The 127,817-nt window shown below is 37.7% G+C and overlaps 2 protein-coding genes and 1 pseudogene across 4 annotated transcripts; 2 read left to right on the forward strand and 1 right to left on the reverse strand.

The window, feature by feature from the left end:
- Positions 1-20,301: 20,301 nt before the first annotated feature.
- On the reverse strand, positions 20,302-53,064 carry LOC149846775 (protein NODULATION SIGNALING PATHWAY 2-like; annotated as a pseudogene).
- A 14,058-nt stretch (positions 53,065-67,122) lies between these two features.
- LOC149846776 (F-box/kelch-repeat protein At5g15710-like) lies at positions 67,123-93,751 on the forward strand. The gene is made up of 2 exons (XM_089998144.1): positions 67,123-68,630; positions 93,475-93,751. The coding sequence occupies exon 1, from the start codon at positions 67,509-67,511 to the stop codon at positions 68,613-68,615; it is 1,107 nt and encodes a 368-aa protein (XP_089854270.1). The 5' UTR covers positions 67,123-67,508; the 3' UTR covers positions 68,616-68,630; positions 93,475-93,751.
- Positions 93,752-110,119: 16,368 nt separating this feature from the next.
- Positions 110,120-124,892, forward strand: LOC149846777 (mitogen-activated protein kinase kinase kinase 1-like). 3 transcript variants are annotated; one of them, XM_089996567.1, is made up of 9 exons: positions 110,120-111,331; positions 115,410-115,488; positions 115,664-115,726; positions 118,478-118,635; positions 121,249-121,324; positions 121,421-121,480; positions 121,616-121,723; positions 124,288-124,530; positions 124,611-124,892. In XM_089996567.1, exons 1-8 carry the CDS (start codon positions 110,346-110,348, stop codon positions 124,492-124,494), a joined length of 1,737 nt encoding a protein of 578 aa, XP_089852693.1. In that variant the 5' UTR covers positions 110,120-110,345; the 3' UTR covers positions 124,495-124,530; positions 124,611-124,892. The 3 variants fall into 3 exon arrangements, with proteins under 3 accessions (XP_089852693.1, XP_089852692.1, XP_089852694.1); XM_089996566.1 differs by having other exon boundaries at positions 124,288-124,892; XM_089996568.1 differs by lacking the exon at positions 115,664-115,726 and having other exon boundaries at positions 124,288-124,892.
- Positions 124,893-127,817: the final 2,925 nt, after the last annotated feature.

Raw genomic sequence — 127,817 nt, forward strand, 5'->3', positions numbered from 1 at the left:
TCTCTGATTAAAAAATCAATGGGTGTGTACATGTAAAAGTCTATTATTTTCACACACATTGTAAAAGTCTTCATATGTGATCTATATCACTACAAGAAATCGGATCTTTACTGGTGCTAAATTAACATCAGTAAAAGTTTGCTGGTGCTAGGCAGAACACGAGTAGTTTTTGTTACGACAATGAAGCCATACATGATACTTCAAGTACAAGGTTTTGATGATGAGCAAGTGGAATCAACTACATTTCAGCTAAGGCTATGAAGAAATTGAAGAATTCAGTGAAGAATCTTTGAAGACTAGTGTGCAAATGTTTAATTCATTAAAAGTCTTAGATTCTTGTAAGAGCCTTACTTAGAGTGCAGATTTAGGTTGCATTTCACCTTAAAAGTCTTTAGAAAAACTTTTCTAAAAAAAACCCTCATGAAAATCTTTTTAGAAAACCTTTTTCTTAAATTTTCATGTTTATTAGTCGACCAATAGACTTACCAGTCGACTAATCCTTTCGCGTCATATTTTCTAAAAAGTCATTTTTGTCAAATTAGTCGATCGAAGGTTTTATCAGTCGACTGGACAGAATGTTTGTTTTCTGGAAAATTAGCAGCAGTCGACTAATGATTTTATCAGTCGACTAAACAGAACATGTGTTTTCTGAAAATTTAGCAGCAGTCGACTAATGCTGTTTATCAGTCGACCGAACAGAATGTTTGTTTTTCAGAAGATTTTAGCAGCAGTCGACTAAAAGGTTTTTCAGTCTACTGATGATATTATCAGTCGACTAACTTTTCTCAAGTCGACTAAGTTTCAAAAGTTCAGATTTTCAAACGGCTCGATTAACAGATCAGTCGACCGACGATAACTGTGAGTCTACTAATAACTAACTATTAGTTGACTAACTGATGTTTCAGTCGACTAATTTTGTTGTTTTCCTGAAACTTCAAAAAAGATGTATCTTTTCATTTTTCAAACGTTTTGATCGTTCGAAATGGACAGTTTTGATACCCTTTCATACCCTCAACGTATGAAAACTTTAACTATAAATATGAGTGAATTTTACACTAAAAAACAACAAGAATTTAATCGATTTGAATAATTTACTTAATGCTTTTCATTCCTATTCGTTCAAGTATTTGTTTTCTCACTCACGTGATATTTTCACTTCAGTTTTTCACTCAAATCACTTTGAGAGATAGTGAATTCGTGAGTAGAGTATTTCAACAACCTCAAAAGCTAATTGCATCTCATTTGCATTCAAAAGGAAGGCTCATAGATTGTTTTGTAAGTTGTTACTTATTTTCTATAAAAAGAAGGACTGCTTGGTGTAAAGGAGTTGTTTGCTTTCAGTAGGGTTGTTACTGAAAGTGGGACCAGTTTTGGTCTGTGTGATCTTGTAGTTTACAAGGTTGATAGTGAAAATCTCAAGCGGGTTTTGCTTGGGGACTGGATGTAGGTCGGGTTAGACCAAATCAGGATAAAATCTTGTGTTCTTTGTGTGTTTGCTTTGAGATTTGCAAAATCATTAAATATTCCACAAACATTTTTTAAAAGCACTATTCACCCCCCCTCTAGTGCTCGTTGCCTAGATCCTAGTGCACTTTCATTTGGTATCAGAGCACAGGTTTGCTATTACTTTGATTTGACCATCATCTAGCATGGCAACTACAACATCTCAGCACAAAGAAGGAAGCTCCTCTGTTCGTCCTCCTCTCTTCGACGGAACAAACTATGGATACTGAAAAGTAAGAATGACAATATTCTTGCAATCCATGGATATCGATATCTGGAGAGTTATTTCAGAAAAGTACCAAACTCCATCAACTGATTTCAGCCGATGGATCGATGATGAAAACAAAGACTGCTTCACTGAATGCCAAAGCCATGAATGCATTATATTGTAGCGTTGACAAGGTAGAATTCAATCGCATCTCTCAATGCTCTACAGCAAATGAAATTTGGCATACTCTTCTAATAACTCACGAAGGTACGTCAAATGTAAAGAAATCTAAAATTGCTTCTTTAGTTCATAAATTTGAATTGTTCAAAATGAAGCAAAATGAATCTATATCGGACATGGTAACTAGAATGACCGATATAACTAACACTTTGAAATCCCTTAGAAAAGAATATTCACAAGTGGATTTAGTCAGAAAGATTCTAAGGTGTTTAACTCCTGAATGGGAGAGAAAAACCACTGCTATTGAAGAAGCAAATGATCTCAATACTCTCACTCTTGAAGACTTAGTTGGTAACCTAATGGCATATGAGGTCCAACTTCAAGACAGACAAGAAGAAGAGCCTAAGAAGAAATCTCTTGCTTTTAAGGCTACTTCTGACTCAGAAAATTCAGAAGAAGATGAAGATGAAGATATTGCTCTCATCACAAGGCAATTCAGAAGATTCATAAAAAAGGGAAGATTTCAAAGAAAGGCAAAGAAAGCAGATTCTTCCATTCCCAATGATGTAAAGTGCTTTAACTGCAAAAAGGCATGACATATCAAGAAAGATTGTTCTCTTCTCAAAATCAAGCCCAAGGACCAATTCAAGAAGAAAAAGGCATTTCAAGCATGTTGGGATGATAGTGACTCCTCTTTCGATGAAGAATCAAATAAAGAAGTCGCCAACATGTGTTTTGTAGCACAAGAAGATTCAGTAAGTCAATTTGACTATGATAAGTTATTTGAAGCATTTAATGATTTATATGCTAAATTTAAGAGTCTTAGTTCTAAAAATAAAGAGTTAAAAACTGAAAATTTAACTCTTGACTCTCAAAATAAAATGTTACTTCAAGAAATAGAAGATCTCAAGAAGGAAAATTCTTGCCAAGCACTTGAGATAAAAGAAATTGGAATTAGAACCAATCTCTTACAAAAAGAAATATCTAGTCTTAAAGAAAAGTCAAATGATCTTCTTTCTATAGTGACCAAATTCACAAATGGTCAAGAGAATCTAGAAAAACTTCTTGGTTCTCAAAGATGCTCGGTTAATAAAACCGGATTGGGATATAGCTTCTTTGATACTCAAAATAGACCAAACTATGTGGTGAAAAATCAAAGACATTATTCTCAACCTTTTGTTCATAGAACTAAACTTTCTAGTTCTAATAGAATTGCATTTAGATATGATTATTCTAGACATGTTTATTCTAAATCCTTTTATATAAAGAATATTTATTATCAAAGGAAATCAAAATCCAAATGGATATGGGTTCCTAAGACTAACTCTCATGGACCCGAAAATAGAAAGGGGTCAAATGCTCTGTTTTCTGATTTTGTTGTAGGTACACAACATAAGGAGCAAATGGATATTGGACATCGGTTGTTCCAAACATATGACTGGAAGGCCGGAGTTATTTTCCACCCTCCAAAATAAGGATGGAGGAACCATCACCTTTGGTGACAATAACAAGGGAAAAGTGATAGGTATTGGTAATATTGGTAATCCAAAATTTCCCTTGATAGAAAATATTCTTTTAGTAGATGGTTTAATGCATAATTTAATATCTATCAGTCAATTATGTGATAAAGGTTTTCATGTTTCTTTTGAAAATGATTTATGCTTAATTTCTGATTTTCAATCTAAAAAGATCATTTTTAAAGGTAAAAGAAGAAACAATGTGTATGAACTATATCTAGATGAATTACCATCTTTTAATGAAAAATGTCTTATTGTTTCAAATGAAATTCAATGGTTATGGCACAAGAGACTTGGACATTTTAACTTTAAAATTATTTCAAAGTTATCCAAGAATGATCTTGTAAGAGGCCTACCTAGAATACCATATAAAAAGGATCACTTATGTGATGCTTGTCAAAGGGGTAAACAAATCAAGAGTTCTTTTAAAGCAAAAGATATAGTTTCAACAAAACGTCCTCTTGAACTTTTACATTTAGATCTATTTGGACCATCTAGAATTCAAAGTTTGAATGGTAGCAAGTATGCTTTTGTTATAGTAGATGATTATTCTCGGTTTACATGGGTAATTTTTCTAAAAAGCAAAAATGATGCTTTTTCAGAATTTTCTAAACTTTGTAGAAGAATTACAAATGAAAAATCTACATCTATTATTAAAATTCGTAGTGATCATGGTGGTGAATTTGAAAATGAATCTTTTCTAAAGTTTTGTGATTTACATGGTATATCTCACAACTTTGCTTTTCCTAGAGCGGCTCCACAAAATGGAGTTGTTGAAAGAAAGAATAGAACTTTGCAAGAATGTGCTAGAACCATGCTTCAAGATAAAAATTTACCAAAATACTTTTGGGCTGAAGCAATTAATACAGCATGTTATGTCTTAAATCGTGTTCTTATTCGACCAATTTTACATAAAACATGTTTTGAATTGTATTATGATTGTATACCAAAGATCTCATATTTCAAAATTTTTGGTAGTAAATGTTTCTTGTTAAATACCAAAGATAATCTTGATAAGTTTGATTCAAAATCAGATGAATCAATATTTCTTGGATATTCTTCTAGAAGTAAAGCATATCGTATTTTCAATAAAAGAACATCTTGTATTGAAGAATCTTTACATGTTGCATTTGATGAGAATTGTGAGCAGGTTATACCTCTAAGCGAAGGAGAAGAAGTAATACTTCAAGAAGAACCCTTGATAGATAGTACTTCTCAAGAAAATATTCCTCTTCAACCGGTTTGGAAAGAAGTTCCTAATCATCCACATGAACAAGTTATTGGTGAAATAAAGAGTGGTGTCCAAACTAGAAGGCAGTTAGAAAAATATATTGCAAATGTTGCTTTCATATCTAAATTAGAACCAAAGAATATCAATGATGCTTGTGTTGATGAATTTTGGCTTTTGGCTATGTCTGAAGAACTTAACTAATTTACTAGAAATGATGTTTGGGATCTAGTTGATAGACCTAAGGATCGTCCAGTAATTGGAACAAGATGGGTCTTCCGAAATAAGCTGGATGAAAATGGTAAAGTCATTCGTAACAAAGCAAGGCTAGTGGCACAAGGCTATAATCAAGAAGAAGGCATAGATTTTGATGAAACCTATGCACCAGTGGCTCGATTAGAGTCAATTCGAATGATGCTTGCTTTTGCTAGTTACATGAACTTCAAGTTATATCAAATTGATGTTAAGAGTGCATTCTTAAATGGACACATCAATGAAGAAGTTTATGTAGAGCAACCTCCAGGCTTTGAAAATGAGAAATATCCAGAAAAAGTCTACAAATTGAAAAGAGCTTTGTATGGACTCAAACAAGCACCAAGAGCGTGGTATGAAAGACTACGAAATTTTCTAGAACAATCTGGTTTTTCCATTGGTCGGGTAGACTCCACTTTATTTATTAAAAATCTTAATTCAGATATTCTTATTGTGCAAATTTATGTTGATGACATAATATTTGGTTCTACTAATGATTCTCTTTGTAAAGAATTTGCTAAAGCTATGCAGGAAGAGTTTGAAATGAGCTTGATGGGCGAATTAAACTACTTCCTTGGACTTCAAATAAAGCAAACTGAAGAAGGAATCTTCATCAATCAGGCTAAGTATACAAAAGAACTTCTCAAGAGATTTGGGATGGACTCATCGAAATCAAGAAGGAATCCTATGAGTACAACTACTTCTTTTGATAAAGATGAAAATGGTAAAAGTGTAGATACTAAGCTCTACAGAGGTATGATCGGATCTCTATTATACTTAACTGCTAGTCGACCTGATATTATGTTTAGTGTTTGTATGTGTGTAAGATTTCAAGCTAATCCAAAGGAATCTCATTTAACTGCAGTAAAACAAATTCTTCGTTATTTGAAAGATACTTTAGATTTTGGTTTGTTTTACCCAAAATCATCTTCCTTTGATTTAGTTTCATATAGTGATGCAGATTTTGCAGGAAGTAAATCTGGTCACAAGAGTACTAGTGGAGCTTGTCATTTCTTAGGAAATTCCTTAGTCTCTTGGTTTAGTAAAAAGCAAAATTCAGTATCACTCTCAACAACTGAAGCAGAATATATAGCGGCTAGTTTAGCATGTTCACAAGTACTATGGATGAAACAAACCTTAAAAGATTTCGGTTTGAATTACTCCACAACAACTATTTATTGTGATAACACTAGTGCTATAAATCTTTCAAAAAATCCTATTCAGCACTCAAGAACTAAGCATATTGAAGTTAGACATCATTTTTTAAGAGATCATGTGTTAAAAGGAGATATCTCGTTAAATTTTATTTCCACTAAAGAACAACATGCCGATATCTTCACTAAACCTCTTAAAAATGAAGATTTTATGAGAATTAGGAGAGAACTAGGTATTTGCTCGTTTTTGAATTTATAAAAATGCTGATTTTTGAACAAAATCTCAAAATTGCACCATATTAGTCGACCGATAAAATTCTAGTCGACTGGTGTTTTAAATTTTGGAATGTATAGCACCATATTAGTCGACCGATATATTTCTAGTCGACTGTTGATATTTTTAGAATGAGTCGCACATTCTTAGTCGACCGATAAAGATTTAGTCGACTAAAATTTAAAAAAAAAAAATTAAATGAAGGGACCTGATACCCCTTGGATTTTTAAAACACCCGTGCTTTTTAAAATAAAGCATCGTTTCACTTCGTTTTCGTATCTTTTCATTTTTCTTAAAAACGAAACCCTTAAAAACGAAAACCCCTTTTGGTCTCTTTCCTCTCTTTCTTCCGAAAAACCCTCAGAGTGTCGTTCGATCCTATTTTTGCCGGGATTTTCTTGCCGTGACAGGGAAACGCTGGAATCTTCTAGCCGTGATCTTGAAACGCCGGAATCCTCCTGCAGTAACTGGCGCATCTTCAAAACACGCCGGAACCCTCTTGTGTGACAGTGCATTGCCTGAATCCCCTTGTGGACGACTTCTCACTCACCGTCAGCCATTGTATCCTCCTCTGGTTCTGTTTCACATCGCCGGACAACGTTCTACTTCTGCCGGAAATCATTTGGAAGTCGTCATTGTTTTTGGTAACTCTATTTTTTTTAACCATGCCTCGTACGAAGTCTGCATCTGTAAAAGGGTTGTAATATTTTAAACTTGTATCTCTATTTTGCTTATGCTATTTCTGCCCTTACTCTTTTTTATTCTGACAAAGGGGGAGAAAAAGATGATAGCAATTACATTGCAGGAGATCTTGCATGAGAAATGCAAAATTAAGAGAAACAGAAAGCTTTGAATGAATGTATTTCTAAATGCATGAAGAAATGATGAATGAAAATGCAAACCAATCAATATGTGATATATGTGCTTTAAATGTGCTAACTTTTAAAGCACATATATCACACATTGATTGGTTTGCATTTCCATTCATCATTTCTTCATGCATTTAGAAATACATTCATTCAAAGTTTTCTGTTTCTCTTAATTTTGCATTTCTCATGGTGCTAACACAATGCCAGTGAATATGTTTTTACTGGTGCTAAAATAGTGCCAGTAAAAGTGTATAATAAAAACAAAATTATGTCAGTAAAAAATTGCTAGTAAAATTCAGCTTTTAATGGTGTGCTAGTAGAAATGTTATTTCTTGTAGTGTATATTAAGTTTAGAAACTACATTTGGATCATTTTTTTTCCAACATATATGTCAGATTTTATGAAGGTTGAAAAATCAATGGCATACAATGAATCAAAATTTCAAACCTCAAAAAACATGTTTTATGTGCAAAAACTATGATTCATGAGTTGATTCCTACTATGTGACCAAGCACATCCATGATGTCAGATTTGGTTTCATGACTTAAATAAATATAAATTTTTGTTTAAAAAATGAACAAACAAAACGACCATGCTGAAAACATCTACTTGTGCGGATTGAGTTAAAAGAACTTGCAATCATGAGATTTTGGCAACTTTCAACCATCCCATGCTATCTGGTTGACAATGCTTGTTTTTTTCATATCAAGCCCTCAAGCGCTATGGATATGATTCTGTATCTATGTCACACGGACTCGGCTAAAGGGTTGTCGCACCCGCGTCGACACGCACGGACTCGGGTGCGGACTCGGGTGCGGCTTTGGACTCGGCCCAGACTCGGTCAACTCCGAGTCAGACTCGGTCAACGAGTCCGGGCCGAGTCCGACCACATTTTGGACTCGGTCAACTTTGACCGAGTCCAAAATTGTCCAGTTCGAGTTTTAAATTTTGTTTTGGATCCGGGTCGGGTCGGGTCGGGTCGGGTCCAAACCCGACCCAGATCCAAATTTTTTTTGGCAGCCGAACCCTAAAAGGGGTTTATCGACAGGGAGAGGGGCTTACCCTCTCCATTTTGCCTCTCCCCCTCACCCCCTGCAGCTTTCTCCTGCAACCACGCCGGCGATCCGAACTCCGGCGACAGGCAGCCACCGTCTCCCCCTCCGTCAGGTATGTCGACCCTGCTCGTAGCCTCCCTCCCTGCACCCTCTGCTCGCAGAGGAGGGGCTCGGCCCCCCTCCCTGCACCCTCTGCTCGCAGGGGAGGGGCTCGGCCCCCCTCCCTGCACCCTCTGCTCGCAGGGGAGGGGCTCGGCCCCTCCCTGCACCCTCTGCTGGCAGAGGAGGGGCTCGGCCCCCCTCCCTGCACCCTTTGCACGCAGAAGAGGGGCTCGTCCCCCCTTCCTGCACCCTCTGCTCGCAGGGGAGGGGCTCGGCCCCTCCCTGCACCCTCTGCTGGCAGAGGAGGGGCTCGGCCCCCCTCCCTGCACCCTTTGCACGCAGAAGAGGGGCTCGGCTCCCCTCCCTGCACCCTTTGCACGCAGAAGAGGGGCTCGGCCCCCCTTCCTGCACCCTCTGCTCGCAGGGGAGGGGCTCGGCCCCTCCCTGCACCCTCTGCTGGCAGAGGAGGGGCTCGGCCCCCCTCCCTGCACCCTTTGCACGCAGAAGAGGGGCTCATCCCCCTTCCTGCACCCTCTGCTCGCAGGGGAGGGGCTCGGCCCCTCCCTGCACCCTCTGCTGGCAGAGGAGGGGCTCGGCCCCCCTCTCTGCACCCTTTGCACACAGAAGAGGGGCTCGGCCCCCCTTCCTGCACCCTCTGCTCGCAGAGGAGGGGCTCGGCCCCCCTCCCTGCACCCTCTGCTCGCAGGGGAGGGGCTCGGCCCCTCCCTGCACCCTCTGCTCGCAGGGGAGGGGCTCGGCCCCTCCCTGCACCCTCTGCTCGCAGAGGACCTCCCTGCACCCTTTGCACGCAAAAGAGGGGCTCGGCCCCCCTCCCTGCACCCTCTGCTCGCAGGGGAGGGGCTCGGCCCCTCCCTTCACCCTCTGCTCACAGAGGAGGGGCTCGGCCCCCCTCCCTGCACCCTCTGCTCGCAGAAGAGGGGCTCGACCCCTCCAATATTCCCTGTTTTATTAACTTTATTTTATTTACTTATTTAATTATTTTCTTTTCAGTTTTCACTTTTCAGATATAATGGCGAGTTCTAGCGGTAGTGTCAATACATTTGGTTCAAGTTCTAACCCTGAATTAGATGTTTCTCAACCACTTTGGAGGCTTATGACAAAAGGGATAAAAGCTAGTAGTGGTGGTGGTGGGAATGTGCAGTTTCATTGTAATCTATGTAAGACTGTTTTCACAGGTTCTTATACGCGTGTGAAAGCACATCTTTTGCATATTCGTGGTCAAGGAATTAGGGCATGTTCTGGGGTTGACAAAGACATGTTAAAGCAATTAAAAAAAGAACAAGAGGAAGCTGAAAAGAAGAAAATTGCAGAGATGAAAAGCGATTCGATTAATTTGTCTTTTCCTACTGCTAGTGATACACAAGAAGAGCTTTTAAAGAAAAGAAAGATGGAAAGCAATAAAACAATACAAGCGTCATTCAAAAACATGGCAAGAGCAGAAATTGATAAAAAGATTGGTCGATTCTTTTACTCAAGCTCAATTCCTTTTAATGTAGCTAGAAGTCCATACTGGAAAGATATGATTACATCTTTGGCTAATTGCAATTTGAGTGGTTATGTGCCTCCTAGTTCAGAAAAACTAAGAACAGTCATTCTTGCAGAGGAAAAAAATAGAATTGAAGACTTGCTAGAGACCCAAAAATTTGCATGGAAATGACATGGAGTGTCGATTGTTTCTGATGGGTGGACTGATATACAAAGGCGACCACTGATAAACTTCATTGCTTACTCACTAAATGGGCCAATCTTTTTGAAGACTGTTGATGCATCTGGAGAGTATAAAGATGCTGAATATTTAAAGAGATTATTTGTTGAAGTGATAAAAGAAGTGGGTGAAGAAAGTGTGGTGTAAATCATTACTGACAATGCTCCAGTTTGCAGTCGTGCAGGAATGAATTTGGCAAGTGAAGATACATATTCACATATTTTTTGGACTCCTTGTGCAGCACACAGTTTAAATTTGGCACTTAAGAGTATATGCAATCCATCAAAAGATGATGCACATGCACATGAAATGTGCTTATGGATTGAGGAAATAGAGCATGATGTTCGAAATATTAGAAATTTTGTTGTAAACCATCATCATGCCCTTTCTATATTTAATAGGCATTCTGATCTCAAGTTACTAAAAGTTGCTGAAACTCGTTTTGCTTCTCTAATTGTTATGATAAAAAGAATTAAGCAACTCAAGAATGCATTGATGATGATGGTGGCTGATCAAGATTGGGATTTTTACCGTACTGAAGATGATGTCAAGGCTCAAGCTATCAAAAAATGCATCTGTGATGATTTTTGGTGGGATAAAATTACATATTTTGTTGAATTTACAGAGCCTATTTGGGAAATGCTGAGAGAAGTTGACAGAGATGTACCCATGCTTCATAGAATTTATGAAATGTGGGACAATATGATTGAAAAAGTTCAAAGTATCATTTTTAAACATGAGAAGAAAGATATTGCACTTGATGATTCAGAATTTTACAATCATGTACATTCAGTTTTAGTGAGAAGATGGGATAAAAGCAATACACCTTTGCATTGCATGGCACACTCTCTCAATCCAAAATACTATGCAAAAAAATGGTTGACAGCAGGTGTTGGTCGTGTTTCTCCAAATGAAGATCCTGAGATATCAAGAAATAGAATGATATATTTGGGAAGAGTTTTTAATGATCCTCACATGTTTAAGGTTGTAAATAGTGAGTTTGGGAAGTTTTCTACTGGAAGATTTGATTCTTTAGCAACACTTGTGGCAAGGGACGAGGAAGATCCCCTTAATTGGTGGGCAACATATGGATCAGAGACACCAAATCTGCAACGTCTTGCAATGAAGTTGTTATCTCAACCTGCTACATCATCTTGTTGTGAAAGAAATTGGAGTACATATGCTCAAATTCACAATATTAAAAGAAACAAACTCACTAGTAAAAGAGCAGAGGATTTGGTATATGTTCACTCAAATCTACGATTAATTTCTCGCCGCACCAAAGAAGAGTATAGGTACTTTTTTTTCTTTGTATTCAAAGTTTGTATTTAAATATTTCATATTTGTATTCAAAGTTTTAAGTTAGATACTAATATAGTGATTTTTTGATGCAGTTGTGGACCATCCAAGAATTGGGATGTAAATCCAGAAGATTTTGACTTGGAGGGAGAACATAATTTACATACTCTCAACATGGACTACATCGATCCTGTTCTTCCTTCTAATTCAGACGATGAGGCAGATTTATGATAAGTTTTGTTGTTTATCACACTCACAAGCTTCTTTATGTGTTATATTTTGGTAAGTTTGTGTTGTTAAGAATTGCTTTTTTTTTGCTTTAAAATTTACAATCTTTATGTGTTAATTTATTGTTATATATATATATATAATTATAATATTTAAAATATATATATTTATAATATATATTTTTTAATATATATATATATATAGCCGAGTCCCCGTGTCCAAATTTTTTGGAATTGCGCCGCACCCGTGTCGCACCCGCACCCGCACCCGCACCCATGTGACATAGTTCTGTATGGTTTGTTTAGTCCAATGCATGTTTTAGATCTGTTGTAAAATATTTTGATCGATGCGTCTAGTAAAATTTGGAGCCATTGGGTTTGATTGTTGCTGGAAGGACATGTTAAGCTTGAGAGATCTTTAGTGAACTCGAGAGCCTTCTAAAGACTTTCAAAGTTCTCTATTCCAGTTGTAATAACAGAATCAGTTATTATTGTGTTAAGCCTGAGAGACTTGTAATAACAGAATTGGTTATTATTGTATGGTTCCCATTTAATTGTTTGTCAAGAGTGTAACCTCTGTAAAAACTATAAAAGAGAAAGAGTTGTAATGAAATAAATAATTTTACTTTGCTCTTGAACTCACGCGTTATGCTATGTTTTTGTGTTGTTTCTTTTGCTCTACATTTCTTCAAAATTCTTTCATGGTATCAGAGTTAGGTTAGCTCTATGGCTTCAACTGGGTATGAATCTTCAGATATTGCTTCTACTTCAACAAGATCAGATTCTCCTGTAAGTCTAAATGCAGAATTTATAAATCCATACTTCTTATATCATTCAGATAATCCTGGAGCAATTCTTATTTCTCAACAACTTACAGGTGACATTTATGTCACTTGGAGTTGATCTATGCTCATGGCGTTAGCTGCAAAGAATAAATTATCGTTTATTGATGGATCTCTTCCTCAACCTAAAGCAACTTCTGTAGAGTACGTCTTATGGCACTGCTGCAATAACATGGTACTCTCCTGGATCATAAACTCTGTCCTGTGATCTAGCTGATAGTGTAATCTATGCATCTACTGCTCGTGAAGTCTGGATTGACTTGAGTGACCGATTCACTCAAAGCACAACACCTAAGAAATTTCAAATCAAAAATACAATTTCTAGACATGTTCAAGAATCTTCATCAGTTGCTGCATATTTCACCAAACTGAAATCCTATTGGGATGAATTGGCATCATATGATCCATTACCCACTTGTACCTGTGAAGCAATGAAAAAAATGGCTGAAAAACAACAAGAAGAGCATGTTATCCAATTTCTTATGTGTCTAAATGAATCCTACAACATTATTAGAAGACAAATTCTTCTAATTGATCCTTTGCCTGCAATCGCAAAGGTGTATTCTCTGGTTCTTCAAGAGGAGAAACATAGGGAGGCTCGTCTCTTACCCACTGCTCCTTATTCAAGCCTTGCTGCAATCAATACAAAAATCAGATCTTATAAGTCAAATAATCAAAATAAAAATTAAAAAAGATAGCTAGTATGTACTTACTGTCAAGGCAATGGTCACACTCGTGACAGGTGCTACAAACTGCATGGTTATCCACAGAATTACAAGGGACAAAGATACAAACAGGAAAGAACACATACAAGTGTTTCTTCAAATTCTGAAGAAAGCCATCAGAATGATTCTGCTAAAGTGAATTCTGCTGCATATTCAAATGAAACTAATAAGGAAATGGCTCCTGCATTGACAATGGAGGAATACCATCAGCTCATACTTCTTCTTAAAGATAAATCACCTTCTTCTCAGGTTCATTTTGCAGGTATGTCTCTGTTTAACAATAATGCATAACAAGAGTATGTTGGTTGAACAAGTCTTTATATGGTCTCAAGCAGGCTCCACGAAATTGGTTTTCTAAATTTTCACAGGCCTTGATCTTCTATGGATTTACACAATCAATATCATATTATTCTTTCTTTATCATACACAAGAATCAAGTTGTCATCACAGTTCTAGTATATGTGGATGATCTGATCATTGCAGGAAACAGTAAGCAACATATTGATAAGTTTAAAACCTATCTTAATAACACGTTTCATATGAAGGACCTAAGAACTCTGAAATATTTTCTCGGTATAGAACTAGCCAGGTCGAGGCATGGGATTTTTCTATCTCAAAGAAAATATTCTTTGGATATTCTTGAGGAGGTTGGATACTTGAATGCTAAACCAGCTGACATTCCAATGGAACAAGGATTATTTTTATCAAGTACAGGTGGCACACCACTTAAAGATCCAACTGTCTATAGACGTCTTGTTGGGCGGCTAATCTACCTGACCATAACTAGGCCTGATATACTGGTTGTCGTTAATGTTATGCAGGATCCGCACACATGTCATCTTGAAGCTGCAATGAAAGTGTGTAGATATTTGAAACAAAATCCAGGGCAGGGCATCATGCTATATGCAGAAAATATACTACACATTAAAGTATTCTGTGATGCTGATTGGGCTGCATGTCGAGAAACTAGAAGATCAGTGACAAGTTATTGTGTGTTCATTGGTCAAAATCTAGTATCCTGGAAAACAAAGAAACAACAAACAGTTTCAAGATATACAACTGAAGTTGAGTATCATGCAATGATGAATACAACTTGTGAAATAGTCTGGTTGAAATGTCTGCTGAAGGAGTTACAAATTCATCACCTCTCTCCAACAAAGTTGTATTGTGATAATCAAGCTACCTTATACATCTCTATAAATTCGGTTTTCCATGAGCGCACGAAGCACACAGAAATTGATTGCCATCTTGTTCGTGATCTCATTAAATCAGGAGTGATTCAAACATTTCACGTCTCAACAAAGAATCAGATAGCAGACATATTTACTAAAGCTATAGGCAGAAAACAATTTTTGTTTCTAAAATCCAAACTGGGCATACAAGACTTGCATGCACCAGTTTGAGGGGGAGTGTTAAGCTTGAGAGATTTTCTAGTGAACTCGAGAGCCTTCTGAAGACTTTCAAAGTTCTCTATTCCAATTGTAATAACAAAATCAGTTATTATTGTGTTAAGCCTTAGAGACTTGTAATAACATAATTGGTTATTATTGTATGATTCTCATTTAATTGTTTGCTAAGAGTGTAACCTCTGTAAAAACTATAAAAGAGAAAGAGCTGTAATGAAATAAATAATTTTACTTTGCTCTTGAACTCACGCGCTATGCTATGTTTTTGTGTTGTTTCTTTTGCTCTGCATTTGTTCAAAATTCTTTCAGGACAAACCACCAATCTGGTTTGCTTTGTCATTGTAATGTAACTCTAAATTCTATACTCTGGTTGGGTTTTGCCGAACCGTAGCTTGCCAATTGAAAAAAAAAACTTATAAAAGAATAATTGAGGTCTTTTTTTAAAATAAAAATAAAATTATGAATTAACTCTCAAGATGTACGAATATTCTAAGTGATGAGATATCACTCAGGATAAGATGCTGATTACATTAGATGATATTCACTCATCCCATTGGTAAAGAGCGGACAAGATAGAAATTACAATTGTAAATCAAGTACATCTTGAGGTTGTTCTCTTTGAACACCTCAGGCATATTACTTGGAGTTCACATTTAGCATCTCAATTCCAGTCCTTAAAGCGCATGATTTTTAATTTTGCAGCATGTGGGGCCAAGTGCCATGACTACCGCTGTTGCAATTGCATAGTCCATGGAGACGATCTGCAGAGAATGCTGCAACTAATAGCAGAAGCTCACCATCATCTGCCCAGAGCTGCACAATTAATTTCTACATGTATGGCTTCTGTCAAACCGAATGTTGATCACTTAGCTTAATAAAAATCTCTTCAACTTTGGCTATGTCAATGTCATGGGTAAGGTCTGCAGATAACTAAACCAAAATCAGTTAACTTGTATCTGGAATTCTCCTTTCCACATTCAATTAGATAAGTGGAAGGTTTCAGCTGAAGATAAAACTAAAGTCTATGACAGTAAACCGAAAATAGTATGGGTGCATTTGGATGACGAAGCTCAATACTAGTGTACGTTAAGAGGAGCAACCTTTTTGAGCCAAGACTGCCTGGATGATGCATCAACCTGGTTACCTGTTTTTTTCTTCAGTGGATGTGCTAGGGTTTGCCACCCTTAACATATAATTAGGATAAAAAACCAATCCAGTGGTTTATCTTTTCAAGAGCAGTACAACCAGAAGGGACATTCAGTGGCACTTTTTCAATGACTCTAATCGCTACATGCCAGTGCTTGGAGGTGCCACTAGAAAGGTCTTTAGCAGCATTTACAAAGCGCCATAAGGCCTTCCCCGGTGTCTCAATAGTGCTTCTAAATTTCGGTTTAATTAGAAAGTTCTGGGATAGTTTGGAAAATAAATGGTCTGGAAGCTACACATGCTAAATGGGCACAATGCTGAATGAAACATTACCTCTATGTATAAAGTGAGAAAGAGAGGGAGAGAGACTGAGAGACACACGGGAACATGCTAAATGGACATGATGCTAAATAAATCTTGATGTTGAGTTTTTTGTGTTTTTTTTTTCAAAATTTTAACCCTATAAATGTGTTCAAAATGATTGATTTACTAGAAAACGACAATTGGATCATGCATTTTAGAGCCTTAAAAATTTATGATAATTGTAAGCTATTGATTTTTGAAACCTTATCAAAACATATCCATTCATTGGAATCAAATACACCAAGAGGTGATTTTTATAAAAACAAGCATATAGATCACATCTATACAATTAGAATTAAAAAAAAAACATAAAAAATCCAATAGCTTGTTTTATTTATCATCGTGCCCATTTAGTAGGTTTCTATCTCTCTCTTTTTGTGTATATATATATATATATATATTAATTATTTGCTACCCTCGTGAGTAAGGAACTCCCTAGTAAAAAGATGTAAGATTCTCATTTTCAGCTTGTTTTGCACAACTAACCCTTCATATGTGATTTATATCACTACAAGAAATCGGATCTTTATTGGTGCTAAATTAACATCAATAAAAGTTTGCCTAGCACCGGTATTTAACACCAGTAGTTTTGCCAATAAAAGTATTTCCAGTAAAACATTTATTGGTGCTAACACAACCCCAGTGAATAACTTTTTACTGGTGCTAAAATAGTGCCAGTAAAAGTATATAATAATAAAAACAAAATTATGTCAGTAAAAATTTGCTAGTAAAATTCAGCATTTAATGGTGTGCCAGTAAAAATGTTATTTCTTATAGTGTATATTAAGTTTAGTAGAAACTACATTTGGATCATTTTTTTTTCCAATATATATGTCAGATTTTATGAAGGTTGAAAAATCGATGAAATACAACAACAAACAACAACAACAACAACAACTACGCCTTCATCCCAAAACAATTGGGGTCAGCGATATGAACCAAAAAGAAATTCATTTTGGGTCTTCCACATGAATCCTTTTCCTCCAATCATTTCTATCCAACGCCATGTCCTCGGTGAGGTTCAAAGCATTCATATCCTTTCCTATCATCTCCATCCAAGTCTTCCTAGGCCTACCCCGACCTCTTTTAACTAATATATTTTCCCATTTCTCCAACCTTCTAACTGGAGCATCATTAGGCCTTCGCCGAATATGTCCAAACCACCGTAAACGATTCTCTCGCATCTTATTTTCAATGGGTGCAACACCTACCTTCTTACGTATCTCTTCGTTCCGAATCTTATCATTTATTGTATTTCCACACATCCATCTAAGCATCCGCATCTCAGCTACACTCATTTTTTGAATATGATGTCTCTTGGCAGCCCAACATTCCGTACCATATAGTAAAGCGGGTCTAATAGTTGTCCTATAAAACTTTCCCTTCAACCGCAATGGCATTCTACGATCGCACAGCACTCCAGTAGCACTTTTCCATTTCATCCACCCAACCTTTATCCTATGATTTACATCTCCATCAATTTCTCCATACTTTTGAATGATGGATCCCAAATATTTGAAATAATCATTCACCGGTATATCTTGCTCACCAAGCTTCACTACACTCCCATCACTACTTCGTTGCTTACTAAACCGACATTCCATATATTCAGTCTTACTCTTACTCAACTTAAAACCTCTAGCTTCCAATGTCTGTCTCCATAATTCTAACTTAGCATTAACCTCAGCTCTAGACTCATCAATCAAAACAATATCATCAGCAAACAACATACACCACGGTACATTTTCTTGAATTGATCTCGTAAGTTCATCCATCACTATCGCAAATAGGAAAGGGCTTAAAGCAGATCCTTGATGTAACCCAACCGTTATCGGAAAATTGGTTGTCATCGATGAAATACAATGAATCAAAATTTCAAACCTTAAAAAACATGTTTTTATGTCCAAAAACTATGATTCATGAGTTGATTCCTATTATTGTTACTATACTAAGCACATCCACGATTTCAGATTTGGTCAAATCAATCTCTCTCCCTACGAGTTTTAGATAGGGTTCATGTATATATATATATATATCCGACCAGTAGCTGACAAAAAAATAGCCTGGATGGTACCATCCAGAACAAGTACCCACACCAACCATTTTCTTGTCAGTCTCAGCCAGAAATGGGCAACACGTTGAACCCACATGAAGTCCACAAGATGTAGTGACCCCTCTGCTCCTGGATAAACCCAATTTTTTGTTGTGAAAAGTCTGCCTCTAGCAGATTTTTCACTAACCAAGTTTTCATCAAAACTGGGTTTTTGGCATCCAAACAAAGCCAAAACCCGTCTCATTGTTTTAAGTGGATTTTCACCAGCTTAGAAGACTGGTTTTTGGGTGTCACTTAAACGGAGCCTAAGTAAGCTATAGAAAATACATCCATGGGTTAGGATTAAACAAACACTGAAACCTTGTCCCTTTGATGCTGTTTTAAACAATTTATAAGATAAAACTGATTAGAAGCTACTCATTATTCTCTCTCCCCTTATATATATACACATATACTAAATATTTATACGTACAAACTCCTCTGGATCACCATGGGGTATTTTTTTATCCAAGCAGACATAATAGATATCCAAAATATTAGGGATCAACCTTTAAATCTTGTTTGTTTCAATGATTTTATGACCCACGAAAGTATAGAACGCTGTAGGCTGTTGAATTTTTGAGGGCCATAAATTGGATCAACGATATCGTGAGTTGGATCTTCTACATAAAAATCAAAGCATGACACAAAAAGGTGTAATCTTTTCACTATATATATATATATATACAGGGGCGTAGCTAGGATTCATGCGAGGGGGGGGGGGGGGTGGCAAATAGGGGTGTAGAAAAAAGAATGTGTGTGATAGGTGGTGGTTCGGGGGCAGCGCCCCCGAATTTTTTTTTTTTTGAGATAAACTAAAAATTGGCTACAATTATTAATAAAAATTTATTTCATATGAACAAATCAAACTATTTGCTGCAGTCAGGGCTGGGCTAAAAAATGGATAAAAAACTATTTCATATGGAATCAGGGATGGGCTAGGACTGGGCTTTAAAAAAAAAAATTAACTGTTTCCTGCCCCCCCTAGCTACGCCTTTGTATATATATATATATATATGTGTGTGTGTGTGTGTTCTCAACGTCTCTCTTCCTCTTCCCCTTCCTCGTCTTTGCACTCATAGAATCACAATAACGTAGGCTCATTCTTATTTGGCTGTATGCTAATTACAATTTTACAAGAATATTTTAACGTATTTACAAGGAGACATACCAACACTGCAAATTTTACAAGTATATATATATATATATATATATATAGAGAGAGAGAGAGAGAGAGAGAGAGAGAGAGAGAGAGCATATTAAGCCCCATTTTTTGTTCGGACCCATTCTGCCCCATATATAGTTTTGAAGTGTTTTATGGTAGATCTAAATCGTTAGATGTGTTTAGCATACTAGATTTAGTGAAAATCGACTCTTGGATCATGTTTTTTTGACGAAAAAATATAATTTTATGAGTAAAAAAAACTGGTACCCTTTATAGACATTGATTTTGGATCACCAAAAAAAACTGTATACGGGTCAGATCCGGTAATCCAAAAGTCGGTTTCCACTAAACAAAACCTATAGATCACATCTATGGTGTTAGATGCAAAAAAAAAATAAAAAAACAACCTTTTTTGAGAGGGCATAGCAGGACAGAATGAGGTGGGTATAATATGTTCATATATATATATATATATATATATATATATATATATATATATATATATATATATATATATATATATATGAACATATTAGGCCCCATTTCTCGTTCTGCTCCATAGGTTTTAGGTGTTTTATGATAGATCTGAGCCGTTAGATATGTTTAGCATGCTCAATTTATTGGGAATTGGCTCTTGAATCATGTTTTTTCGATGAAAAATATATTTTTATGAGCAGGGAAAAATTGGTACCTTCGTAGCCATTGATTTTGGATCACCGAAAAAACCTACATACAAGTCAGATTCCGGTGATCCAAAAGTTGGTTCTCACTAAACAAAAACCTATAGATAAATAAAAACTTAAAACTACAAATTTTGAATGGGCCTAACGAGACCTAACGAAAAATGAGCCTAAAGAATGCATTATATATATATATATATATATATATATATATATATATATATATATATATATATATATATATATATAGAGAGAGAGAGAGAGAGAGAGAGAGAGAGAGAGGGGGGGTCAGGTGGGAGGTGACCAAATAGAAGCCCCTAACAGACGCCTGTCTTTGCATCCCATCACGAGCTTGTTCCCCGACTCCTCCATGTCGTAACCATCGTTAAATAGTCCCAGGAGCATCTTGGCCTGGCAACGATTGAAGTTGCTGACTGGCTGAGGTTTGAACCCAGTCGACTCCATCCACTCAAACCAACTGTTCCTTTGCACCTGACCCTTCTCGAAGAGACAGGCCAACAAACCCTCTATCCTCGGACCAAGCAAGACCCTTTCGACCAACCCCCGGACCATCCCTTGGCTCGGGCAGCTTGCCTCCAACGAGTCGTAGACGGCCGAGTAGTGGTGCAGCAGGTCCATAAACCTTCCCACGGACCCTTCACCATACGAACCCAGCTGCTCCTCCACTAGGGTCACCACCTTTGGCCTAGGGTTCAGCATGTGGGCCCCATGTAGGAACGACTCCACTGAGCCTGGCAAGCAGCTGGGTGAGTGCGGCAGGTGCAGTATGCAGTTGACCACGACCGCTTCTCCTTTGACGAGCTTGACTGCACCAGGCCTGAAGTGATCGTTCGAGTCTAGCCTACACTGATTGAATGATAACGGCAGGCCAATCGATGTCGCAAACGAGACCAATCGGCGCCTAGTCTCACTGACAGATGCAAGAGAATTACGGCTATCATGGGCCCGAGTGAGTGCGGTGATGCACAGGCATGTGGGTGGGCCGATCTCACTGGAAACCAAGGCTTGCATGAGTGGGGCCCATTGTGCACCCTCCATGACATCGTAGTCGATAATGTGAACCTCGTGCTCGAATCGAACGGCTTCGATGATCGCCTGATTGGCCGTGAAGTGCCCGAATTTGATGTAGGGGGACATCTCTTGTAAGAGTCGGTACGCACCCAGCAGATCAACTTGTGGTGCATGTGGGTTCGGACCAGTTGAGCCTTCTAGGACATGCTATAGGCCTTGTGTGAAGTAGGCTGCTAGTCTCTCCATGTTGGTCCCTTGAGAAGGAGACACTAACTCCCGAAGCCTATCCAATATCACCCATGTGAGGTCCTTCCCTTCCTCATCTTCTCCACCAATAGCCTCAGCAGCTGCCATTAACAGATGCACCAACCTCAATCCTTTGCAGTCTCCTTGATCCACTGCCTAGTTTGCAGTGTCGATCAAACTATCCAATTTCGCTGCGACAATTGAGACACTGCTCACAAGTGTGCGCTCCTGTATAGGCGAGCTGCTGCGGCAGATCATCGGCTCGAACATGCCATCGCAGTCGTTGCATGTAAATCGATCCGAGTCAACCAGTGGAGACAAATTGTCACTGACCGAAAAGGGTGATTCGGACCAATCAAGCGGGTCTGAAACTGAAGAGATTACGATACATACCTTTTTATCGTTATTGCGGAAGTGGAAATAAGAATCTTTGATGTTTGTTTTTGCTCAACGAGTTCGTGCTCTCACTTGGAGAGAACGATGATCCACAGACCAAATGCCCACCAATTCACTAATATCACTGTTTTCTTCTTCTTTCTTCCACTGTGCATATTCAATCACTGTGTACATTCACAGCCAATGTGCATAGCCATTCTCTTTCTTCCTATTTCCCTCTTTTTCTTCCTGTGTATTCAAAATGAGAGAGACACAAAAAAAGGGAGGATTCGGTTTCCAAAACCGTCCCCTCCTTAAATGGTGGGCCGGGTTCGGATCTCGCCCATCATGGGCAGACCCGGTACCCAACCCAACATTCTCCCACTCGTACATGATGGGAAGAGATATAAGAAGAAAGAACACCAAAGGTGTTCATATGGTGAATAACATCAGGTATTCATACTGGCAAATGGACCGTGCGACCCGTGAGCTTAGGGAGTGGAGACATATTATGTACCGGTTAGTGTAACATAATAGTCTAAATCTGCAAACAATAAGATAACACAAGGTATACCTGCACAAGCCAAGTAAGAAGCTCACTGTGTCCTAGATCAAATACATTTTTCATATTCTAGCATACTGAATCCCTCTGCACATATTATAGTGCTAAGCTATGCTAGACAAGGCCTTTCATTATGCCACATGTTTCATCATAAACTCAAAACATCCCCAGGATGCGGAAAAATAAGCTAGCTTTTAACATGTGCATAATCTGAAAATGTCAAATGATCTTCCTTTCCAACTCTTATTCTTTGAATCAAGATAAGTTGCTTTCCCAGACATGTTCTTTTAGACCGAATCATACATGGCCTTAAGCAACATGCTAAAGTAGCAACACTCATCTTTCTCCTTAAAATAAGGTTAAAAGTCAATAAGGACATCAATATATATATATATCTATATCTATATATATATATTAAGGACTCACACAATGAAGAAGCAGGGACCATTCTTCATTTCCTTTTGTGGTCGACTTATAGTCATGGTGTGACATACGTGGTATGACTCACATATTATGGCAAGACTTTCTCACTCCAGTGAGTGTATGCATACACCATAAATTCTTTGCCGTACAGATTTTTATTAGTTCAGTTCCTCCCCGAGAAACTAACTTGAGTCCTTCAGGATGCACATTCTCATGCAATGTCTATCCAAGTCCTCAGATCTGGTCAACCAGGTTACCCTTGATATTTAGATATCAAGGTCGGTCTCTCCATATAGTTAAATATACACAAGACCTCATCCTAACCCAGTTAGGGCGATGCATCCCATATACGTATATATGGCGGATATCATAACTCATTGTACTCCCACTCTTTTGAGTTATAATCACATGATATCCCCAAAATCCGACATGCTTCTTAATTCAGCAATCCTGGATTTTGTTACATCTCATCTCAGCCCGCCCACAAGCAGCGTCTGAGGCGATAAATCCGTGTGAGAAGATTTATCTCAAACCTGGTAGCATACTCATATAGATGTGCAACATGCTATACAATGATCATAGAAAGAAAATATGAATAACATTAGCATATTAAATCTTATAAATACCCATAGATTTTACATGTTTAACATAAGAATCCCTATTGATTGGCTTAGTAAAGGGATCTGCCACCATATCTTGGGTATTAACATATGCCAAGGCAACCTTGCCTTTAGATACAATATCGCGCATATACTTGCATCTCATATCAATATGTTTGGTTCTATTGTGAAACTTGGGATCCTTAGCAAACACAATTGCCGCTTGATTATCACAAAATAAAGTCACTGGCAGTTTTGCTTCAGAAGAGAGTCCCAAATGTTTGATGAATCTTCTTAACCAAACACATTCCTGCACTGCGAACGATCCTGCAACAAATTCAGCTTTCATTGTGGACAAGGCTACACACGTCTGCTTCTTGCTACACCAAGATATAGCACCATTGTTCATCAAGAACACATAGCCAGACGTAGACTTACGCTCATCAGGGTCCCCACCCCAATCTGCGTCAGTATAGCCTACCACACGCATGTTACCACCATGGTAACAAAGAACTGAATCTGATGTGCCTTTAAGATATCTCATAATCCTCTTGACAGCCTTCCAATGGTCTTGTCCTGGATTAACTTGATATCTACTCATCAACCCTACTGCATAACATATGTCAGGTCGGGTGCACATCATAAGGTACATAAGGCTGCCTACTGCACTGGAGTAAGGGATTTTGGACATAGCTTCTATTTCTTTAGATTCCTTTGGACACATCTTAAGACTTAAATCATTTCCTTTTGCAACAGGAGTATCTATGGGTTTACAATCTTGCATATGAAATCGTTCTAAGACCTTCTTTATATATGATTCTTGTGAAAGAGAAAGAAGTCTTTTTGAACGATCTCTTTTTATCTCTATGCCCAGCATAAAGCATGCTTCACCCATGTCTTTCATTTCAAAATGAATAGACAACCATTCTTTAATGGTTTTTAGAAACTCCAAATGATTACTAGCCAATAAAATATCATCCATATATAGAGTTAGAATCACAAATTTTGGATCTTGACGCTTAAGATAAACACAGTGGTCCTCATCAATCATAGCAAAGTCATTGCTTATGATGGTCTCATGAAACCTTAAATACCACTGTCTGGATGACTGCTTTAATCCATAAATGGATCGTTTGAGCTTGCACACTTTGCGCTCAAAACCAGCAGTAACAAACCCCTCGGGTTGTACCATATATATTTCTTCATCCAGTTTTCCATTAAGGAATGCAGTTTTAACGTCCATCTGATGTAATTCTAAATCCATATGTGACACTATGGCTAACAAAAGGCGAATAGAGGTCAATTTTACCATAGGTGAGAATGTTTCATCATAGTCTATCCCTGCCATATGTGTGTATCCTTTAGCAACCAAACGAGCTTTATATCGCTCGATAGATCCATCAGCATTTCTTTTAATATTGAGAACCCATTTGCTCCCAATAGGTTTTCTTCCTTTTGGAAGATTAACAAGATCCCAGACCTCGTTGGATGCCATGGATTTCATTTCCTCTTCCATTGCCTTGTGCCATTCATTCCTTTTAGGACAAGATAGAGCATCTCTAACACTCTTAGGTATATTATCATCTTGGGGCAAAACCACAAAGGCTTCCCTTTCGATTTGGAATCTCCGACGAGGAATTCTCTTCCTAAGACTCTTTCGAGTTGTCAGATCTTCATCAAAATCAATATCCACTTGAGTGTTACTCCCACTATCCAATAGTGGTATAGACACATCCTCTTGTGTCTCTAAAACATGATGATCAATCTCTTTAGATTGATCTTCATCATCCAATTCATAGAACTGGAAGTGACGCTCTATCTCTCCCCTTTTAGGAAATTCACTTTCAATAAATGTGGCATCGCTAGAATCTATTTCAGAAATACTCCCATCAGTATTCTCTCCTAAGAATACATATCCTTTTGAATGTTCACAGTATCTTATAAAGATACACTTCTTTCCCCTAGGACCCAATTTTCCATATTGATGGGAAAGATTATGGACATATGCAGCAGACCCCCAGGGTCTGAGATAAGCCAATTCTGGCTTTCTGCCTTTCCACAATTCATAGGGAGTTGAAGAAATAGATTTAGATGGTACACGATTTAATACATGAGCGGCAGTTAATAAGCAATCACCCCAAAAGGAAATAGGTAAATTTGTCTGCGCCATCATGGACCTGACCATCTCTAAGAGGGTCCTATTCCTCCTTTCTGCAACACCATTTTGTTGCGGAGTTCGAGGAGTAGTTAATTGTCTATCTATCCCTTTATCATCACACAATCCCTTGAATTGTTCGGATAGATATTCACGTCCATGATTTGTTCTCAAAGCCTTGATCCTACGATCAAGTTGATTCTCCACCATGTTCATAAAAGATCTAAAGCAATCTAATGCTTCAGATTTATGTGTAATTAAATACACATGGCTAAATCGTGTATAATCATCAATAAAAGTGATGAAATATGAAGCTCCATGCCTCGTTGCCACATTCATTGGCCCACATATATCTGAATGAATTAATTGAAGAGGATAGGTTGCTCTAATTGCCTTTTCAAAAGGTAATCGAGTTGCTTTTCCAGCAAGACAATGCTCACATATAGGCATTTCAATCTTCGCATGGGATCCCAAAAGACCCTCTCGTGCGAGCCTATCCATTCTCTTTTGCCCTATATGTCCAAGCCGAGCATGCCATACAGATACATCCACATCCATATTATTAGCAGTTGAAATAAGTGAGAAACATTCATCATTAACATTCAAATTAATAAGTTCTATGTCCAACATATAGAAACCATTCATCAAGAAACCAGAAGCAACTGAAGTTTGTCCACAAATGATGTCAACATTGACATCCCCAAACACAAGTTTATAGTTTAACATAGACAAAGCAGAAACTGAAATTAAATTTCGTCGAATCTCTGGAACATGCAGAACATCATATAATAATAGAGATCGTCTTCCTCGCAAATCCAATTCGCAAGTCCCGATTCCTTTGACTTCTGCTCTAGTGTTATTCCCCAGGAACAACCACTTCGAACCAGATGGCATCTTCCTATATTCGACGAAGTTTGTGCGGTCTTTGGTCACATGGTCAGTGGCTCCTGAGTCTACAATCCACATAGGATTAGATTCAATAATTAGTGCACAACTACAAACATTTGTACAAAAAACAGGAGTCATAAGAGAATGTACCTTCTCCTGCTCATGACATTCACGAGCATAGTGACCCAAATTTCCACACTTAAAACATTTTGCATTTGTCTTATTTTTCTTGCTTCCACGCTTCCCAGAGCGCTGATAAGGCTTCTTTTCTTGCTCTTTGTCTTGTCCCTTCTTATTACCTTTCTTGAACCTTCTTGGTCCATAGAATTTCTTCTTAAAAGATTTTTGCTTTTTCGAACTTTCTGCCACATATGCCCTCATGCCAGATTGTTGAGTCGCTTCAAGGCGATCATTTTCCAGCTCTACATGACGGGCGATATCATCGAAAGTCTTAATACTTTCGTTATGAGTCATATTAATTTCCATATGTTCCCAACTGTGTGGCAGAGAACGAATCACAGCCTGGACCTGTTGTTCATCTGTAAGGGTATGCCCTGCACTATTGAGCTCTCTAATCATGTTTGTCATCTCCCTGAGATGCTGGCTCATGTTGTGCTGAGGGGACTTTCTTTATGAATCGAACCTGATGGTCAGCCTCCTTAGTTTTGTGGCTGATGTTCCCCCAAACTTATCTTTAAGGGCCATCCACATCTGTTGAGCAGTCTTATAATGCTCAAATTGGCACATGATGTCATCCTGCATAGAACATAGCATGGTGACACGCACAACAGTATTCATGCGCTTCCATTTCTCATAGGTTTCCATATCCTTACGAGATTGTGCCCCAGTACCAATTTCAGGTCGTTCCACAGTATGGTTGAGAGCCTCCAAGGCCTCAGCCTCCTCCAGTGTAAACTGAATCTTTCTATGCCATATATCATAATTATCACCATTCAGTTTTTCAATTCGTGCCAAGTCCATTATTGATTTACTTGGTACAGTCATGTCCTTTTAGATAAGAATAAAGAAATGCGCAAAAAATAATGTTATTCAAGCATGTTATGATCTCATCATTAGCACATCTATATGCAGTTATAATCACACGATTAGATAACATATAATTTTTTCATAGGGTGTGGAATCGAAAGATCACTACGTTCACAATCATCTCCCACTTTCCCTAAGATAATTATATTCATCTAAACTGTATTATGACTGTTTGAATAAGATATTAATTTATGGAATAAGTACTTCCAAAGTACTTAAAAAAATATCGTATAATCAATATGATTATATCATATTCATACACATTCATGAATAAAATATATATAATATATAATAAAATAGATTCATGAATGCCCGACTCATTCGTGGCTCCAACCATTAGCTAAAATGCTAAAATGCCTCGACCCACAAGGACCCTGGCCCTTCTAGGGTTCAAAAATTTTTTTTTTTCAGCCCGCATTGCAGTTCCAAGAACTCGGCCTGTGCCGCAAGGCCGGTCAGGCCGGGCTAAGCCGGCGGCCTATGCCGCAGGGCCAGGAGCAAACAAGCCTGCGGCTCGAGCCGCAAAACCAGGTCAAGCCGGACTGAGCCTGCGGCATATGCCGCAGGCTGGGAGTAAAAAAAATATCGGCCATTGCTGCCACAGGTCCTGGGCAGGCCTGCGGCCTGTGCTGCAGGGCCAAGGCATGACCTGCGGCCTGTGCTGCAGCATATGGTCCAAAACTGGGCCTGAGTTTTAGCAGCCCTTCTGGCTGCAGGTCAGACCCATCATGTTGGGCTGGCTCATGCCCAGCCCACGCCCTGGCCTAAAAACGTTAGCCCTAACCTGTCCCATGGCAAGTCGAGTAGGTTTGGCCCATCGGGTTGCCCTCGGCACTAGGGATGTAGACAATCCCCCATAGCATGCGTCCACCATGAACCTCTTTTGTTCCGACCATGAATCAACAAAAAATATATATTCGCAAGCAAAAACGAGCATCTAAAACCCATTGCTCTGATACCAATGAAGAGATTACGATACATACCTTTTTATCGTTATTGCGGAAGTGGAAATAAGAATCTTTGATGTTTGTTTTTGCTCAACGAGTTCGTGCTCACTTGGAGAGAACGATGATCCACAAACCAAATGCCCACCGATTCACTAATATCACTGTTTTCTTCTTCTTTCTTCCACTGTGCATATTCAATCACTGTGTACATTCACAGCCAATGTGCACAGCCATTCTCTTTCTTCCTATTTCCCTCTTTTTCGTCCTGTGTATTCAAAATGAGAGAGACACAAAAAAAGGGAGGATTCGGTTTCCAAAACCGTCCCCTCCTTAAATGGTGGGCCGGGTTCGGATCTCGCCCATCATGAGCGGACCCGGTACCCAACCCAACAGAAACTCTAGCTGATCCTTAGTCTCCATGGTAGTTATGGTGTTTGTGGTGGCCTGCAGATCAAGTAAGAGTCGTGTAGGAGGGAAGAGAATGAATAGAGTTATAGAACTATAAAGGGAAGGAAGATTTAGCGGTGGTGAATCTGGTCATGAATAAGGTCATGGCTTGCTCCTTTTGAAGTTTGAATAAGGCTTTCTCCTTTTTGCTTCTTTGTCAAGACTGAATTATTATGAGTTTGGACCACTGGGATTATCAAAATGAAAAATCTAAGCTGGCCAACCTTGTCCTGTATGATAATTGATTACCAAATGGGGCATGTGCATCCTGTCCTTGTTCTTCGTCTCTCTCTCTCTCCGTTCAAATATGAAAAAGATTTGTTATTCGTTCCCATGTAAGAACCACTTAGCAAATCTTTTGTTTCAGTTTCACAGTTTTTTTTCTTTCAGAAGTATTTTAGTCATCATCTAAAGTTAAACACAACTAGTTTAATATATATATACCATCCAATCGAAAGAAAGTACAAACCGTCAAAACTACTTTTAAAAATCGATTTTAAAAGTGTTTTGGGCACATATGATCAAAAGAATGCAATCTTCATGGTGAAAGTCCTAAGAACCGGCTCTTGTTGCAAATATTTTCGATGTGTAGACTTAGCCATGGTTTATTTACTGTGTTAGCAAGCTTCTTAATTTTCAATATATCACAATATTTAGTTTTTAAGATCATAACAAAAAATTTAATATCTCATAATTCACCAAGATAAGGATGGCTTAGAAATGGCTCAAAGCATCATATTGAAGTCAATTTTAATACAAGAAAATAGCAAATAGAATATGCAAAACATGAACTAGCGGATAACTTTTGCTTTTGAAAATAAGATCCATGTTAATTGAAAGCATAAAATCAAAAGTTATGGTGATTCTCTACAGAAAATAGACGCTCCAAGTTGGTTATATAAAGTAACTGATTTGACCACCGAGGTGGTATCCCATGTGGTAAGCAGGGTCCTGTGTCAAGCTGAAGGCCCATGATCGAATCCCTCCGCTACATGGAGCCGCTGTTGTTCTGGTAGGGGTCCCCCTAACCCCAGCTTGCCTTTAAAAAAAGAAAATAAGGTTTTACTTAGCCATCTGTGAATAAAATTATCAATTGATGGATGACAGTGTTGCTTGACTGAGAGACAAAGGCAATAGTACTTGCAGCACAAAGAGAAGCAAAGGTAACTACTACAATTCCCATAAGTGTCAAACCCTTTGTGTTAACGAGAGCGCGGGATAAGTTCTTGTTCAGCCGAAGTTGGGAGGACAAGGGGTGTGCCATGAGTTTATACTGTCAGGAAAGAGATGTAAGTACGACAGACTTAGTAAACAAGACTAGGTCTCTTATCTCCAGGTTGGTTTCCCCATCCTTCATGGGAGAAAAATCCTTGTAGAAATCATAGTAACAGATATAGGCGATATTTTGAAATTATAGTAATAATATAGCTGAAAATTCATAAAATGATATTAAAGGCAAAATGTCACACGTTGTTTTGAAATATAAAAAATTATATATGATACAATATTATCATGATATTATGAGTTTCCTTTTATTTTTTTTCTTTTTTCTATATCTTAATTGTGTTTTCCTTTTTTTATATTTTTACTTATTTCGTTTATCATATCTACGTTTTATTATCTAAACATGTTATTTTGTACTTATTTCTACTATTTTTATATTTTTATATTTTTATATTTTTATATATTTTTTAGGCAGTGAGTTTTTCTCAAAATTTATCAACTATACATATATTATCGCGATAAATTACCTGGACAAGATTTGCGTCTATATAGTAGGGGAGGGGTTTGAAGATGTTATTCTTTACTTGTTGCAGGTTTGGAGAGGATGTATGAGAGGGGGTTGGAGATGATATATGTTTTTTAAAATGTGTTTGTTGGGTTTGAAAAGGATGTAAGGAAGGGGGTTTGGAGAGGATGCATGTTTGTTTTTTTAAGTATATTTGTTGCATGTTTTGAGAGGATGTAGGGGAGGGGTTGAAGAAGATGTATATTTATTTTTTGAAGTGTGTTTCTTGTAGGTTTGGAGAGGATGTAAGGGAGGGGGGTGGAGAGGATGTATGTTTATTTTTTGAAGTGTGTTTGTGTATGTTTATATTTGGATGTATATTTAAAGTAAAATGTTTGAGGGTGTTGAAGAGGATGAATGCTTGAGGAGGTTGGATTTATATTTGAATGTATGTTATGTTTGAGGATGTTTCAAGTGTATATTTGAATTGTATGATCCATTTGTTTAATGTAATGTAAAAAAAAACTAAACTAATATAAAAATTTTATTTTTGCAGGAGTGTCACCATTATAGGCCTTAACCCTATATTGTCATTAGAACTTATAAAGGTGACTTAATTGTCACCTTAATATACTATACCGGCGACTTACTTTTCGTCGTTATAGACTATAACAACAAGTTAGTTATCCCTGTTACAGGCTATAACGATGACACATAAATGTTGTTGTTATATTATTATAGGGTGGGTTGCCATTATAGGGTGGGTCACCACTATTGGTTTACCCAATTTCGGTGAGATTCTTCGTCGGTGTTGGATCACGCATTAACAACAACTTATAAATGTTACTATTATTACTCAACTAAGGCTAAAAATTGGTGGCAGCTTTTTATCGTCGTTATACACCTATAACATCGACAAATAGGGCAATAGTGATGAGAAAAGTCATCGCTATCGACCCTCATCCTTGTAGTGTATGGTGGAAGTTAATCAGTGTTGATTATCTAATTGTCCCCCAAAAATCAAATTGATATGTTGACATTAGGCCTAGGAAATGGTTTGTGTTCGGGTCACAAAAATTTAGCTTAAACTCGTAAAATAGGTTTGGCAAGCCAAACACGAACAACAAGTGCTTGATTCAGCTCGTCCCAATGTTTAAGTATTCATAGATATATTTTAGATATGGTTTATATCACATAGTGTAGTGTAGAATTAATGGTTGACATATTTGATTTGTAAGCACAATAATTTAGAGTTTAAATTCAATCACTTCCATCTTGTAAAAAAGTTTTTTTTTTCATACGTAAGCTCATTTCAACGGGTTCAGGGTTCAAAATTCTATGCAGTTTTGAAATAATACATTTTTGCATGAATGAGCTAGCTTGAACTCGGTTTGTTTAGGTGGGGTGCCTTATGAGCTCAAGTCCAGCCGGGCTCACCACAATTATAAGCCAAGCTTGAACTCGTTAAGCTCGGCTTGTTCAACTTGTTTACCAACCCGACCGACTTATGAGCTTAGTTTAGGTCGTTATAAAGGACTCAGAAGTTGTCTTTTCCAAACCATAGTCACAAATCTGGTCCTCTAGAAAAATTCTGTAATTGAAAATTTTTATTAGATTTTCAAAAATTATGTTTAGATAAAATTTTAGAAATGTACCAATATATATATATATATATCATAGTTTTAAAATCTAATGACTCGCCACTCGGTTCCTCCATGATTGACTTGTGACTCATCCGCGTCATGTGAACTTTATATTTTATATAAAATATGTAAATATATGTATATACTATGTATATTTTATAGCATATTACTAATATATTGTATATAATATGCATCTGTTTAATGTATAATTTTATTAATATATGTATAACCATCTTTTTATTATATACATAATATTTATATTATATTTCATATAATATATATAATTATATATATAGATATATGACTCGGTCGAGTCATGCTAATTAAACTTGGATGACTCAGCCGAGTTAGCCCATGACTTGCCAAGTTTTGTTCATTTCTGGGTCATTCACTGGTTTGACCCAGTAAATGACTGATTTAAATCAAGTTGACCCTGGGTTGACTCAATGAGTTTTTAAAGCATGATATATATATATATATATATATATATATATATATACATATAATGTCTTGTATCGATGAATAATTGGCTAAAATAACTACTTACATTTTTTTTTTGAGAGGATACAAAGTTCATTTTTTTAGATATCACATCGTTTTCAGTAAGACATCAGCCATTACTATCAACGATATTTGTGACAAAGCAATGGCAATTCTTGAAATAATGGCTAATAATAGAAGAATGATAAATAGTTTTGGCAATGAATAAAATGACACAATATACCCTCAACTAGGGCTGGAAAACAAGATGAGTTGCTTAAGCCCAAGACAAACAACCAATGTTTGGCTCGGCTCATTAATTAATAATAAACATATACTACATTTTATATTTTACAACATAGAGTCTAGATGGTTGAAGCATTTTTCTTGCAAGCAATAAGTTTAGAGTTCAAATCTCATTGTTTACAAGTTTGAAACAGCTATTTATTTCATAAATGGGCCATCTTGGGCTTGGCTCAGTGGTTTAGGGTCCAAATTATATGATGTTTATCTTTGGAAAATATATCTGCTTGTAAATTAATGAGCTAAAGCTCCTACTCAGCTTGTTTAGCTCGCACTCTCAAGCTTAGCTTATCTCAATACAATAAAATGAGCCAAGCTTGAACAACCTTTGTTTGGAGAGGGTGGTGTATGTTCACCCCTGATGATTCACTGAATCCCACGTCTGTGTTCGAGGGTCCCAAAAAGCACCACGTATATAAGCACATGGGGCTCGTATTCCCGTGTATGTTGACATCACTTAGCATTGGAGTCTAGTTCGGTTGCAAAGACTTAAGTACCCTTTCTTGCTATTCTTGACATAAAACGATGGTTTGAGAAAATGACAAAAATGTCCTTTATTCAAAAAAGGAAAACAAACGGTTCAAAAAAAGGACAAACATGTCCTTCATCCAGAAAGTCGAGGATGATGTTGACTCTTCAAAGTCTACACAACGAAACGAACCTTAGCCGACGATCCGATGGTGAGCCGGCGATCCGATGGTCATCCAGCGAAACGAACCTGAGCCATCAAAAATGTCTGTTTGAACTTTTCATCGTCATCTTCTTCTTCTTCCTTCTCTGTAAAACACTGTAAAACCCTCTCTCTCTCTATAGAGAGAAGAAATCAAGGGAGGCAAAGAGTTCCCCCTAGAGAAGGCCATGAACATCAACCCTCTCACTCTCTCTCCCTTCTCTTTCTACTTCTGTGCACATCCAGCAAACGATCCTACATTGCTCCATCAAACACCGACTGACCTGCACACTGACTGTAGCATCGTTCAACTTGATTCATTGTGGAGTCTGATTCAGAGTTTTTGCCCTTACAGGAAGAGGGTTTGGGGGCTCCTCCCAGCGTGGGTAGCATCGTTCAACTTGATTCGTTATGGAGCCTGATTTAGAGTTTTTGCCCTTACAAGAGGGGGGTCCGGGGGCTTCTCCCCGGTGCGGGTCATGCTTTATTGCTCTTTTTCAATAGTTAAAAGAGGAAAAGAAAATAAAAAATTTATACAAGGACCTGCGCCGGGGAGGACCCCCCGGACCCCCCTCCTGTAAGGGCAAAAACTCTAAATCAGGCTCCACAAAGAATCAAGTTAAACGATGCTATTCACGCTGGGAGAAGCTCCCAAACCCCCCTCTTGTAAGGGCAAAAACTCTGAATCAAGCTCCACAACGAATCAAGTTGAACGATGCTATACACGCTGGGAGGAGCCCCCAAACCCTCCTCCTATAAGGGCAAAAACTCTGAATCAAGCTCCACAACTCATCAAGTTGAATGATGCTACCCACACTGGGAGGAGCCTTCAGACCCTCCTTCTGTAAGGGTAAAAACTATTCAAGTTGAATGATGCTACCCACGCTCGGAGGAGCCCCCAGACCCCTCTCGTGTAAGGGTAAAAACTCTGAATCAGGATCCACAACAGTCAATATACAGGTCAGTTGGTGCTTGATGGAGAAATGTAGGATCTTCTGTTGGATGTGCACAGAAGCAGAAAGAGAAAGGAGAGAGAGAGAGTGAGAGGGTTGATGTTCATGGCCTCCTCCAGAAGCGATTTCTTTCTCGGATAATCCTGCAGTGTAGAGACTGGGTCTTAAATAATCATCTTCGGAGCACTTAAGTCTTTACAATCACTCCTTTTCTAGAATCGTTATTTTTTTGGCACCAATGGAGGAGAGGGTACTTAAGTCTTTGCAATCGCATCAAACTCTAATGCTAATTAATGCTAACAAACATGGGGATACGAGACACACAGGCTTAAATATGTGGTGTTTTTTGGGACCCCCGAGCATGAGATGCCCTGTTCGGGGGGGGGGGGGGGGGGGGACATATAACTTGCTTCGCTTTGTTTGACTCATTTACCTGCCCTACCCTCGATCTAGGATTAGGAAGGGGGGTCCACCGTTCACTACTCTTAGCGACCAGAATAATGGAGGGTAGATGAAAGTGATAAAATGACGTTAATGATGATGACATTGCCTTATGATACTGGAATGTGAGTCGAAAATTAAGCGAGGAAGGACAGGGAGTTGTTAGGATATTCCTGCCAGGATAGCATTTTGGCACACCATCCACCTGAAATGTGTGGCACTCGAATGATATATTTAGTCGGGCATATTTTCTGGCGCACCAATAAAAGATCATTTTCACAAGAGTTAATATAATTAGCACCAGTGGAAAAGTAAGTTATACTGGAGCCAAACATAGTATAATAAATTTTTCCTAGTGTGCAGAGGAAGTGCCCTAGAAAAAAGTTTTTACTGGCGTGTCTGCTTGTGCCAGTAAAGATTAGTTTTTTCTGATGCAAATAAAAAAGTGCGCTAGTAAAGAAACAAGAATTTTTAAAAGGTCTTTATTGGTACTAGGTTGGTGCTAATTTAGCACAGAGTAAAGGTCAGATTTCTTGCTAAGAGGCATAGCTGAACAAGATGGTTCCTGCTGCCTAGGTCCTTCCCCTTGCCGGCCTTTTGATCGACAATGTTATTGTGGCAGAAATCGTAATTCCCCAATACCCTTGTTGTAGAGGGCTTGAGCTACATGTTTTTAGGCTACACTGGAGTCTATCTTTAGAGATAAATTGGGTTGTTCTTGAACAACCTTTGAGATCGTCTCTTAAAGTAGCAGTTCCAGAGGCCCTCCAAGGTACGTATTTGGTGTTTCAAAATTCACCAAATCATCAATGCCCCCCATGCAAATGAAGTGTGTGGCACACCCTTTGATTTTGTGTGACGCATTACTTTCGTATGGCCCACTAATGATGCCCTTTTGTCTCAATGTGTTGCATGGCTTGTCGGTGACTCTTCGTTTGCCATCTCCCGGCCCCTTTAACCCTAGCTCATACCCTCCCTGCTGAACCTATGCCCTACCTTCTTGTGATGACCCTCCCCTAGATGGCTCAACTGGTTGCCCTCCTACTATATTCAATCATCCCCATCCACCCCATTTGGACCCCGACTTTACCTCTACCACTTCCTTCTTGCTCTCCACCAGCCTCGCTAGTTGTTAGTACCTCATATGGTTGTGGCAGTGTGTCTATCAACCCGCTGGTGCTTGCCCTTGGGGATGAGCGACCTTCGATCCTTTCTTAGTTGGTTGTGTTTGTTAAGGAAGATGATACAAACATATAGGAGAAAAGCAAATAAAGTTGGCGAATGATTTGGCAATTGGTCCTAGTGATTTGGTGAATCAAGCAAGTGGTCTAGAAAAGCAACAGTTTAAACAGATAGGAGAAGAAGAAATTGTGACAAAGAAAATCAAAGGAGCAAGTGTTGTCACCAACCATTACCTTCAAAATAAAACAACAATATAGAGCAATAGGTCAACAGAAAAGTAAAGACAATAGGTGATTCAAGATGGCCTTTCCACAATATGGAAGAACACCAGGATGGCACGCCCCACCCTATATGGAAATTGTAATCCTAAAAAAATATAGCAACAGGGATTCAATGCAGAGTAGAAAGTTTGTCGTGTGAGAAGACTTTCTTTATTGAGTCATGTAGTCTTCTTGTATATTAATGGAGTCTCTCCAAAAATTGTGTAATAGAGGTAGAGAAAAAGAAAAGACAAAAAGAGAGAAAATAAAAAGAGTGTTTTTCCTTTCCATGGATATAGTCATACATTGTTGAACCACCTAAACTCTGTGTACGTTATTTAAGAGTGTTGAGTGTCTTTCATATCTCTCGCAACCTTTACATGCACTACAAGAAAAATGCGTATTAGCGACGGATGTTATCCGTCGCCAATCCATCACAAACTCTGTCGCTAGCATGTTTAGCGATAGATTAGCGGTGAATTATCGACGGATAGCGGCTGCCGCATAATCCTAGTCGCTAAATTGCGACAGACTTTATTTGTCACTATGTCGTCACTACATAGCGATGGATTAACGACAGCTTATGTTCGTCGCTAATTAGCGACGGCGTAGCAACAGATTATATTCGGATATAAATCATCGTTAACTTTTGGTCGACAAGTTAGCAACGGATTAGCGATGAATTAAAGGCCATCGCAAAATATTACCTGATTGAAATTGGCGACGGCTTAGCGATGGATATAATATGTCGCTAATCCGTCGTAAAATTTAAAAAATAAAATAAAAAAAAGAGCCCTGAGGCATGCACCTCATACGCCTTGAGGCGCACATAATCCTTTTTACAACAAGACTTTCAAAGAAGCTCGATGAGGTCGACTACCTCTGTACGTGTTGCTGCATTGCATTATAGCACACTTACTCGATGCCCAGTAATCCTAATTCCATCTAGAAACAACAAAAGAAATCCAATTAACAAAGCAAGCATCGTAGTTACGCGACAATGTGATCAGAAGAAACTTTGAACACATAAATCAATGAAGACGTAGATGACAACCAAACCAAGAACCCCTAGACGCGGAAATAAAATAAAAGAGCATCCAAGAAACATGATTCGATCAAATCTCATCATGGATTTGAGTTCGCCGACCTGCGACCGTTCAATAGCCGGTTGAAAAGTATGAGCGGAGGAGGCTAGACCGGTTCTCGATCAATTTCTCATCATGCCTAGTGGATGATGAGGGTGACGGAGAGGAAAGCGTGGCTAAGACTCTGAGGCTTCAGTTGAAGAGGAAGAGATTAGGGCACAGATCAATGCAGGGAGACGAGGAAGGGGACGACGAGCTCCCCAATCCAACCAGCATCGACAACTCTGACTCCTTTTCTTCCTCGTGTTCCTCCGCCACGAAGTCACATTTCGGCTGTCACCTACGAGGCTTCTCGGGGAAGCTAGACGATCTGAAAGAGAAGCACGTCGTCCGACGCTTTAATCGAACGACTGGGTTGGTTTAAATTTTGCACAGGGAGAGAGGGAAAATTTCAACCCTAGATGGGTCAGTTTAAATTGAAAAGTAGCGACTGATTAGCGTGGGAATTTTTTGTCGCTAATTAGGGACAGATTAGAGACAGAAAAATTCTGTCGCTAATTCCCTCGCTAATTAGTGACAGATTAGCGACAAAAAAAATCCTTCGCTAATTAGCATTTTTTCTTGTAATGTTTGGTGACGAAAAAATATCGTCGCTAATCTATCGCGACTTAGCGACGAAAAAATTTTCGTCGCTAAGTTGCGATGGAGTTTGAGACATATTTTTTTCGTCGCCGCTAATTAGCGACGAATTTGCGATGGAACTTTTTTCGTCGCTAATTTCGCAAATATTTCAAATGCTAGCGATAGAGAGTTTTCTCTTGCTACTCCATCGCAAATTTGCGATGGGAAAAATCCACCACTAATTAGCATTTTTTCTTGTAGTGATGGTATCAAAGCAGGTACGATCAGTCAAGTAAAATCATCCCCTTCAATGCACTCTACGTTTTATCATGGCCAGCTTCAGCTTGTCAACTAGTTTAAATTCTTCTTCCAGCCTTGTATTGTCCACCGACCCTGCTCAGTGAAATGCCTTTTTCAATTTTGTCTCTATCAAGCTTGATCGTTCAAACTATTTGCTATGGCGATCACATATAGAATCAGTCATGTATAGTTAATACCTAATCAAGTATATGGATGAGTCTTATCTGCCTCCAAATCAGTATATTGTTCAAAGTAAGCAGTCATCTTCTAATGCAGATTTTTATTCTTGGAAAATGACATATCAATTGGCCCTTAGTTGGATAAAAGCTACAATCTCTTATCTTGTTCTGGGTCAAATCATAAGAATCTCCAATGTTCGGGAAGCCTGGATTGCACTGAAACATTCATATTCATCCTAGTCTAAGTTAAGAATTCTTCAATTAAAAGAAGAACTCTAAAATATTAAGAAAAAAGAAAAATCTATAGTTGAATATTTCAACCATGTCAAATTTATCGTGGATTCTTTGAGTGCTATAGGTGGAGAAGTCAAAGATGAAGATCTTATTCTTCAGGCTTTAATGGTTTTCCTTTTAAATACAAAAGCTCTTTGTTGACATTTTTTATATGCTCCATACTCAAGAAAAGAGACTTGAGTTATTTATGCCTAAGCGATCACACCAAGTGGAATCCACCTCTACTGCTTTCTTTTCGTAAAAAGGTAGAGGTCGTGGAAATAACTTTTGAGGTTGTGGAGGAAGAGGTCGTAGACTTGGTAGGAATGCTTAAAACAATTTTGAAGCCCATTTTTTTTTAATCAAGCTCCCATTTCTAACCAAGATGGTTGTGCTGTTTGTTAATTTTGTGGACACAAAAACTATACGGTTCGCCAGTGTTATGACATACCCAAGGCTTTTTCTGCCATGGCTATGAGCTTCATCTCCTAAGATGATATTTGGTACCCTAATATTGGTGCCACAAATCATATGTCCTCTGAGGATCATGATATGATAGATAAGAAAGAGTACAAAAAAAATGACTCCATCATGGTTGAAAACAATGTCAATCTGCTAATCTCCAATTCTGGTGATATTACCCTAAACTCAGACTCAAAGTCTTTTATTCTAAAAGATGTTCCTTAGGTTCCCAATATTAAAAAGAAACTTTTATCTATGGCCAAGTTTACATGACAATAATTGTATGTTTGAGTTTACCTCTAATGGATTTACAAGGAATTGCAAAAAGGTATCATCCTCAAAAGAGAATTAAGTAGGACCGTCCTATACACGTGGCCTCTATGGTCTTATGATGAGAACTTTAGCTTACTATAGTTTGTTGATGATTTTGTGTTGTTTGAGGAGGCCACCATCGATCAAATGTGCCATTTTGCATGCATACTCGAGGCTTTTGAGTTGGTGTCAAGTTTGAATATCAATGAATGAAACTACAAGGTTTTTCCTATTTAACCCATGCTCTCACAACCGCAACTGTAAGTGTCATTTTTAGTTGCAGGATTGGGTCCATGCCAACCAAGTACTTGGTCTTCAGTTGCACAATAATCTAATATGGACCCCTCGTTTTTACTACCTCATGACCCAGATTCAAACCTGACAGCTCCAACTCATGCAGAACCGGGCCCTGCAACCACCACTATATTTATTTCTGATCTATGGGTAGATGTCTGAGCGATTTGCTTAGCCCAGGACCAGCTGGTTTATGCATTGAATCCTGCATTTTGTAATGAATCAGTTTGTGGCCAGTCTACAGAACCGGATTCATCTATTACACATTGCACTGAACTAGTTCAGTGCATGCACAACACCACATGTTGCTGACCCTTACTTGGTCATGGTGTTCCTGAGTATGGGTTCAATGTCAACTCTGGCCCTTGAGCGAACCTCACAGAAACCAGTCTTGTTGGCAGCATCTCCATCGAGTCTCCCCTCACCTAGCCACAGTCTTCAACCACCATCAGTTAACACCTCACCGAGCCTGCCCCGGCACGCTGCATCATCCAGTTAGCAGATGGGCTATGACCATCCTATCAACGATGTCGATGATGAACATACCCTAAGCGGAATCCTCAATGCTATCAAAATCAGATTTTAGATTGGCAAAGAAGTGAGTTAGTACTAGACTCAGCATCGGTTTCTTCCTCATGTTGATGCCGCTACAATGTAAGGTTGGAAGGGGCACCTCTAATTCTGTTGTCAATGAAGATAATGATGTGGAATGCCTGAGGATTGTTGAAAATAAGAAAGCCTTTTATGGAGGATTTATGGCGGAGGTGTTCTTATGCGGTGCGGCCAGCATGAGATACCTCAGGGGCATCCCCTTGTTGCTTGGAGGGACAACTTAGAAGGCAAGGTTGTGCATGTTGGGTTGTATTCAATTTCTGTTTTCTTTTCAAGAGGGGAATCCCAGTTTGCCTTACTTTTATCGTCAGTTTACGGGCCCAACACTGGCACTTCTAAAAAAGAGTTTTGGGCTAAAGTAAAGAATATAAAGGCGGCGCTCGATCCAGATATCACAAGTAATTGGTGCATTGTGGTGACTTCAATTCTATTCTTCGATTGGGTGACTTGAATCGTGTACAACTCTTCACTAGAAATATGCGTCAGTTTGTAAATTTTATGGATGAAGCTCATTTGTCAGATCTACATATGGAAGGTTCTAAATTCACATGGTCCAATAAGAGAAAGCCACAGTGATATGGAAGCTGGACCATGTTTTGGTATCCTCTAACATGATTCTTCATCTTCATGACTTGCAATCATCGGTGGATCCAATGGAGATTTCAGACCATTCCATGATTTGGATCTCTTGGGGGGGGGGGAAGGGTATCTTCTGCAAAAACTTTGGCTTTAAGCTTGGAATGTGGTGGTTTCGGGAACCCGAATTTAAGGATTGCTTATGAGAATGGTGGAATTCAGCCCCCTTATCCAGATAAAGATATTGGAGCCCCCAAAGAATTCTTGCAAAACTAGGGTTCATGAGAAAGAATCTCACTGAATGAAATAAAACTAGATGTCTCGCAAAATTCAAGGACCTAGATGAATTGCAATCACTTGAGGAGACTACCCTTGACATTTAAGAGGCAACCAACTTAAAAATGAAAAAACAAAGCCTTGTAAATCTTATTAGCGAGTGGCGAACCCGTGATTGTATGAGATGAAAATAACGGGCTAAGACTCATTGGCTAAAGTCGGAAGAAATGAACTCCCACTATTTTCATCAATGTGCCTCTTCAAGGAGGGTGAATGAGCTTTCTTCCTTAGTCATTAATGGGGTGACACTTGAAGGTCAACAAATTCTACCACATGTTATTGACTACTTCAAGGACCGCTTTTCAAAGGTTGTGGTTGCAAACTATGATATATTTCTCTTAACTTTCAATTTCTTGAATGAATAAAAAATGGCGGGAATCTCTAATGCCTTCTCTATGAAAGAAGTCAAAAAAGCTATTTGGTTTCTTCTGAATGAAAAGACTTCGTGTATAGATGGGTTTCCAATCAAATTTTACAAACATGTGGGATACTCTACATGGAGTGTTACAAATGACAACAGATTTTTTTGTCAATGTAAAAATCCCTTTGGCCTTGGGTAAATCTTTGGTAATTCTTATATCCAAAGAGTCACACCCCTATGATCTAAGTATATTTTGACCAATTTCTTTGGTGGGCTCTCTTTTTAAGCTTATTTCAAAAGTGTTAGCTTTAAGGATGAAAAGTGTCATTGGATGGCTTATTTCAGAGTCTCAAAGTGCATTCATTTCAAGGAAAAAGTTTCATGATGCGTGTGTCATAGCTCATGAGACTATCTGTTCCATCAACCTTTAAGGTACACAATCTTGCATCCTCAAAAAGATCTTGAAAAAACATTTGACTCCTTAGATTGGAGATTTTTGTTGTGTTGCATGTGAAACATGGGTTTGGTGAGAAATGGATATGTTGGGTTGACGGCTTGTTATCCACCACTTCAATTTTTATGTCTATTAATAGTGAAAAAGGTGAGTTCTTTAAACCTAAAAGGGGTTTATGACAAGGGGACCCGATTTCCCCCCTTCTGTTCATTATTGTCATAGAAGCATTGTCAGTTATGATTTCCAATGCAGTTAAGGATGAAATATTCAAAGGGTGTATGGTGTCAGATTCAGTATCTATCTCACATCTCCTCTTTGAGGATGACTTATTAATTTTTAAAGAGGCTTCAGAGACAAACATGTGGAACTTATGGATCATCCTTAAATGCTTTTAAGAAATGTCGAGTCCAAGTATAAATGAAGGCAAATATCAAGCTATGTGGTGCTTTATGATCCTAGCAAAAAACTTCAAATCTTGGCCTCCTCCATATTCAATTGTGTTGCAGGTAGTCTACCAATGAAATACTTGGGTCTTTCACTACATTGGGGGGTCTCTAGGGAACACCATTGGAATGTGTTAGAAGATCGAATTAGCCAAAAAAAATCAATCTTATGCCTCCTGGTTCCTCTCATGAATAGGTAGAATTAGCCTAGTGTGGTTTAACATCCCTTGCTTGGCAATTCATTTTCTACAAATCTTTAAGATTCCAAAAAAGGTGGAAAAAAGGTTTATTTCTCTATTTCAAAAGTTTATTTGGCATGGGTCTTTGGAAGGGAAAGCTAGGGCTATGGTAAATTGGGACTCTTTATCCCAGCCGCTAGTTTTTGGAGGTTTGGGACTTCACAACTTAGAAAGATTCAATAAAGCTCTCTTGGCAAAATGGCTATGGAATATTTGTAAAAGAGAATGCATCCTTAGCCTTATTTTTGTGAAGAAATACGGCTTGAATGGGTGGGCTTGGGGCTGGTCAGAAAATCAGCTCTTTGGCTCTCAAAGCATGCTTTGTGGGTGAGCTCTCCTACAACTTAGAGATTCTCTTATGGGATGGATGATCCTTAACGATAAGGTTAATACGGAAGCCAAACTCAAGAAGAGTGGTTTTGCCCTAGCTAGTCATTGTCTGCTATGTTTGTGCGCAGAGGAGCCCACAATTCACTTGTTTTGGGACTGTGGTTTCTTTCGTACCTTCTTTACCGCTCTTGGAGCGACCTCTTTAGGGATTGGGACTCTATAGCTTTCCCTAGAGAGGTTGTCATAACACATCATTTCGAGGCAAGGGGTGCTTGTTGGTTGTTCCTTTGACGCTCATGGGTTTTGACTGCTTGGTGCGAGATACAGTAAGAGCGGAATAAGTGTATCTTCTTTGGCAGAAAAGCTACCGATTTAGAAGGCATCCTTTATCATCTGCGTTGGGAGATTGGTGCAAGAATTAGGCTAAAATGGCCCAGCCTCCCCATTGACTGGGTCGGGTTTCGAAGAGCTGTTTTCCCTTGATCGAGGTTTTTTCTCAGTTCTATAGCAAGGGCTGCATGTAGTGCGTTCTGGTGTGCCTGTGTGCGTGTCTACTGGGTCTGCTGTGTGTGCATTTTGGAACCTGTCCTTGTGGGTGGGGGTGAGGCGTGTGTGTGGGTTGTGTAATGGGGGGGTCTTTGGGTGTGTGAGTCGATGAGTGTGATACAATGGTTCGGTTGAAGATGAGCATGGTTCCCATGCCTGCTGTTGGGTGCTATCCTCTCCATTGCTTGCTGATCTCACTACAAGCACAGCGCCTGCCACTCCCGGCTGCCTTCCATAGAAATGCAGAATTCGTTTCATTTCTTCTGCTGGCTCACTCTTGCTGGATGGTCGTGCTTCTGTCAATGCTATTTCTGCCAAGCAGGTCATCTGAGATTGGAGAGAGATACCATGTATTGAGAATCTGTATGCCCGTCCCCTTGGCCACTTCTGGCTGCAGCATCCGCTGTCAATGAAGCTGATTTATTCATCTTCATCTTCCGTGTGTTGGAGCTGCCTTCATGGATCCACTCGTGAAGCAATCCTTTGGCTTCTTGGCATCCAGAATGTCATCCTGTCTCATCTGCTTATGATGCAACTGTTTTACGTTGGGCTGGTTTCTTCTCTTAACTGTACTCTGATTCGGTTTACGGTTTACTGACTTCTCTGTTTTCTTAGTGATATCTCATCACTTGCTGTGTATCTATACTTGTATTAGCTTTAATTCATATTAATATATATCATTCATTTCTTTTAGAAAAAAAGAAAAGACATTCCCTACTAGATGAATGAACCCTTCTGCACATATCATTTTTGTAATTAAATTACCTCTGCTTTAGTTTTATCAATTTTTTTTAAAGAAAACTCTTCTTTAGTTTATCAAAGAGTAAAGTCATAAATTCTTCTTTCAAATTCATTTTAAAGTTGATTCTGTCATATGTCATTTGATAATTGAATAGAAGGTTGCCCGGGTGCACCTATATGGCTATATCCACTAACTAGAAATCATGGTGGTACTCAGTATCTTTTATTTTGATAAGAATGATATTCTGTGATATGTTCTATGTTAAAATATAATTGTTCAAGTCATGAAATTTTGGTACTTAGTGAGTCGTTGAACTTAGAATATCGTAGACTTACATGCATGCCACAATCTGATGATTTAATATGTTTTTCAGTAAGTAATATACATAGTTCATACTTTTTATATGAATGTCACAATCACATGATCCGATACATGTTTTCGACTCAGTAATGTATATATTCAATATCTTAGACGTCTGATCAACTGAAAAACTAACAATTTAAAATAAACCATGGTTACTTTTTATTAGGCGGGCCGTGGCCTGTGGGTATAGGTGCTTTTGCATGTATATACTAGCTGAATTTAAGTATATGTCCATGAAAATATACAAGCCATCAAAAATATAAACTACATATTAATTAAATATTTTGACACTTTCTTAGCCAATGAGTTCCTTGATTTGTTTACCACGGTCCATTTGCTACAATTCAAAGCTTGGATCTTTCTTTTAACAAAAAATATGATTTTTTTAAGACTGACATATGTGCTGAAAGTTTTGAAATGTTGCACCAAGATCTCTGATGGGTTATGCAAGAAAGGTTGATATGGTACAAGTAGAAAGAGTTAAGAAGAAAAATAATATCATTGAAGACTTAGAAGGAAGTAATTGAAGTTTTAGCTCAAGATAGTAGATAGATAGAAATTGAGAAATAGGACTCGTAAATCCAACCCCCATGTAGTTGCAATAAGGCTTGATGTAGGCTTTATTTCTCCATCTGCCCCATGGTTTTGAAGTGTTTTATGATAGATTTGAACCATTAGATGTGTTAGCATGCTCTATTTAGTGGGAATAGACTCTTGGACCATATTTTTTTGATAAAAAAATATGTTTTTATGAGCTGGGAAAAACTAGTACCTTTAATTTTGGATCACCGGAATCTGTATACATGTCAGATTCCGGTGATCCAAAAGTTGGTTCCCACTATACAAAACCTACAGATCACATCTATGGTGTTAGATGTGAGGAAAAAAACAAAAAAAAATATGATTTTGAGAGGGCAAAACAAGAAAGTGGGGAGCACCAACGCAATACTCATATATATATATATATATATATGGGTCCGTGCTAAACCCATTTCGTTCTAAATGAGTTTTTCAGCTTCTCCGGTGCTTTTTATGCTGTTATGGCTCTATAAATGTATTGGGCATGGTAGATTTACTAAGAATCTACATTAAGATCATGTGTTTTCCATGAAAAAAATGATGTTTGGAGCCTCAAAAAATTACAAAAATTTTGGACCGTTGATTTTTCAAACTTTATAAAAACCCACCCATGTATTGGAATAAAAGGCATCAAGAGCTAATCCCTATAAAATCAAGTACATAGATCACATTTGTAGGGTCAGAATTTAAAAATGAAATAAAAAAAGCCCAAAAAACCTATTTAGCACGCGGTTTAACACCAAATGGGATTAGCACCGACTGTACCAATGTCTATATATATAAAGGGAGAAAAGGTGGCAGCTGAAAACCACTTTTCTAGGTAACTGGGTTGTGGAAGAGTTTTTTTTTCATGTTTTCTTTAAATTTGATGAGTTCGGCATGATCAATTTACTAGAGAACAATAATACTTGAATCATGTTTTTTTCTAAAAAAAACATGATTTTTAAGTCTTAAATATTTATAAAAATCTTAAACTATCAGTTTTTAAACCCTATAAAAACCTAATCTATGTATCAAAGTAGAATTATTCAAGAGTCTATTCCTATAAAATCAAGCATGTAAAACACATATATATGGTCAGATTTAAGAAAAATATGAAAAAAGAACATTCAAAAGCTCAGTTAGCTGGTGGTTAACAACTACCAAATTCTCTCTCTCTCTCTCTCTCTATATATATATATATATATATATATATATATAACTGTGAAATGATAGGTGTTAAATGAGTTTTTCAAGATTTTTTGTTTTATTTTTAAATTATGACCCAGATGTGATCTATGTACTTGATTCTATGGGGATCAGCTCTTGAAGTGTTAGGTTTTTATAAGGTTTGAAAAATTGGCGGTCCAAAATCTTTATAAATTTTTTATGCTCTAAATATCATTTTTTCATGGAAAACACATAATCTAGGTGTGGATTCCTCATAAATCGACCATGCCCAACACATTTATGGGGTTGGAACTGCAAAAAAAAAAACTGAAAGGGCAGAAAAACCCATTTAAAACTTATCATTTGGCACGTATCAATTTCACACCTACCCATCTCTCTCTCTCTCTCTCATATATATATATATATATATATATATATATATATATATATATATATATATATATATATATATGTTCTAAGTTATTAAGCAAAGCAGCTCACGTTTATTATTGCTTCTGCTAAAATTAATTTTTCAAAACAAAAAAAGGTTTAACCCATCCCATCATAGGCCAAGTATCACCAAAGTCAAGTCAAGCAAGTGGCTAATCTTTATATTAGTACCTAAGCTTTTGTTTGTCGACTCCTCAAATGGTGATGCTGAAGTAGAGATACAAGTGACATCGATGGCCTTCATTTTCTTTTTATCAAGTTGCTTTATAAAGCTTTCTTTCTATTCACTCCCTATGCTTTCAAGTTTCCATGTGACCTCTATTATTGTCAAAGAAAAAGCTGGACCCCTCTTGGGATTGGTATCGGGAGATATTTTGAAATTATTATGAGCTCGATAAATTTGTCAAAATAACGTGATGTTCTTGAAATATCACGTCAGAAGGTTGGCAGGTCAGAATACCTCAACACGAACACGACCCGTTTATTAAATAGGTAACCTGACACGACACGATTAACCCGTTTAATAAATGGGTCAGGTCGACACGACATGATTACACGACACGGCGACCAATTTTGCACACCACCACTGAAGAGGAGAGGTCTCGGGCTCTCGGCTGCGGCTGGGTAGGAAGGAGTTAGGTGGGTGACTAAAGTGTAAAGTTAGGAGTTAGGGTTAGATAAGTTTATATATATATATATATATATATATATATATATATATATATATATATATATATATATATATATAAACGGGTTGCGGGTTGACGGGTTCGTGTAAACGGGTTGACCCGCCCACCTAACCCGTTTATTAAACGGGCCAAACGGGTTGTCGGGTTGGCACACCCCTAACACGAACACTACCCGTTTAATAAACGGGTTAGGCGGGTCGACCCGTTTAAGCCAAACCCTAACCCGGCTAAGAAGCGGGTTGGCGGGTCGGGTCAGATTTTGCCACTCCTAATTAACACGATGAAAACAAAATTTTTATATTTTTATATTTTCTGTAAGCTTATATATATTTTATAAATATCCAATATTTTCCAGTGGTTTTTTTCCAAAAATATAAAATTTAATTTATATTGAGATTTTCCTAATCCAAGATTTTCTCGAGAATGGTAGTTTCTGAAGATGGTTTAGACTTAACTGATGGACTTGAACCACCTGGCTTTTAGGCCTTAATCATGCTTGGTATGGCTCTGATAGACTTACTTTTTTTTTAATGAGGAACCCTCACCAAGAACAGATTTACCCTACGAGGTAAACCTTAGGTGGAGTCACCAACACCCAAGTTCTTATGAAGCCCAGCCTTTAAAGGCACCTGTCGAACTTGGGACGAAGAGGTCAGCACCTTCTCTCCAAGCAGGCTACTATTGGAGCAACCCGGGTGGGTGTGCTCTGATAGAGTGCTGTATCGGGCCGTATCATATCGGACCTGTCTCGATTGATATCGGTTTATTTAAAAATATTTTTTAATAAAAAAATCAAGAAAAACAATAAAAATATTAAAACTCAAAAAAATATGAAAAAATAAAAAAAATAATATAACCCAAAAATACAAAAACAAACAATTTATAACATGTAAAATAAATAATAGCATAAGTTCACATAATAATATAAAGTCATGATAGTTACATAAAATAAACAAAGTTCAGGAGCAGCAAAACACAATAACATGTTTAGAGCACATCACAATAACAAGTCTAAAAGACACACCACATGCTAAAAAATGTCTCACAAAAATCAACCACAAAGTACTGATGTTACAAGTTGACAATAATGTTCAAATTATGTCAAGCATCACCCATTCTTCACTTCAAACAAACTACAAACTAAGCATCACAAAGTTCAACATAATTAAAAGTTTACAAATAAAATATGTATTACACTTTTTCATCCATCCATGCGATGCAAAAGATACACTAACATACTACATAACTTAAAAGTTTTTAGTACAAATTCAATAATCATATATATGTTGTAGTAGGATCATGTTTCATTCATGTCAAACCACATTTTGTCTAGATTCACCCCTACATTCCACTGCGTATTATCATTGTCTTGAACATCATCAGAGCTTGGCACATAAACATTAGATGGGTCTTCATGATCATTGAAGGTCATCATCAACACACAATTCTACAAAATAAACATTGTTTTTATTGCAGTTTTATGTGATATAGAAGATAAGGAAAACCAATCAATAATCATTGTACATTATATAACATATTATACTAAGTTGCATGACAAATTCATGCATTTACTAATATAAGGTTGAACTTCAACCTCATCCCCACCATCAACCAACTCAAGCCAAGTGACATCTTCCTCGGTTAACACTCCTTCAACAGCCCATTCTTCTGTCAAATCCATGGCTTTCATACTTATGGGATCCAAGACCTATCCCTTCTACTTTTCAATGCCATTGCTTATCTACAAAAAAATGTATATAACTTAACATAATATTTCAATAATTATAATTGATTATCTACCAAAATTATTAAAAATTAATCTTTCATTGAGCTTCAAATTGTAATACCTCATCCTGAAATTGAAGGATGAGGAAATCTGTATATATTTTATGAGGATGAAGAGGTCAAATACCGCCACTAAATTAATGACATTTTTTTTAAACACTTGGTCACGCATCTAATTCTTGTTCGACAGAAGGGTGTTCGACGTTATGCCCTTCCGTGTGTGTGTGTATATATATATATATATATATATATATATATATATATATATATATATATATATATATATATATAGAGAGAGAGAGAGAGAGAGAGAGAGAGAGAGAAAATTGAACATATTTGGCCCACTTTTCTCGTTCTGCCTCATAGTTTGAAGTGTTTTATGATATATCTGAATTGTTAGGTGTGTTTAGCATGCTCAATTTAGTAGGAATCGACTCTTGGATCATATCTTTTCGATGAAAAAATATACTTTTATGAGCCAAGAAAAATTGATTTCTTTATAGTCAGTGATTTTTTATCACTGAAAAAACTTGTATATAGGTCAGATTCCGGTGATCCCAAAGCCAGTTCTCACTAAACAAAACCTATAGATCACATGTATGGTGTTAAATATGAGAAAAAAATACTAAAAACTATGATTTTGAGGGGCAAAATCAACGCATTATATATATATATGGTGAACCTCCTAACGTTTGCATAAATATATTGTGAACCTTCTCACATTTATGTTGTTAATTTCATTGATGATTTTAATCATATTCGAAGGTTTGCAACATATTTGCGCGAATGTTAAGTGATCCATGCAAATATATTCGGAGGTTCACAACATATTTGTGTCAACTTCAAGAGGTTCACAACATATTTATGTGATCGTCAAAAGGTTTGCATACAAACCTCAGATGAGGTGTGCATATATATATGTGTGTGTGAATGTCAAGCGGAGTTTCGCAAAAGGTAAAAAAAGTTCTAAAAAATTGGAGAATCAGAATTTTGGACATGGGGAGGATTTTGGTAAATTATAAAGCATTTTCAAGAAACACCATATCCAGATCAAATAGTCGAATGTGTTTTATATGTAATCAGGTTGAATTGTCTTTTGGATTCAGATGCAAAGTTGCAAATCCAATTAATAATCAGATGCTACTTTGTTTACCAAAATTGAGTAATCGGGTTTGAATTTGGTTGAACATGTGGCCTTGATCTCATCTATTGAATACAATTCTCGATTTTATGAAACTCGCTAACAAAAACCTTCTTAATATCTTTATTCAACATTGGTTTTTACCCCAACACATTTACACTTGAACCAATTTTAGGCAAAACCATTATGAACCCAGCCAAATGCACATCCAAACCAGATCCATCTCGATGTATTAAAGGTTGAGCACAGTACCTACCCAACCCATTTATATTCAACCAGATACATACCCAAACATGATAAACTAATGGGTTCAAGATCAATAGTACACCCAAGAAACCAAACTTGAACTTATTCATACAATTCAAGTTGGATCTAATTTTTAGACTCAAAACCTGATCAGACAATAAATTGTTGCACCCCTATTCAAGGTAGACAAAAAGACCCTTGATATGGTGCAGTTAATGTTATAAGCAAATTAATTTAGGTGAATCAAACTGGATCCATAGTTGCTAGAATAAGAAGAGGGTGTTATAAGCGATGTGCAAAGCAGAAGAAAGAATTGAATGCTTAACACTAGGGCTAGCAAACAAGATATTTTTTATATTTAAATAGAGAAATCATCCCAGGATCAGAGACCTAGATGCGATGGCTTTTCCTGTCGTACTTACTATCGTTATCCTAACAACATAAAAGTCTGTGTGCTTAACCCTTGCCCCAGGGAGTCACCACGCTTTGGCTTACGCAAGGGGTGACTCCCATGGGTTTTGAACCTAGGCCACCTACCTAGCAGCGTAGGTCACATCTCACTTATTGGATCTTGGTACCAGATTCGGATATGGCTATAGGGTCTCACAAGAGGAACCCCAAGAGCCACAAGAATGGTGAGTACTTTAAGCCAAATTATAGAATAATGCTATTATGGGTTGCATGTAACCTCATGTAACCTAAAGAATGGCTATGGAGTGAGTTATTGAGTTTTATGGGGCGTTGTCTCTAATTAATGGTGGTATTAATCCAATCCTCCATGGTTGCCTATATAAGACCATGGCCATGACGGAAAAAGACAACAAAGTTGTTCTTGAGCTCTTTTGGTGAATTGTGATAAAACTCACACTTAGAGATGGGCTAAAATAGCTCAACTTGGTAGAGTGTAGTTTTACAAGGTTGGATGTTCAACCCCTCCTTCTAGCATGTACCCCATTATCTGGTAACCCTTCACCGTATTGGGGATAGGGAGATAAGAGAATCTTACATTGGTATTAGAGCATCGGGTTAATCCAATTTGGCTTAAATGAGTATCCATGTCCTCTCCCTGTCAGTGGAGGGATTCCTCGTGGAGTAATAAGTTTTGTTGGGTTCAGTTTCGTTGACATGCTATACCTTGATGGACACATCCTCAGAGATCAAATGGTTTGCTATAAAAAATCTCCTTTTTTGAAGAGAAGAGGGCCAACAAAGGCTGGGATATGCTGACTAAGGTTCGAATCGAGCATGTTTTAGCATGGATCAACTGGCAAATGAGTGAATCTGACAGGTGTTGGTTCAGATCAACAGATGGAGGGCAGATTCGACTGATGTAGGTGTAAATCAGATCAACTAGGTTGCAGATCCATCGATAGAGGGTCAAATCCGTCGGTCAGAGTTTAGATCCAGCCGGTGTATATTCGGCTCAAATGGTAAAGGAGTGGATCTGTCGATCAGAGTTCAGATCCAACCTGCTAGGGCTCGGATCCGCCAACCGACAGCAAGATTCGATCTTATAAGGCTTGGATTTATTGATTGAAAAACATATTCTACTGGTCAAAGGATAGATCTGGCCAATCGAGGTGCAGATCTATCGATCTCAGGCTAGATCCTGTCAGGGCACGAATCTGCCAATCAAGGGGCAGATTCGGCCAATGTAGACTCAGATCTACCCTTCGGGTAGTCAAATCTACTTACATAGATGGATATCCACCGGTCGAAGATTTGACCCATCAATTTTAGGCCTTCCTCTCACTGACTCCGCAGTCAGCCTACAGAGAGGTAGCGACAAACAAAGAGGGGAAGAAATAGAAAGAAGAGAGGAACTGAGACAAAGGAGAGAGAAAGAGATAAAGAGTCAACGAGTAAGAACTATCGTACGCAGCTCCCTCTCTCTGTTGTGGTCTCATGCAAAAGGAGCAGTAGAGGGTTTCAACTCAGAAGTAGAGGGTTTCAACCCTCTCTCTCTCTTGTCACTCTTAAGCAGAGGAGACCTTGCAGACGTGCAGTGACCCTCTATCATTACCATGGACCTTCGTCGTCCGTTGGGGGAGCCATCTGCCGGAGAGGGGAATCATTTGTCGAAGAAGCCCTTGTGCTCCCATCGTCTGATTATTGTAGAAGATCAACATAGAAAAAGCAGAGGCACAACAGACGGAGGAGGTCAGCGTGCTCAGGCAGTGGCACAGTAGAGGGAGGAGGCCAGCGTGCTCAAGTAGATGTATAGGTACAATAGAAGGAGGAGGTTGGCATGCTCAGGCAGAGGCTCAACAGATGGAGGAGGCCGACGTGCATAGGCGGAGGCACAACAAAGGGAGGAGGCTAGTGTGCTCAGGCAGAGACACAAAGGGGAGCCTTGTTGTTCACCATCGAGGATCTCTTTGGCCACTTCTCTCTTCACTCTCTCTCGGTTTCACAGATGAAGGCACTACAACAGAAGATGGCATCAGTGGTGCAGGAGAGGGGAAGACCTCATCGGTGGTACATGAGAGAGGCTGTGAATGCAGGTCGACCATCGTCAGTCTTCCTCTTCTCATTCTCTAGTCAGCTAGAGGCAGTGTAAAGGGGTGTGGGCTCACTTATTGTCGGTGAGCCACGCTCTTGTGACCGCTCTCTTCTTCTTCTCTCATTTTTCTCCCTTTTTCATAAAAGGGAGAAACCCTAGAGGCTTCTCTTTTAAGGTTGAAATCATGAAAAAAAGGAAAAAAAAGAAAGAAAAGGGAAAGGAAAGAAAAAAAAATGAAGAGGAAAAAGAAAAGAACTATGGATCAGTTCAATTTGAATGGATCAGACCATATTGGATCTGGTTGAATCTGAGTAGGTTAAACTAGATCGGATCTAAGTGGATCCAGTGATTCGATGATTTATAATCATATTTGGATTTGGTTGGGCATTAACTGCATCAAAGGAAGCTTTTGGTTGGATCAAGAATATTGGATAAGACTTCTATGAGGTTTCACTAGATTGACTGGATGAGATCTAGTCATATTTATGGTGATTGGGTCTAAATAAAAAAAAATCTACATAAACCATATCTAATAAGTGGGATCAATTTTTGAGAAAACAATCAAAGTTCAAGATCAGAGTAAAAATTGAAGATGAACTAATTGATTGGGATCAAACCTATTTGGAGTGGTCAATGTATGCATAAAGCCTCTATTCAGTTTGGGTCCAAATCAAACTAGTATTAGATGGACCTCATGGAACCTTGTGTGATCCACGTGGATCGTGGATGATCCATATGGTACCTCACTCTTCGTTGGTTGTTTGATAGATCAAATAGATTGAATCCAAGAACTAGACATCAAGCACAAAGATACAGTTGAACCAGATTGGATTTAGTGGACTCGTTTAAAACAAGTTTGCACTAGTGGGATCAGAAGCGAAACTTCAACAATTATCAATGCGGGATCCATGGACAAGTATGATGGATTACTGCTTGCATGATATCAAGGTAAGTCATCAACTATTTACTTGATGATTTGGACTTATATTGATTATCATATGTGGTTGGGTCTAACTTATGAGTTTGTGAGCATTTTTGGGTTGGGTCTAGTAACCCAACTTTGGATCTAAATACTGAGATCCAACTTTAGAATTGTTGACACAAAACTCAAAAGTATACTTTGAATTCAATTATTGTGTGAGTTTATCCAAACTAGCATTATGTAGTTTCAAGATTATTTAGTTTGGATGATTATAGAGATCTTGATGTATACCCCATTAGATGCCTTTATGGTATGAACCTAGTATTGTTCTAGTTTTATGAAGGATTTGGATAATATGATGCTAGATATATTTGGATATAATTATGTATGGTGTATAGATTCATTCGGATTTAGATCCTAAGACTCAAATTTAGACTATAGTCAAATCCTAGTAACCCATGATTAAACATGAGAATGAACTTGATAAATAATCAGTTTGAACCCATAATATTGCATAAATTCAAAGAAGTAATAGACCCATGATATGAATTTGGATGAACATTATGCTTGAATTTGAGTTTATTATGAATGTCATGATTTGGTTATTTTAATTAATAACCTCACAATGAGATCCTAGAATAACTTGTTGGATAAGCTTTGTGGATGGTCTATGTTATGGGTCAAGTGTCCACTCTTAGCTGATAGGTCTAAATATTGGAATATAATAGATTCACTGGACTACAGTCAAATCCTATATGACCTATGGTTTTTTGTTTGAACTATCTAAACATGCATGAAGTCTTTATGAGTCATGTTTGGACTTGACGATAACATTGTAAGTCAGTTTTGGTGATTGACCCATAGGAATTCAATGGATTTGGATATAGGTTTTTTCAAATCTGTTAATGAATCTGCACTTATATTATGACATGCTTGTGGTTTGGTTGCCATTATCATATTAATAATATTAAAAGCCTTAAAAATTAATGTGCTTATAATGGTTGCCATATCTAAATGGTAACGAGAAAGAATAAGGCAACTCTCATTATTTTTGGATATGATGCATATTCAAATTGAATATGGATATGAAGACTTAAGCTTTAGTCCTAATGCATATTGCTTTTAATGTTTTAAGATGAACATATATTTCTTAATTACACTGTGTTAGAAAATAATTGCAGTGTGTTAGAAAAGTGGGAGCTAAATTATTATTTATACATACAAGTGAATATTTATTTGCATATGATGATAAATAAATCATCATGAACCGTGCTCTATATGGTTAGCTTATATGAATGCATGAAGGGATATTTTCATGCTTTGTAAGCTTTATGCATAGTATGCAATATGATTGTATTCATTTTTTTTTTATTGTTTGGATCTGGATAATATCAATCCAAAATTATTTGGTGGTAGTTAACTTGATGAAATTAAAGGATGTTGCATGAGATATTAAGTATACTGCACATGAATAGTGAGAGTACAACTCATGATAAAAAACTTGAAAGTGAGAGTATTTACTAAGTTTGGCAAATCAGAATTGATCATGGATCCATGAGTTGATGAAAAACCATACTACCTCATTAGTGTGCATATAAACTATGTGCAAGATAATTGGCAAATGATGTCATATTATCATAGAAGAGCCATAAAAGACCCTATGAATAACTAAGAAGGTGAGACCTATATATTATGATGAGTTATAAGGCAACCTAATCAATACATATGCAAAATAATTCACTATGGTGATATGTATTTGTTTGCTCTAGAGCTATAGACTACATAATTATTGTTATAGTAAATGTGAATGATAGTGTATACATGAAATTGCAAATTAAGGGTTATGATTGAAATCTTGACATGATTCATATAGCTATGCAAGATAGTTTCTTGACATAAAGCATGAAAGAGAATGCACACAATATACCTCATGATGTCATGAATAAAGCATAGTGTATATAAATAAGTCTCATGACCACATTATATATGCATTGCAACTTGATAAATTCACAAATCTTGATTAATATATTCTCAAGAAGTTATGATCATTTTTGTTTCATGCATGTAATGATGGATTCTAGTATGATAGAATAGTCCACATGATTATGTGATATATAATCCATAACATATGTGAAAAATCTCATGATTAAAATATGATATAACTCTTGAAAATGTGAAAGTTTATTTGGTTGATATTTAGCCAAATATGTTAAAGAAAGATAAACTCTTAATTGATTATTTACCTTCGTCGGACATAGTAGTTGATCCATTGATGAAGATAGCTTCAGAAGATGTCTTTGTAAGACATGAGTCAAATATGACTTAAGTATAAATGAACATGAGTAAATAATCTACTTGATATATGAGAAACCCTCATAATGCTAATGTTTGCCTCATATTACTAAGTGTGAGACGTTAGATCTCGGTACTAGATTCAAATATGACTACAGGGTCTCACAAGAGGAACCCCAAGAGCCACAAGAATGGTAGGTTCATTAAGCCAAATTATGGAATATAATTATATGTTATTATGGGTTGTATGTGGGGCTCGTGACTCGACTTAGTTCAGCTTGTCACAAACTTGTTTGTGTTTGGTTCGTATAGTTGGTGAGTTGAGCCACGAGCAACTCATTTAGCTTAAACAAGTTGAGCCCAAACAAAAGGTGTTCAGCTCAGCTCGACTCGATAGTGCTCGTACATAATGAAGAATGCATAAAATATTTATAAAAAAGAAGGATGAATAAAAAATATATACATAAAATATGGACTATTAAGTGTAATTTATAAAAAGTTATATATATTTTCAAGTATAATATATAAATATATATATTATGTATAAATAACATGTAATACTTTTTGTGGCATCCTGTAATTTAAAACCCAAAAAATTATAGCAAATTTTGAAAATTTTTCTTTTTGAATATTGATAGAGGAAAATGATTTAATGTCATATATGGATTTTAAAATTTTTGGGCCACACGAGTGAATCAACAGTAAGCATTATGAGAGTAAAACCAAAATCTTATTTACATCATCATTATCAAAATATTCAAAACACAAAACTTGGAAAACAATATTTTATAAACAAAATCTCAAGTTGGGCCCTAGATCCTCTGGAGAATGGTGGTACTTGATGTCGCTCCTGTCCCACTGTATTCACTGAGTGCTATGCCCTATACTTGAACAAAATCTCATTAAAGGGTTAGACTTCTGACAGTCTGGTAAGTCTATATCAATGATAGGTAATTCAGAATAATAAAACATATTCATGTGTCACAATTTATTTCTTACTAGAGTTATACCACAGAAAGTAGGACCAAAACACATAAAGGAGCATACTTAATTGTTTGCATTATAAGGGTATATTTTTATCAAAAAATGTGTGATTCAAAGATCTTTATTTTAATATTTACTATCCACCTTGGTATGTAGAGGAGCACAACATTTCATACAACCAAAGCATTCAGAGAAATGGGTCTCGAGGTTTATCTTTATTACAAAGGCATTATTTCATATTCCTCACCTTTGAAAACCAAATTGGGGTTTAGCAACCGATGTACCCATTTTAGGGCAAAAATTTTAGTCCTCTGACCCAATTTAGTGAGCACTTTGCATGTAAAGAGAATCCTAATTTCTAATTGTGTGTTTAGACATATTTCACTTTTCACTTAGTACCTTTTTCTATATTTTGAGGATTCAAGTTACCCCGAGGTCGTATTTGAGTCAAACACAATACAAATATATGCCCTACACACTATTGTGTGCTTATGGCATAAAAAAGGTTCCTCGAACCTTGGCCTCTTTTGAGCTACAAGTGTTTTGTTTTATGCCTACCAATAATCTGTGGCAGAATAACTCATTGCATGTAGGGTGTTGAAACCCCTAGCTCTATTGTTGAGCCACAACAATTATTACAAGTTTCTATGTTTGTTTATTGTGTGCAAACTTTAAAGTAATGAATGTGTATCATATGCATGTGAATATGTGAACAAAGTAAGTGAATATCATTTTTGCATGTGAAATGATGCATGTAAATTTAAGTAAGTGATTCATGCGAATTAAAATATTATGATGCATGCAAAAATATCATTTTTTCATGTAAAATAATGCATTATATTTTGAATATTATTTAAGTAAAGCGATGCATGTGAAAATATTTTTTTTTTCACGTAAAGCGATGCATGCGAGTTTGAATATTATTTAAGGAAAGCGATGCATGCAAAAATATCCCTTTTCATGAAAAATGATGTATAAACAATATAATATTATTTTATGCATGTAGCAAACGAAAACACATAAGACTATAAATTTCTTGTATACGAGGCATGCGATGATTTAACGTAGTAAAAATATATGTGAAAACAATATTTTTCTCATAATCGAGTACATATGTTAAACAATATATTTTAATACCAAAATTACGAGCATTCGACATAGGGACCTACCTCGTAGAGCATAATTATAAGAGGCAAAAAAATATCAAATATACCTGAGAGAATTTTTTCCAAAATGATATGTGAAACACAATGTGGAGAGAGAGGGAGAGACCAATCAGTGGAGTTGATGGATAAGATGAATTGAGGCACTAAAGAGAACCAAGTATCTTAGGTGAACCGGGTCACTAGGGGCTAGACCGGGTTAATAGGGGGACTGAACCGATTAGGGAGATGAACTGAACCAGGCTAGAGGGGAGAAAGGCTGAGCTATGGTCAACTAGGGCTTGGATGACTATGATCTTCAGGTCATAAATATCTATGAATCTATCCTAAAATTACCATTATGCCCTCGAGACTTGCCAAGAGCGCTCTAGACTCATTTTAACTCTATTTTATTCAAAATCAAGAACGTTCTTCTTGAAATTTCGATACAAATGTAACGTGTTCAAAACTCATAAAATAAACCTTATAAATTATTATTTTGCCCCTCATGTTGTTGGGCATGTTTTGAGTTCGCACAAACTCTGATTTAGATGAAATCACTTTCGTTCTCTTCAAATTTTTGATGTGAACGCAACCGTGCACTCAAAAATCATAAAATAAGTTACCAAAAACATAACACAGGTATTATAGTTGATCAGAGTTACCAAAAAAATTAGTCGACTATTACATATTTACACGAGCCAGCTCGTGTTTGGCTCATCGCATTCAGGGATGAACTGAGCTCAAGCTTAGCTCAGCTAAACACGAACACGAGCCGAGCCACAAGCCCAATCTACTAGTAAATGGGCCGATCTTGAACATGCCCTGTTTGGCTCGTTCGGCTCATTTACCAGCAACCCTAGCTATATGTAACCTAAATAATGGTTATGGAGGGAGGTTATTAGATTTTATATGGCACTATCTCTAATTAATGGTGGTATTAATCCAATCATCCATGGTTGCCTATATAAGACTATGGTCATGGCAGGGAAAGGCAATAGAGCCATCCTTTTGCTCTTTTAAAGGATTGTGATGAAACCCACACTTAAAGATAGGATGGAATAACTCAATTGGGTAGAGCATGTTGTTTCACGATGTTGAACGTTCAACCCCTCCTAGCATGTGCCCCATTATCAAGTAATCATTCACCATATCTGATATAGGTACCTAAGAGAATCCTATATACTACACCTAAGGGTGGGCAACGAGTTGGTCTGCCCGATGGGCCAAGTCGACCCAGTCTGCCATGGAATGGGTTTAGGCCAGGGCCCATTAAGAACTGGTCCGAAACTCGGTCCGGCCCATTAGCGGGCTATCCCGATGGGCCTGAGTTATAAAAATAATAATAAAAAAAAACTAAATTTATTTTTTTACGGAAACTAGAAATCACATAGTAACTTGGGTACATGGGAACTTGTTAATTACTTTTATTTACCTAATTAATTGAACTAATTTTAGAAGAAAGATAATTAATTGTACCAAATCACATTAATTGCACACACAATTAGCTAGGGTTGTTTTGTGTAGGAATCGTCTTATTTGGGCCCTCTCAGACCCAGCCCGCTTCACATTGGCCAATGGGTCAGGCCTTGTGCTTCTCTTCAAACTCGAGCCCATTCAAAACTGGGCCAAAACTCGGACCAATCAATGGCCTGATAGGCCCAGTCCATTAGCAGGCTGGTCCGGCCTGATGCCCACAAAAAAAGCAAAATGTATAGGTATCATGATAAGTTTTGAATAAAAACCATGATATTTTCCTTTTTTTTGTTCTTTTTCCAGATTTTATTTTCCAAAATGATGTGTGTTTAGTAAGAAAATGATTTTTAAGGTATTCATTTGAGTGAGTTCATGGCTCCTCAATTTTTTTTGATATTTTATACCTATTTTTATAAAAAATAATTACTTTTTATGTTCGCTATGTTATCTTTCTTTTTTTGTTCTTTATTTTTTCTTTCACTTTGTGGTTTTGGAGTTCTAATCTACTTAATTATGTGCAGATCTTTGCATGTTACACTCAATTTTTTTTCTTTTTTTGTTTTAAATTTTCTCATGCCATTCCTTTCAGTGTAAACCTAAATTCCTTTAATTCATGGTATAATCTAAGTTTAATTTTCTTTGTCTTTTGATAAATTGTTAGTTTTTATTTTTCATTTATGTTTCAATTAAACATTTGTTGCAGTGAAAAATGCCTTCTAAAAGGCATACTTTTGCAGTTTTTAGTCTTCATCTAAGTTGACATGGGCTTGTATATTCACATTCTTTCTTTACATTTTCTTTTAAAGATTAATTGATGGTTGTAGTTAATGAAATTAATTTAGTGCCTTATAATTTATTGATTCTTATGTATATTTTGATAGTAATCAAAATTATTGATATATTAATGATATATAAGCTATATATAGCAGATATGCGAGATGGGTGGCAAACGATAAGTTGCTGATATATTAACTTGTGATCAAATGCAAAACAAACATGGAATGCCCAGGGACCATTTGAATCACGGGATGCAACCTTTTGTGTGGAATCAGAAACAAACACTGGACGCTTTGCGTCTTACCAAATTGGATGCTTTGCTTTCATGTTTTTCAGGACAAAAGAATCGCAGCCTGGGTAGTGCGACTCTTTTGTCCAGGACAAGTCATCTATGATGATTTGTTCTGGACAAAAATACATAGTTAAAATCTCAGAAGTCCAGATTCTCAAGATCTTGCGCTTCTAACATAAATACTAACAATATGATGACCTTAAGAACTTAAGATCAACTATAAAAACTAGGGATGGCAGTGGACCGGCTGAGGACAAGTACTCCACTCCTGCCCTGTCTTAAAATTCTGCCCTCCATCCTCGCACGGGTTTTGATTTTAACCTCTATCCCTGTTTCATGCCCTCCATCCCCAGTCCAAACGGGGCAAGGTGGGGTGGGGCCCCGTTTTCCCCCGGTCCACTGCCATCCCTAATAAAAATTGGGCAGTTGGGTTTGCATTCATCATCCCCTATGGCATCTCTCATCTTCATACCCTCTTAAATCTTAGGAAACAATTTATTTTAATCAAATCTGACCTTATAGATGGATTCAGCTGTTACGAAAACCGTGAGCAAGAAACAACTAAAGGAAACAAAACACAACAAGAACACACAGATTTACGTGAAAAAACGTCCCCTCAAATCCGAGAGGGAGTAAAAAACCATGACTGCCTAGAGAAAAAAACTTTATTGCTCTTTCTCGACAGATACAAGAGAGAAAGAAAAGAAAGAATTTATATAAGGCAAGGGCAACAACCCTAAACCTAAACAAATCGGGTCTTGACCATAAGACATCGGGTCTTAAACATAAGCTAAAAAAAATATTCTTCTGGTGGGTGCTGCCCCACTAAGGCGGCCCCCCTTACTGCTTGTCATGATGGGAGAGCCCCCGGACCCCCCTTACTGCAAGGGCAAAAACTCTAAATCAAGCTCCACAACTCATCAATCTCCCACTTGGAGACTGATACAAAAAAAAAGTTCTTCCATCTATCTTGCCTTTCCAAATTCTTCTTTGCATCTCTGGAACGACAACCCTCCCTCATGCTCAATAAAGGAGTCCAACTGAGGCAATGCACAACCTCAGTTTCTCAGTGGTCACACCCTTTGTCAACATGTCTGCTGGATTCTTGGCACCAAGGATCTTCTCTAATGACAACGTCCCATCATTTATCATCTCTCGAATATAATAATAATTCAATTGAATGCACTTTGTCCTTGAATAAAATACTAGATTCTTTGCAAGGCACAAAGCACTCTGACTGTCATTGAAGAGAACACTTTTGTCATGTTTCTTGCCAATTTTCTTCATAAAATTCTTCAACCACACCATCTTTGTTCCGGCCTCAGAAATAGCAATATATTCAGCTTCTGTGGTTGAGAGGGCAACACATTTCTGAAGTCTTGACATCCAGTTGATCGCGGTGTTACCAAGTATAAACACATATCCGGAAGTGCTCTTCCATCCATTCACGTCTCCACCAAGGTCTGCATCTACAAAACCTTGCAAGTTTACACTTCTTCCACTGAAACAAAGTGCCATAACTAATGTCCCTTTAAAATATCTCAATAGTCACTTCTCAATGCTCTGGTCCGGGATCCGCCATATAATGGCTCACAACTCCCACAACATGAGCAATGTTTGATCTGGTGCACACCATGGCATACATGAAATTACCAACGACTGAGGCATATGGGACCTTAGCCATTTTCTCTCGCTCCTCGTCTGTCTTTAGTGACTACTCCTTTGAGAGTTTGAAGTGACTTCCCAGCGGGGTGCTTTTAGGCTTTGTATCTTGAACTCTAAACCTTTCCAATACTTTTTCAATGTATTTTTTCTCTGATAGGTTTAGAGTTTCCTTTTCTCTATTCTGAGTGATCCGCATCTCAAGAGTCTGGTTTGCTGGGCCCAAGTCCTTTATCTCAAACTCTTTTGATAATTGCCGCTTAAGTATGTTTATTTCCTGCATGTTAGAACCTATAACAAGCATGTCATCTACATACAAAATCAAAATAATGTAAGACTCACCAAAGTTTTTGTAATAACAACAATGGTCCAACTCAGATATGGTGAACCCACAGTTACACATGAAGGTGTTAAACTTCTTATATCATTGCCTAGAGGCTTATTTTAGGCCATATAAATTGTTCTTTAGTTTGCACACCAAGTCTTTTTTCTTTAGAGCCTTGAATCCTTCCGGTTGCACCATATAGATTTCCTCCTCCAAGTCTCTATGGAGAAAATCAATTTTCACATCCAACTTCTCTAGGTACAAGTTTTCTGCAGCCATGATACCAAGAATTGTTTTGATGGTAGTCAACTTCACCACGGGGGAGAATATCTCAGTGTAGTCAATCCCCTCCTTTTGCAAGAATCCCTTGACTACCAATCTTGCCTTGTACCTCTTGCTGCCATCAGGCTCATATTTCACTCTGTACACCCATTTGTTCAGCAATGCTTTCTTCCCCTTCGGTAATTTGGTTAGCACCCAAGTCTCATTATTTTGCAAAGACTTGATTTCATCTTGCATTGCTAACTCCCACTTAATCGAATCTTTCACCTTTATTGCCTCAGAAAAATATTTTGGCTCCCCAGAGTCGGTCAACAGTAAATAGTATAAAGATGGAGAATACTGAATCAAAGGTTTAGGTACTCTAACAGATCTTCTTAACTCAGGTGCAAGTGTGACTGACTCTGTGTTAGAGTCTACCTCAACTGCCTCAGAATTTTCAACATGGGTATTTGTTGAGATTTCCTCAAAGTCAATCTCTCTCGTCATATCTCCCTATTTTTCTGTACCCTTTGATTCTACACTGGTCCTATCTTTGTAAAATACATTCTCATTAAATGTTATATCATTAGTTCTTATTACTTTCTAGTTTTGTTCATCCCAAAAACGATAACCAAAGTAATTATAACCATATCCAATGAAATAACAATATTTGGGCCTTAGCATCTAGCTTATCCCTATTATCAGAATCAATGTGTACATAAGAAACACAACTGAAAATTCTTAAGTGAGATAGATTTACCTTCTTTCTCGTCCATTCTTCTTCTGGCAGTTTCAGATCCAACGGGACTGAGGGGCCTTAGTTAATCAGATAGGCTACAATATTGATAGCATTTGCCCAGAATGCCTTGGGCAAACCCACGTGCAGTCTCATGCTCCTTACACGATCATTGAGAGTTCTATTTATCCTCTTAGGAACTTCATTCTATTGTGGTTGGTTCAGAACAGTCTGACTCATTATAATTCCGTTCTCTGCACAAAATGCTTTGAACTCTGCACTGTCATACTCCCCTTCATTGTCAGATCGTAGTCCCTACACTTTTAGCCTAGTCTTATTTTCCACCTCTATTTTTTACTTCTTAAAAGTGGCAAAAACATCATATTTATTATTCAAAAAATAAACCTATATCTTTCTGGTGGAATCATCAATGAAGGTCACATAGTATCGTGAGCCTCCAAGGGAACAAATAGGGGCTGATCTCCAAATATCAGTATGAACCAAATTTAATTTTTCTGCCCTCGGTTCTCTTCTGATCTTTAGAAAACTGACCTGTTTATGTTTGCCTAACATGCATTCCTCAAAGAAACTAGTGTGTACTGACTTTAAATCTGGAAATAGTCCCTTTGATGCTAACACCTTCATCCCTTTCTCGCTCATGTGCCCGAGTGTACAATGCCATAACTTAGCATCTGCTTCCGATCTCACTGAAGCAACAATATCTCGATTGTTGTTAGTCATGTACAAAGTTCCCGATTTTCTTTCCTATGCAACAACTAAGACCCCTTTCATAATTTTTCAGGAATCATGTCCAAATATCATTTTATACCCGACACTATCTAGCTGACCTATTGAAATCAGATTTCTGTTTAGGCAGGGTATATAACAAACATTATGCAACATCCATTTGGACCCACTAGTAGTCCTAATATGCACGTCACCCCTCCCCATGATATCTAACTGCTCATCATCGGCTAGATAAACCTTACTGAGCTTTTCGACCATAAAATTATGCATAAACTCTTTGCACAGAGTAGAGTGAAAAGAAGCACCTGAGTCTAGGATCCATGACTCAATCAGATTGTCCACACTCAAGATCAGAGCGTCCTCAAAATATGTAGTTTCTTCAATCGTCGTATTCATAGACTGATTATTGTCCTGGTTCCTCTTCTTCTTAGGGGCTTTGCAATCCCACTTTAGATGACCCTTCTTATCGTAGTTTCAATACACATGGTTACCATAAGGTCTCAACTTACTCCTTCTCTTCGACCTTGACTTGCCACGGTTTGAACTCTGGTCCCGTTGCTGCGAGAAAGAAACAACCGAAGGAAATAAAACACAGCAAGAACACACAAATTTACGTGGAAAAACCTTTCCTCAAATCTGAGAGGGAGTAAAAAACCACGACCACCTAGAGGAAAAAACTTTATTGTTGTTTCTCGACAAATACAAGAGAGAAAGAAAAGAAAGAATTTATACAAGGCAAGGGTGACAGCCCTAAACCTAAACAAATCAGGTCTTGACCATAAGACACCGGGTCTCAAAACATAAGCCCCCCCAAAAAAATGCTTATGGGGGGGGCGTTGCCCCCCTAAGACACTCCGCCAGGGGCGACCCCCCTTTACTGCATGTCATGACGGGGGAGCCCCCGGCCCCCCCTTACTGCAAGAATAAAAACTCTGAATCATGCTCCACAACTTATCATAAACATGGTCGATATAGTAAGAATTAACTATTGGATCATATTTTTTTAAATAAAAATTATTTTTTAAAAACACAACATTTTATGTTTTGTTAACCATTGATTTTTAAATTGCAAAAAAATCCTACACACAAATCGAATTTTGGCGATTTAAATGATGATCTATATTAAATGAATGATGTAGATCACATTTGTAGAGTCCAATTTGATCAAAACAACTTGCATGGATGAAATCCCAAGAAAGAGTATGAAGACGGGGGATGGCTAAGATTGAAAATGATGTTAGAAGTTCTATATTGATCCAAACAGTCCAACTGATGCATCTTGATGGCTAGATTGAATGCAGGATGGATCCCATCATATGTGAGATGACAGGATCCGTTCTTCCACACCACATGTCATGACCTTGAACCTTGAGTTTCTTCCACCAATATGAACCAAAACATGGATCATAACGTGTATGATACGATCGGATGTGGCTAATTTTTTTTTTTTGCATTATTTTTGCTACGTCTATCTCGCTTCCAAATGTGCGCTTAGTGTAAATACAATGTCACTTCTCATCCTAAATGCATTAACTCTCATCCCAGTTATAACTTTCCAAACAGCCACCAGGTGGTAATTAACTCTTATCCCAGTTCCTAGATTCCAAACAACCCTGAGGTTCTGTTTGAGAGTTTTGCATTAGGGGTGGCAATCGTGTCGGGTTGGCGGGTCAGCATACCTCAACCCGAACCCGACCCATTTATTAAACGGGTCGGCTGTGGCAAACACGAACCCGACCCGTTTAATAAACGGGTAACCCTTCTTCTGCCCCCATCGAAAGAGATCTGGCTGGTTCGGTTCTCAGGTTCCGATGGATTTTACCCGACCCACTGAGAGGACCCGATGGCGCCTCGAAACCACGAATCCTTCTGCTCCTCTTTTTGCGCATTACTTATAATGCCCTCATTCATATTAAGGAATTTCTACAGAGAGTACAAGTTTTTTCTTGTACTTTGATTTTTGACGACAAGATATTATCGTAATTTCACAACACTATACGTTTATATTCCATAACCGCCACGAAAGTGATCTCCATTTTTTTTCACGACGACGTCGACGGCCGTCTCTTTTCCTCTCTCGTCGACGCAAATCCTAAGATCTCAGGGACGAAAAAGGAAGCGTCGATTTGATCGGTCGAATCGATCCAATCCGATAGGTGAAAACTTTGATCTCTTCATCTTCTTCCGTTCTTTCTCTCGATTCTCTGATGAATTATTCGTCCATTGTCATCCATTGCATCGATCTCCTGAGCGGAAACCAGTCGAATTTAGCTGTAAATTAGGTCATTTCGTTCGTAATCCGGGAATCTTTGGGGTTTTCTATATCTATTGGAGTCAAATTTAGGGAAATTTGGGTGTTTCTCTACCGATTTGGGTCAGATTTAGGGAAATTTTGAGGGTTATTTTGGGTCAGATTTAGGGGAAGAGATGGTGGAGAGGAGCGTTTGGTATAGGATCCCCGAAGAAGTTGCCGAAAGGGTCTTCTCCCATCTGTCGATCGCCTCCGTGCTCCGGTGTCGGTGCGTCTGCAGATCCTGGAACTCCCTTCTGAACTCTAGGTCGTTCTTGGAGTTGTGGGGGAGGGTCTCGCCCCGGGATTTCTTCTTTCTCGTCTACCACAACTCCCAACTGGTGGCGGCGTATTCCCCGAACTCCAGCCGGTGGAACAACCTTCCGATCTATGCTCGTTGTTCCCTTGATCCCGAGCGGGTTCTCCTCCTTGCCTCCTCCGGCGGGCTCCTTTGCTTTAGGAATAGAAATTCTGATTACCCCACATTGATTGTCTGTAACCCCATCACCAGGACCAGTAGGGTTCTGCCTGAGATGCTTCGAGTCCGTTTCATCGATATAGTCGGGATGGTCGCGGACAGAGCGAGCAATTCCTACCGGGTTCTTGTGACCGGGACCACCGAACCGACTTCGAACGAGAGCGTCACCGAGGTTTATGATTCTAGAGTGGAGGGTTGGGTCCACCATGGACTTTCCAAGCTAGAATTCCTGCAAGTTTGGTACGAGGCCCACGCGATTTGGCTGAAGGGTTTTTTCTACTGTTTAGCTGCTCCGGTGAATTTTTTTCGTGGGTATCGTTTGATTTGCTATGATTTGGAGAGGAGACAGTGGACTGATCTCAATGTTAGGATGCCGTTTGGTGATGTACGGTGCCCCTCATTGGTGGTGTGCGGGGACAAGATTCTCTTGACTGGAAAGATTGTTGTGGATTACTTTATAAGAAGCATATGCATTTGGGAGCTTAAGTGGCAGGATCTGAAGTGGGTCAGGGTGGGAGAGATGCCTGATGATGAACTGACCAAGATTGTCTCTCCATACTCGGTGTTGCTTCAATGTCAAGGTCATAATGATCTCATGTGCTTTAGCACCCATAGGGGTTGGCAGTCTATAATCTATGATTTGTCAGAGAGGAGGTGGCAATGGTTACCCGAAAACGATGCATGTGCAAAGAATCATATGGTGGCTGTGGGGAGAAACAGTCTTGTTGGTTTGCCATATGAACCTAGCTTGTCTGCAAAAGTTTGAATTCTCGTCAAATGAGTACACAGCCTAAACTCTCTTTACCTTTGCACCTGTGTTACTATGACATTGATTCTGCTGCAAAACTTTGGAAAAGTTGGTTGAATGCCTTTTCTCATTGTATTCTTTTTTGTTCACAAAATTGCATGTTTTTTTTTATGTTTCTCTAACATGATTTGTGTGTCGACCAGTGTTTTAGTACCTGATTTTATAAGAACAATATAAAACACGTTAGTTCTTCCAAAAGCTTGGATATAATCTTTTCTTTTCAATCATGGAAGTGTAAATTCTGTATGAGACATACTTTTTTGTTGCTCACTACTTGTACTCCATTTTAAATTACTGCTTATGAGAATATGCAAACCATGTTTCTTTTTAAATTCAGTAATGAACTGCTTTGTGTTCCTTTAATTTCTGGCTTCCATTGTTGTAACTTTTGAAGTTAGCTTTGTTTGATAATTTTATTTAGATGCATTTCCAAAGGATAAACTTTTTTCATCAGAACTAATGCATATTTTAATCATTCTTCAATGGTTCTTATTGTGAAATTAGTGTATTTAGTGTGCTGCGTAATGGCTTTATCCTACATAACGCTACCTTGTTTTTTTATCACCATTTTCCTCCCTTTTAGTAGTTGTGCCATTTGTTGAAACTTGAAAGCAGCTTCTTGATGAAAAATAACCTGTTATACTTTCATGGGCTGAACAGGACCCCATGACAACCTCACTTTCTATATCTGATGCATCAGTTTCTGTTGCTGTTTACCTTGTCCCTAGCTGTTGTGATTAAGCGTGTTGAATTGTTCTCAATGCAACCCATGCACTTGCTATCTTGCTGAGATTTCCTTTGTGTAATTTTTCGGCAAATTTTCTTTGTTAAGCACCTTGGTGCATGACTTTTATGTCTTTATCTTAAAAAAGAATTTGTTATGAAACGGATCTCGCAACGTCCTATTAATGATATTTATTTTCATCATGGTCACCAAATATGATAATATTTTCAATTTAGCACATTTTTTTAGTATTTAGCTCAGAAAGTAAAAATTCCATATCATAATAAAAAAACTTTAAAATGACAATAGTGTGATATTGCCACAATATTTTCTATTTTTTCTAGTTTTCTAGTTTTGTATGTTTTTTACTTTTTAAAGTCTCCAAGGTTTTCCTGGGCTACTTATTGTTGTGTTCTTTCAAGATCCTTGCTGATATTATTGCGAGACCACTCTTGGTGAATACTTTTTTTAGTTTACTAGGTCTGATGGTGTTCAGGCGTGATGCCCCTTGGTTAAGATGTTATTGCTCTATCCTGATGTTCATCACACTTAACCCGCTTCCAAGCTTTGAGTTGGCATATCTATATGATATTTGTTATATATTTGATCATCATAAGCTCATCTCGGAATGATGACCTTAGCCTGCAATTATACACCATCATGTATATTTTTTTTCTTGCTTAGATAAGAAGCAGGAAGAAAAATAGTCCAAATAGATCATTTAATGAGGAGATTGAATGTGACAAGCAGATAATTGAAAGAAAGAACAGAATGGTAGAATTATAATCAACTTATCATTTACTCTAGTGAAAAACACATCCTAATTTACTTGGAAATGACACCATGGTCAGTTTGTGGTTTGACAAATGAGTTATGTCTTCCATTAATATTTTGACATCATCTGTTGGTGTTTGGTCTTATTGTGAGGTTAAGTCTTATAAGATGGATAGCACCTTGACTATGACAATGGAACAATGATAACATAGGTTTATATTTGGTATTAATCAAGGTACGTGACTAAGCTCTAATCATAGGTGCAAGCTGTATCAACTCAATCTAACCACGCGTATAGTTTTTTTTTTGCTAAGGAGTGAACCTCATATTGTGCTTTTTTTTGTAGAAAATTATGATTTTTCAATCTTGAAAATTTGGTACATTATGAACTATTGATTTTTGAAGCCCTTGAAAACCCAACTTGCATGTAACAATGGCATAATTCCGAAGTCATTTCCAACTAAATAAATATTGTACATCACATCCATGAAAAAGTCTATTTGTCTGTGTATTGTTGTGTATTCTTTACTTGTATTTGTTATTTTGTATTCCGGGTCTGGATAATATATCAGACCCGACCCATACTGTAAACGAAGGATATATATACACGTTTTAGGTCACAATTTCATTATTTGAAATCGTGACATCCGCAACTCCTCCTTTCTCTTTCATCTCTCTTTTCACGTGTGACAGATCCTAGTGAAATCTAACATGGTATCAAAGCAGAGATCCATCTAGGGCTTCAAAGCTGCTTTCAGAAGGTCTGACCCGAGAGATCGACCTGCATCCAATCAAGAGGTTTTCTTCTTCCACACTTTTCTTCCATCTTCTTCTTTCTTTCATTTACTCCTCTACTATTTTTCGTGCCTGAGTATTCAGATTTGACGTGAATTTGCGTTAGACCTGAAAGGCTCCATTTCTTCTTTCTCCCAGTCTTTTTTTTTTTCTAATCTCGTCTCACGGTTTGTCTTGAATATTCAGATCTGATTGTGTACATGCGTCAGATCTGAAATATTCAATCCTTGCATCAGATCCCAAATTTTCTTGATCGTGCATATTCTCCGTCTCGCACTTCCTCATTCTGTTAGATCTGAAATACTCAGATCTGATCGTGAATACTCTTGGTCTCGCAATTCGTATTTCTGCCAAACCTTGTCTGAAACAATCGGATCTGATCATCCATCAGTATCCAATCTGGAATATCATATTTCTTGATTGCTGAATCACACAAATCGTTGGGCCTACAAATCATTGTGTTTACAAATCGTTATGCCTACAAATCGCTGTGTCCACAAATCGCTGTGCCTACAAATGGTTCTACCTATAAATCGTTATGCCTATAAATCGTTGTGCCCACAAATCATTGTGCCTATAAATCATTGTGCCTATAAATCGTTGTGCCTGCAAATCGTTGTGCATGAAATACACCTATTGTCAAATTCTATATTCATGAAACTCTTTGTTCTTGAACCAACATAGTTTCCATCTGCGATTTATTAAAGTCTGTTCAGCGTGAGCTGCTCTGCTCCCTTCCATGCATCTATCACGGCCATAAAAAAAAAGGCAAGAAGGGACGACCAACAAGTTTCTCAAGTAGTAGACTGTGCATCTCGTGAATACCTTTTTAACTTTTAAGCTACGGACTCCTCCCATTCTTCCCACTTTGGTCTCTCTTCGAGTTTTCTCAATCAGCTTGTTTTTGAAAAATTGACTACCTCAAACTTCTTGATTTGGAAAAGACAGATCATTCCTTTTATAAGGAGTCAAGGTCTTTTAGGTCATCTGGATGGAACCGCTTCAGCTCCACTGGAATTCATTGCGCAAGAAGAGAAGGATGATAAAGGGGCAATCCCAATTGTGTATGTCAAAAATGCAGAATATCTCAACTGGGAAAAGAAAGATCAGTCAGTGGTCGCGTACATTACCTCTACACTCTCTCAGGAGGTATTTATCGTAATTCCTGACAATTGCACAACCATGCAACTTTGGGAGAGACTGATTCAGACATATTCACAAGTTTCTCAAGCAAGAATGTTTTTTCTCAAAAGAGAATTTCAGCTACTGAGAAAAGACTCCATGACTATCATGGAATATCTAAACAAGATGAAGACCATTACAGATCAACTTGCGGTTATAGGATATGCTGTGAGCGACAGTGATATGGTGCAACAAACCTTGAGTGGATTGGGATCAGAATATAACATGATTGTTGTTTCATTATTGTGTTTGCTTGCTCTTCCCACCTTTGATGAGCTTCGGGCTAAATTAATTCAGTATGAAATGACCCTGAAAGGCTTTTCTAAGGATAATCATACTCATACGAATACCCAAGAGGTCTTTGCCATAGGAATGACTCATGGTCGAGGACAAGGGCGAGGAGGACAAGTGAAAAATGGACACGGGGGATGTGGATTATTTCCTACACCCACCGTTACTCAGGGATCAAGACCCATTCCCACATGCTTCTTTTGCAACAAAATGGGGTATATCAAGACGAATTGTTGGCATAATCCTGAAAAAAAGGAAAGTCCCATCTGGCAACATCCAAAAGGAAGTCCAACAACACCAAAGACAGTGGAGAGATTAAAGAGTTGTTAATATCGGTCTTGTCGGGATTGAATCTAAAGCAAAATGAACAATGAACTTGGTTCGTTGACTCTGGGGCAACAACTCACGTGATCGGTGATGTAGTTTAACTTTTCAAACCTATTCCCTATTTTGGAAAAAGTAAGATTGTCACTGGAGATGGATCTTCCTACCCTGTTACTCACATTGGAAAGTCTATTATCTCCATGTCACATTCTACTCTTGAACTCTCTAATGTCCTTCATGCTCCCAATATCAAGAAAAATATTGTCTTTATTTCTAAACTTATTGATGATAATCATGCTTCAGTCGAATTTACTCCCTTCTCTGTGCAGGTCAAGAACCTTCGCACGAGGGAAACATTTGCTAAAGTAAAGAGACAAGGCAATATGTATGTCTTTCAAGAAGACCCATGTCATTCGGCCTGTCCTGCTTACCCGGATTTGAAGTCTCCATTAGAGTTATGTATTTCTGAAAATGTTCTTAGTATTTTTGAATATAATAAGCCTTCTCTATGGAACAGTCGTTTAGGACATTGTGAAAGTCATTTTATTGAGAAACTTGTTTATAATAATCTCATTCCAAAAGAAAGTCTCAATGTGGAAGAGAGAAGTCAAAAGTGTTTCAGTTGTCTTTTATGCAGGAGTCATGTATTACCTTTTCATTCTATTAATAAGAGAGCTTCAAAGCCTTTTGAGATAATATGTTATGATGTATGGGGGCTTGCTCCCGTCATCTCTGGATCTGGAAGCAAGTACTATCTAATTTTTGTTGACAATTACTCTCGATACGCCTCGATATACTTCATGAAAAATAAGTCTGAAGTTTTCCTTTTGTTTCCGAACTTCCTGTCCTTAGTAAAAAATCAATTCTCTAAGTCCATTCAATTTTTCCAATGTGATGGAGGAGGGGAGTTCACATCCATTGACTTCATTTCTTTTCTTTAAAATAATGGGATAAAAAGAAGAGTCATGCCCACACACGCCACAACAGAATGGGATTGCCGAGCGCAAACATAGGCATATTGTTGAAAGTGCGATGAGTATGCTTCATGACAGTCATCTTCCCATCAATCTGTGGAGAGAAGCTTTTCATTTTGTTGTACATGTGATCAATAGACTACCCATGATTGTTTTAGAAAACAAGTCTCCTTATCACTGTCTTTTTGGAATCCATCCTGATTATCATGACTTACGTGTTTTTTGATGTGTTTGTTATGTGCATATTGATCAGTCCTTGAGAAACAAGTTTCAGGATAAGGCTTAAAAGTGTAGATTTGTGGGATATGCGGATGACTACAAAGGATACAAATGTTATGATCCCATTAGCAGACACATCAAAATCTCGAGAAATGTTTTTTTTGACGAGCTGAACTTCAATCATAAAATTGACACATGTGACATGTCCTCTACCTCAGTTGAAGTTTATTACCCTTGGCTGAATTTAGAGCTCTTTGATAGTTCGAATGAAGAATGTCATTCGGACTGTGTGCAACACGAAGAAGAGAGTCCCAAGATCATTGGTACATCGGAATCATAGAGCTGTGAAGCAACACCACCATTGGAATCGGGAAGGTATAAGGGGATTTCCTACACCAGACAGAGAACGGTTGCTTCAGGACTCCTAAATCGGGCTCAAGAGGCTGCACCTACCTCCTCACACACCCTTGACGTCAGGAGGTCCAGTCGCATGCGGCATCCTATTGATAGATGGGTTAGCTACAACAATTTCTCCATGGATTTTCAACTCTTTTTGACTGCTCTCAACAAGGAGAATGATGTACTACTAGGCATTCACTTCTAAGAAATGGGTAGAAGCCATGAATGATGAAATGCAAGCCTTACATGAATGTGAAACCTGAGAAATTGTTCCCAGACCGCCTGATAGAAATGTAGTAGGATGCAAATGGGTCTACAAAATAAAATATAAACCAGATGGGACCATTGAACAATACAAGGCAAAACTCGTAGAAAAGAGTTTCACACAAGAAGCAGGGCAAGATTATGATGAGACCTTTAGTCCAGTGGTGAGAATGTGAACAATTTGAATCATTCTTTCCTTAGCTTTTGAACATGGATGGACACAGAGTCAACTTGATGTTAAAAATGCATTTTTGCATGGATATTTGAAGGATGAAGTTTACATGGAACAATTACCTGGATATTATGAGGAAGATTGTAAGACAAATGTATGCATACTAAAAAGGGCTATCTATAATCTAAAGCAAGCATCTCGCTCTTGGTTTGACAACTTCTCTCTTGAAATTCAGAAGCATGACTTTGCTCACTCCCTACTAGATTACTCATTGTTCATCTTTAGAGGGCAAAATGTGATCACCTTCTTGCTAATTTATGTTGATGACATTGTTATCACAGGAAACTTTGAGGATCATATCAAAGAAGTAAAGAAACTACTGAGTCAGAGATTCAAAATGAAAGACCTTGGAGTCCTGCGTTATTTTCTTAGAGTTGAAGTTGATAGCCGAGCTGATGGGTTGACTATCACCCAACACAAGTATACGATGGACGTTCTAACCAAAGCAAGTATGAAGGATTGTAAACCTCTAGGGACTCTAAGTATTCTTCACCAAAAACTGAGTGCCCATGATGGAGACTTGTGTGAGGATCCCACCAGTACCACAACCTAATAGGGATGTTACAGTATCTCACATTCACTCGACCTGATATTGTTTATTCAGTCAATCAGGTGTCCCAGTTCATGCATGAATCACATACTGGGCATATGTAGGCTGATAAAAGGATACTTAGATATCTGAAAGGCACAGTTGGGGATGGATTGATATACTCTCCAAAACTATCTGGCAAGGACATGCGCGAGATTACTGTATATTGTGATGCAGACTGCGCAGGAGATTCAGATGAACGAAGGTCTACATCAGGATATTGCATCTTCATTGGAAGAAACTTAGTATCCTGGAGCAGTAGAAAACAAAAGGCCATTGCTAGATCAAGTACTGAGGCTGAATACAGATCCATGGCTGTCGCTACTGCTGAAGTCACATGGGTTCGACATTTGCTAACTGAAGTGGGAGAAGTGATATCTCGGTCTATCTTGTTATGCGATAATCAAAGTGCTCTCAACATGTCATTCAATCCGGTTCATTACAGTCGTGCCAAGCACATTGAGATAGATCAACATTTTGTGAGACAAAAGGTTGAAGAAAAGGAGATCGAGCCCAAATTTGTTAACACTGAAAGACAAGTTGCAGAGATATTCACAAAAGGCTTGACCAAGGATAGTTTTTGGACACTTAAAGGCAAGTTGTTCATGGTTCAAAACCATGATCAACTTGAGGGGGGGTGAAAAAGTTTATTTGTTTGTGTATTCTTTACTTGTATTTGTTATTTTGTATTCTGGGTCTGGATAATATATCAGACCTGACCCATACTGTAAACGAAGGATATATATACACGTTTTAGGTCACGATTTCATTATTGGAAATCGTGACAGCCACAACTCTTGCTTTCTCTTTCATCTCTCTTTTCACGTGTAACAGATCTTAGTAAAATCTAACAATCCATAGTACCTGAGTTAAAAAAAAAAACTAAAAATATGAAAAGTGGGTGATTTCTACTAAATAGTAAGTTCTATTTAGAGATGCTTTGCCTGTCACAATATCTTGCCACATATTTTCTTCTTTCTTAAATCTAGCCATTGATCTCTACATTTTAAATAAGCTTTTACCAATGATCAGTAGGGCACCTAGATTTTGCTTCTCCTTACGTGAAGTTTCTAGTAGCTCCCATGACTTCCTATTGTGACACTCTCTTCTTCATTAAGTGCCCTTTGATGCATGGAGGATTTGTCTGTTTCTTCTTCCACAAGAGTAAACTTGAAAGAGTATAGTTTCTTCCTACATCACAATACCAAGTTTTAGTGGCTTGCTGGAGATCCAAAATGCATACTTCTTGCACATAATTGTGCACATCTATTCCAGTATTTAGCTCCCTTCTTTTTTTCCATGAAAGTTCTTCTGTTGCTTTAAGGTGTGTGTGTGTGTGTGTGTGGGGGGGGGGGGGGTGAAAATGTATACAAAGGATTTAAAGTGCAACCTATTGGTATACCAGAAATTAAAGGTTTAAGTTAATAAAACGATAATATACTGCACAAAAACCAATAACTAACATGCCAAGAATGAATAAGAAATTAATTTATGATTAATAGGAAAAAATGCCGACATAATAAAAGTGAATATGCTCACCTCTAACGTAATAAATCGTTAAAGGTAACAAATATAGTAGTAATGAAACCAAGGTAGTGTTTCAAAAATGAAAAAAAAATCATATACTGAGTAAATAAAATTAAAGGTTTTGGCAATCTATTGGTATACCAAAAATTAAAGGTTTAAGTTAATAAAATAATAATATACTCCACAAAAACCAATAACTAACATACCAAGATCGAATAAGAAAATAATTTAAGATTAATAGACAAAATGTTGAGATAACAAAAACTGAATATACTCACCTCTAAGGTAATAAATTTCAAGTTTTAAGTATCATATTGCTACTCGTATCGGTCGAACCCAAAATAAGATACGTATCGTAAAAAATCATAAAATTTAATAAAATTTTTTCAAAAATTCTAAAAAGGCATGAAAAATCAGAAAAAATAACAAAAATTCTAAAAAAAGTCATAACACATGAAACATTGATGAATTGCACAAAATACAATCATAAAATCACATATGAAGCATTTATGTCTCTATGAACTGCACAAGACATCATCAAACATCAATTATCTCACAAAAATGAAAAATATTAAATATCTTGCAATTAAGAACATGTCACAAGACTCATATTTTTATATTACATAAACAAAAATATTATGCCAATAGTTGCACTCGGTTTTCAATAAAATTTCACTCATTACTTGAGTGCCCCATTGTCGTGCCAGATCATCTAAATTTTTTAGAGGGTAGTGTTAGAAATGGTATTCTACTATCAATCTCAAAACGAAGAGGAATAGAGAAGGAGAGAGGCGTCGGTGGCTGCCCAAACTTGGGTCTGCTGTAATGTTGCATTATCTATATACACATACAGTGTAATTAGGGTACAAAAATACCCTTTACGTAAAGAATGTAAATTACAACATGCCATTAATGAGCATGTGTTTAAATAAAACTTAAAACAGATTGTGTCCGGATCCTGAGATCCAGACCTAGTTGTGACATCTTTTCACCCTCCCTCAAGTTGTACATGGTTTTGAACCATGAAAAACTTGCCTTTTAACATCCAAAATCTGTCCTTGATAAGTCCTTTTGTAAACAAGTCAACAACTTGGTCAGCAGTCCGAACGTATTTTGGTTCAGTTTTCTTTTCTTCGACCTTCTGTCTTACAAAATGTTGATCAATTTCAATATGCTTGGTACGACTGTGATAGATAGGATTGAATGACATGTTGATAGCACTTTGATTGTCACACAAGAGAATGCTTTTAGAAATCGATTCTCTTACTTCTGCCAACATGTGTCTGATCCATGTTACTTTGGTTGTAGCATATGTCATTGATCTATATTCGGCTTCTGTGCTTGACCTCGCTATGACTTTTTGTTTCATACTGCTCTAGGAGACAATATTTAGGCCAATGAAAACACAGTATCCTGAAATGGATCTACGCTCATCTGGATCTCCTGCCCAATTTGCATCCGTGTAGGTAAGAAGTTCATGCATGTGATGGCCATGCATACTCTTTATGTACAAAAGACCATCTTCAATAATTCCCTTCAAATATCGAAGAATGCGTTTAACAACTTCCATATGTCCAATATGTGGTTCATGCATGAACTGAGATACTTGATTAACCGAATAAACAATGTCAGGCCGAGTGAAGGTAATATACTGAAGCATACCTACTACCCTGCGATATCCTGTAGAATCCTCATACAAATCTCCATCTTGGGAATTGAGTTTCTGATGAAGTACATGTTAAAATGTATCTCCAAAACCATTGTTGTAAGTATATATATACTTATATACATAGAGATGCATATACATATATATCATATATGTATACGTATCTCTCTCTCTCTCTATATATATATATATATACCCAAAAGGGTATTATTGTAATTTCCCTTCTTGCGCATATTCCAATTGGAATATGTTGTAATTTCTTTTCTTTTATTTTTTGTATTTCTTTTTTATTTTTTATTTTTCATAAAAGTACATTGGGGGTCCCCCCAATAGAGTCATTGGGGACCCCCCAACGGTCACAAATGTGACCGTTGGGGGCTCCCCAACGACTCCTTTGGGAGCCCCCCTCTTGTACCCCTTTGCTCTTGTATAAATATGGGTGTTCCCCCTTATTATTTCTTAAGCTTGAGAGTCTCAAGCATTTGCTCTTTTATATAAAATACATGCCTTAGTGCATGTTTGTTACTTTTACGCTTTTTGCGTATTTTGTTCAAGTGTTGTAAGAGTGCCTTTGTGCAAAGTATTTGTGCTTGTATGCGTATTGTCTTTTCGTAGGAATAGGAGACCTCCAACTCGTTTTATCTCTTTTGATTCTTTTTCACCCCGATATAGGGCTTGTCTTGGTGCCATTCACTCTTATTTTGAACCAAGAAATTTTGAAGAAGCTAAAAAATGTACAGGATGGCAAGAAGCTATGCAAAATGAACTTAATGCTCTTAAGAAGGCTGAAACTTGAGTTTTCCAAACTCTACCCATAGGAAAGAAAACTATAGGTTGTCGATGGGTTTTTAAGGTTAAAACTATGAGCGACGGATCTCTGGAAAGGTATAAAGCTCGCTTAGTCACAAAAGGGTATGGGCAAAAGTATGTAATTGATTATGAAGAAACTTTTGCCCCTTAGCCCGAATGGTTACAGTTAGATGTCTTATTACTATTGTATCTATTAAAAATTGGAACATTTTTCAAATGGACGTAAAAAATGTTTTTTTAAATGGTGATCTTAACGAAGAAGTGTATATGGATGCCCCACCAGGCATGAAGATTCCCAAAGATAAAGTTCTTCGCCTTCGGAAGGCTCTCTATGGTTTGAAACAGGCCCCCAAAGCCTGGTATGACAGGTTTACTAGTGTAATGCTAGAAAATGGTTTTTCCTCATGTTATACTGATACTGCTTTATTTACTAGAAAATCTAATGCAGGGATTGTGATACTATTACTTTACGTTAATGACATGCTAATTACAGGTGATGATGTTTAAGGAGTCAAGGGTATTAAGTCCGTATTGACTTCAAAATTTGAGATGTCAGACTTGGGTTTTCTGACATATTTTCTTGGAATTGAGGTTGCCTATTCTCAACGAAGTTATTTCCTATCACAATCTAAACTTGCTTGTGAGATTGTTGACAGGTCAAGGATTTTTTATGACAAAGTTTGCGAAACTCCTGAAGTCGTGGGATAAAAAATGAAGATTGATGACAGTGTTCCTCTAACCGATCCCACTCCTTACAGGCAGTTGGTAGGCTCTTTGATGTATCTTAGCATTACTCGACCGGATTTGTCACATGCTATCCACATCGCCAGTCAGTTTCAGCACGCTCCCACAACCGTTCATATGAGTGTTGTTTTTTGCATCATCGGATACTTGAAGGGCACAGTGAATAAGTGAGTATTTCTATCTTCCTCTTCTGAATTAAAATTACTTGCTTATACTGACTCAGATTGGGGAGGTGACCCTAGTAACCGTCACTCCACCGCTGACTTTTGTGTTTTCTTAGGTGAGTCTTTGATTTCATGACGATGTAAAAAGCAACGGTCTCTCTCTCATCCACTGAAGCCGAATATAGAGCCATGGCATCCACTACTATGGAAATTGTATGGATTCGACACCTTTTGGAAGATATGAGAGTACTTATCAGAGAACCAATAAAGCTATGCTGTGACAATAAAAGTGCAATCTATATTGCTAAGAATCACACCTTTCACGAGCGAACAAAGCATATAGAGATGGACTGCCATTATGTCAGGGAAGAATACTTGAAGAAGGTCATTGATCTACCATACGTGACGTCTGAGTATCAACTTGCGGACTTCTTCACAAAAGCTCTTTGTTCGCCCAGATTTCATTTTCTTCTTGACAAACTTGCGGTTATCACACCGTAAGTTTAAGGGGGGGTGTTAAAATGTATCTCCAAAACCATTGTTGTAAGTATATATATATATACTTATATACATAGAGATGCATATACATATATATCATATATCTATATGTATCTCTCTCTATATAAATATAAATAAATATATGTATATATATATACATATACCCAAAAGGGTATTATTGTAATTTCCCTTCTTGCACATATTCCAATTAGAATATGTTGTAATTTCTTTTCTTTTATTTTTTGTATTTCTTTTTTATTTTTCATAAAAGTACATTGGGGGTCCCCCCAATAGAGTCATTGGGGACCCCCCAACGGTCACAAATGTGACCGTTGGGGGCTCCCCAACGACTCCTTTGGGAGCCCCCCTCTTGTACCCCTTTGCTCTTGTATATAAATAGGGGTGTTCCCCCTTATTATTTCTTAAGCTTGAGAGTCTCAAGCATTTGCTCTTTTATATAAAATACATGCCTTAGTGCATGTTTGCTACTTTTACGCTTTTTGTGTATTTTGTTCAAGTGTTGTAAGAGTGCCTTTGTGCAAAATATTTGTGCTTGTATGCGTATTGTCTCTTCGTAGACATTTTCACAGTACACTGGGTGTGCTTTGGGGCTTGCAATCTTTCATACTTGCCTTGCTAAGAACATCAACAATATACTTATGTTGAGTAAGTGTCATGCCTTCAGAAGTCCTGCCAACTTCTACTCCAAGAAAGTATCGCAGTTTACCAAGATCCTTCATCTTAAATCTATGGTTCAAAAGTTCTTTGACCTGTTCAATATGTTCATTAGAGTTACCTGTTATGATAATGTCATCAACATATATCAATAACAGGGTAACTATATCTTTGCATTTGAATATGAAAAGAGAATGGTCAAGAAGAGACCGACTAAAGCCACATTTTTTTACTTCAAGAGAGAAACTGTTAAACCAAGATCGAGATGTCTGCTTCAGACCATATATAACTCTCTTTAACCTGCACACGTATTCTTTCGAATTCCCTTCGGCATACCCAGTGGGTTGCTTCATGTATACTTCATCTTTCAGAGTTCCATGGAGAAATGCATTTTTTACATCTAGTTGACTGAGAGTCCACTGGTGCTCAACAACCAATGATAATATGATGCGGATAGTGCCCATTTTCACGACTGGACTGAAGGTCTCATCATAGTCTTGTCCTTGCTCCTGTGTGAAACCTTTGGCAACCAGTCTAGCCTTGTATCGCTCGATAGTACCATCCGGCTTATACTTTATCTTATACACTCATTTTGAGCCAACCACATTTCGATTGTGTGGTCTGGGAACAATATCTCAAGTGCCACACTCATGAAGAGACTCCATTTCTTCGTTCATAGCTTCAATCCATCTTTTAGAATTTATTGCTTGATAAAACATGGTGGGTTGATCTTCCTTGCCCAAAGAGGTTAAGAAAAGTTGAAAATCCATTGTGAAGTTCTCATAACTAATCCACCTATCAATAGGGTGTCGAGGCCGGGTAGACCTTCTGTGAGCAGGTGATTGAATGGAAACATAAGGAGAATTCAGCTATGGATTAGAGCCGAAAAATATTTCCTTTTCACATCGAGAGTAAACAATGCCTTTATACCTTTCGGGGGCCAACGATGGTTCAGAGATCACATCGTCCTGAGTTAGTTGCGCAACAGTAGACACGTTTCCCTCATCGCTTTGATTACAGTATGAAGAACAAACACTGTCGGTACCAGAAAAGAGATTTGAGTTCAACCAAGGATGATAAATTTCAATGTTAGGAGTGTCAACATTATGACCAAAATTTGATTCATCAAACACATTTCTGGATATCTTGATGCGCTTGCTCATAGGATCATAACATTTGTATCCTTTGTAATCATCAGCATATCCCACAAATCTGCATTGTAAGGCCTTATCCTGAAACTTGTGTCGGATTGAACTGTCAACATGAACATAACATACACACCCAAATACACGCAAATCATGATAATTTGGATGCACACCATGCAAAGAGAAATGGGGTGATTTGTTTTCCAAGATATTCATGGGCAATCGATTTATGATATAGACTGCTCTATGAAAGGCCTTTGCCCAGAAGGTAACTGGAAGATTACTGTCATGCATCATGCTCATTGCAGTTTCGACAATATGGTGATGTTTCCGTAGGGCAAAACGCCTGCCTATTTATTCCATTTGTCTGAAGGAAATTAATAGTCATTTGAAGAGAACTCACCCCCTCCATCACATTGGAAACAAGTAATATTCTCATAGAATTTATTTTGAACAAAAGAATGAAAATTCTGAAACAATTTGAAGGTTTCAGATTTACTTTTCATAAAGAAGATCCATGTATATCAAGAATAGCTATCAACAAAAATGAGATAATATCTAGTGCCAGACATGGAAGGAACTGGAGCCGGACCCCAAACATCAAAACATAAAATTTCAAATGGTCTTGAAGCTCTTTTATTAATGGAATGAAATGGAAGAACATGACTCTTACACTGAAGACAACTAGAACAATTTTTATTATCGACACTTAAATTCAGACTTGACTTGGGAAGAAGACTGCTTGAAACAAGCTTATCAATAAAACGACTACTACAATGACCCAGACGACCATGTCAAAGATTCGGCTCAATACATTGAGAAATATTAAGGACACTCTCAGGAGGAGCTGAAGTTGATGATGTGAGCTTCAAGATGGAATCAACAGGTTGAACACGAGAGGAAGAAGGATTCTCTTGGAACACGTACATATTTCCTTGCCGTTTTCCTTCAGCGAACGCTTCTCTCGTGTGAAGGTCCTTAACGTGAACCAAAAAAAGAGTAAACTCAACTGAAGCATTAATGTCATCAACAAGTTTAGAGACTGAAACAATATTTTTCTTGATATTAGGAGCATGAATGACATTTGAAAGAGCAAGGAAAGAGTTGGGCATAAGAATTATCGAATTTCCAATGTGCGAAATACAGTGATGAGACCCATCTCCAGTGACAATACTATTTCTACCAACATAAGGAACAAGATTTAGGAGCTTACCAGCATCATCAATGACATGAGTAGCTGCACTAGAATCAACGTACCAAGTACCTTGATCATTCTGTTTGACGTTCAATTCAGCCAAGGCAGATAACAACTCTTTGACTTCTCCAGTATTCTTCAATGTATTTGTTCTCTTTCTTGTCTGCAATTGTTTTCCTCCATTTTTGCGGGTTATGCCAGCAATTTGCTTTGATGTGCCCTCTTTTGTTACAGAGAAAGCAGGTAGGTATTGTCCGTTGCCTTTGCAGATTAGGAGGCATACCGAGAGAAGGTAATATTCCATGGGCTCCTTGTCCATTCTTCTCTTGACCTCCCCTTTCCTGAGATTCATACCTGTCACGTCCTCGACCATAAGTGACTCCTGTAGCAAGGACATCGTGTGCTCCAATGGGGTTGTGAGTTCCTTCAGAGAATCCCTTCAAGGTCATCTCATACTGTAAGAGCTTAGCACAAAGGTCTTCAAATGTAGGTAAGTCTGGCAAACACAGCAAGGAAGTAACCATCATGTGATAATCGGGTCCCAGCCCGCTCAAAGTTTGTTGCACCATATCTTTGTCACTGACCGCGCAACCCACAGTGGCCAATTGATCCGTGCTAGTCTTCATTTTGTTTAAGTACTCCATGACCGTCATGGAGTCCTTCCTCAACATTTGAAACTCTTTCTTTAAAAATAAAATTCTTAGCGTGAGAAACTTGAGAATATGTTTTGAACAAGACGATGCCATAAATGCATAGCTGAGCAGTCATTTGGGATTGCCGCAAGCACCTCCTGTGACAGAGTGGAAGTGATGTAGGCAACCAAAGCTTGATCTCGCTTCATCCAGGATACATACTCTGGATTTCTAACAAAAGTAATTGAAGTATCACCCTCCCCATTCTTGCCTTCTTGAGATATGAACTCTGGAGGAACAGAAACAGAGCCATCCAGATGTCCAGAGAGATCTCGACTCCTTATGAATGGGATGATTTGTCTCTTCCAGGTTAAAAAGTTAGAATTATTCAGTTTTTCAGACACAAGCTGACTGAAAAAGTTAGAAGAAAGGCCAGATTGCGAAGGAGAAAATGAATCCATAGTCAATGGAAAACGAAAAACAAAAAGGATTTCAGAGAATGGGAAGAAAAGTCACTTTAGAGCAAACAAAACTCAGTTTTTTTTTTAACCTGCAGACCCGAGGCAGAAAACAAAATATGCAGTAAAGAAAAATTGCTCTAAAGAAAAATAAGAATCAATCAGTAAGAAAATACGTTAATATGAAAATAACGTGTTTTCTTTCTAAAAGGGAAAATTCCAAGTGGAGAGGTAGATCAATCAATCTAGGTAGTATAGAGATTGTATTAAGGTCAGATTCAGTTTTGACATCAATATGAAGAAAGGGAAAAACGAGTTTGACGTGATTTTGAAATCACGCAAACATGAATTCTGATTTGCATGATTAGGAGACTGGTGGGTCAGAAAAGGTTAGCAAGATTTTAACAACTAGGTGGGAAGAAGAACAAGCCTCTGCAGAAAGGGGAATAGAGAGGAAGGAACATAAATGGTGAGAGAAGAAACAAACAGATGAAGGAATCAGGTATCTTGGATTAAGAAGGAAAAGAAGAAACGATATAGAAAAATTCTTTGGATGAAGACAAAGAGGTTGGACACAATCTTCAAGGAAGGATATGATGCTCTGATATCATGTTAGAAATGGTATTCTACTATCAATCTCAAGAGGAAGAGGAATAGAGAAGGAGAGAGAGGCGTCGGTGGCTGCAGAAAACCCAAACTTGGGTCTGCTGTAATGTTGCATTATCTATATACATGTAGAGTGTAATTAGGGTACAAAATAGAAAATACCCTTTACATGTAAATTACAACATGCCATTAATGAGCATGTGTTTAAATAAAACTTAAAACTGATTGGGTCTGAGATCCAGACCCAGTCGTGACATTTTTTTAGGTAGTTTAATAATTTTACTCATAATAGATATTGTTTACCTTAACCTACTTCCTTCAGTGAAAAAGTGGGGAAATGCATTCTTACTTGAGCAAATCGTAAAAGCCATCTTCTTTGCTGACAGAGCCCCCCCCCCCCCCCTCTTACGACTAGGGTGTGTGGATACCCTCTAATGGCATTTACACAAATGCGGAAGTCATCCCTCAAGAGTTCTTTAAAACCCAAAAAATAAAAAAACAAGTTTTGACCTTTTTTAAGTGCGGTAAAGGTGTATCATACGATACAACATGATACTATCACAAAATAGTGCATAACCCAAGACATTCTAAATTGTAGTCCAAATGCCAATCAAAATGTATTTGAATACTAAACATATGCAAAACTTGATAATGTTTGAAGAGCAGTTTTTTATAAAACCAAGCATGTAGATCACACCCCTAAAGTTATATTCAAGAGAAAAGAACAAAATCCATGAAAATTGTTGTTCACACATTAGTTCTCATATTTCCAGTTCTCATATTCTAGTGAAAATTTGAAAACTAATGTGTGAACCACTATTTTCATGATTTTTTTGTTCTTTTCTCTTTAATCTAACTGTACGGTTGTGATGTACATGCTTGGTTTTATAAGAACCCGCTCTTGAATCATCGGATTTTTATGCATAAACGAGATTTTTTAAGGCTTTAAAATCAATGGCTCATAATCTTCATAAATATTCAAGCATTCAAAAATCACATTTTTTCATCGAAAATACACAATCCAATTTTCTATGTGAAAAAAAAATGGTTGATTCCTAGCAAATTCACCATGCCAAGCACATCCACATGGTTGGATTTGTAAAAAAAAGTGTTGGAAATGCTCATATTTCTCATATTCTAGTGACTCTTTCCTCATGGTATTAAATGTTCTTTAGTTTCAAGAGCAAGAGAAAGTCCTCTCTAGCTATTGGACTAAACATCTAGTTGTTGGGCTTAGTTCACAACACAAATCTAACTGTTGGGCCGAGTTCTTAACAACGTGTAAAGTCAACTTTAGTCGACTTTACAATGAATATATATGTATATAAATATATAAATATATATATAATATAATATATGATATAATATATAATATATTATATACATAAAAAAAGATAGAGTAATCTTAACACCCCACCCTAAACTTACAATGACTCATCGTGAGTTTGCAATTACAAAGAAATAACCCATTACATAAAATGTCTTTATTGACTTCGTCAGGTTCTTCCATTTGTTGCTTCCTTAAAGGATGCTCTTGATCTTCAATCATATGCTCTATTATACAAAGGGTCTTTAAGATCTTTAATATCATAAATATTTGAAAACCTGTAAATAGAGCTAATAAAACATCCCAACTATACATATATATCATAAAACATAAAAGATTTAAAAAGTAAATTATATCAGTTACATATTATGGATAGAGGATGGCCAAACACACAAAAAATAAAATACATATAAAATATTTTATAAGACAATTTAACATTATTTAATATCATTTAAAAAATTTAATTTTGAAAAATCATTAATTTTGAAAACACAATAGTCTAGGGATGGCAGTAGACCAGGGTGGAGGCGGGGGACAAGGTCTCCACCCTCGCCCTGTCTCAAAATTCTTCCCTCCATCCTCGCATTTTAACCTCTATCCCGGCCTCCATCCTCGCATTTTAACCTCTATCCCGGCCTCCATCCCCGTTTCATGTCCTCCATCCCCAGTCCAGACGGGGCGAGGCATAAAATATCTCAAAGATAAACTCATAAATCATTAATTACTTTAAAAATTCATGAAAACATGCATTATTCAAAGTCAATGCTCACTTATATCTATCACAAAAAGTACATTAATGCATAAAAGGCATGGATTTTCAACCAAAATCAATACCATGAAGAAATAATTCACAAAAGAGTTTAAATCCCAAAATCCCACAAAGGAGAGTAAATTACTCGTAGTTAGATTTTCTTTAAAGAAAAAATCATTTTTACATAGCGGAAGATATAAGAAATGATTTAAGTCATTCAATAAGGATTTAAGAAGATACAAATAATCATGAATCAATTAACTATTATATTTTAGAAGCAATATTAACCACATAACTAATGCATATATGAATGAATCATGCAATAATTTAGAATAAATGAAAAGTCACTTATGGACCAATTTTAAGAGATAACAATGAAAAACTTTCAAGCGACAACACCTTGCAGGAAATACGAACATATTTAAAATCCCACAAATATCAAGAAATAATAGTTTGCGAATATCAATATATATGCAAAACACACACGACATCCAATCATGAATCAAATTTAAAGTATCCTTAATCATGTAATTAAATCATATTTAATGCAAAATGCATGAAATTATTTCAATCACCATTTTCCATACAAGGACAAATGAGTAGTACAAATTTCAAAATTTTATGAAGAGATTTAAAAATCCCACGTAACACAATGAATGATATTTTCAAATCTCAATAATAGTTAAACCACCACAAGCAATCACCTCACTAGACCTCCAAACCTCAAAAATAAAGTGTATCAACTACTAAAACAAGGGTATAATCACAATGTCACTTATGGCCTAAACAAACACACAAAAAGTGTGAATAATCAATGGGTGCACATAACTCACCACATTGAAAACATTTATTGTCTACTTATAATGACACTCAAAATAAGTATATCATCTACTAGGACAAGAGTATAATCACAATGCCACTTATGGGCTAAACAAACACACAAAGAGTGAATAATCAATAGGTGCACGTAACTCACCACATTGAAAACATCTCTTGTCTACATATAATGGCACTCAAAATAAGTGTATCAACTACTAGAACAAGTGTATAATCATGATGTCACTTATGGGATAAACAAAACACAAAAAAGTGTGAATAAACATCTCTTGTCTACGTATAATGATACTTAAATAAGATGCTTAATAGGAGAGAACATACGAAGTAAGGAGAGCTTGTAATGAAAATAAACTAATATCACCAAGAAAAATAAGGATATCAATTTTAATAATCTTTCTAAACAACATGGTTTCAAAAATAGATAGTCATTACAAATAATTATAATTATAAGCATCCATAATAACAATGGTCAAATACACAAATGAATGATACAATACACTCACAGAACCAGAGATCAAGCAATTGTAAGTTAGAGCCAAACTACAAGCTAACAATATAAACTGACACAAAGTAAGGTGCACATAACTCACTCCAACAAAAAGGCCAAAAGAAAATGATGCGTCATATAAAATTTTGTGAGGGACAACCAAACGTCATAAGAAGACAATAAATACTCATTAAAATCAATTTTCAAACAAGTGAGTTCATATATAAGAATCAATTTAAAAAACTAAAGTTTCAAATCAAATTAAATAATGGTAGATGAAAATTTTAGAATGAATATAGTGCAATCATGTGCACAACAATATGACAATTGATATTTTTTCACAAAACAAGATTACACCAATAACAATGAAGGATTAGCATGGCCAATATAAGCAAGCTATATAGAGAGGCAGCTCAATCTAGATTATAAGTCTATAGTGATTTTTAACATTAAATAGGTCAAACCATATATAGAGATTTTTCAAAGAACCATAGAGAAAACCAAGAGCATTCACAAGTATAACTAATCATGAATACTCTCAAAGAGATAAAAGATCATGTATATGCAATAATCATATGACTTTAAAGCCACATATCCTATACAAAAGCTTATGAAGGATCACATAAGATATGCATAGGAACATGCACAAATAGCCATAACGATAGTAACATACCTAAAATATATAATTTTTAATTATCATGCTTATGCAAGAACCAATAAAAAAATACCTCATTTTTAAGATAAAATATTAATTTCAATTAATCTGAGAACATATTTAATTTTTCAACAAAATATCAAACAATTTTGAAATAACACATAATCATTAATGATACATAAAAACATGCATAGACATGTGTGTACGACACATGAATATGTAGATGATATACTGATAGAGAAAACTCATGAGAGCATACGAACCATCCATGGCATGACTAATGAGAACATACATACAAGAAGTTAAAATTTCTTAAGTAGCACATCTCAATAAAAGCATCACATAAAATTTAAAGAACATGCTTTGACATGTGCTTAAAGTCACTAATTATGATAAACACAATACATATAACTAAAAATGACTTTTTTGTAAACAACATGAAAAAACATGTAAGCATAGTATTTAAGATTTAAAAAACCACATATTCTTGCAAAATATAATTTTCATTACGATATTCTTCAAAAAATATATATTCATAATCGAAATATATACTTCAAGTAAACATGTTTACACAAAAACATATGTCAAAAGACTAATTTTCACAAATTCTAATTTTAATTAATTTGAAAACATATTCATTTTTAATAAATAGCTACAATATTTTAAATACATTTTTAAATATATACCATAAAAGTTTAAAGTAGAGAATCCAAAGAAAAATACATACTAGAATATGAGAGTCTTGAGTCCAAGTCGTACATCAATTCAAATATTTTTTTGGAAGCACAAACAAGAACAAGATGTCAAGACCAAGATGCCTTGCTTTGATACCATGTCACGAAATAGCACGGAACTCAAGACATTCCAAATGCCAATCAAAATGTATTTGAATACTAACAATATGCAAAACTTGATACAAGTTGTATAAATAAATGATTTCATTTGTAATGAACAAAAATACATAAAAGAAATAAATACATAAGGGCCTCACCACAATACTCTAAAACACACACAAAAGAACATAAAACTACCATCACTCTCTCACCCACAATAGGCGCAAACACCCCATATATATAGAGAGAAAGAGATAGAGTAAAGAGAGGAGAGAGAGAGAGGGAGTCCTCTCTAGCCATTGGACTAGAAATCTAGCTATTGGGCTTAGTTCCCAAAACAAATCTAGTTGTTGGGCTGAGTTCCCAACAACTACTGTAAAGTCAACTTTAGTTGACTTTACAATGAATATATATGTCTATAAATATATATAATATATAATATATTATATACATACAAAGGGGATAGAGTAATCTTAATAGATACAGGATTGTATCGTACGATGCATACGATACGAATAAGATACACACTTGTATAGCAATACGGGTGTGTATCGTATCGCTCTTGCCCATAGTAACGGTATGTATCGTACCGTATCGTACGATATGGTACAATACTTACAATATTGATAAATATAGTTAAAGGTAGAAAATATAGTAGTATTAGATAATGAAACCAAGTACTTAGTATTTTAAAAAGTGTATTTATGCTTATCAAAATAAAAAAATATAACATCATATATTGAGTCCGTATTAACAGTAAGCAACACCTACAAAGAATGGGCATGTCTCTCTGGTCCCACCAACATTAGAGCTTGGGTTTTCAGCTTCTATTGATATCCATGGTTACCTAGTGCATATTACATGGAGATCCTGCTTTATGTGATTTTTCATCAATATCTTTTCATTTACCTGTTGAACTCCCAACAAATTTGGTTGTCTGGCCAGAATTGACTCTATAGTTGTTAAAGAATTGCAGGTAAATGCCTGTTTCATGATCTTTGTTTCATTTGTTATTCTTTTAATTGATTTTTATGGAGGTCTCAGATGTTTATTGTGATTAATTGAAATACATGGCCATCCTTATTGCTAAGTGAAAGGTTTTTAAAACATGGGCATTTTGTATGCCATCATGGTTCTGCAGTTTTTTATCCCCGTTATTGATTGTGGAAGAGAAGCTTTATCACTTTAGTCTGCTAGAATCACAAGTGAATTTGTTCTTGAAGTTTGTATTTTTGTTCTTTCTTTATGATCCTTTTTGTCTCATTCAAATAAACTGTGCTTATTTGATTGTAGTTCCCATTTTGTGTCATGAACAAAAAAGTCACATTGTAGAATTTTCTTTTAAAAATTGCTTTCTTGATGTAGACCACTAGTGGACATTGTTTGGACTTCATCACATGGCATAGACACTTGTTTTACAGCCTATCATGTTGATTGTAGAGAGATACATACACCATGCCTACATTTTCAAGCAAACATGTTTTTGGGGCTTCACTTTGAGGGGTTTATCAGTGCCAGTAATCGCTTTAAATTTCTTCCATTCCAGTTTGTGGTGGTTATTTCCTGTGCCTATTGATTGTTCAGGCAGCTTGCTTATAATTTGTGTTTCAATGCTTTGTTGGAGGATGGAATTTTAATTGGTAGTGAATTATTGGGATTGATTTGGGATTAAGCAATCAAATGGTGTGATCTCTGAACTGCAGTACAAGTGGGATAGGATTTGATGCCTGTCTGAAGATATAATCCACAACAATCATTGGATGGTGGAAACTTATGAGAAAATTGAGAATATTTCCTAGTGGTTTCTTGAGAAAGTTTAGAATTTTAACAATAGATGAAGCAGAGTGGGATGCTACTATTCTTGTTTTTTATTGGGAGGTGGTGAATCCTTTGAGGATGGGTGTGTAGCGTTGGAGTACTGGGACAAGAGGGCCATAGAACTTAACTGTGGAGCACCATTCTCATAATGTGGAAAGCCTCTAATCAATAGGAATGTGAGAAACGTTTCTTAACTCAGGCCCTTAATCTGGATGCACTTTGTGACTTCTTCCTTTCATGATGAGCAGTAGAAATTCAGTAGGAGTTTTTCTTTACTCTGAGAGTTCTGCCTTCTCTATCAGCTCGTAGAAGGGCACCAATAAATTCCGGCATGCTGATGGGTTGAATGGGAAGCTGGAGGTTGTTTTCTATACATTTCAATCCTGGCCCCAGGGTATTAAATTTTTTGCAGAGAAAGTTATGCATACACTGTACAGAAATAGACCTATCTTCACCTTTAAAGTTTTATTCGTGTTCATGCACTATATGAGGTATTACTCAATATCGTGGTTTCCATGCGGCATGTCAAGAATAGACGAATCATGGTGGTAAAATGTTGTGCTAAGGAATACTTTCCAGGTTGTTTAGATCAGTTTTTACATCACCTTCTGTTGGTTGGCAAACATAAAGATGGCCTTTATCCGTAAGAATGCCAACTTTTAGCTACTCTTTGTGCATAAAAGTTGTTTTCATTATTGCTACTAGAACATATCTTTTGGCATCAATCAGAAATTCTTTTTTCTGCTTCTGCATGGTTGAGGCTATGTTTTCAAATCACCAATTGAACCTTGGACTAAGTTTCCTTGATCCTGATACTTGATGACTGTCAGAATTGCCTCATACTTGATGGATGTCACCAATCACTGGCTGCGCACTGATGGCATGATGCTGTCGGTAATCTTTTAGCCAACAGAATGACTATTGTAAGGTGCATGCTTGCTGGGTTCTTTTCCTGCATTGATGTGGTGACTTGCTTCCAGATCATATGTTTTCCATGTCTGTTGATTTGCTTATACTGGTCGTAGATTGAAACAATTGTGTTAGTGCCAGTAAAACGGGGTATTCCTCAGATGTTGGCTGTATAACCACATATGCTTGACAGGGAATGGATAATATTTTTGGGATCTTTTATTTCTGTGTCTTCTTTGGTTATTCACTTTCGTTCTGTTCTCTCATCCACGCGCCAGTGTAGTGCTAATTTTTTGTTCTCTTGATTGCTCAGTTTCAGGGGCAAGCGTTTGGATTGAACTTCATTGCTTGATGTGAAACTTGTCAGCTGCATGATTTTGTTCATCTGTTCCGGTTGTCGATGCGTGTTCACGGTTTCTGCAGGGTGAAAGTGTGGCATTGGTTTAGTTTGGGTGGGTGTGATACAAGATATCACATTTCTCAGGGGCTCCTTTATACAGTTGTGCAGGTTACTAGGTCAATGTAGATGTGAGCTGACAAAAATGATTAGTGTGAAACATTCTATGATGAATGCAATTGGATTTGGCTCTCCAAGCTTGTCTGCTTCTGCAATGTCTAGTGGGTAAATGTTTGATACGATAGTACCAAAATGTCTATAGAATGCGATAAGTGCGAGATCTGTTCATGTGCTTGTCATGGTTCTGGTCCTGGTGGTTGGGTCTAACCATCATAACTTGGGTGTCGGGGGTTCAAAGCCCATGGGGGGTCACACGCCCCCACAAGCTTGCATATCAGGAGAAAGAAAAGAAGAAAATAAAAACTGACATTGGTTCAACTTGTTTCAAAGTCAAAAGCCTTTTAATTGTGATTTTTGGTGTCTTGAGAGCCATTGATTTTTTTTCTAGTTCTTACAAAACCTGTTTCAAAGTCGCTGTCACATGATCTACAACCCTTTTTTTACAAAAAAAAAGTGTAAATTGTCTGTATGGTTTGATCCGCAAGACCACTAAACAGTAAAAAACTAGTGAGTTATCCTTGACAGTATGGTGCTATTGATAGTGTCAAACATTTACTCCCACTACATCTCTTTACCAGTTTATTGTTAATGCCAATTGATTGATGAGTATGAAGACACTTAAGACTTGGTCTAATTCTTTCAATGAGCATTTGAAGCTGATTCATGGATTTAGAGAAAATCAGATGAATGGATTTTATCGATGATGTATTTTGGCTTTTGAAGACCACAACCGTGGATGTTTTAGACCATCATGTGGTGTTTTGCACATAAAATGCAGCACTCGATCTCAAATCTGCAAGCAATCTTCTGCTTGTCATAGTGGAGGGCATCAGGCCGTGGGGCCTGCTAGCTGCCCGTGAGTGCTCCTACTAGTTCTGGGCCTGGCGCACCTCTTTGAGACCCAGCATGGTTGAAACTAGGCTTAGGTCCAGCCATTAATTTTCTGTTCATGGGCTGGTCAGTCTGGTCAAGAAGAGACAATGGCCGGACTCGGGTGAAGGAATCATGCAGTACTGGGTGCCCTGAGGTGCTGTGTGTGCATGCCCATGAGCAAAATGAAGTTGCAGTGGTGATGGAATTCGTATAGATGTTCTCAAGATTAATGGTGCTGGACATAAGCTGCTGTGACAACATCGGCTCCACCGGCATGTAGGAGATGTGCAGGAAGAGGCTCTCATTGCTCTGATGGTGATGACAACGGCGCGTTTGCAGCAGATGCTTAGATCGGTTGAGCTTGGCCAGCTACCTGGTGTAGTGGCAGTAGAGTAGTAGTTTTGTGGTTGTTGCTTGCTTGGTTGGTTTATTGGGGCAAATTGGTTTCTGATCTTGTTTGGCATGTCTTCTTGGTTTACCTTGATGGGGAAAAGGATACTTTACAAATTATACGTAAGAGATTAGTTAGAAACCAGTATACAAATACAACCATTTTTATCTATTTGGGTATATACTTTCACCTATCCTGAATGCTCTGATGCTGTGTGGACATGTAGAACTCTCTTATAATGTTGGGTGGATGGTTTCGGTACAAGTTTCAAATTGGTTCAGGTTGATCAGCTTCACGGACGTTCATCTATCCGACTTCCAGATCCATCTTTGGCATTTTCTTGTTAAATACTGCTGAAAAAATGTTTGGCCTTTTTTCATTTAAGAAAAAAGAGTGTAGCATGCATGGTGCCTGCTAAGTTCTCCTTTTAAGCTTTGTACTTGCCCCCATTGTAGACACATGCTAAAACTCAATGCATGACAGTTTAAAATATTGTACACAATATATTCAGAATCGGTGTAAAACTCTTCGGGTGCCCCCCCCGGGCCCCTGTCAACTGTAAAAGATCAGTGTGCAATCACGTAGCACATTTCAAATGTGCTGCTTTACTTAAACATCCATCTGCTATTAGGTCCCACAGCTGACAGGCTGCATGGAAAGATGGAGGGTGGTCAAGTTCAGCAGCACATCAAAAATATTCAATCTGATTGCACCTGATCCAGCCTACCTGCCGGCTTCATGATCGATTCATGATTGTCATTGGTAGCACAGACACCTGTGATCTTTGTTAAATGGGCATGCTAGTAATCACATCTAGGATGAATTCCTCAGCTCACTCTTGGTTGGACTTGTTTTGAGAGTTAGACTGATGTTTAAGTGGCTGGGTTGGCAAGATGACCGAAAAATTGCCTGTATCCTGGTGGTGGATTCATATATACTTTCTTTGCAAGTGTATGTGTTTACTTTCGTTGGTAGACCTGCCAATAGGTATGACCCAGGTTCGGGGTGATAAGAAGGTCTGAGTAGTATATGGACCTCAGTATGGCTTAAAAAGTTTCATATTCGTCCCGTGGGTCCCATCTTAGACCTCTGATCTTCTTAAGATCCACTATTTTCAGTTGAATGTTATGTCAAGGATGAATTTTTTTTGACATATTTATCGGTTGCTCAGGCAGTGAGACATGTTTGCAAGTTAATAAAACGTAATAAAACACTGTTTGTTTCTTGTTTATTTAACTGGTGTATGTTCATGGGAGTTGGTGAGTCAAGTCGTGGCTCAGTCACGGTCAAGTTAACGGCCGAGTCAACCGTGTTGGATTGTCAAAGTTATTACAGTACATTTTTCGTCATACTGAACATGACCAGGTTCATGAGCTCTCCTGTAACTCATGCAGGCTAACCAATTGATGATTAAGTAAACGCAGTGGCTGATTGAATCCTCTTCATTTAAGTGCATGTTGGTGTCTCGTCGCTCTCATATAAAAGGAAATGAGAAAAGTCATTAATAGTAAGCATGTTAACTATAGGATCAGTTTCCATTAGCTTTGACCTTGTGGCAAGCAATGCACATCTTTTTCCTTGAAACTGCCTTTGGAGTAAGAGACCTGGTCATATTGGGTTATGCCTGTCATACCTGTGCTCGCTTCTCCAGCAGCATAACACCATGGCACACCCCTCGCTCCAAGAGAACTACCTGGTTGAGCTTGTGTAAGTGAGTGATGCTCATGGGATTTGAACCTAGACTGCCCACTTAGCGGTTTTAATTAGGCCCCCTCTCACTATACTAAACTCTTTGGGGCTAAGGGATGCACATCTTGAGTATAAAATTTATTATTATTTTTAAACTTGAATGCCTTCAACTGACCCGCCTAGCCACGTGTGTGGAGCACGTGTGTGGAGCCCTTGTGGGCATAGGCTTGACATTGATGGTTCATAGATCACAAATCCATATCATAAGTGGACCATGAGGTGAGGGTAATTAACTATTTTCACTTTGTAATCTTCCTTTTTGATTTTCTAAAGTGGAAAGAACCTAAGGTTGACAATGGGACCATTTTACCACCAAGGGGGGCTTTATCATCAAGAAAAAAAGAAAAAGACAATGGGATCATTTTCTAGATTGATACTTGATGGGTGAGGTTTGGGCGAAATGGAGGCTTAGTTAAACCTGGACCCTGACCGGTTTGGTATTTCCATTCAGATCCATATCCAATATACTTGTGCCTTTTAAGGGAAAAGGAAGAAAAAGTATAAGTTGGATTTAGGATTTTCCTTATAATAATAATAATAATAATACTATGCAAAAATTCTATTTAAGGGCTTACTTTTTGGCTTTAATTTCAAAATATAGGCCTCAGATTTTGAATTTCCTGACCTGCAAACTGTGAACCTATCCTTACCATTGTCCATTAATTCAAGGTTAAATCTTGGCTAAATTGAATTAAAGGACAGTAAAACCCTTCTCTTTTCTATGAGGGTAAATAAAGTACTTTTCAACTCCAAAAGACAGGGAAACTAAAAGGAAAATTCAAGTTTCCCAAGATGTGTACTTTGTTTGACATGAGGTCTGTAATTGACAATTTCCTAGAAACATGTGGCTCAGATAGGGAAATTCAGAAACATGAGGCCTATTTTTTTGAAATTAGGGACAAAAGTTGATTCCTTGATGACAAGGGTGCAATCCACATCAGACAACTTTAGTCATTTATTCAATTATTTTGGGAAACCGGAATCTCTTTTATTTTTTATTGAACAGAAAGGCTGTTGGAGAGCGTGCTTTGTTACTTTTAGCCATAAATATTCATTGGCACACGGTCAAATGCATCTAGATATTGCTTATTTTAACCAATATATTGAACTTATGTATCGAGTTAAAGAATAATTTACAATTTCTCAGGATGTCCAGTGAGAGAGGAATGAAGTATGCCTGTTTCTGTTAGCACCACTAAGATTTTGAATTTATCATGACTTCTTTTAGTACATTTTAAAAAATAATAAAATCTCACTAAAAGTGCAATAATTCAAACTAACACATTTTCCAATATAATATGATTTTTCATTGTGGTTTTATCATGATTTCAGCTGGTTCTATATCCTTAATAGATGTTAGAATTTGTCATTACCATGACATTTTTTCTAATTTTTAAACTTGTATATACCTAACTTTTCCTAACATTTCTCAAAATAAAAAGCTAAATCCATCATGAGATTCTACTATGCTGAGAAAATCCCAAGAATTGTGACTTTGACGCCAGCAAATCATAGAGGCATGACATCATGGTTTTGTATTTTTCTAGACCAGCAAACAAGTGTTAATGGCAGATGGGCCCACTTGGGATTTTTTTTTTGTGTGGGGCCCAGTCTTGGTAACTCATTGTCATGGACCAAATTTTTGTGTGGCTCTCATACATACACCGGATGCCTTCTTTCACCTGCGTACCAAACAGTGGATACGAAGTGTCTGTGACACTCAAATGAGGCCATTCCATATCCAAGAACTGCTGAAACTACAAAGGTACCCAAGTCAGGCACCACATAAAGGTCCCCCCCCCCCAACTTAACTGTCCTACATGTGTGAGTCATTAATTATAGATCTTATTTTTGGTGGACCCTGATCTTTCTCTGTAAAAGTTAAAGTATTGTTGAAAAGGGGCCCACAAGGGGGTTTGTTTTTTCTGAGATGTGGCAATCTAATACCCACCAGTTGTGCAAAATATGTTTATCTACCTCCTATTCTCCAAATCTGTTAGAAAATGAAAGTTGGCAAAATTACATGATTGTATATTATTGATTTCCATCTTTCCCTTGGCTCATTATGAGGCAAGTCATGAGTTTTCTTTTTTTGAAAGGCAAGCTGGGGTTAGGCAGACCCCTGCCAGTTATACAACTATACCATTGGGTTTTGAACCTACAATGTCCCAACACAAGGTGATGTGCACTAGCTGCTCCTACCAGACAAGCGGAGTCACCGTTGGTAAGTCATGAGTTTTCTTTTTTTGAAAGGCAAGCTGAGGTTAGGCAGACCCCTGCCAGTTATACAACTATACCATTGGGTTTTGAACCTACAATGTCCCAACACAAGGTGATGTGCACTAGCTGCTCCTACCAGACAAGCGGAGTCACCCTTGGTAAGTCATGAGTTTTCCCTACTCCAGATCTGCATGTAATTGAAAACTTTCCTCCTGAAAGAGGACGAGGCCTACTTGCTTGACAACTAATTGGACCCTCTCTTATAGATGAATTTTATCTGTTTGGGAGCCCGTACTTGGTAGGCGTTGGAGGGGATTTGCGGAATCACCAACTCCCACAACTGTTCGTCAGCTTGTATGTGGCAAATCCCATGATATAATATGAGATTTGGCAGCCCTAAATCCCTTCTTTTTTTCAAATCCAACAACAATTTTTATTGGTTTCTTATTTTTTTAATTTATTACCCGTAGAAATAAATCAGGTTTGAGATAAAAAAAAAATAGTCACTTTGGTTCAACCTGCCATACCTGCGGTCGTCTCAAAAGCATAAAACTCCAAGGCTAGGACCTTTCTCCCCCAAAGCTTATGTTGGACATCGGCTTGCGCAAGGGAGTGATGCTCACAACATTTGAACCTAGACCGCTCTTCTAACAGTCAAGGCCCCAACTCACTGCACCAACCATGACAATCTCTATTGATTGCAATTGGCAATTTGAACGTGTGAAACCTTTGAAATCTTCCTTCTGTGCTCCTTTTTGGTTTTACTCTCTCGGCTGTTTGGGAGCTGGTAGTTAGCAAGAAAATGTCAGCTTCAAAGGAGTTGTCAAATGCCAGCACCCAAACAGCTATGATATTTGAGAAAAATCTCAAGGCTTCCAAATCTTTAATTCCGGGATACTCGAGCACTTGGACGAATAAGAATGACAGGATGACGTCGACGAGGTGACGACAGAATGATGAAAATCATGTGGGCGAGAATAATGTGATAAGGATCACATTATGAGATATACAATGAGTGGATCACTATATGAGATAAACAATGAGTGGATCGCAGTATACGTTCTCTCACAAATTGATGCTTTTGTTTATTCCAAACCAACGGTTGATAGTTGATTCGATTGCATAAAGCCAATGATATAAGCACAGTGCTCATATAAAAAATTTAGTTTAAGGATGTCTTCATATGAGCTTTTTGTTGAATATATGTATAAAGATAGGGTCATTAAAATATGTTAACTGAAAATATGTGAAACCGGATGTGAACTAGGCATTTTCATCGTTTTTTTTTTGCAAATCCAATGTGTAGACGCATTCGGCATGGTCTATTTGCTAGGAATCGATTGTTGGATCATATGTATTTTCGATAAAAAAATGTAATTTTTGGATGCTCGAATATTTACAAAAATTTGGAGTCATTGATTTTCAAACCTTAAAAGATTGTTCTTATGCATTGTAATCAGATGATCCAAGTCTCTCTATAAAACCAAACATCTAGATCACATTAGTATGGTGAAATTTAAGAAAAAATTAAAAATTTCTATGAAAATCTCAATTCATATATATATAATTGATGTGATGATCACCTTTCTCTGTTGAAAAAAAATAATTGATGTGATGATGAACATTTTTACAGGCACTTTTTTATGGCCGGAAAGTTTCTTTTATGGGAAAATACTTTTGGCTGTTGCTTGGTTCCCACATACACCATCAAACGCACAATTACTTTTTCCTTCTTTGAGCTGTTGAGGGAAAAGTAATCAATACAAAAAATGAACATTATCCCTACAGGAATTTTTTCCGGCGCCATCAAATGCGAGAGCGGATCCTGTCAAACGCTGGGTGAGAGTGGGGTTTGTGGTTGTAAACGCTGGGTGAGATTGAGATTGAGAATGAGATTGAGATTGAGATTGCTAATCTCACCCAACGTTTGACAGGATCCGCTCATCAAATGCGGCCCAAGTAAAAAACTATTGGGATATAAAGTCCCCTTGTATTCGCTGTTTGGTCATTTTGGACCAGCTTAGCTATTTTTTTGGTCATAACCTTTTTTTTATTTAAATTTTACACAACTAGGTTTTTTTTATCATATAGAAATTTGGTTTTTGTTGGTAAATAAAATGTACCAAAAACCTCTTGTTAACTAAAACCTAGATTTCTAAAAACCTAATATCCAAACCAGGCCTAACCAGACTCAAGTAGGGTTGGTAAACTAGCTGAACAAATTGAACAGAGCATGTTCAAGCTTGGTTTGTTTTTGTGTGTCGGTTGAGCTAAGCTTGAGTTCATGAAAAACCCGAGCTAAATGAGTCAGCTCATTTACAAAAACTATATATTTTTTCAAAGTTTAAAAAATATAGAATTTGGGACGTAAACCCTATTAAGCTAAAGTCAAACTTGTTCATTTATAGAATAAGTAATTATTTCTTGTAAGCAATAGGATTTGAAGTTTGAACCATCAACTTATTTCTTGCAAGCCAAACACTTCAATCGTTTTTTTTTTTATGATTAAAATATATGTAAAATATATTTATTATTAATTAACATGCTTATAAAAGTCGAGCCAAGCGAGAGCTCTTCGAGTCTAGCATGAGCCGACCCACCAGCGATCCAACTGGTTTCCCACACCTAAACTTAAGTTAAAAGTAGCTGTAATAATTCAAGAAATTTATACGGTCGGGGCATTTGTGAATGTCACCAAGTTAACGGGAAATCTGGTGAATTATTTTACACGAGCAAGCTCATGTTCGGCTGGTCTGGTTCAGGTACCAGCCCAATCCAAGCTCGACTAGGCTAAACATGAGTATGAGCCAAGTCACGAGCTCGGTCAACTGGTAAACAAGCTGAGTCAGAACATGCCCTGTTCGGTTCGTTCGACTTGTTTATCAACCCAAGCTGGATGGTTAGGTCACACCATGGTTAGCAAACTCGCGCATTCAAACAGGTTGAGTCGTTAACTCGGTTAGAGTGAAGACCCAATCGAAAAATGGTTTTGAGTTTTGCTTAGCTTTGATGAGAACTTGCTCTGACTATGTGTGTCTCCATTGGCTTCACCGAACTCCCTTTTACCAGCCATTAGCTGGTCAAAAAATAGCTACAAAAACCAACGGAGTCTCCACTTGTCTGGTAGAAACAGCTAGTGCACGTCACCTTGTATTGGGATGTTGCAGGTTCAAAACCCAATAGTATAGTTGTATATCTGGTAGGGGTCTGCCTAACCCCAGCTTGCCTTTCATATATATATATATATATATATATATATATATATATATATATATATATATATATATATATATATATATATATCTAAAAAAAAATTGAACTCTTTCCAAACCAACGACAAGGCGGTGCACACCCAACAAAACCATATAAACCAAGTTTTAACCTTTCACAAACTAGATTTTGGTTAAAACCTGGTTTGTGAAAACTAGGTTTTGTGTCTCCCTAATAGACTTAAAACACAATTTAACCTCTAAAAGCTAGTTTCCACCAAAAAATGAGGCTAAAAATTTGTTTTAAGAGGCATCCAAATGGGACCTTGTAGTTGGAACCGTACATAGTGAAAAAATAAGACCTTTAAAATATCACAACACTGTATGAGCCATTTTAAATGTTCGAAATTTTGCAATATATTGTAAATTTATAAAAATATTGAAATATCATGATTTATTGCCCTGTTTACATTTTATTAGTTATATGACAAGAAAAGTCTTTTTATATTTTTTATGTCTTTCTTTAAATATTTTTATAGATTTGTAATTTATTGTTCAACCAATACTTTGCCCAAAAAAAGAAATATAAAAGCATTCAATTTGATGTTTAAAAACTTTTTCATTATATAAGGAGTAATGCTATAGTACCTACTCCCGTATACTAGAAATCATGGTTGTAAGTTGTATCTTCTGAATTAAACCTTATGCATGTACTCAACATAGTTTATTTGATAGGAATCATGCTTTGGATCATGTTTTTGAAAATAAAAATAGGATTTTTTAAGTCATGAAATTTTGATACATTGCGAGCTATTGAATTTTAAAGTTCTTAAAAAACATACATCTATATTATAATCACATGATCCAAAACGTGTTTTCTACTAAATGATCATATCTATAGGCTCTGTTCAATTAAAACAAAGTTTAAGAAATTTGAAAATCTAAAGAGGTACTCTAGGAGCACCCTATCATTACCATTATATAAGAGGACTTCACCACCTGATTGGCAGCTACCCATCTTGGCATTTTTCGAGATAGGTGTGGTTTCCAACTCGAAAAACATTGAGATTGATGGTCATCAGCACCCGATCACCGCTGCATAAAAAGTGTCCTCATACAAAAATAGGCAATTCAGGACAAAGGTTGTGAGTTTGAATATATAGATTTGGGGAAAGGGGTCATATAAATCAAACATCATGAAGGTGGAGATTTACAACACCCGGGAAGTTGCTCAGGTGGTTACGTGAACAGCGAATTCTAGATGCCAATCTTGATTTTCATTCCCTTAGCAACAAGCATAGAGCAGCTATTTGGAACCAGGGGCGTAGCTCGGATTCATGTGAAGGGGGGGGGGGGCAAACAGGGATGTAGCAAAAAAAATAATTGGTGTGATAGTCGGGGGTTCGGAGGCAGCCCCCCCCCCCCAAAAAAAAAAATTTGTTTTGAGATAAAATAAAAAATGGCTACAATTATTAATAAAAATCTATTTCATATGGACAAATCAAACTATCTGCTGCAGTCTTTCTCAACCTCAACGAAAAGTTCTTAAACATTATCTAATGGCAATATATAACATTGGTGCGATAGTTTGAAGTTCATAACAATGCATAAATTTTATTTATGACAAAATAAATGAAAATACAAAAGTACCAACTAAAATGAACCCCGACGGTTACCCGTAACATAAAATTCATCTATAAGAGAATCTATAACTAAAGTCATAGTATATTCTTGTTTGATGTACAATGTCATACAGTCAGCAAGAAAACCGTTGTCCATTTTGTTACGAATTTTCGTCTTCACATGCTTCATCACTGAAAATGCTCGTTCTGTAGTGGCCGTAGAAACTGGTAATGTCAATGCAAGACAAAATAATCTAGTTAGCATAACATAATTTTTTGACCTTCCACTTGCAACCAACTTTTGATACAAATCAGGTAGAGTAGGTACTTGAAATCGAGGATCAGAAACCACATCAATCTGATAATGTTGTAACTCTGCTTTCAAGTAAAATATATCTTGTGGTGTAAAATCATGAGGATATAACTTCTTTGCAAGCTTGCAAATATCAGCTATATTAAAGGATTCAAAAGAGTTTCTAGGATCCAATGTCGCACTGAGAGAAAGAAGTTCGACTGATGTGTCATTAAATCTAGTATTTAACTCCACCAACAAGAAATCTATAGCTTTATTGAAAACATCAAAATGATAGTGATGTTCAACTGAGGGATACTCACGACCGCGGGATCGACCAACCATATATGAACCACTGAAGTCAGGTAGGCAAATATCATTTGTTGAACAAAATGATGTTACCTCTTGAAGGAATTCTTCCCAACCATCTTCTCTCAAAGCTTGAAGCACAATCTTTATAGTGTAGACAAATCTCATAGCAGTCAAGATATCTTAATTTTTCTTCTAAAGGGCCTGACATAGAATATCTGTAACTACAAATATTTGATTCATCAAATGCAAGACAAATACAAATTCGAAACTTGTAATGTAAGTGTATGCACCATCAACTTCAGCCTGAGATCTAGCACTTGGAGAATTTTCAAACAGGCACTCAAATACTTTACATGTTGCAACGTACATATCCATCAAGCTCTTTACAGATTCATAATGAGTAGCTCCAGCTCTATGCAAGTTCTCAATTTGATTAGCCCCACTTCATGTCGATTGTTCCCCAGTTTCTAATAAATGCTCAATTTCTTTTCTATGTGCAGCTTTCAACTCACCAACACGCTTAGGCGAAGAAGTAATAATATTAACAACATTATCCAAATGAGAAAAGAATTGCCAAATGTCACGAACATCCTTAGCTGCAGAAACCAATGTTAATTGCAAATGATGCGCAAAACAATGGACATAATATGCATAAGGATAATCCTTCAGAAATAAAGCTTGGAGCCTATTCCAAGCACCCCACATATTACTAGCACCATCGTACCCTTGTCCTTGCATATTTGAATTTGAAGGTTGTGACTATTAAGAATATCATAAATTTGATTTTTCAGATTCAACAAGGTAGTATCACTAACACTTTTAATTGCAAAAAATTATTCTCTTAAAATTCCCTCTTTATTGACAAACCTCAATACAATGCACATTTGTTCACGTTTAGATGCATTTCATGCTTCATCAACAAGGATACAATACGGTGCATCTCCAACTTCATTACGAATCATACCTTGTACTCAGTTTGCCATAATGTGCACAATCTCCCTCTGGATATCAGGAGAAGTGTATGTGGCATTTCTTGGAGCATTAGCCAAAACAACTTTATCAACATCTGCATTTATTTTTCCAGAATAATCAACCAGTTTAATAAAATTTTCACGATTCAATGAAGATAAAGATTCATCATAGCCCTTAAATGCGCAACCTTGGAGCGCTAACCGCTGAAGAGCTAACATTGAGGTTCTTACTCTTAAATGAGCTTTCTGACGTTCCGCTTGAGATACAACATTCATCACTTTATCAATGTGATGACCCGATTTCATCAAAATCTCTGCATTTCTTACACATACATTATGATATTAAGACAGTGAAGAACCGACATGGGTAAGAAAAGCATATTTTTCTCCTTGACTAACCATCTTCCAATTATTAAACCCAACCGTTGCCAATGCTGAGAGATTCAAAGAAGAGCTATTATCAAGAAAAAGAAAGCAATAAAAACAATATGCTTTATCTTTTGTCAGAGAATACTCTAGCCAACGAAACTTATCATACCAATGTTCTTGACATCGATGCACTTGTTTACCACATTGTTTACTTGAGTATTGTGCAAGTTTTGGTTGAAAAGGTCACGCCTTTAGATAAGCTCGTCTAATTCGATCTATTTCATTAACAGTGTGATCACACATACGCTTTCTTTTACTTGAATCTCTTTCAATATAAAAATCAGATTTTGAAGTTGGATTCGAAGATGAAATATGCTCAGGTGATGAAGAAATGGTTGGAGTAGGACTTAGAGTTTTCTCGACTTGTCCATCTGAAGAGTTGTCTAACTTCGAAAAAAACGATAACAAGTTTTTTCTTTTCTTAGTGTTCGAAGATTGTTCTCTTTTCAATTCAAATTCTACAAATAAATAAGATGCTACATGAGCATAACTTTGACTATTTCAACTTACAGAAGTATTACTTTAACTATTCAACATAACAATTATACATAAGCACATCGAATCAGATACAATTACTGATTGGTGATAAATAATAAAAAATAATTGAATAACATCATGTTCAGGTAGTGAAAAAAATTAGAGAAAAGCAAGTATAAATTTTTCACCGAATCAGATACAATTATTGATTGGTGATAAAATTATTAATCAAACACGTAAACTATCAATAATCTACACAATTAATCATTACAATTTTATACAAGTACACTGAATCAGATACAGTTACTAATTGGTGATAAAATGATTAATCAAACACATAAACTATCAATAATCTGCATAATTAATCATTACAATTCTACATAAGTACACTGAATCAGATACAGTTACTGATTGATGATAAAATTATTAATCAAACACGTAAACTATCAATAATCTATATAATTAATCATTACAATTCTACACAAGTACACTGAATCAGATACAGTTACTGATTGGTGATAAATGACAGAAAAATACCAATATAATACTATAAGTCTATACCAATTAACAAATTAACACTTAACAATTATAACAAACTAATAATCGTGCATAGGGTATGGATCAGGACAAATAACAACAATAAATTTGTAAATTGCAACTAGATAAGAGTTAAGCATATACTCACAAGTCACTAGGAGGGTAACTAGATAAGAGTTAACACTGCTGAAACGATATTCACTAATTCACAACCTTCAAATATATCTTCTTATTCTTCAAATAAATTCACTGATTCACAATCTTCTCCTACTGTCTAAAGATAATTAATTTGGATATCAGAACATTAAAATACAAGTTAAAAGTCAGGACTTTTCTATAATTCTATATAATTTGAGTAGATAAAGTAGATAATTGATTCTATAATTCAGAAATCAAGACTTATTCTAAAATTCAGAAGTCACTGATTCACAACCTTCTCCTAGCTTTGTTCCAACTAAAATGAGTAGATAAAGTAGAATTATTGCACCAAAAAACATAAATTACCATCAACAGTCAACATTCATCTTCCACTTTAGTTTAATTTGTGAGTCAAACAATTAACATGAGATAAAAAACTGAGAGACATCTGCATATATGTATATATGTATATAATATATACATATATACATATATACATAGGAATATATGCATAGGAGCTCATTCAGGAACAAAAAATAGGATTTATCCCTAAAATAGGTAAATTATTTTTTATTTTAAATAAAATTTGATAAAAAATAAATGCAGTGAATTATTTCAGATCAGGATCAACCCTACTTCGGAGTTGATTTGATTAAATCCACTCTAATCTACCTGTAATTTGATTAAATCAAACTAGCACATATTTGATTAGTCAAATTACCCAAAAGATTGGTGTCTCATTGTTGTGCTCGGTTGGTGTCTCGTCATCTCGCTCACTCAGGAGCACGAGAGCAACGTCGAAGGCTTGGAGGAGAATCGTGGGAGGCCGGCGTCAGAGGAGAAGCTCGACCGACGTCGGAGAAGAAGCTGGGCGGTGGGACGACGTTGGATCGATCGTCGAGAGTCGACGGATTTGAGAAAGATGAGGGCAAGGGCTAGGTCACTCCAAATCAAGATCGAAGAAAAAGAGGGGCTGAGGGGTAATAAGTTAAACGGGTCGGATCTAGCTCGGGCGGGTGCCCGCCCTCGCCAGGTGCTGGATCCGACCCGGGAATCAAGGCTGGGCTTTTCAATTTTTTTTTTTTAACTGGGCCGCGAGGCAAGACTGCCCCCCCCCCCCCGAGCTCTGACTTTGTTTGGAACCGATCCATTCTCTTGGGTTTTTTTTGGATGAGCAAGCTAGGGTTAGACAAGCCGCAAAGGGTGTTTGGCGACATAGATCGCTAGGCATGTGGTCTAGGTTTAAATCCCATGAGCATCACCCCTCAAGGAAGTCGAAGCATGGCGACTCCCTAGAGGCAAGGGGTAAGACCACAAAGTTTTACATTGTCAGGTCAACGACTGTAAGTACGACAAGCAAAGCCAACGTGATTGTGTTAAGTTGGTTATCCCTCTTTAATGGTCCACTTTTTCCACCTTTGGATGGAATCATATACAGCATGAAGCTCAAAAAAAAAGAAGAAATCAAAGAATTGCCATACCAAGGGTCCGTTTGGCATCATGTGAAAACGCAACCAAGTTCATGATTAGTAGTAGCTTGAAATGTTTGCCTCCTAAAAATGTCAAACTCGTCCCAATCAACTAGATGCATTATGACTTTGACCAAACCTCACATTCCGCGTTTGGAAATTTCCTCTCATGAATTGTCTTTACACCAAACGTGGGGTTGACTAAAACCCTACCGAATGATTGTACATTTCAAGCCACAATAGCATGGAAAATGAGTGACTGACTTACCGGAAAACAATCAGACTTTTCCTTATCACAAGAAAAGTAAAACTTCATGTGTTTGGATATTGACAAAGCTTCTCTTTATCGTTTAGTTGGAACCATGTGACAAACGTTTTTTTTCTGCAAAATCTCATTTTTCAAAAACTCGCAAGAAATTGAAATTTTTTCATAAATCTCACATTTTTTTTGCAAATTTTTTGGCAATAAAAAATAAATTTAAAATATAAAAATAATTTTATAAGAAAATATTAATAAAAATACTTAAAAATAAAAATACATATTTTTTATGATAAATAGCAGTTTAAAATGTAAATATTTCATTTACATTATATATACATATATATTCCTTAATTTCTTTGATATTTTTATAGGACAGGATTGTGGATCTTTTGAGCTTTCAGTGTGGTTTGTAATATCTATTGTGATTTTTGTGGAGCTACATCTTTACAAATTAAAGATATAATAATTATAAATTTACGGTTGTTTTATGATCTTATATTAGTGATTCTATGGATTTTATCTAAAAATAACTTGATTTTATTGGTATATCCCATATTTATCAGAAAATAGGTTATCATATTTTTCATGTATTTTTCTCTTTTCATGTTGTTCCTATATTTTGTTTATTCATTTGTGCTAATATATGGTTTGCATGTAACCATGTATATGATAACATGAAATTTAATACATAATATAAAATAAGTATGGTTGCTTTATGAACTTAATTATTTGAAGAATTTTATGAAAAATTATTCTGAATTTATTGGTATATCTCATATTTGATGATTTTTTTTTTACAGACTAGATCCAGTATTACTTCAAATACTTCATCTCTGTACTCAACCTAATTACCTGATTGGATTTGTTTCAGATTTGGATCTTGATTCAAATCAACTATTAACAATTCAGATTTGGGTTTAGACTATCTATGGCATGGAAGCAAACCCAAAATGAACAAAAATAAATCCTAAAACAGCGCCAAGAAGAATTGCTGGTAAGGAGCTGAACTAACCGAACAGGGCATGTTCAGGCTAGGCTCATTTACTAGTGGATTGAGCTCGTGGCTTGGCTCGTCCTGCGGGGTCGTGTAAAAACATTTCATGTTATTTATACATAGTATATATATTTTTATATATTATACTTGAAAATATATATAATTTTTTATAAATTACATGTAATAGTCAATATTTTATGTATATATTTTTCATTCACCTTTATATATATATATATATATATATATATATATTACGTATTTTTCCTTTTATATATTACACAAAATGTATATATTTTTTTATCTAAACGAGGACTATATCTAGCCGAGCTGAACACCTTGTGTTCGGGTATTCACGTCATTTTATCAAAAGATCAGGAACGTTCCGTAAAAACACCATCTCACCGCCTGAAGTCAGTCAACGCGCGCGCGCGAGAGAGAGAGAGAGGGGGGTTTGGGCGTTCCTTGCACGCAAAGACTAGTCTCCCTCCGGATGTCGCTGCGGCCCAGTCAGCCCACACGGACAGCTCCTCTTTACCGTACCACCACTACCATTTCCCCTCCTCCGCTCTCCTTCTGCAAATCATCAATCAAACTGAACCATTTCCTTTGTTATCTTCAAAGTTCAATCCGCTGATTCTGTTGTTCTGTTTACTTGAGCATTCTTTCCTCCTTTATCTCTGTGCTTTTGGTGTTGAATGAGCAGTTGATGGCACCATCCCCACATGATTTCGCGACTGTTCGGAGGAGGGTGGGATAGGGATAGAAGGAGCAAGGACGAGGACGAGGACGAGATGCCCAGTAGGGGCTCGTCGATGCCGACGGACTCCAAGAGCCTGCGAGGGCAGAGGCCCCGCCTCGACCGCCGCAACGCCGCCAAGAACATCCACTACGACTCCTCCGCCCTCCGCACCCGCTCTCTCGAGCTGTTCCCTTCCGACCAGGAGGCCGTCACCAGCTTCCGCGTCGTCGACGGCGAGCTAGGGGACATCTACGAGAAGCTCGGCATCAGCTGCCCAGAGGATTTCGGCATCCCCGAGGCCGAGTGGGAGGCGAGGAAGGCGCGGTCGTCGTCCGATCTGCTCCCGCAGACGCGCCTTCGGGTCGACGATTCGCCACCGAGGAGCGGAGGTCCGCTGGGGGCCGGGGCGAGCGGATTGGAGTCCCCCTCCCGGGAGGCGGCAGCTAGGGTTTCGGACGGAGAAGGGGCAGGACTGGTTCCGGCCAACGAGGCGCGGGTTTCTCCGGCCCCGGCCGGGAACGGGATGAAGGGCGTCCGGCCGCCCCCCGTGCTTGCGCCTCCGCCCGTGATGTCCCTGACCGTGAGAGACGAGGGCTTCTCTACGTGGGATATCCTCAGGTCGTTGGGCCCCGATGAGGACGATCAGGGGAAGTCTCTCCGCCTCGAGTCGTCTGAGAGCGAGGGCGAAGCGGAGGAAGAGGTGGATGAGCAGGAGGCGGCGGCGGAGGAAGAGGTGGATGAGCAGGAGGCGGAGGAAGAGATGGATGAGCAGGAGGCGGTAGCTCGCCGCAACGACCTCTCGGCCTGTTGCTCGTTCACGACTTCGAACGACGACGATTCCTCTACCACGACTACGGAGTCCACCTATGTGTCTCCGGTTGGGAGGCCCAGGCGCGAGATCAAGTCATGGCAGCGGGGCGAGCTTCTTGGGAGCGGATCGTTCGGTACGGTGTACGAAGGGATCAGCAGGTAAATTTTGGTTTTGCTGATCTTTGCTCTGTGTGGAGGTTATTCATTGTTTCAATTGTGGGTGATTTCTTCTTGCTGATATCGATTGGTACTGAGAATTATGAGAATTAGTTGTTTTTGGAACCAATGTGTAGAGTTTAGGATCCATGCTATTCATTTTTTGGATAATTGAACGCTAATGTCTGTATATTGTTAGTATCCTGAATTCATGGTTTGCTTAGGACAGCTTCATTTTGTGAGAAGAATTTAGGGTGTGTAGGCTGCTTATCTAGATTAATGGCCTAATTCAGTAAATACATTTATGGATATAATGTTTTCTAATTTTATAAAATTTATGCAGATAGAAGGGAGAAGCTGGATTCTGCATTATGTAATATGATTGCAGTATCGAAATTTACCCCATTTTTTTAGAAAAGTAGGTTTATCTGAACACAACATTAGGAGGATGACGTGATGTTCCTCTTTATCTAGAAAACCGTGATAAGATAGGATTTTTCATTATGGAACCACCGCATTTCCCAGATTACTGAGATTTTATGGATCATTGAGTGCGCTGTGAGCGTGGACACCACCTCAGTGTTTCTGCTCTATATATAATCATTTGATACGTCTAGTGCCAAACTTATCTTCTTATCACAGTAGTTTGCTTGTTAATTTTGGACAATAAGAAAATTTCTTCTTCCCAAACCCACCACATTCACTACTTAGGTATGTGATTGAATATTTTCCTCATTGCTTTCACTTCAACAATGTGAGGCTGATCAAAGAAATGCTTGAGCATAGCTATGAGGTATTGTTAGAGGATAGGTGTTCTTTGTTAGCAGATACCAGGTCATCTTTCTTCTGCCATGATTACGTATATGTGTTCTTGAGCTTGTTACCAGCTTATCAAGGCTTTCCTAAGAACAGTTCTGCGAATGGAAGGAATTTTTTTTCTTTGTTTGACAGATTTCTCCTCAAGCATATCAGTCATGCCCTTGTCTCTCTTTTAAGTTTTAAGGACTTGGGTAGTGCTTGCACGTATTTATAAACAACAATTTTCTGTTTACCATTTGTTAAAACATTTTTTTTGGATTTTTTATTTATTTACATTATAGAGAAATAAAGAATGGCCCTTTTAAAAAAATAGAGCAGAGGCTATTTTTTTGGTTGACCCTCCCCTCTCCTGTCATGTTCGCCCATCAACCAACCTCCTGTCATGTGAGTGTCCCAATGGCATTTCTGTAATTTCCATGTAAATCTGTACTTTTTACATATATTTGGTGGTGGTGGTGGTGGGGGGGGGGGGGGTCTGCCTAACACCAGCTTACCTATAAAAATAAAATAAAAAGAAAAATCCTTTATATCCTCTCAAAAAACAGTAGCAATGTTTTAGGATCACATGCTAATAAAATCTTCTAGTAACCACTAAGGCTAATTTCTATTTAATAATACAATCTTTTAAAGCTAGATTTTAACCTTATGTTGTCTTCCAAGTGCTTTAGTACCATATATAAAAATATCATGATCATGAAACCTTATTCCTTCTACGCATGTGAATTTTGTGGGTCATCATTTCTCTGTTCAGCTTTCCTATTTAAAAGGGAAAACAAATAATCAACTCCCAACAAAATTTGAACTGTATTGTATTTCTAGTGAAACATATCCTGAAACTATTTTGAACCTTATGGTCCAATGCCAGCCGGTCAGGTACTTATATTTGTTGATCATATTTTGGAGTCTTTCAATAACTGATGAAGCATGAGTGAAGGTAGAAAGGACTATGAGCTACCATGAGCCCAATCTATTAGTCCCAAGACAACTTCCTTGCCGTCTCAACATGTTGCCTTCTGTTTGTCAATGAAATATGTTTGTTGCTCTTTTTTAGCCTTCAAGAAAAACAAATGTTGCAATAAAAAAAAGAAACATTTTAATATGTGATATCGAAGATGTTGCATCCAAAATCTTGGAGAGCCTGACAACGTGCCACAAGTATGGGACTTAGTGCGGTGTTTAGGGTTGAAGGGATGCGTGCATGCCACAGATAGTGCTCTGTGCTGAAGTTGGCACTGAGCTGTGTAAGGGGGTGTGGCATGTGTGTGGGTGTGGTGCAACGCAGGTGCTAAAGAGGTGCGTGTGTGTGCATGTCACTAATTGTGTCCTGTGCCTGAGCTTGGCACTGGATTGTGCAAGAGATGTGTGGCATGTGCACAGGCATGGTGCAATGCACATGCAGAAGAGGGTGTGCATGCAACGGATTGGGTCTTGTGCCCGAGTGTGACACTAGGTTGTGCAAGGAGCGTGGCATGTGCACCGGCATGGTGCAGTGCAGATGCGGCAACAGATGCACGGATGTGTGTGTGAAGTGCGGTGGAAGTACCTCAGGAGTGATGGATTGGTTGGTTGCAGCGTGCACGAGGCAGTTGGACCATCCCCGTAGCAAACATGCCCTACCCATGTGTGCAGAGCTTGGTGCGCATGCACAATAATGGTGCTGCATGTTGTATGGGCCATTGGCGTGCGTGATGTACTTGGTGTGCAAAGCACAACATGCAGTTGGCACGTGGTTGCGGTGAGCTTGGTAAAGGCGTTGCATGTGCAGCAATGTGTGCACAATCTTTGAGGCGATAATCAAGCATGCATTTGAAGTTGTTTGGGGCCAAGAACGAAGATTCACCATGTAAATGGACTGTGGAGAACACGTGGGTGAAGGCAGATTTGAAGAATTCTGAAGTTGAGAAATTTATGGTTCCCCAAGTGTTTTTCGGGTTCTTCTTGCTGGCAGGAGCCTGGCTCCTAAAACATCTATATAGGGGACCTCTTGTTTGAGCTGTTGAGCACATGTTGCAGCTGTTTGGCATAGGCACCTCCTATATCGCACGGGCAGCACTGGGAGTGCATGGGGGTGTCCGTGTGTAGTTCAAATCCCCCATGGGACGTAGGCAAAGGCCTTGGGTGTGCGGGTGGGCGGCTCTTGGTACGGCGGTGCTGTCCCAACCGTGCATGGTGGCACGGGGTTGTGCAAGTGAGTGCACAACGCCGACGAATGAGTTTGGGTGGTGTTGTTCGCTATGGCATGAAATCATCAACCGATCTTCGGACTGGGGGTCGAAAGACCTTGTCCCTTTGGTGGCGAGGTTATGGTAGGGGCGTGCCCATGTGATTGCGATCTGCTCCATGGCATGCGAGGCTAAGGCATCTGTGCGTTGGTGGCGTGGATGACTGAAATTGAGGAAGGTTGGCTCGCAATGATAGTTGGAGGCATGAAATACATCGATAAAGGCTTTGGGATGTGCCATGCTCTTCATGACCCGTGTTGGATGTTGGTTAAGTCGGTAATGCCGTGAAGGCACGTTTCAGCTATTGCCAACATGCGCTTGCTTGTGGGAGTAGTAAGGCATGGTTGACTTGGCGGTTGAAGGTGCTAGCCGGTATGGGACGGCTATGCACGGAAGTGGCGATCAGATACGCGATGGACCATGTTCAAAAGGACTTATTAGAAAGAAAAGTTTGCTAAGTTGACGTTCCGCTGTGTAAGAAATTTACGTGTGGGAAGCACGTGCTGTGAGGCTGACTAGGCTGCAAGGCCTAGTGCCGCACGGGCGTTCCTTGGCTCGAAATGCAAAAAAAGTTTGGCCTTGGAAAAATTAGCCCGTGACAGAAGATTTGTCTTAGAAAAATGGTCTGATGATCTTATCATGTTATGTTTGTATGGTTTGTCCCTGCCCCCTCGCTTCACCACCACCCTCACCTCTCTCTATTTCCGCTTCCCTGCTTGTAAAGCAAGAAATTGGTTGGTTAGAAAAATTTTGTATGATTGATTTCTGCTTTGTTGCTTGGTACTTGAAGACATCAAGGAAGGAGATGAAGTTTCATGAACCTATTACAAGCATTAGATATCTGCATGGATATGCATACAGACACTTGATTTTCTGACAGCTGTTAGAGTTATCTTTGGTTAAACTGCTGCTTGATAAACATCCTTCTTGACAATGATCTTACTGGAGACAACAGACTTATTTTGCGTTAGATGTGATATTTTCATTTCCTATTTATGTTCAAAACTCTTTATGATCATTGAAATTTTGTGTTTTCTCAGTGATGGATTTTTCTTTGCCGTAAAGGAAGTCTCTTTGATTGGTCAAGGAGGCAAGGACCAACTTAGTCAACTTGAACATGTAAGTCAATACTGAAACCTGTATCTGACTTTTTATTTTTTTCCATTGAACTTGGTATTATGTGAATCAAGATGATCTTACTAACAGCTATGCGTTGCTTGAGTATGTACTCTATTGTACAGTTGAAAGGCAAAGTTATGCCTCTGATCATTGTTTGCAACTTGCTCCCTTTCAGGAAATTGCTCTGCTAAGTCAGTTTGAACACGAGAACATTGTTCAGTATCTTGGTACTGACAAGGTAGTCTCTTAGCTGCCTGTCATTAAATCTAGTTGTTTCGTGTTTTATTTTTATTTTATTTTGAATATTCTTAGTCTTAGAGTCAAAAGTGCTAGTTGGCGCCTGTGGGGCTAGCTGGGACTCAAAAGAAAAAGTAAAGAAAAACAGAAAATTTATAATAAATTGCTGAAATTAACAATAAACATATGTTCAGTATGAAATTAATCAAGGAGTTGATTATGAATGAATGCAACATATTGTAACACTGTAAAAGTTGTTATTTTTTGTAAATAAACACAAAGCAATTAAAAAAAATATCACATAATTGTGATTTAAAAACAGTCTGCATATATATAAGATTTAAACAAAAGAGTTACACCGACCACGAGGCCTAGTCTAGGCAGGAGGCCTGCACCTAGTCTGACTAGTTGCCTAGTTGGCATTCTGACTATTCCCGATTAGGGGTGGCAATCGTGTCGGGTTGGCGGGTCAGCATATCTCAACCCGAACCCGACCCGTTTATTAAACGGGTCGGCTGTGGCAAACACGAACCCGACCCGTTTAATAAACGGGTAACCCGACACGACCCGCCAACCCATTTAATAAATGGGTTGGGTCGGGTAAACGGGTTCTCAGGTTCGCGGGTCGGGTTGACGGGTCGGGTTGGCGGGTCGACGGGTCGGGTCGTCGGGTTGGCAAACGGGTTGACCCGTTTATTAAACGGGTTGGCTTAAGCCCAACCCGAACCCGCCTAAGAGGCGGGTTGGCGGGTCGTGTCAGGTTTTGCCACCCCTATTCCCGATGCACCACTTGTTTGTCATTGTTGTGCTACTAAGAGGTTGATTTTGAGGGCACTAGCACAAAAGCTATGTCACATGGGTGCGGGTGCGGGGATTCGACACTTCCAAAAAACCTGTGTGCGGGGGTGCGGTAGGGGCAAAAATGTAAAAATAAATAAATAAATAAATATATATATATATATTAGAAAAGGGAATAATAATAATAATAGTAATGTAATAATAAACATATATTAAAAATCTAGAAATAATTTTAATGTATGGATCCACAGTTGGATCCAACATGCGGATCCACACCGCAAGAGAACCGCGGATCCACCTCGCTGCTGGATTCCGGGTCTTGGACTCGGCCCGTACCCTACGAGGAAAAAAAAGTATAATTTAAGGCAACTCGATACGTGTTGCTCGATAAAACGAGGGTGGTTCCCGCAAGGTGAAATCGCAAAGGGGGAGGGGGGCAGAGCATAGCCACCAGGAGGACGGGGCGCTCCTACCTTTTCGGGGACCACCGTCCTCAAATAGGGGTCCCAAACCCCTTCTCTTCCACTCTCTACCTCCCATGCTCTCGTTCTTGCGCACGCCAGCAGGAGCAATCCATGCCCTCTACATTTCCCTCTATCTCTTTTTCCCCCCGCCTCTCATCTTCCTCTGTTTTTTCGTTCTCCCTCTCGGCTCGAGCTCGGCTCGAGCTCGGCAGTAGCGGCACTGACAGACCTCCATTCTCACGACAACAGCCTCCTCGCCGGTTAAGGTAGGTTTTACTGTGATTTCGCACAACTACTGAGTTTTCAAGCATGCTTTGGATTTGCTGTAACTCTCAACTCGAAAAATTGGGGGTTTGGGTTTGCCGTGAATCCCCAAATAAAAAATTTGGGATTTAGGGTTGGGTTTATTACGATTGTTGAGGGTGTATTCTGTTTCAAGTTGCAATGGGTTGTAATACACCCAAATCGAAAAGATTTTGAAGTTTTAGAGGGGTTTTCGTGTGGATGCAACTGTGGGCCTTTTCGTGTGCCGAAATGGCCCTGGGTGCGGTCAACGCACCCAGGGTCGGGTTGACCGCACCCGGTGCCGCACCCGCACCCGCGTCGACGCGGGTGCTGCACCCCGCTAGCTGAATCCCTGTGACATAGCACAAAAGTATGTGGTAAACACCCGATGATTCGCTATAAGTGGAAAAGTGGTAGTACTCTTATTGGCTGAGGGAGGCAAAGATTAGGGAATTAGTGAACATTAAGAAAACCAAATACCATGAGGACTTGTAACCAAAATTTTAGAGTTATGACTAAAATATAAAAGAAATTAGAAAAAAATAAGAAGAATATAATTACTGCTAAATTTAGTCAGCATAAGTTGCGTGAATCACAGTCATCCTTGGAGTAAGTTTATTTGGTAAACAGGATGAAACTGAAAAATCTAAATCTCTCTGTCTGCTATCTTAGAACTGCCTGCCTCAACTTATTTGTTGACTGGAAATGTTAATTAGGATGCCAATGATTGACATCAAGATCTATTTGCTGTTGCTAATGGCATAAATACACATGTTTAACCTGAAAAAGGAAACCGAATGCTTGCGCTTAAATGGTTGGTTTCAGCATCCTTGAAATGGGATAATCCTGATTTAGTTACTAAATGAGTGCTGGAAAATATGCTAGTGTTGGTATTTGGATCATTTACTATGCTATTCTTTTCAAATGTATTTTTCTTTGTACGTCTGTTTTTATTACCATGACATGGGATTAGATTCATAAGTCCGGCAAAGATGGTCATGTTTTTTTCTTTTTGGGATGATTTACCATTCACTGGTATCTTTTACTCAAGGTTTGTTTGTCAATACTATCTATCACCTGAAGATATTAAAGGGATGAGGGATAACATCTTATTGGTGTTATTTACATTGCTAATTACATCTCGATGACTCTTCATATTGAACATGTATCACTGATATTCAAATTTTGTTGCTTGATTTGTACAGGAGGGTGATAAACTTTATATATTCCTCGAGCTTGTGACACAAAAATCTTTGTCATCACTTTATCAGAAGTATAACCTACAAGATTCTCAAGTATCTGTTTACACAAGGCAGATCCTGAACGGCTTGAAGTATTTGCATGACAAGGGTGTCTTGCACAGGTGATATGCCAATATTTGTGCTGTTCAAGATTTTTTTGTAAGCCCATTTATACTAGTCAGTGTGTGTATCTGACTGAAAATCGTTGTCATTTGGAATCTTTTTTAAAAATAAAGAGATAAACAATGAGGTCATTTTTAAATATAAAAATAAAAGGAAAATTTGTGTAAATGTAGTGATCATATCATGATATTGTCATGCTAATACTAGAGTAGAGCTCATCTGCAAAACTGCATCCCCACGGCAAATCTGAGTTCTCTTCCAATGCCTCTCCTCTAAGGTTTCTTCTACCCTCAATCACCCAGCCATCGACAACATTCCAGCACTCTGTGACTGTCCTAGTCTTGACACTGATTGATGTGAAAAGCCTAGAGAAACATTGGTATAAAAGAATGTCCAACACCTACAGATCATACCAGAAGGATATAGCCTGGCCATCACCCCGCTTCATATCATGATATTTTCATTGTATTGTCTATATCTGTTATGATTTACATATATATAGAGAGAGACATACATACATATATGTAAATGTATGTGTGGATGTAGAGTTAGCCAATACCTAGCTAGTTAGTTATTGGCTTTCACATCTGCGTGAATGTTAACAAGTTTACCTCAAATTCTAAAATTATGTGGTAGTTTCATGCACTATTTTTCTCCAACATAATTGTTTTAGTCTATGTTACTTGGACATTGACACGGGTGTCGGTGTGGGATATGTGAAGAAGTGTCAGACATGACAGGTCTTAAAAAATTAGATACTTAAACATGACAATATATAAATATAAAAATATATATATATATAATAGATAAAAGAGAGATTTAATTATTCAAATAAAACCATAAAAATATAAAATGCACATTCCTTTTGCAATTGTAATTTGATCCTTGATCATTTACTGTTTTATGAACATGTAAGATTGTAAATACAAAAAGTCAAAAACATATCATCAAGACTAATGAGAGTGTTGATGCATGATGGATACTTCCTAGATTAGTATCTTCCACATCCTAAAATAGTTGACACTTGTTTAACAAGTCTCCATAAAGTCAGACATCCCTGTCCTTTATGCAAGAAACTGGAAACTCGTATTGACGCTCCTTGGATACCGCGTGTCCAAATACAATTTAAGGTGTCGGACACCTGGTACGTGTCCAAATTTTTGGACACTTCTAATTTTAAAAACAGCTTGTTCAGGAGTGTCGGTCTCAGGAAGTGTCCGACATTGACACTTCAGCTTAAGTGAAGTGTCCATTTAGACACTTCACCTAAGCTGAAGTGTCAATGTTGGATTCTTACCGGCACTGACACTCCTGGACACGACACTGACACACCGTTTTTAAAATTAGAAGTCTCCAAAAAATTGGACACGCATGTCGGGTGTCGACACCTTAAATTGTGTTTGGACATGCTGTGTCCAAGGAGTGTCCAGTTTCTTGCATAAAGGACAGAGGTGTCCGACATTATGGACACTATTCTAGGGTGTGGAAGATACTTACCTGGGAATTTTTCATCACGCATTGGCACTCCTATTAGTCTTGATGATTTGTTTTTGCTTTTTGTACTTAGAATCTTGCATGTTCATAAAACTGTAAATTATCAAGGATAAAATTACAAATAGGAAATGAATGTGCATTTTTTATTTTATGATTTTGTTTGCATAATTCTTTAATCTCCCTTTTATCTCTTATATATATATATATATATATATTGTCATGTCTGATACCCGTGTCAGTTTCCAAGTGACATAGGTCCATGTAAACTTGATGTCTATGTATGGCTGTCGATTACAACTCGCATGTGTGTGAGTGCGCCAGAATTGCCAATCGAGGAAGCGGGAAGCGAGGCACTTCTAAAATTTTTATGAAGCGAGAAGCGCGGGACGACTTGGAAGCGAATCGGGAATTGTCTCGAAAGCAAGAAGGGAAGCGAACCGGAAGTGACTTAGGAAGCGAAGTGGAAGATAAGAGAAAACAAAGAGGGTAGCGACTTAGGATTTGAGTGGGAAGCAAATAGTAATCGAGTTTTCTTGATATTGGGCAAAAAAATTTTGTTAAAGGCTCCAATACCTCCAAAAAATGAAATTTCACTTCCTGATGTTGAGAATGGAGCAGGAAGCGAAATACGAAGCATGCTTTCCATTTAAAAGGTTGCTTCCCCCTATGCATTTCCGACGCGATGCGTTTCGGGGAAGCGCGCTTCCCTAAGTCTTATGGCATTTTTGGTAACCTTGATATGCGCACATGCTCACAACGAAATGACATATGGATTCAGTAACTGTTTGAAAACTTGCTTGAGTATTCAGTTTAGTGCTTTGAGAATTCGGTAAGCATTGTCACCTGTGCATGTGCATTTTGCAGGACATGCAGATGCCTGCAGAATGTTTGAAACCACAAACTTAGAATAGTTGTTAGCATGGGCTGAAAGAATTGAACATTTTCTGAGTTTTCGTAAAACATAGATTTTCTTTATAGAGCTATAAAGCTAGAACCTATTGAAGCAGGAAAGCTCTCTGTTCATGGTCAAATCATATAATACACACTCTCATTAAAGCAGCTTGTCGTTTTCTATTCTTGCTTTGAACCTTAAGCTTGTATATGTTTTGGCCTTGCAGGGATATCAAATGTGCTAATATTTTGGTGGATTCAAAAGGCATGGTGAAGCTTGCAGATTTTGGATTAGCAAAGGAGGTGAGTCTTGTTTTTTTTGCAGATTAGTCTTTGTTGTAATTAGTTTCTTGGTGCTGAACCTCATGTTTTGAGGAAACCTATGTGAATTCCTTGCAGGTTGATAAATTACAAATGCTGTACTCTTGCAAGGGAAGTGCATACTGGATGGCTCCTGAGGTTTGATTTTCTTATTATTTTTTGCATAGCTTTAATCATTAGTTGTTTCGTACTTCTTGTAGCATTTAAATCTTTGCTTCTGGTTCATGTAATATGTATTTAACTTTAGTGTTAATTTCTTGACTCATTTTATAGGTTGTGAATCCTCGAAAGGCATATGGTCTTTTAGCTGATATATGGAGCCTTGGTTGCACCGTCTTAGAGATGCTAACTGGTCAGGTTCCATACGGCAACTTGGAATGGGTGAGTATTTGTGGTGGGATATCTTTCAAATCTTGTTCTTTGCAAACTTTTTATTATCTTGAAATTTGTTCATTTTGTCAAGATATTCTGTTTCTATGCTAGTTGAATTTTGTTGCTGTTTTGGAGTTAAGACATGCTCTACTTCTTCACATAGCTGATACTAGTGTCTCTTGCTTCCCATGCATGTTGGATGGTTTCTCCTCTTAAAGCCTCCAAGCTTCTTATTGTTGTTGACAAAATGTTTGTGTTGGACCCTAAGATTTGCTGACCAAAAGGCACAGATAAATTGCCTAAACTTATGCCTTAGAGGCTTTAAACAAATTTGGACTTCAGCAATTCTTTGAGGGCCGTTGTAGTCCATTTTGGTAAACTTGGTTCTTCTGAAAACTATGTCCTTGACAGGACAGGTGAGATAAAACCTATATCTACTCTGAAATTCGTGCAACAAATTCCAGTGACTAGCAAACTAATACTTCTTTATTTATGAATCTATTTCTCTAGTTGCTACTGAGTTTTCTTACTGAAGATATGCAAATATTAGTAAATGTAACTACATGGTTTTCTCTTTCCTTTTTCTTCTCTTGTTTTTGCCCTACATAGGAACTATGTCACACGGACACTTCATTTTTCCCTCCATACCCGTGTCGACACCTGGACACACCATTTTACCCTCCATACATACAAGTTTGTATTCAATTTATAATTTATATTTATATTTTAGTTTATAACTTTATATTTTCAGTATATAATATATATTTTAGATATAGCATATATATTTAGATTATATTCAGTTTATTTTGTATTTATGTGATATTTAATATATATATATATATAGATATATATGGAGAGAGAGAGAGAGAGAGAGAGAGAGAGAGAAATGGGTCTGTGCTAAATGAAATATGCTAAATGAAACATGCTAAATGGACTTTTATGCTCTTCTGGTGTTTTTTTCACAGTCCCGACCCCATAAACGTGTTGGGCATGGTCGATTTACGAGGAATCCACACCTGGATCATGTGTTTTCGATGGAAAAAATGATATTTGGAGCCTCAAAATTTTACAAAGATTTTGGCCGTTGATTTTTTGAACGTTATAAAAACCCACCCATGTGTCAGAATCGAACACTTCAAGAGTTGATCCTTATAAAATCAAGTATATAGATCACATCTGTATGGTCAGAATTTAAAAATAAAATGAAAAATCCCTGAAAAACTCATTTAACATATTTCATTTAGCATGTACCCATTACTCTCTCTCTCTCTCTCTCTATATATATATATATAACTGAACATATTAGGCCCACTTTTCTCATTCTGCCCCATAGTTTAAAGTGTTTTATGATAGATCTGAACCGCTAGATGTGTTTAGCATACTCGATTTAGTGGGAATCGACTCTTGGATCATCTTTTTTCGATGAAAAGAAGTATTTTTATGAGCCAGGAAAAATTGATGCCTTCATAGCCATTGATTTTGGATCACCGGAAAAACCTGTATACAGGTCAGATTCTGGTGATCCAAAAGCCGGTTCCCACTAAACAAAACCTATAGATCACATCTATGGTGTTAGATGTGAGAAAAAATACCAAAAAACTACCATTTTGAGGGGGCAGAACGAGAAACTGGTCTGAACCAGCACATTACTCATATATATATATATATATATATAGCTGTGTCCCCATACCCACACTTTTTAGAATTGCCGTATCGTACCCTCCATACCCACACCCGTACCCAGGTGACATAGCTTAGGAACTACTCTGTAGGAGAGCCTTCCGCAAGTGCTTGGGCACTCTAGCAGTATCTGAAGGATGTTGAAGGATATCTACCTTGGTTTGAATAGCTCTACTAGGCAAGAAGCGACCTACTGTAGACCCTGTTCAACTGTGGTAACCACACTACTCACACGTTTTGAAGAACATGGATCGTCTCTTCATGCATTTCAGCTTTACAAAGTATGTGATTTTGGTAACAGTAACTGTTGCAGATTACAAGGTCTTGTGAGGATAGATTGAACAGTTATAGGATTATCACACACTGCCAATTGGTGATATCTACTGATGATCTTAATACAAAGGGATGTGTCGTTCCCAGAAGAAAAACATGTGAAACTACATGTCAATCCACTGTTATGGGTGATTGGTTTCCTCAGATCCCTTGTCTGTCCGTGGTCTGGTTCTTCAAGAAATACCAAAAAATTGGAGGGTGTACCTTGTTAACTGTTCTGTGGCACATAGTTGATGGAATCTTTGCATCTTTATTGAGTTGATTAAGATTCTTCGTTGTTGATTCAATTAAATGGCTGTTTCAAGAAACCGTCCAAATCTTCTCTTGCAATTTTTTGTTCGTTTAGTTTGTTGGAACATATATAATTTTGGCTTGCTTAAATTCTGAAGTGTCAATTTTCATGTGCTGCACTGTCCTAAATGTCCAGAATCTGAATGATCATGTTATTGTTGTGATTGAACGAAAGTGTTGCATCAATATGCTGAGAGCGTAGTTGAATATGTTTTGGTATATGTTTATTGGCGTGTGGAAATCTAAGGGCTTCCTTACTGTTGTGACAGACTGCTGCACTATTCAAGATTGGCCGGGGTGAACCACCACCTATACCTGATCACCTATCAAAAGATGCACGTGATTTTATCAAGCAATGCATACAAGTGGATCCAGACAGCAGGCCCGCCGCAGCTAAGCTTCTTGAGCATCCTTTTGTCAAGGGATCATCGATTTCTTCAGCTTCTGACACACGCAGTCACGAGAGGCAAGCTTAATTGCTGGACAACTCTGTTTTCTCTGTGGATGAGTAGGTCGGTTATGGTTTTTCTTTACCTAATCGATAAAAACACACGAAAGAAAAGCACTAATGATATTATTTTGATATCATTAGAGTATTATTGTCAAGCCCTTGTACGCAAGCCAGCGAATGGCAGAGTCTACATTTATAAGACAGCAAGCAAACATGGCAAACTCGAGCAACAGGAGTAGCAAATACTGCAACGGCTTGCCTTAGCAATTCAGCTCGCATTGATGTTGTACTATATTGGTCATTTAATATGTATTTGTTGATAGCAGGGTTGTATTGTTCATTTCAAAAGTTCTGTGAGTTTCCTGGATGAAGGTCATTGTAGTTATAAAATGAAAAGGAAATGAAATTGATTCTTGGTCCTTTGCTGGAACACTTTTTCTTGAGAGAGAGAGAGAGGGGGGGGGGGTCTGGACTCTTGAACTTGAATCATGTAGTTATGATTTTAGTGCGACCTCTCACGTACGTATGGCAGTGGACTGGGGCGGAGGCAGGGGACAAGGTCTCCGCTGCCCTGTTTCAAAATTTTGCCCTCCATCCCCTCCATCTTTGCACGGGTTTTGATTTTAACCTTCAGCTTCGGTTCATTCTCTGTTTCATATCCTTCATTCTCGGTCTAAATGGGGCGAGGTGGGGCTCTGTTTCTCTAGTCCTGCTGTTATAGGGAAGAGAAATGGGCGCTCATGCGTCTTGTTAGAGGAAGGAGAAAAATAAGAGAAGAGGAATTCGAGAAAGGGTTTTATGTTGGTTATATATATATATATATATCCCCCCCCCCCCCCCCCCCTTCCCGTTCCACTGCCAGCCCTATTCTCAAGTGTAAAGAGTGATACGGTGGCTTTATGGATGCCAATTTTGAGGTATGAGCCAATTGCATGTTTGTCTACTTTCAAACTTTTAGCTTGTTGGGCTCTCTTTCCGTGTTGCACCCTAAACCTTGAGATAATGTTTGTCATTTGATCAGCTTCCATTTCGGAGAATGCCTATATTTGTGTGTAATGTTCATCATTCACCATGACTCACTGAAAATGCTCTCCTTCTTGCATGTCATCTCTGCCAATATATTGGACAAGGCTTGATGATTAAGATCATCATTATCATCCACTCGGGAAAATCTCAGCAACGGGAATCTTGTGATAAATTAAAATTCTTGTTTTTTTTTTAGAAAATATGAGTTATGTAAAAAAAAATATAAAGAAAATAAGTAAATGAAAATTTGTAATATTTCTCAGGAGGGTAAAAAGTAGTTTTAACATGAAACATGGTCAACTCAATAGCTGACTGGTTTGGCAATTGTCACAAAAAACTTGGGCAGTAAAATGTACTACTTTTCCAAAAAGGTTGGTAGTTTCTTGGAATTTCGAGTAAAAGGTGGGTAATAGGCATAACCTTTTGTCTTCATCTTAAAGTGATTTTATGGTTACCAAAGCTTTGAGGGTGTAGCAATCGCCAAGCCAACGTGGCCATGTGGTCGTGAGGGTGTTGAGATGAAGGCACCAGATCAAACCTTTCTGGCGTAGCTTTTAGAGGTGAACCACATGAGGCAGGGTGGTCATGGTGCTGAGATGAAGGCACCGGATCAAACCCTTCTAGCACACCGGATGTGTCCGTAGCTTTTAGAGGTGGACCACGTAAGGCAGGGTGGTCATGGGGCCCTACTCAGGTTTTTCCTCACTTCGGCGAGGGTTCCTCGTCATAAAAAAAATAAGACTTCCAAAAATAAATAAAAAATTAATAATAGGGATAATCCTGATGCAAAACATGGTGATTAAGTTATAAAAATAACGTTCGTTTTGCAGAAGTTGGAGGAATAAAATTTAGATGCATACAGCACCCCAAACCCAAGACACGGATGAGGGATGGTAGAGAAAATTTAACACTGGATAAAGGAAAGAGGCTTCAAAGAAGTTTGCAAGCTGCAAGAGTTGCAAGGAAATGTGACAGAATCTTCCAATAACTCCTTTGGAAAAGTAACAATCCACAAGATGTGTCCACAATCATGAAATATGCCATTACCAACAACCATGATGCTGTAATTCTAGTTGACACAATTGAACATAGAAACATCAAGTACCCATGTAAGCAAGAAGGATGTCAATTATCAAAATTGATTGAATCATGGTTTTTAATTTTTGCATCGGATTTTATTTTTGAGTCTTGTAAGATTGTTGCAAGAAATATATGTTTTGTCTCCCTTAAATTTACTGATTTACAAGGGTTAATTTGCATAGGAAAATCCACAACCCTTGGCAACAAAAGTCCTGCATAAAATGGAGACCGTCCCTGCATCTTTGATCTTCGCGGGCGATGGAATCGTGACTGGTAAGGCAGGCCCTGCAGCAAACACAAGGGACTCATTCGAAGATATGATGGGCCTTCCCCGTATCAAGAAAGTGGGAAACACCACCTTCGAGAATTTCTTGTTACCTTCCCTTTCCAATAAATTTATAGGGAGAATTTCATTTCCTCCTACAATTTTGGGAAATCCCTTGAATTCCCATTTTGTTTGTGGAATGCCAAACATCCCCAGTGCACGATTTCAAACTTTCATTGGCCACGCAGAATGGAATTTTTGATGTGCTAGTACTAGTAGGCATATGAAAACATGTTAGGGAGAGGACTGGGCCCAAAGCCAACTTTATTTAGATTACTTATGTTTTAAAACCAATTAAATTGGAAGGATGAGCGAGGTCATGAAATGTGCATGGACTAATTTAAAAAGGTGTGCATAGAGATGAGCGAAGCCAGTTAATCTCTAAGAAACATTCGAAAGGAGAAGTTGAAATTGCCATCTTCCCTTGGACTAATTGGAACATTTCCATCAAACCGAGTCTTTTTAGTCTAGTACGCCACATTTTAGGAAAAAAAAAAGGGCAGGGGAAGGGGGATAGAAAGACCATGGCAGATCCCCATCAGCAATAATTCAATTTTTTTATCATAGTTTACTTTGCGGACTTGGAAAATGAGAGGCAGCCTCAAATTTCTGAAGTTGGCAGATACCTATATCTAGGGATGAAAATGGTTCAGATCCGGAACAGCTAAATACATAAGGATTCAGATTAGAATTGGATCAAGAACAGCCAAGAATCGTAAAACCTTCATCCTGAATCCAACCCATTTGTATCCCTACCTCCATCTAAGGGGGAATACTTGCCACTTCTGCTTTTCGACCTGTATACAAATGAATAAGGCTCTGTTTGGGCGCTGGAGATGAAAGTGGAGATGGCCTCTCATTTCCCTATTTCAACTACATTAAAGGGATGCAGTTGACAACTCCACTCCATTTTCTTC

The sequence above is a fragment of the Nuphar pumila genome, chromosome 2, assembly GCF_984573655.1.
Source record: "Nuphar pumila chromosome 2, dmNupPumi1.hap1.1, whole genome shotgun sequence".
Lineage (NCBI taxonomy): Eukaryota > Viridiplantae > Streptophyta > Magnoliopsida > Nymphaeales > Nymphaeaceae > Nuphar > Nuphar pumila.

What these genes read in the sequence shown, in the direction of transcription:
- LOC149846776 (XM_089998144.1), top strand. Translation starts at nt 67,509, where the DNA reads ATGGTGGAGAGGAGCGTTTGGTATAGGATCCCCGAAGAAGTTGCCGAA.
- LOC149846777 (XM_089996566.1), top strand. Translation starts at nt 110,346, where the DNA reads ATGATTTCGCGACTGTTCGGAGGAGGGTGGGATAGGGATAGAAGGAGC. An exon ending in AACTTAGTCAACTTGAACAT is followed by an intron (nt 115,489 to 115,663) that starts GTAAGTCAATAC and finishes GCTCCCTTTCAG; the next exon opens with GAAATTGCTCTGCTAAGTCA. An exon ending in CATACTGGATGGCTCCTGAG is followed by an intron (nt 121,481 to 121,615) that starts GTTTGATTTTCT and finishes CTCATTTTATAG; the next exon opens with GTTGTGAATCCTCGAAAGGC.